The sequence below is a fragment of the Lampris incognitus genome, chromosome 1 (genome assembly GCF_029633865.1).
Source record: "Lampris incognitus isolate fLamInc1 chromosome 1, fLamInc1.hap2, whole genome shotgun sequence".
NCBI lineage: Eukaryota > Metazoa > Chordata > Actinopteri > Lampriformes > Lampridae > Lampris > Lampris incognitus.
This window is the reverse complement of record NC_079211.1, coordinates 10092330-10231912: the sequence shown is the minus strand read 5'-3', so window position 1 is coordinate 10231912 and position 139583 is coordinate 10092330. Positions and strand designations below refer to the sequence as shown.

At 45.9% G+C, this 139583-nt stretch overlaps 4 protein-coding genes across 9 annotated transcripts in view; 1 reads left to right on the top strand and 3 right to left on the bottom strand.

Moving 5' to 3' along the window:
- Nucleotides 1-12676, bottom strand: part of LOC130116298 (transcription factor COE3-like) — a 103663-nt gene extending 90987 nt beyond the window's left edge. The window contains 1 exon segment of the mRNA XM_056284252.1: nt 11899-12676. Coding sequence (XP_056140227.1) covers nt 11899-12032 — 134 coding nt within the window. The 5' untranslated portion in view covers nt 12033-12676.
- A 21180-nt stretch (nt 12677-33856) lies between these two features.
- Nucleotides 33857-45952, top strand: LOC130122421 (ubiquitin-conjugating enzyme E2 D2-like). Of its 2 annotated transcripts, XM_056291332.1 has the most exons (8): nt 33857-34233; nt 36403-36466; nt 36600-36631; nt 40237-40314; nt 40564-40669; nt 41720-41813; nt 44321-44371; nt 45057-45952. In XM_056291332.1, exons 1-7 carry the CDS (start codon nt 34210-34212, stop codon nt 44367-44369), a joined length of 447 nt encoding a protein of 148 aa, XP_056147307.1. In that variant the 5' UTR covers nt 33857-34209; the 3' UTR covers nt 44370-44371; nt 45057-45952. The 2 variants fall into 2 exon arrangements, with proteins under 2 accessions (XP_056147307.1, XP_056147316.1); XM_056291341.1 differs by lacking the exon at nt 44321-44371.
- A 3520-nt stretch (nt 45953-49472) lies between these two features.
- nfkb1 (nuclear factor of kappa light polypeptide gene enhancer in B-cells 1) lies at nt 49473-105150 on the bottom strand. 5 transcript variants are annotated; one of them, XM_056282454.1, is made up of 24 exons: nt 104809-105150; nt 103688-103763; nt 103277-103355; nt 96588-96628; nt 94528-94626; nt 87227-87378; nt 86459-86622; nt 81655-81813; nt 77034-77138; nt 70621-70712; nt 70151-70289; nt 66284-66427; nt 64489-64581; nt 61485-61664; nt 61156-61300; nt 60762-60876; nt 58211-58412; nt 57892-58061; nt 57663-57765; nt 57295-57437; nt 56866-56935; nt 54254-54457; nt 53832-53977; nt 49473-53735 (listed from the first exon to the last, which is right to left on the bottom strand). In XM_056282454.1, exons 2-24 carry the CDS (start codon nt 103727-103729, stop codon nt 53712-53714), a joined length of 2811 nt encoding a protein of 936 aa, XP_056138429.1. In that variant the 5' UTR covers nt 103730-103763; nt 104809-105150; the 3' UTR covers nt 49473-53711. The 5 variants fall into 5 exon arrangements, with proteins under 5 accessions (XP_056138429.1, XP_056138499.1, XP_056138579.1 ...); XM_056282524.1 differs by having other exon boundaries at nt 53836-53977; XM_056282604.1 differs by having other exon boundaries at nt 54300-54457.
- Nucleotides 105151-114975: 9825 nt separating this feature from the next.
- The window catches only part of LOC130115187 (diacylglycerol kinase theta), a 36552-nt gene continuing 11944 nt past the window's right edge, over nt 114976-139583 (bottom strand). The window contains exons 9-23 of the mRNA XM_056282809.1: nt 138386-138603; nt 134329-134419; nt 133103-133157; nt 132690-132751; nt 131637-131787; nt 130404-130442; nt 129334-129449; nt 127337-127488; nt 125642-125790; nt 124927-125117; nt 123271-123371; nt 122897-123043; nt 118231-118342; nt 117378-117530; nt 114976-116023 (exon numbers count right to left, since the gene is read on the bottom strand). Of these exons, the coding sequence (XP_056138784.1) occupies nt 115922-116023; nt 117378-117530; nt 118231-118342; nt 122897-123043; nt 123271-123371; nt 124927-125117; nt 125642-125790; nt 127337-127488; nt 129334-129449; nt 130404-130442; nt 131637-131787; nt 132690-132751; nt 133103-133157; nt 134329-134419; nt 138386-138603 (1839 nt within the window). The 3' untranslated portion in view covers nt 114976-115921. The remainder of the gene's footprint in view (nt 116024-117377; nt 117531-118230; nt 118343-122896; nt 123044-123270; nt 123372-124926; nt 125118-125641; nt 125791-127336; nt 127489-129333; nt 129450-130403; nt 130443-131636; nt 131788-132689; nt 132752-133102; nt 133158-134328; nt 134420-138385; nt 138604-139583) is intronic.

Here is a 139583-nt window from a genome sequence, read left to right as displayed (position 1 = left end):
TTCTCACATCCAAATACACACACACACACACACACACACACTTCTCACATCCACATAGACTTCTCGCATCCAAATACACACACACACACACACTTCTCACATCCACATACACTTCTCGCATCCAAATACACACACACACACACTTCTCACATCCAAATACACACACACACACACACACACACTTCTCACATCCACATACACTTCTCGCATCCAAATACACACACACACACACACACTTCTCACATCCAAATACACACACACACTTCTCACATCCAAATACACACACACACACACACACACACACATACATTCTCACATCCACATACACACACACTTCTCACATCCAAATACACACACAAACTTCACTTCTCACGTCCAAATACACACACACACACACACACACACACACACACACTTCTCACATCCACATACACTTCTCGCATCCAAATACACACACACACACACTTCTCACATCCAAATACACACACACTTCTCACATCCAAATACACACACACACACATTCTCACATCCACATACACACACACTTCTCACATCCAAATACACACACACACTTCACTTCTCACGTCCAAATACACACACACACACACACACACACACACACACACACTTCTCACATCCACATACACTTCTCGCATCCAAATACACACACACACACACACACACTTCTCACATCCAAATACACACACACACTTCTCACATCCAAATACACACACACACACACACACACACACATACATTCTCACATCCACATACACACACACTTCTCACATCCAAATACACACACAAACTTCACTTCTCACGTCCAAATACACACACACACACACACACACACACACACACACACACACACACACACACACACACACTTCTCACATCCACATACACTTCTCGCATCCAAATACACACACACACACACACACACACTTCTCACATCCAAATACACACACACACTTCTCACATCCAAATACACACACACATTCTCACATCCACATACACACACACTTCTCACATCCAAATACACACACACACTTCACTTCTCACGTCCAAATACACACACACACACACACACACACACACACACACACACACACACACACACACACACACACACACACTTCTCACATCCAAATACACACACACTTCTCACATCCAAATACACACACACACACACACACTTCTCACATCCAAATGCACACACAAACACAAACACACACACACACACACACACACAAACTAGACACACACAAACCATTGCATTAATCAAACAGGAGATGGGGTGTGACCAGTGTTTGAGTCTTTAACTAGTGTAGCTTGTCACTTCACACACACACACAAACACACACACACACACACACACACAGCATAACGTGTGCATCGGCTCACAGCCACTGTGTTGATCAAATAAGAATTGTAAACCGTATGAATGCTCAGAGCGACTGACTGACTGCCACTCAGTCGTCTTGCAGCGGAAGACAGGCCACCCCCCCACACACACACACAACACACACACACACACACACACACACACACACACACACACACACACACACACACACACACACACACACACAGCCTGACGGAGAACCTAGACATTTCCAGTCATGACATATGTGTGAACGTTAAGGTTGTGTCAGACGTTGACGCCAGTGAACAGAATCTTCTAGAACCATCTAGAAGATTTTAGAACCTTCTCCAGTCTGTCAGACCAGCAGCAGCTGAGCCCAGCCAGCCAGTCAGGCATCCTGGTGGTGTCTCACCCTGGTACTGTACTGTGTGTGTGATGGTTATGATGTCACATGTACCGCTCTCCCTCTCCTTACTCTCTCTGCTCTCTCTCTACTCTACTCTCCCTCTCTCTCTCTCTACTCTACTCTCTCTCTCTCTCTCTGCTCTACCTCTCTCTCTCTCTACTCTACTCTATCTCTCCCTCTGCTCTCTCTACTCTACCTCTCTCTCTCTGCTCTCTCTACTCTACTCTATCTCTCTCTCTGCTCTCTCTACTCTACCTCTACCTCGCTCTCTGCTCTACTCTACCTCTCTGCTCTCTCTACTCTACCTCTACACTCTATCTCTCTCTCTCTCTGCTCTCTCTACTCTACCTCTACCTCTCTCTCTGCTCTACTCTATCTCTCTCTCTACTCTACCTCTCTCTCTCTGCTCTACTCTACCTCTCTCTCTGCTCTACCTCTACCTCTCTCTCTCTCTCTCTACTCTACCTCTCTCTCTCTCTGCTCTCTCTACTCTATCTCTCTCTCTGCTCTCTCTACTCTACTCTACCTCTTTCTCTCTCCCTCCCTCTCTCTGTCTCACTACAAATATATACAGGATATACTGTGAATTTGTTAAGCGTAACTTAATAATACGGCATGTATGCATGTAGAATTACTAGCTTCATTCAAATGCTATGGGATAATACTATGTGATACTACTATGTGATAAAAATATGTGATACTATGTGATAATGCTATGTGATAATACTATGTGATACTATGTGATACTACTATGTGATAATACTATGTGATACTACTATGTGATAATACTATGTGATACTACTATGTGATACTACTATGTGATACTATGTGATAAAAATATGTGATACTATGTGATACTACTATGTGATAATACTATGTGATACTACTATGTGATACTACTATGTGATACTATGTGATAATAATATGTGATACTATGTGATAATACTATGTGATACTACTATGTGATACTACTATGTGATAATACTATGTGATAATAATATGTGATACTACTATGTGATACTACTATGTGTGCTTCATTCTGCTTTCCTGAGCCAACAGACAGACAGATAGATAGTTCTTCATGTGAGAATAGAGGAGTGTGGTGGGGGTTGTGGTGGTGTTGGTGGAGAAGTGAGGGATGAGAGGCAGAAGGAGACAACAGGAGAGGAGGTATGTTGAGAAACAGCTCTGTCCCGGCTAGTTGCTACACACTCCCTCGCTCTAATTGCAGGGGATGTCGAGCTTCAGCCCTGTAAAATATGCACATATTGTGTGTGTGTGTGTGTGTGTGTGTGGGTGTGGGTGTGTGTGTACAGTATGCATGGCAGAGGAATTTATGCAGCGGTGCACAATTACTCTGGAATACATTTACCCAATCAGAGCAGTGCTCTCTCTCTCACTCTCTCTCTCTCTCTCTCGCCCACTCTCTCTCTCGCTCTCCCGCCCTTACTCGCTCTGTCTCTGGTTTGTTTGGTTAGCTTTTATTAGCCATGTAATATGAGCTAATGAGTGGAAGCCTTGTACATGGTGAGAAGACATGCCTTGTCTAGTCAGGTTTGTATTTGTGTGTGGGTGTGTGTGTGTGTGTGAGATTTCTATTCTCAGAAGCTTACAGGCTGTTATTATCTCGTGGGATCAAATGCAGCACTCAACCCCCGACTCCTCTTCCTCCTCCTCTCCTCTCATCTCTGTTCACCTCTCTCTGTCTCTCTCCCCTGCTTCTGTTCATTCACTTTATTCATTTGAGGTTCCTTTTTTTTTTTTTTTTTAATTTCCCGGGAGGACAAAATGAAGGCCGGAGATATTTCAGCTACATTCTTTTCAACCTTCTCCTCCTCCCTTTTCTCCTTTTCCCCTCCTCACGTCTCCTTCTCCTCTACATCTCTCTCGAGCCGCCCCTCCTCTCCGCTCCCTCGCTTGCTCTTCACAACCCGGCCCTCCTCCCCTCACTTGAAGATACACACAAAAACAACACACAACGACGAGTACATCTCTGGTTGTGAGGTTTGTTCTTTGAGTGAATTGTGTTGTTTAAAGTGGCGGTAAATCTAAACTGACGCCACACACGACAACAAAACAGACAGTTTGTGAGTCCATAAGCGGTGCCCCGAGTGTGTCGGCGTCACACAACATCTCCTTCAGCAGACACACTAGGAGCTTAACAAAGTGATGTCACTGAATATTTAGTATTTTTACACACACAAAACTGGGTTCAAAAAGGTGGAAATATGCACAAACACACACACACACACACACACACACTGAGCCAGACAATCTCTAACGACTGTCAGTCGCGTTTTAAATCTTTTTTGCCACACACTTGTGCACACACACACACATCTCTAACAAACACATACACACACACACGTTTCTCAAAAAAAAAAACACACACACACACACACATCTCTCCCCCCACACACAACATTTCACCACAGCTAGCATCAGTTTACATCACTGATATTACTCCTTCAGATTCTGAGTTCACGACTTTGCAATGAGGCAAAGAAATCTGTTAAACACAAACAGGAAATGGATCTGTTAAACACAAACAGGAAATGAATCTGTTAAACACAAACAGGAAATGGATCTGTTAAACACAAACAGGAAATGAATCTGTTAAACACAAACAGGAAATGAATCTGTTAAACACAAACAGGAAATGGATCTGTTAAACACAAACAGGAAATGAATCTGTTAAAACACAAACAGGAAATGAATCTGTTAAACACAAACAGGAAATGAATCTGTTAAACACAAACAGGAAATGAATCTGTTAAAACACAAACAGGAAATGAATCTGTTAAAACACAAACAGGAAATGAATCTGTTAAAACACAAACAGGAAATGAATTGTTAAACACAAACAGGAAATTAATCTGTTAAAACACAAACAGGAAATGAATCTGTTAAACACAAACAGGAAATAGATCTGTTAAAACACAAAAAGGAAATAAATCTGTTAAAACACAAACAGGAAACCGATCTGTTAAACACAAACAGGAAACAGATCTGTTAAACACAAACAGGAAATAGATCTGTTAAACACAAAACAAACAGGAAAGTGTAAGTGATGTAAGTGGATCTTTTTTGGGCCCTGAGACTCCGGTGTCAGAAAATTAATTTGTATGAAATAGATTCTATTAATATTCTATTCTCCTCTTTATTTGACCCTGTCTCAGTTGGAGTGGAGAGAAAGCTCTGGGTTCATTGCAGCGGGCGGGGGGGGGGTGTCTCGGTAAATAGAGACCGACCGCGGGCTCAATTCCTACATACCTACGTGCCCAGTAGCAAGGCACTTCACCACTATTGTACCTCACGTGGGCTGTGAGAGTTAGACTGATAATGTGTGGAGAGACAGGTGAAGAGTCCAGGCTCAGTACTGTACTTCTTACACAGAGGACCAGAGTGATGAAGCTACTCTGCTTTACACATACACACACACACACACACACACACACACACACACACACACACACAAATGCACACACTGAAAACAATACATAACAGCATGCATTAATGTCGTACACACACACACACACACACTGAAAACAATACATAACAGCATGCATTAATGTCGTACACACACACACACACACTGAAAACAATACATAACAGCATGCATTAATGTCGTACACACACACACACACACACACACACTGAAAACAATACATAACAGCATGCATTAATGTCGTACACACACACACACACACACACTGAAAACAATACATAACAGCATGCATTAATGTCGTACACACACACACACACACACACACACACACACACACACACACACACACACACACTGAAAACAATACATAACAGCATGCATTAATGTCGTACGCACACACGCACACACACACACACATGCATGCCCAGACACACATGCATGCAGACACTCATGCTGAAAACAATACATAACAGCATGCATTAATGTTACACACACACACACACACACACTCATGCTGAAAACAATACATAACAATATGCATTAATGTTGCGCACACACGCACGCACGCACGCACGCACATGCACACATACACACACACATGCATGCACATACACATGCATGCACGCACGCACACACACTCACACAGGTCGTCCATCAGAACCAGCGCTGCCTGTCAGGGTGTGTGTGTCTGTGTGCGGGAGCCTCTCAGTCGCAGGACTAATCTGTTGGTAATTGCAGCATGACTACAAACAGCCACTCAGCACCGAGCCAACGCTTCCCTGGTTCAGCCGGGCTAATTAGGAATGACACACACTATTAAGGTGCAACAAATGGATATCAGTCACCGAGCGCTGCCCCAGTCCCACACACAGACCCGCCACTACCACCACACCCGCTGTACAGCGCAGAGAGTCTGGACCGCAAGGCCACAAGCAGGTCCTGGACGCCAAACCCGCTGAACTGATCTCGATCACAACACAATCGCACAACGTGAGTTCGCCTCGTTTTCTAAATGACTGATTTGAATTTTCCATTTTGTGGCACAAATTCCTTCACATTCAGGTTCTGACCCCTCCCTCAGCTGCCGAGGGTGAGCGGGGTGTGGGCTTGCTGGCCCTGCTGAGGGGCTCTGGGGAGCATGAGACGGTGCAGAATAGATGTAGGGTGTGGGGGGGGGGGGCGGAGCGCCGCAGCTGGTCTCTCACCAGTCAGCTGTTTCCTGCAGCCCAACGCACATTTTTTACCCACACCTTACATGTCAGGCTTCCTCCGTCACTATGACACACACCTGCCCCAGAACGGCAACACACACACACACACACACACACACGTCTAAATCTAAACACACACTCGCGTGCACACGCGCACACACACACACACACACACATATTCTTACACATGAAAAGGACCATAAACACACACAAATACACAGACAAGTAAGCACAGTTGCACATGCACACATGCAAACACACACACTTTGGTGCACACACTTTTAGACAGGCACAATCATACCCATGCACAAACATGCAAACATGCACAGGCTTTGACAACACACACACACACACACACACACACACACACGCACGCCTAAATCTAAATACACACAGTAATAAATACACACACTCACACACACACACACACACAAACACACACACGCATTCTTACAAATGAAGAGGACCATAAACACACACAAATAGACAAATAAGCACAATCGCACATGCACACCACACACTTGGGTACACACACATGCACACACTTTTAGACAGGCAAGCATGTACACAATCATATCCATGCACAAACATGCCGACATGCACAGGCTTTGACAACACACACACACACACACACACACACACACACACACACACACACACAAGGTGGCGTGCTCGGAGAGAGCACGTTCGTTTATTCACTGGCCCGCCTGTGACGGGGTTCGGACAGACCCGCTAACTGCCCGCCTGTGACGGGGTTCGGACAGACCCGCTAACTGCCCGCCTGTGACGGGGGTCGCACACCTGTGACGGGGGTCGGACAGACCCGCTAACTGTTTACACGCCTGCAGAGGGGGGCACGTGGCCCCGCGCGGCCCTGTTCCTCATTAGCCCGCTCTGACACTCACCAGAACCAGACCACGACTTAGAGCCGGGTGTCCACGGTATATTTACACAAGTCAACTCCGCTTCCACGTTGCCGCCGCGCGGCGGCAACGTGTTAGAGAGACTTCACAGCACCGAGACCGCTGCAGGATCGGCGGCAGCTGGAGAGAGCAGTGTGTATTTTTAATTACCTCACACTTTGAGTTTGGAAGCGTTTCTTTTGGCATACTAGGAGGGGTTGACGGGGTGGTGGCGGTGGGATGTGTGTGTCTGTGTGTGTCTGTGTGTGTGTGTGTGTGTGTGTGGGGGGGGGGTGTTGACACAAAGTGCGTTTTCTTTTCTTGGCGGGAGGGAAATAGGAAGTAGAATGGCAGAGTGCCGCCCGCTCCGTCCTCCACCAGCACCATGAGTTACTGTCCTGTGATGAAAACTTCCCGCTCCGTCATGTGGGATACATCAACGCCACTCCTTCCAAATATGTCGAAGTACAAATGGGCCTTTTTTTAAATTCCTCCTACAACAGCCCCCCCCCACCACCCCCACCCCCCACACACACACTCCTGCAAGCCAACGGGGAGCGCTCTCCCCAGGTCTGAAGCTGGTGACTGGTGATGATTGAGTCTGTGACGGATGTCCGCGTGGACGGGTAGTCCCTGGTCAGTTATCACTCACCTCTCTCTTTCCCCTTAACCCCCCCCCCCCCACACACACACACACCCTATCCCCTATGCCCTCTACCCTCCTCACGATGAGCCTGGGAACCTGTTGTCTGCTGACTCCACCCACTCTTCCTCATGCTCTCGAATCCCCCAAGACACAGATGGGTTGAGGGGTGGAGTTGGGGGGGGGGGGGTAATTCAGTGTGCAGAGTTGATTTGGTGTCAGGGAGGGTCGGGGGAAATCTGTTCACACACACACACACACACACACACACACACACACACGGTCCTTCTGGACTATCAGTAAAGTGTCAGGATATGTGGTGGTAATCCTTCCTGTGTGAGACGTCTGACGGAGGTTTTTCAGGAAGTGCAAATTTACGTCGATCCAGCAAAGACTCAAATTAAAGTCTCTGTAAAACACACATTAACTTTTTATACACACACACACACACACACCACACACACACACACGCTCAGTTCTTCCATACAAACACATTATATATATATATATATATATATATATATTTAGACATATCAATATATATATGTATATTTATACACACACACGCACGCACAAACAGTTGCGCTACAAACACACACCATGAACTGTGTTCACATACACACACCCTAACATATATTTCATACACATGCATTACACAGAGCGCACACATATATGCACAAATATAGATGTTATATACAACTGTTCACACACACACACACACATACTCACTCTCTCTCTCTTATATATATATATATATATATATATATACACACACACACACACACACACACAAACATATGCAGAAACAGTTGCGCTACAAACACACACCGTGAACTGTGTTCCCATTCACACACCCTAACATATATATCATACACATGCATTATACAGAGCGCACACATTTATGCACAAATATAGATGTTATCTACAACTGTTCACACACACACACACACACACACACACACACACACACGAAATGTGATTTGTCAGGTTTTCAGATCGTATCACATCCAGCCGTACTGGAAACTCAGAAGTGCAATTCCCACACGAATCAATGCCTCCATCCCTGCTGGAATGTCCTTTAGCAAGGCATTGTCTTCTCTTCTGCTCCCGACACACAAAGTACATGCTTGCTCGCTCGCTCACTCTCTCTCTCTTCCTCTCTCTCTCTCACACACACACACACACACACACACACACCCCACGCTAAACAAAGAACCAGTGGTATGGGAATGGGAATGGGAACGGCTGAACAGCGTGTTGGGAATCTCGGCCAACACCTTAACGAGCTGTCCGGCAGAATGAAATGAAGTGTCACCAGACTGCAGATGTTTCGCCTAACAAACCCACTCTCACCGCAAACTGCCAGAGCTGACGTTCACATACTGGACACTTGCAATAATGAGCAAATACTGGTTATTAATATTCTGGACCTTTCTGCCTCTTTCCACAGATATCTGACCCCCCCCCTCCCTTTTTTTTCTTTTTTAAAGTTAACATGCTCCCCAGGATTCAAACCATCCACCACAAACCTCACACACACACGCTTCCCCTGCACTCCTCATGTAGGGATTTTTAAATTGTGCAGATGTGAATTTATTAATTTATCATCTTAACATTCTCATTTTCAAGCAGCAAATCGAGGGGTGGGATGGCGGGGCAACCGACTGACAAGATGAAGCACATGGATCTGTTCTCTCTGAGAGACCGCGAGCTGCTGGGGGTTCTGCAGCTCTGTCCAGATATGTGTGTCTTGTGAAATTAGCAAGAGTTGTGAAACGTGTGCGGACCGGATGAAACGTGAACTCTGTCTTATTAATCCGCTGCAGACCGGGACGGTTTAAAGACACGGCTCTCATTCGGACGCTACGTGCCACGCCGAAAACCCTCTTTCATGCCCCAACGTCAGGCCGTAAATACCAACACGTGCCCTTTATGTTCAATAGCTCGTGGTGGTGTCATGAATATTCATATTAAAAAGGGCATCATGTAAACAATCATGAATATTCATATAAAAGAGGCATCACGTAAACCACGGCTGGTTGCGGAGGCGGCACAGGTGGTTTAAGCGTGTTTCATTTAACGAGGCTGTGACTTTTCTCTTTTTTTCTTTTCTTTATTTATTCGAACAAGTTGTATTTATCTTTATGAGCATTAATTATTATATTATATTAATGACTTCTATGTTAAAGAAAAAAAAAAAAAAAACAACAAAACTGCTGTCGTTATAATAACGACCCTGCAGACTTTGAACGCGCTCGTTACGGAGTCCGTCCGCAACGAGCGCGAGCGCGCGCGCAGGAGCCGTTTCCCGCTGCGGGAGCGAATTAGCGGACACCGCGCGCGTATTAACATACGGACTTTTTTAATCTGTTGCACCGCAAACTGAAGAAACTCCGGTTTTGTCCTTAACCCCTCTCTAACCCCCCCCCCACCCCCCTCTCCCTCTCTCTCAAACGAAAGGTTGCGACACAAGTTGAAACGATGTAGCAAGAGACGCGCGACGCATCGGGCTACTTTGTAACACTTCAGAGTATCAGCGTGACCCCCCCCCCGGTCCTTTGAAATTCGAACGCGACCACGCGCCTCACCGCGGGCCCGCTACAGGCGGCGGACGGTCGCCGTGAGGTCGGTCCGGCGCTACCCCGCACCGCCGTTTAACCTGTTACGCCGAGCCCGCGCGGAATTTAACAACCCTTTTACTCAGCCGCGCGCGCTCCGAGATCATCATTTGCGCCATGTTTACGTATTTAATTATTCTATGACACGTACACACCACCCAAGACTGGCGTTATCCGGCTATATTAAGGGTCACAAATAAGGGAAATTAATTTATGCCAATTTCAGATTAAATATTCAACTATTTTTTTTTCGCCGCTGACGAGGATTATATTATAACCGACAGCTGTACACAATGACTGACCCCATCCAGACGGAGAAGTGTGCTCCTTATTCACAGCCCTCTATTGTATTTCTTTATTCGCGGGCTCGCGTGATTTCTGCGGTCCGACTTCGCGCTTTTGCAGCCCGGTCATAGTGACACTTCATCCCACCTGTTCGACGTCTAGCCCGGGGACGATTTAGACGCAAAGCCTTCCCGCCAAAGCTTTCCAAAGTTTCGAGTTTGTTCGTGGAGTTCTCGGGGAATCGGTCACACAGAGAGAGCGGATGAATTCACTCCCTCCGAGAATAACTCGGGACATCCTCCACAAACTTTGTCAGAATTATTACAACTCTCTCTGATCAGGGGACGCCATGCAGGGTTGGTTTGTTTGTTTGTTTGTTTGTTTTTTTACGTGTTGTCTGCCTGCGACGCGCACGGCCTCTGCACAGAGGAGGAAGAGGAGGAGGAGGAGGAGAAACACGCCCGCTCCACGTGTGGACTTTAACCAGCGCTTTTCCCGCTGCGATCTCTCGTCTCGGCAGCGGCGGTCTGCGGGTCAACCGGCGGGTTCCGTCTCCGCGCGCACCGGACAGGCTGCAGCCCCGCACCTCTGACCCCGCTCGACTGTTTAACCCGCAACACGCACACGCACACACACACACACGTTTACCCCCCCCCCCGGTGTGCGCGTGCGCGCACGCGCGCACCGGGGTGATCGGATTTGTACAAATGATGTGGTCCGCGGCGGGCAGAAGAGCAACATCACCGTGACGTCGAAACTCAGTTCGCAGCCGCAGCCTGGACGCTTGGATTCTAACTGACACAAACGTTGCGCTGGAAAACCTGGAAGACAGCAACCACCCCAACCCACCGCAACCCACCGCAACGCAACGCAAATAAAATAAAATAAATCGGTGCAGATTTGTTGTGTGGAGTCGGTGTGCGACCGCGGCGTCGCCGTCCTGCAAGAGCGCACGTCTCTAAAATTGGCGCGTGTGTGTGTTGTGTGTGTGTGTTATGTGTGTGTGTGTGTGTGTTTACCTCTGGGCGGCCGTGTTGGCGTCCAAAATCCCCGCGCTCTGCATCCATGAGCGGACGGGCGTCATGCCGCTGGTGAGCGGCTCCTCTTTCATGGCCAGGGCTCCCCGCGGGAGGCTGTCCTGGATGGAGAACATGAAAGCAGCCTTCTGGGAGCGAGCGAGCGAGCGAGCGCGCGCTCTCTTCAGCAAACCGCGCGGAAATAATCCTCCCGCGCCGAGCCGAGCCGAGCCGAGCCACTCAAACACGGCAAGGCCACCTGGATTAACGGCCAGGCAAAAGTGAAAGAGGGGGGGGGGGACGCCGCTTCCCCAAAGTCCAACAAGGGGGGAGGGGGGAGGGGGGGGGAGAGAGAGAGAGAGAGACGGGGGGTGGGGGGGGGACGCGATAGCGGTCCTTATCCAAAAGCCGAGCGCCGCGTATCCCTCTGGGTGTTCCGCGTGATTTTAAATTCCAGCCCCGGTTCGGCTCGCTCGGGCTTTGCGCCGGTCTCTCAAGTTAAAAGAGGGTGGAGAGGAGGGCGAGCGGCGCGACAGCGAAAAGCATCTCAAAGGAGGAGAGGAGAAGAAGAAGAGGAAGAAGAAGAAGAAGAAGAAGGGGGGAGAAAAAAAAAATCAACCGGGATCGAGGAGACCTTTACGTCGGGAGGACGGAGAGGGGAGGACGCCGAGCCGGATCAGAAGGAGGCGAGCACACGCGCGCGGGATCGCGAAATGAAAAGTGGGATAAAACAAGTGGCTGCTTCAAAAAGGAGTAAAATGAAATGATTAGCAAACAAGAGGGAGGGACGGACCAGGGAAGGCTTGCGCTCCCGGGGGGAAAGGGGGATTGGGTAGCGAGAAATCTCATTCCCTCCCCTCCCCGACTCCTTTATGCCTCCCTCCGTCCCAGCGGAGCGCACCTTCTCCCGGGCTCCGACGCTCCGGCGCTCTCGGGGGGGACCGGCGTGGACCTGGTGTGGGCGGGGACAACTCCAAATAAGGGGGGGACGATTTAAATAACAATCGCCGATCTGGGATCTCATTGGCTGAAGTCACGCGCTGCGTCATTTTTTCTTAATTCGACGCAAAAAAAAGAAAAGAAGAAGAAGAGGTGGTTTCGGCGTGTTTGTGTGGCGTTGCGCTGTCAGCCGCCGAGAGTCGGCTCGACTTGCACACGTGGAAACGTCCAGACTCGCGCACGGAACCCCCGACAACACGTGCCGCAGGACGCGCCGATCTGGACCACCGACACCCGTCACATGCGCACGTTAACTATCTCCTTTCATTTCACCTGAAAGAAGAACAGACACTCCATCAAATAAGTGCTGTTGTTGTTGTTGTTGTTGTTGTTGTTGTCGTCAGTCTTATCAGTGTGTGGCTGATGAACCCGTTCGGATCAGATTCAGCCTGGCACTCGCGAGCGCGGCGTCTGGCACACATTTGCGTGATTACGCGTCGACATATGGTCACACCTGACGCGCACAGAGTGAACACGCCGGCAGCGCGCGCGCGCTCTCTCTCTCGCGCTCTCTCTCTCTCTCTCTCACACACACACACACACACACACACACACACACACACACACACACACACACACACACACACACACACACACACACACACACACACACACACCCAGCGTGTCAGGTGGGAAAGTGGCTAACAAGCGGAGTGTTTGGCTCCATCGGAAGGCCCGCTGATGGAGCGCATCGTCTGGTTTGATGACAGTGTTTTTCGCTTCGCGTCGTTTCTTACTCGCTGTAACGGACCTGTCTGTAACGGGCCTGTCTGTAACGGGCCTGTGTGTAACGGGCCTGTGTGTAACGGACCTGTGTGTAACGGACACGTCTGTAACGGGCCTGTCTGTAACGGACCCGTCTGTAACGGACCCGTCTGTAACGGGCCTGTCTGTAACGGGCCTGTCTGTAACGGACCTGTGTGTAACGGGCCTGTCTGTAACGGACCTGTCTGTAACGGGCCTGTCTGTAACGGGCCTGTCTGTAACGGACCTGTCTGTAACGGGCCTGTGTGTAACGGACCTGTCTGTAACGGGCCTGTCTGTAACGGACCTGTCTGTAACGGACCTGTCTGTAACGGACCTGTCCGTAACGGGCCTGTCTGTAACGGACCTGTCTGTAACGGACCTGTCTGTAACGGACCTGTCTGTAACGGGCCTGTCTGTGAGTGGAAACCCAAGCAGCAGCTCTCCCGCCCGCAGAACTCCCGCGCCCTAGCGCGGACATGCAAAGTGTTAGGCTGTTCAACAGTGAACAATATTCACAATAGCAGGTAATAATGAAATAAAATAAATATCAATTATAATGAGAATAATAATTATCATAGGTTAGCGGTACGAATAATTATTGTTGTTGTGACAAAATGACTAAAAACAATTTTACAAAAAAAAAAACAAAACACCCCCTATTTAATATTTCAGGTGCACGATTCGCTTCCATTTTTTGGTTTCTGACATTTTTTAAGCAGTCATTTTGCCGGAGCAGAATTCCGCTAATTAGCCAGCGCTGATTAAATATTAATACAACTTTAGACCCGCTGACTTCCGAGACCGACGAGATCCCGGCGGGAATCCCAAGCGTCTGGAAAACCAGGGAGATATTTCTCTGGAAAAAGGGAAAAGTCAACGACGGGCTGCCGGACACGAGGACCCTAACCCTATCACAACAACATAATAATAATCACATCATCACCATAATAATAATAATTATCATAATAATAATAATAATGTCATCGTCATAATAACAATAATAATAATGTAATTATAATTACGTGTTACAATTCAGACTGATATTTACTAGTTAATTTACACACACACAAACACTATTTTATATATATATATATATAGAAAAAAAAATATATATAATAACCTTGTCTTACTTTATGTCGGCCATATGTAAAGGTTGTTAAAGTTGTATTTGGATGTTTGTAGGTGTGTTGCAGTTGTATTAAACAGTGTGGCAGCAAATTTCCCCAAGTGGAACAATGAACAAATCCATCTTTCTACCCATCCATCCATCTATCCATCTATCTACCCATCTATCTATCTATCCATCCATCTATCCATCTATCTATGGAGGGATTACTTGGTCTTCCACAAAGTCCCGTCGTTTCTCCTAAAACACCTCTGCTCCATCATTCACCCGGTTTACACTGTGGGGACCGGAGTGTTCCCTCTGATCCGTATTCGGTGTAAACAGGACTGGCGCGTACGAGCCGTCTGCTCTCTCCGGGGGGAGGGGGCATGGGGAGGGGGGGGGAGGATACACGGCTCCACAAACCGGTACGTTTACGGAATCCAGTGGTTTCTGACCTGGATCTATTACACCAAAATGTCGAAACGTTGACACGACTGGCATCTGGCCGGAGCCCAGTGAGACTGGCCGCGGATTTCACCACCACCAGTTTTTCACCACCCTTCCGTCAGCAACCCACAGACTACATGGAACAAGTCCACCACACAGGAGAGCAGCCAGCCCACCCCCACCCCCCAACATTACATATCAGCATTTCTGTACTAAATTACACCGTCATGACGTGTCGGTGCTTCCGGTTGACACTGGTTTTGCCATAAGGACTTATTGTGGGGCCGCGCGTGGCACCTCCGCAGCACCGCGTCACGTCACCGCGTTGGTCGACTCGTCGCTGCTTGCGCCGCCTGTGGGAAGTCATGTTCTCTCCGCGGACGATAAACGACCGAGAACGACCAACTTGACAACACGGACTTTTGTGTTGGGGAAACGTCACGGCGGCGGCCCGCGCTGGAAACGACGTGTAAAAATATTTAGGTTTCCTGAAAAAGTGGGAAATAATTCATAGAGTGCGCGAGGCCGAAGAAAGATGATGATGATCCCCCCCCCCTCGATTCGGGGGGCGGGGGCGGGAGACAAAAGTGGAATTCTTTGTTACCGGTTCAGTTGATTGACGCGAAAGGTGTTCGGGTCACTTCGCAGACAGGTGGCGACACCCAGCGGCCAGGGGCGTGTACTGCACTGTTCTGCTCACCGTCCGTCGTTGCGGATATATTCTCTGTAAACCAGCGTTATTTATTCAGCTGGTAGTTCCGGGCTCGCTTACTTGCGAGTAGTTTTAACCCACGATTCGTCCGATTTGTTTGATATTCGCCATAAAATGTGGATCAGAATCATCCGCCGAGTAGGTTTTACGCATCGGTGAGTGCTCTCGATGTATACGTACCACGCGTAATGACGCATAAATGGCCAACGGCGGCAAATTGAAAGGGCACTCACGCTGACCACGACGATGTGAAGGAGGCTATAAATGAATTATAATAAACACATATGAACGCCTATTGCGCAATAAGCACATCCACCACCAGTGTACAAGTGTGCATACCGAGCAGGATGGAGCTGAGGGGGCTATTAGTGATTACTGGTGTGATGTGCAAGCGTCGCGTAGCGAGTAAACGCCTTCAGATGGGCAGGAGCAGGAGCAGGAGCAGGAGCAGGAGCAGGGGTATGGAATTAGATATTCCGGGAACTTGTTTGACTTATCGTCCAGATAGGACGCCAGTCAATAAAAAAATTTTTTTTAAAAGCGTGCCAACTAAATGTTCACAACAACTTTGGTTTATTAAACCACGAATAGGGCACGAAGAACGACGTTAAGTGTTTGAGCATTCGTCCGGGCCTCCTCCTCCGCCTGACAAAACGTGCAAATCCACCCAAATCCGCCGCCGTCTCCTCCGGGCTCCATAAATCAAAGGCTCCTTGATCAGTGGATCTCCTCCTAAAGCCGGTTCCTCCTCGCTCGCAGAGCCGCGGACCTCCCGTCGACAGCGGGCCTGACCCCAATCCAACCATCTGAGGCGCGGTTAACCCCCCAAACGCCCCTAAACAGCCCGTTAAACGGCCCTTAACACCGCCCCGCCGGGACACCCCGACCCGTCAACCTGGACAATGAATCACCTATGGTAAACTGACACCCCCCCCCACACACACACACACCCCCACACGCACGCACGCACTCGCGCAGTTTTCCGCACGTGCGTCCTATCCTCTCCCCCCTTTTCATTTTCTCCCCCCCTCTCTCCCCCCCCCTCTCTCTCTCTCCCGGAGAAATATTCCGCCAAGTTGTGTTTTTTCATTCGCAGCAAGAGACGGTGTTAACGCCGGAATAAACCTTCTCATTTAGACGTTTTAAAGCCGACTTCAGAATTACAACGATGAGGATAACGTCACCTCCGACAAGCGACTGGCAGATATCATTATTAATAATAATAATAATAAAATAAATAATAATGTCATAATAGTAATAACAATAATAATGGAAATAAAAACAATATTAAGATTTCACTAATATTGCTATGATCTAGCAATGATAATACTAATAATACTAACATGTACATTTCCTTTATTCTTCATCCTGCCCTTGCTGCAGGGTGGTGGTAGAGAAGACTGTGTGCTGTGAAGCCTGACGTGTGTTATTGCTTAATACAAATAAAACGCACTTGCTGTAAAGCCCCTCGAGGCACACGTGTCGTTTGTGATATTGCCTAATACAAATAAAACGGACTTGACTTGACTTGATCTGATGTGGACTCTTAAGATTAGACTGTGAGATACCAGGCTTCGCCCGATAGAGCCTCACTTTCACACTAACATGTAAACTTAAATGGACCGAACAGGTTCGCCTTTATTTCATAACGCACAAGAGTTGGAGTTGGTCTGCAGCTTGTCGCTTACAAATCAGCCTTAAATTGTCGCAGGTCTTGTTTCTGGGCTAGATTTAGGTTTGCACAAACCGTTTTCTGCAGGCAGACCTTAAAATTACTCAGGTTACTTATGAATTATATTCGTTCCGTTTTTGGTTTTTTTTCCCCAAGTCAGTGAATCAGTGATGGAGTAGGTGCTACATTGTGTCTGCCACTGTCGAATGTGAGCAGAACGGTGGAATGGTTCCGTTCATTTCGTGCTTTAGAACCACAGGAGGGATGCGAGTTCTTCCAGGGTTTGCTGCAGCAAACTGAAAGGGGAACACTGCCCTCTAGTGGAGAACACCGCAAATCACACTAACGCCGCTTCTACGCCGCAACAGTACGACCGGACTCAAAACCAAAATCATGCGTCACACATACGCGGAATTCGTCTTAAGTTTCTGGTGGGCCTCAGTGTACTTTACACACACACACCATCATCATCATCATCTTCATCGGTGGTCACTTGGGGTCGAGTATGACCGTCCTCCCTCTGGGTCCTCCGGTGGGTGCAGAGGCTGATCCTGGAGCTGCATAATGGGGGGACGCCTGCGCGTCCTTGGCAGGGGGTGGTCCGAGTCCAATGGCATGGAGAACCAAGACTGTTGGGGACCACCCTCTGTTGCAGCCTTCATCCGCCTTCACTTCCGTTGTTTATGTTTATTTAGATTCCCATTAGCGGTTACCCAAGGCAACAGCTACTCTTCCTGGGGTCCGCATTAAAAACATCCATGTATAAGCATGCTTTCACAGGCATGCATGCATAAATAAACACAATTGCATCACTAAATTCAATTCATCCCCCGCCCTATCCCACCCACCTCAGTTAAACCAGCATTATTAGAAAAGCCAAACACATAACCCCCCCCACACACACACACACACACACACACACACACACACACACTTAGAGTAGCATCTATCACAGACTACTCCTACCAACTGCTTGGAGCTACCTATTTCAGAATAAATATATAAAAAGTTATGTATTCGACATTGTGTATGCCTGTACCCAAAAATAACCTCGTAAGTTGCTTTTTAAAACTTTCTTTACTTGTTGCTTGAGTAATAACGTATGGCAACCTATTCCACTGTGAAATGGCCCTATACATAGCAGTCCTTTTCACTGCATTTGTTCTGGGTCGAGGAATTGTAACATGACCCCTGCTAACTTGTCTTGTTCCATGTTCATGTCCGTCCTGGGGAAAACTTATTCTTGAGTACAGGCAGGAGGGTTGTTTTGACGCAACTATATTCCTGAATAACGTTAGAAGATTGCGTGTTAATCTGTCTTCTACTTTCAACCAGGCAAGATCACGGTGCATTTGGTCTATGCCTTTTCTCATTGAACACCTGAGTGCAAGACGTGTTGCTCTATTCTGCACTACCTGAAGCTTGTTTAGCTCCTGTTTTGCTGCACTTGACCAGATTGCTGGGCAGTAGTCAAGGTGTGACAAAACCAAGGTTTGTACAACCTGTAAAATGGTAGTTGGCGTAAAGAAGGAGTAGTATCTTCTTATCATAGATATTCCTCTCCCCATTTTTCCAATTATTTTTTCTATGTGATTCTGCCACGATAGTTGTTCATCAGGAATGACTCTTAGAAGTTTAGCCTCAGTAACTTGTTCTATGCAGCTGCCCTTGATAGATATGCTTAATTGGTTCTGACATCTTAATGCATGGTTTGAGCCAAAAACAATACATTTCATCTTTGATACATTCAAAACTAGATTGTTTTTGGTTACCCACTCCAAAATCAATTTCATATCATTTCCCAGAAGAACATATAACTCATCCACACTGTTTGATGACATATACACTGTGGAATAATCGGCAAACATACGTAGCTAAGCTAGCATTACTCAAAACAAGTGGCATATCATTGGTAAAAACAGAGTAGAGCAATGGGCCCCAACAACTTCCCTGAGGAACACCACACTGTACTGTCCTTACAGTAGAAAAACTACTGTTAAAGTAAACAGTGTGTGTTCTGTTTGATAAGTAGCTCCTCATCCAATTAAGGGTCCACTTATTAAAGCCATAAGCAGCAAGTTTCATTAAAAGCATCTCGTGGTCTATTACATCAAACGCAGCACTAAAATCAAGTAGCACAGCACCCACAATCCTTTTCTTGTCTATATCCCTCAGCCACTGATCAGTCATCTGCATCAAAGCAGTACTTGTGGAGTGATCTTTTTTGTAGGCATGCTGAAATTAAGAGTTAAGTTTGTTAACAGAAAAATAAGATAAAACCTGGTCAAACACAACTCTTTCCATAAGCTTGCTTATCACCAGAAGAATGCTGATAGGACGGCTATTAGCGCCTGTAAATATGTCCTTCTTGTTTATGGGTAAAGGAATAACTTTTGCAGCTTTCCATGCCAAGGGACAGACACCCTTCTGTAAAGTTAGGTTCAAAATACGGCATATGGGTAATGCAACAGGGCCAGAAACCATTCCTAAGAGTTTCCCATCAAGGTTATCTAATCCTGAGGGTTTTTCACTATTTACACTACTAAGAAGATTTCTACTATATTCACTTGAACAGCTTGAAAGTCAAGTTCACAATCTCTATTTTTCATAAAATGGTCATTAATCAATTGTTTTGAAAGCATGTTATCTGAAGTTGTTGTTTCAGTTTTTTGTTTCTCAATCTTTCCAGCAAAATAGTCATTAAAATAGTTAGCAATATCTTGAGGTTTAGTAAGGAAGGTACCGTCTGACTCTAGGAAGGAGGGTGTATTTTCCCCCGATCTACCCATTAGCTCGTCTAAAGTCTTTCACAGTTTCTTTCTATCATGTTTAATTTCATTTATTCTATTTTGATAATACCTTCTTTTCTTTACCCTATTTATTTTTGTCGCTTGGTTTCTTAGTGAACAATATGACTTCCAATCAGTTGCATTACCAGACTTAATTGACTCAGTATTCATTTTATCCCTCTGGGCCATCAAGGCTTTCAGTTCCTCATCAATCCAAGCTGCTTTTCTTTTCCTTACTGTGAATTTCTTAATGGGAGCACGTTTGTCAGCCACTTTTAAAAACATATTCGTAAAAAGTTCAAGTGCTGTATCCACATCATGCATTTTACACACATTATCCCATTGCACCCTATTTATGTCCCTAATGAAATCATTCTCGCAAAAAGATTTATAAGATGTTTGAACAACAACTTTAGGTCCAACTTTTGGAATTTTGGCTTTCCTAACAATTGCCACCAAATTGTGATCACTGAAGCCAACTGGAATTGATATAGCCTTTGAGCACATTTCTTTACCATTAGTGAAAATGTGGTCGATACAGGTTGCCGATTTCTGTCCTGCACAGTTTGTATACACCCGAGTAGGTACATTCACCACCTGAAATAAATTACACACTTTTGCAATATCACTCAGCTTCCTTTTCAGTGAACATTTTGCAGAGAGCCAGTCTATATTCAAATTCCCTAGAAAATACATCTCTCTATCACAGTCTGTAGCTTTCTGCAACATGTAACATATATCTTCTAAGTACTGAGCATTTGCACTTGGTGGTCTATAACAACACCTTAAGAGAAATGGTTTGGTGTGAGGTAAATGTATTTGAATCCAATGTATTTGAATCCATAGGGCCTCAATGGCTGAAGTCAAAAGATCCCCTCTTATCCTGACAGGTATATGGTTCTGTATATATATTGCCACACCACCACCATAGCGGTTTCTATCATTTCTAAAAACACTATATCCCGACACAGCAATTTCATTTAATCTACCGATGGATCTAAGTGAGTTTACGAAATGACAAGTACGTGTAAATTCTCATTTTCAGTTAAGGAAGTCATCTCATGAACTTTATATTTAAGACTGCATATATTAAGATGTGCTATTTTTAAACCCTTCTTTGGTAATTTAAAAGACATGACCTGGAGACATCTCCCGCCAGTTCCTCTGTTGAGGTCTTTGTTGGATCGCGCTTCGTCTGGAACCTCCCCCTTGACCTATCCGCCTTGGGTGACCCTACCAAGCTCCAGACGGCATAGTGCTTGGGATCACTGGTATAAGCAAGCTTCTCCGCCACGGCAAGGCGATACACACACACACACACACACACACACACACACACACACACACACACACACACACACACACACACACACACACCCTCAGTAGCAAATCAAAGGGCCATTCACAGACTACAGTAGTGTGATGTATAAATGAATTAATTATAATGTATAAATAGATGTGAATCACAGAAAGTTGAATCAGTTCCCCTAGACACAATGTTTGTTGAGAAAGAAACGTTTCATCACTCATCTAATTGACCTCTTCAGTCTCAGCTGACCGCAGGTATCCCACCCTTATAAACAATACAGTGGCATAATGACTTAAAACAACGATCAGTTTCATATGCAAGTATGGGCGTGACCAATAACTAGAGTTTCAGTGGCCATGTGTACTATTCACAGAGGATTTGGGAATAGTTGTATCACACCATTGTAAGATTGCGGCAGATGTACTCTTAGGCCCTGCACCCCCTCGGTTCAGGGATGGTCGTTCCCTCTTCACATAGATGGCCTCTTTGACTCCCCGTTCAAACCAGAATTCTTCCCTATAAAGGATGTGGACATCCTCATCCTTGAAAGAGAGGCCACCACATTCACAACATGAGTAAGTAAAAGTGTCATTGCATCATTATGCACATATTCACTCTTTGAAATGTCTGTATTATGTTTTGTTTCGTTTGTTTTTTTGTATATGTTCATATGTAAAAACACAGGAACATTACTATGATCCAGAGAGTGGGTTTGCATACCCGCCATGGTGATTGAAGACCATACAAAGAAAAACTGCAGAGGAAAGAGGTGCCTTGGGAACCAAATCCCGCAAAGGTAAGTTCACTTATCAGTTACATATTACTGACTTCATGATATCATGAGCTGTGAATTGTGCAGGCAAGAGGCTATCAAAGTGTCTTTTTTCCTAAGTTGGTGAGCCAGGTCATAGTCGACAACCCTTCACCGGTGATGAAGTGCCAACTGACGAAGACATGGAAGCACCCATTCCTGTTTTGAGTTACTATGCTGGTGAAGACACTGTCCGTAAGATGGTGAAAACTACCTTCATTTATTGCCAAGCAATGGTCAACGATTCAGACAAATCAGCAGATATCTTTTTGGTCTTACCACAATTTCTGGATATACCAGGACTACTACTACTTTCGGCTGCTCCCCTTAAGTGTCGCCACAGCGGATCACCCGTTTCCATCTCTTCCTGTCCTCTGCATCTTCCTCTGTCACACCAGCCACCTGCAAGTCCTCCCTCACCACATTCATAAACCTCCTTTTTGGCCTTCCTCTTTTCCTCTTCCCTGGCAGCTCCATATTCAGCATCCTTCTCTCAATATACCCAGCATCTCTCCTCCACACATGCCCAAATCATCTCAATCTTGTCTCTCTTGCTTTGTCTCCAAACCATCCAACCTGAGCTGTCCCTCTAATATACTCGTTCCTAATCCTGTCCTTCTTTGTCACTCCCAATGAAAATTTTAGCATCTTCAACTCTGCCACCTCTAGCTCCACCTCCTGTCTTTTCATCAGTGCCACTGTCTCCAAAACCACACAACATTGCTGTTGGATTTTAGCACAGCTTTTGATATCGACTATGAACTTCTACTTATAAAAATAGCAGCTTATGGCTTCAAACTCTCAGTTATTGACTGGATGAAAAGCTACCTATTCAGCAGACAACTATGTGTCATGATTAATGGAACTTTGTCAAGTATTAAGACACTACAATGTGGCGTTCATCAAGGAAGTTGTCTTGGACCTCTACTATACTCAATATTTGTAAATGATATGCCACATATTTAAAAAAAAAATGCTCACATGGCAGTTTACGCAGACGACACTACAATATATGCTTCCGCAAAGAATGCCACAGACTTGAGCAGTCTACTTCAAGATGAGTTAATGCAGATTTCCAATTGGGTCACTGAAAATAAGCTGAAACTGAATATATCCAAAATGAAATGTCTTGTTATTTGCTCAAAGTATGCTCAAGGAAAGGAACACAGACTGTGTATTTCTTTGCAAGGTGCTGATATTGAACAAGCTAAGGAGGCCAGATTTCTGGGGGTTACAATATAGATGAAACACTCTCTTGGGCTATTCACATTAATAATATTGCAGAAGTATTTCAATCATTAGAAGGAGTGCTTACTTTCTAGCTAACACAACTACTAAGCAAGTCATACAATCCCTAGTCTTGTCACATCTTGACTACTGCCCAGCAATCTGGTCCAATGCATCTAAACAAGAACTAAATAAAATCCAGCTTACCCAAAACAGAGCTGTGAGACTCGCTCTGCATTGCTCAATTGGAAAAAGTATTGAAGAAAATGCATAAAGAATTGTCATGGATGAGAGTCAATGACAGATTAGCTTGTAGTCTGATTATATTTATGAAAAACATTTATACGCTACATAAATTGTTTGCCTCTCCTCTCAGCTGTTGCTTAATAATAATAATTAAAAAATCTTCGCTTTTCTAACACTCAAAGTCGCTTTACAATAAACGGGGTGAAACAAGACAACAGATAAACATAACACAGACATACAGGGGTGGATGGGAAGGGGGGCTATGAGAGGGAGAAGTGGCAGCCACACACCACACCAGCAGTACTCTTCCACTTAAACACATACAAAAGGGCAAGAAAAACAAAAAGCAACAGCACTGTAGATGTTGATTTTCTGTAGGCGTTTAATCCTGTAGCCTTGCTTACTAGGAATGGTCATGACTATGGCACTAGACATGCCAGGAGGGGTCATTTCACCTTGCCTAAACCCAGAACTGATGCCTTAAAAAAGACTGTAATGTACGGGGCAATTACCTGCTGGAATGGACTTCCGCAACATTTGGTTTCAATTACCAACAGAGTTGGATGCAAGAAGAGGTTGAGAGAATATGTAATGCAGAAAGACATTGTTTTAGATTAGGTCTAGTTTTTTATGTCTGTTTACTGTATTCTGTTATGAGTTATGTCTGCTTTATCTTGATTAATCTTTTTTTTCTCATTTACGGTAAAGTAGTAGTAGTAGTTCAGCCCTAATGGGCTTGCACTACATCTCAAAACGCACCTTTTCAAACTGGTATATTCTGTCTGATCCAGACTTCATTGAGTTTTGTGCAAATGATGATTTTATACTTATCTGTTGTATTAACTTTTTATTGTCTACCCTGCTTTGTTTTGATTTTATGCTGTCTGATACAGTGTTGCTTGTTTTTTAACTGTGTTGTGTAAGGTGTCCTTGAGTGCTCTGAAAAGTGCCTACATATCTATTACTTTAGGCTGCTCCCGTTAGGGGTCGCCACAGCGGATAATCCATTTCCATTTTTTCCTGTCCTCTGCATCTTCCTCTGTCACACCAGTCACCTGCATGTCCTCCCTCACCACACCCATAAACCTCCTCTTTGGCCTTCCTCCTGTCTTTCGTCAGCGCCACTGTCTCCAAACCATATAACATAGCTGGTATCACAACCACCTTGTAAATCTTCCCTTTAACTCTTGCTGGTACCCTTCTGTCACAAATCACTCCTGACACTCTTCTCCACCCAATCCACCACGCCTGCACTCTCTTCTTCACCTCTCTTCTGCACTCTCCATTACTTTGGACGATTGACCCCAAGTATCTAAATTTATACACCTTCATCACCTCTACGTTTAAAAAAAAAAGTATATCTGCTGAAAAATATTGTGGGATACAGCAAACCCCAAATGATGAGCCTATTGATATGAGCTAAGCTAAACAGGGCAGTTTTGATGGGCTTAAATCATTAATTACATCAATCACTCAAGAGAAAACTCACCTGAGGTGCAGGTTCCAGGCTGTTGCCAAGATGTCGTCTTCACTTGCGAAGCTCTCTAATGTACAGGCTTCTGTAAGAAAATGTTTGTCGATTACATGTTAGTAGTTACAAAGGACACAAAGCCATGTTGGAAGAGTGACAACAGAACCAAATATTTTCTTACTTTCCCTGTTACAACAGGTTGCTAAGTATAGCACTAAATAGAATGTCTGTGAATGTTCTCATTCATCCAAGTCATGGTTATCCAAAGGAGTTGAATCAAGTGCAACTGGACAAAGGAGTCGAATCAAGTGCAACTGGACAAAGGAGTCGAATCAAGTGCAACTGGACTTGGTATATATCATACCAAGTCCAGTTGCACTGGATTCGACTCCTTTGGATTACTAAATAGAATGATTTTCTTTATCCTAAATAAATAGTCCTCTTTTTTAGTCTGGGTGGGGAGTACGTTTGTAATCACTGGTCGTGACGTAGCCCTCCCCCTCTTTTATGACATGAAAAAAGCTAGGGCTCAATGCGTTTGACACAAACATGTTAACACAAACCTATATATATACACATATCAAATTAAAATGAAATTATATTTGTTAAAAACACACAAATACTTGCTTAGGACCCCGTTTGATCGGCGTAACCTTGAGACTTGGTCGACTTGGGACTCGACGTGAACTTCCGTGTCAAGCCTTGAAACGGTTTGGCTACTTGCAAAGCAAATAACTAGGTCCCACCTCGGGGTAAGCACAAGTTAAGAAGACGTATGTGAAATAAAATAAAGGTAAACACAATGGCGTCGAGACAAAGTTGATTAAAAGAAGAACAGACGAAATGAACCGACAGCCGTTTAAGCGCCAAGCTAAATGTTGAAGAGCGGGCTTTCCAAGATGGCCGCCGAGTAGCCAGACGATGTACATTTCGCGTCAGAATTAGCTAAAATTCTAAAATAAGGTTAAATTTAACGATAAATACCTGTCTGTATATAACTATATAGACATAAGAAAGGTCGTTTTTGCCGAAAGGGGGCGGAAGCAAGGACTTTCTTCCGACTCGAGTCCTTCTGACGTTGATTCAGGAGCTAAAACGGAACACCCGCTGGCCAGCGGGGGATGCGACTATTTGAGTGACGTGGCGGATGCTCCGCGGTGGCGCAGTGGTTAGCGCGGTCGCCTCACAGCAAGAAGGCCACGGGTTCGAGTCCCGGGGTAAGTCCAACCTTGGGGGTCGTCCCGGATCGTCCTCTGTGTGGAGTTTGCATGGTGTCTGCGTGGGTTACCTCCGGGGGATCCGGTTTTCTCTCACAGTCCAAAGACATGGAGGTCAGGTGAATCTGCCGTACTGAATTGTCCCAGGTGTGAATATGTCGAATGTGCTGAGTCGGATGAATTAGTTCACCTAGGTCAGGTGAATCAGCCATTACCCAGGGGGCAAAGGGGTTTTACAGAGATTGGAATGTTGTAAAGGGTTGTGCACCAGAAATTATATATATATATAAATTGCAAACGATCACATTAATATTTGCTCGGAAAAGCCCCCAAATTGAGACATTGCATCAGAATTTTTTGTTTGCTTGTGTTTTTAGCCAAATCTTTAGACATTTTCTGGATGTTCCCAAACTAAAACCGATAAAAGGATGAGGACAAAACCAACAAAATTGAGAAACTGAAAGTTAAGGCCACATTTAATCCCTCTGCAGCCTAAAAACTAGGCAAAAGCAGCAACAAAAAAAAACCATTAAATTATTGCACTATATAAAAAAGCTGACTCGTCTATCCCCAAAATTGCTCTATTAGACCAGCAGGGGTCATCAAATTTATGCAAAGACTGCTGCAGTAGGTCTGTTAAATTAGTAAGTCTCATTTGTATTTGTCAGACAATTGTAGATATGAGTTATTCCTATCAGCTGTCAATCATAAGTCCAACTTCAGTGCAATAGCCAAATTTATTTACAGGATTAAGCCATTCCATTTTGCTTACATTCAGTTTCCATGCCTTCTATAGCAGCAATACATCAAAAACTGGCTTCATCATTTAAGTTTTTTGTGTAAACATAGAATTTTCAACTGAAATGAAGTGGATGGAAATGATAGGGCTGCTTTTAACATCCTAATTTTCACCGACAATGCAATGAGATTCTTTGGACTGTATCGTTCTGGATGTACATTACACATATTTCATGACTTTCCAGAAAATGCCTTACATTAGTGAGCAGAGCCAGTGCAGCATAAAGTTGACATGAATCTACAAGAGCTGAACACGGCGACTACCATGTTGTTCTGCAGAACGCCTAACAAACCTATTTAGATCCAAAGCTTTGCTGCGTTTTGATTCAATGCTGAGTAAAGCCAAACTTGACCATCTAGTCCCTGTCATAGTAGACCGCAAACAATTCTTTCTGATCCCGAGAGTTGACAAACTCTGTTCACACGCTGCCCTGCTCACCGGTAACACTACAGCTATTTTGCACAACCTGAACAGCTCACAGAACGCATCCTGGTATGGCTCCAAACATTGTGCACATTCCATCAGAGGGCTAGGACTCTCTTGTCCTGTTTTCTGTAGTCTATCTAACACTCTCCCTGTCTGATGAAGTTCATGTTTTAGATCTGCAGTATATTTGACACATAAGCATTGGCCAACAGGAGAACAGCCTCCTCTCTCAAAAAAACTGCTTTCATGATGTTGCAGCCGGTATTTGAAAATCATCTTTCTATTTCTCCAACCGTGTTATCGTGCACTTTGGCACGAAAACCGTCTTTGTTATCAGGTACTACATGCTGTCCGAGCGTTGAAGCAATGACACAACGTTGAAGTGTTCTTGTTGTCCGCGTCGACCTCTTTTGGTTGTGCTGGGTTGTAGAAGTCACTTACTTGACACGTGTCAAGTGTTTCAGTCCACAGTTCATCAAAAAAAGACCTCGCTACGATAGCGTAACGGTGTCTCTTTGGGTGCTTCAGTTAGCTGAACAGCCTCAGCATGGTCCGCTATTTTAGACTGGAGCATTTCTGACAACAAAATGTGAGTCACTCAAGACCTTTCTGAAAAGTACAAGACGTCCAACAAAATTCAGATCAGTCTGAGCCAATATCCCTCTGGCTTCAACAGCTCTCTGTGGATGGTCCTCGGACGCAAGCTCTTCAAGCACTCGTACGATTGCAGGTAACCTGTCCATAACATTGCGACATGCTGTGTGTCCGCGAGCCCAACACGTACCGCTGAGCTGTTGGGAAGTTCCCTTAGCGGACCATCAAACATCTCTCACTGCACTTCCAACCACCTGTGCGGGTAAGACCCAGATATGAATACGTATAATCCTTCCAGCAACGGGAAGGAATTCCCAGCATCAGCGACACCTTTGACCGAGTGTACAATGACTACGTTTAAACAGTGTGCACTATGATGAACACAGAAAGCATGCTTGGCTGCTTCTTCTCTGTTGGCCTGGACGCCCGAATGTGCCCCGCGCATCCCAGCAGCGCCATCGTAGCCCTGGACAACAAGATTTTTCTTATACTCCAACCCGTCATTCTCAGAGAAGTGTATAATCTGAGCAGTTAAGGCAGCAGCATCTAGGCGTTCAGGCCTCTGCAAACTCCGGAAAGCTCTTGTGAACCACACCCTTATAGTAGTGTCCTAGAACAAATGAGATTTGCTCTTTTTTCTGAGCAACTTTAGTTTCACCTACAATTGCTGAAAAACTGTGTGCTCTTTCTGACCTCTTGGATGGTTTCTTCTTTAACCATACCAGCCAAGCATTCCAGTGTTTTGTTTTGGATGGTTTTACTCGTGTATTTTGCATGAATAGCTTGCTGTTGAAGTCTTTTTTTAATCATAGGGCTGTGGTTGCCCAGTAAATCCATCCATCCATCCATTATCTGAACCGCTTATCCTGCTCTCAGGGTCGTGGGGATGCTGGAGCCTATTCCAGCGGTCACTGGGCGGCAGGCAGGGAGACACCCTGGACAGGCCGCCAGGCCATAACAGGGCCCACAAACACACACACACACACACACACACACACACATACATTTATTCCTAGGGACAATTTAGTACGGCCAATTCACCTGACCTACATGTCTTTGGATTGTGGGAGGAAACCAGAGCCCCCAGAGGAAACCCACGAGGACGACCCAGGATGACCCACCAAGGTTGGACTACCCCTGGGCTCGAACCCAGGGCCTTCTTGCTGTGAGGCGACCACGCTGACCACTGCTCCACCGTGCCACCCCCCCCCCCCCAGCAAGTCTAACATGGCCAAAAGAAACACCCCTTTTTTCTGAGTCAGGACTCTCCCTGTGGCCCCCGCTGGGCTGTGTTTTCTGCAGTAGTCAAAAGGAGAATCTCAGCTGGAGCTTTAATGTAGTTTTGATTCTCAGTCACCAGCTTCTTGTTTTGCTCATTGATTATTCCCAACAGAGAGGTATTTTTGTCAGTCTTTTTTTTTTTTTCTCTGCCCATGTGAACATTGCACTGATGTGGTTTTTGGATCTGGCATGAGAACAGAAACTACTGTCTTTAAATGTTGCCCCCCCCCCTCCAGTTACGATACCCTTCAATTCAATTCAATTCAGTTCAATTCAATTTATTGTCATTAGAAAGAATGTGCCGGCACATGTTAAAAATGAAATGAGGGCTGCGGCTTTGCCAAAGAGTGCAAGACAGACATACACAAACACAGCAAACACAGTATAAGATATACACACACGAAGACCAAAAGCTAAAAATAAGTTGAAAAAGAGCAAGAATACAAAATTCTAACAATATCCACTGACATTCAGTGGGTAGCCAGGCTCAGTCTTGGGGGCACCAGGACGAGAGAAATGTCTACAGGGGAAACAACAAGCTGCGTCCTTGTTCTGAGAATACCCCGGCCATGAATGGGTCTTGTACCACTCGGTTTGAAAGCCTCTTCTGGCTCCTCCGTGTAGAGTCTTAGGGAAACTCCCAGGTCAGGCTGCACAGGCCCATCATATCTTGATATGTCTAGAAGAGGGGGGGGGGGGCTCAAACTGAAATTAAGCTAACCTTATACACTTTGAGGAAAACATTTACTTGATATGTTTAAAGCAAATATGTTTTTTTTTTATTTAATAATATATTAGATTGAGACCAAACATGTCTCTTTAATGCACCATTTTGGGAAATATGCATTTGTGTGATCTATGCTGCTGTTAGGCCCGTCACAGTGATTACATCATCAACCTATTGTGCAATATATGGACATGACCTCAGTGAAATAGCTGACCTTGATATTGCCTGTTGTGTTTACATGCATGTTTGCTGGCATAAGAATGTCAGCAACATGTAAGCCAACATGACGCCAGAACAAACAGCAGGTTTTCCCTCCCGCTACCTATAAGACTTGGGCGCAGCACCTAACCGTTTTTGTCACAGCACGAAGGCTGGACGAGCGGGGAGAAAGAGAAAAAACACGATGCTGAGACTTGTTTCTCTCATTTCTGGTCTGATTAATATTTACTTAAGTGCAATTTTTGTTAATGGAGTCAACGAGAGTCCATTTTATTTATTGTTTTGGTGGTGTATTTTTATTTTCTTGTGTTTTCTTTATTTGGGATATTTTTATATTTTTTCCCCATTTCAATTCCAATGTCTGGATATTCTTAAGAATTAAGGGTCTTCTTGAATTATTATGCCATTATGTTATCGTTATATCAGTGCCATAAATTGTTCTTAAAATGACAAGATTTTTAACCGCAGTTACTTCTGAGATAATATTTTGTCCAAAAAAGTAGCTGTTGTGACAGGCGTACTTCTTATTCACATGTAAAATTCTATGTAGTAACGATATTCACACCATGTGGACCAGCTGGACCGAGACAGCCTCTGACAACTTAGGCCCACTCATTTCCCTTTCACTGTCTGAGCTCTGCATGTCTTCGTTTCTTTCGCTCTCTCTTAACTCTCCCTCTTCCAACTCCTTTCTGTGATGCTCTGAGGGGGTCAACCGATATGGGGTTTTTTTTTCAGGGCCGATACCGCTATCAATTATCGGTACGTTATGGCGGCCAATAACCAATATTTGGGGCTGATATTCAGTTGTGGAAAATGTAAAAAAAAAAACGTGTGCCAAAATTTACAGCAACACAAACCCGAACACAAGGCTGCCTTTAAATGATTATATATATATATTCCAGTGAGTCAAGTAAATTATTTACGAGACAGTACAAGCCTATTTCATGCCATAAGCAATCATCAGCTGTCAAAATCATCAGCATGTCAATGCTTATGGCATGAAACAGGCTTGTACTGTCTCATAAAGAATTTATTTGAATCACTGGATTATTTTGCTCCTTATTTGTTGAGCACTTTCCCTACCATTGAGTGTTGATTTTAACAAAGTTATGTGTGTGTGTGTGGGCCCTGTGATGGTGATGGTCTGGCGGCCTGCCCAGGGTGTCTCCCCGCCTACCGCCCAATGACTGTGACTGCTGAAATAGGCCCCAGCATCCCTGCGACCCTGAGAGCAGGATAAGCGGTACAGATAATGGATATATATATATATATATATATATATATATATATATATATATATATATATATATATATATACATATATACATACATACAGTATTCCCGCCACCCCTCAAAGTCTCTATGCCACCCTATGAATATTTCTCTAGATCCGCCCCTGTTATAAATATGTGAGCGATATAAATGCATTACGCTCGTTTTGTTCTCTCCATCCAGAAACGTTGTCACATATCTTTTGGTACTGCCGGTATACGAAAAAACTGGCAAGACATCAATGTTCATTAGAGAGAAGCTATTGGACAACTTCGAGTTATTTTATAAATATGTTTTGTTTTGTTCTCATACTCAGGATAAGAATTTGGGGGGGTGGGGAGTGCTTTTGTGATTAACCTCATTCTCGTTCTCGTTCTAGCAAAATGTCACATTCATCGATGCAAGTTTTCTAAAAGGACTCCTCTACAGCAGTGTTTCTCAACCGGGGGTCCGCGGACCCCTAGTGGTCCGTGGTGTAATTGCAAGGGGTCCGTGAAAATAAAATATCTTTAAAAAAAAGATCCTATGACATTTATAGAAATAGGATTATTTTACTCAAATGTGACTGAGACCTTTATCTACCTAAACTATAAAGGGTAACAGGACTTTTTTCTCTAATTACATCTGTTTCACAAGTGTAATTTATTGTATTTTAATAAGAGATCTTGCTCCCGTTTGCATTGTTAAAAGTTACTGCATAAGAATTCTGTTGTTACATATATCTGAAAGTTACTGAATACAAATTCTGTTGTTACATATATCTGAAAGTTACTGAATACATATTCTGTTTTGTTACATATATCTGAAAGTTACTGCATAAGAATTCTGTTTTGTTAACTATATCTAAATTACAACTGAAAGCTCTTATTTTTGCCCCAAAGAGTGAATAAATGCTATAATGCAATTTAAAATGCAGTTTCTACTGTTTCTATCAAATTGCAACCCGCGGACCCCTAGTGGTCCGTGGTGTAATTGCAAGGGGTCCGTGAAAATAAAATATCTTTAAAAAAAAGATCCTATGACATTTATAGAAATAGGATTATTTTACTCAAATGTGACTGAGACCTTTATCTACCTAAACTATAAAGGGTAACAGGACTTTTTTCTCTAATTACATCTGTTTCACAAGTGTAATTTATTGTATTTTAATAAGAGATCTTGCTCCCGTTTGCATTGTTAAAAGTTACTGCATAAGAATTCTGTTGTTACATATATCTGAAAGTTACTGAATACAAATTCTGTTGTTACATATATCTGAAAGTTACTGAATACATATTCTGTTTTGTTACATATATCTGAAAGTTACTGCATAAGAATTCTGTTTTGTTAACTATATCTAAATTACAACTGAAAGCTCTTATTTTTGCCCCAAAGAGTGAATAAATGCTATAATGCAATTTAAAATGCAGTTTCTACTGTTTCTATCAAATTGCAACCCCCCTCCCCCAAGATCAGGTGGAGGGGTCCTCAGGGTAGATCAAAAATACGCAGGGGGTCCAGGACCCCAAAAAGGTTGAGAACCACTGCTTTACAGTGTCTTCTCGAAGGACTTGGAACATTACGTGGACACAACATCTTTAAGTTACATTAAGAAGACTGTAAAAACAGTGACTTTATTTAATGACTTTCTGTTTGAGAACAGAATTGATAGTTATTTTTCTTTTCTTCGCTTATTTTATTGTATCTGTTTTGTTTGTTTTGTTTGTAAGTTGTGGCTCTTAAAAACGTTTGATTAAAAAACATTGACGAACAAGAAGACGAAGAAGAAGCAGAAGCCGAAGAAAAGGAAGACGAAGCCGTAAAAGACGAAGAAGAATCAGCAGGAAAAGAAGAAGAAGGAGCAGCGGCAGCAGAAGAAGAAGGAGTAGCAGCAGCAGCAAAAGAAGAAGAAGAAGAAGAAGAGGCTTTCGGCTAACGGAAGACATTTTGAGTTTGTGCCGTCGGTCGTGTCATCGCCGGCGTACCGTATTGTTGGAAAGATCGTCTTATTTGTTCTGGCCGGCAGGTCGCTTTCACTAAAACCGACAACGCGTTTTAAAAAGAATAACAATTATATTTAACGTTTAAACGGCGTACGCGTAGCCTCGCTAGCGTCCCGTTAGCACCGAGCTAGCCACAAAAGCTAGCCAATTTCAATAGAGACGCTAGACTAGATGGTTAGCATCATCTAGCTGGTTAGCATCGACTAGCTGCTGGCTTGCCCTCCTCCTCGACAGCCGGTCCCTTCACACGGACAGAATGGCTTTAAAACGAATTAACAAGGTAATGGGATCCCTTCTTTTTTTGTGTGTGTGTGAGCAAAATGAACTCAAGTCGGTTAGCGTCCGTCCGAGTCAAACAGACGAGTGGTTGGTGTCAGTGTTATCTTTGTATTGTGTTATTGTCTGTCAGACGGCTGGTGTTTAATGTTTATGTCAGCATGTTCCCCGCAGCGGATCGCTGGACCCGAACAACAACCGTTCTCAGCTAAAACGACAGCTAAACGTTGTTTCGCGTGTGAAGGGACGAGGTTGAATCAAATAGTTAACAGGTTCTAGTTGCGGAATTAACGCCAGGCCAAAGTCCCCGTCTCGGCAGTGGTGTTGGGTTTTTGCGTGACTTAACAGAGATCAACTAGCAGATTTCAGTGTTGTCGTAGAGCGCTAGAAATACTCATATCGTGGCAGGTTTTTTCTGCACGAAGTAGAACATTGGCAAATAGATTTGCGTCAGTATAACATCTGTTCATCAGTATAACAGCTAAATCATCGCCATGAGATCATAAAATGTCAAGTACAGATAAGGAGAGGGCATACTTGTAAATGCTGATAAATCATGGTGTTAAAGTAAGGGCACAGTAGTAATAGTTTACAATCGTTGCTCAGAGGCGTACTGTATTTTTTTGGCTATTCTCATCTGGCCCTGTTAAGCTTATGTTTGGCAAAAACTTGTTAAGATTAAAACGTTTTAAAACTTTGCTTAAGGCACCGCTTGTTGCCACCTGTGAGTTTGCTCGTTAAATATTTTTCAATTCCGTGTTGTTGTTGTTTTTTTCCAGCCACAACCGTTTCAGTTTAGTGTTTGCCTGTATTTACGGTAAACCAGCTGAGAGTTATTAGTCCAGTCTTAACAGCATGTTGTTACTGACGGTTTCTGGCTTCCCGAGTCTGTCAAACCTGAAAGGTGAGCTGGGCGTGAGAGGTGTTATGTCACATACTAGCACTCACCAAACTTCAGTTTGACGTTTTCTCTGTGTTTGAAACTCAAAACCTGTCGCAGCAGTTGTATGTTTTTTTCACACTGTGGTTGTATCCTGGCTCTGGCTTCACTCGGGTGTATAAATAGCCCCTGCTGTTTTGGTGCTTACACATCTATACTGGGCTGGAATTGCTGCGTGTGCCTCAACACGCCTACTCTTGCCACACTAGCTGGGCACCTGCTGGCTAGCTTGGACTGGTGCCTAGTAGAAGGCTAATGTATCTCCTTCAGTGACTTGCTTATGGAGATGATTCTGTCTGCTGTGTGTCGCAGAACAACATGTAAAGCGGTCTGTGTGTTACCTGTAGAAATGCAGCCCCGCATGGCGCATGTTATCATTACACATCAGCCAAACTAGTTCTGCATGTTTGTTTTTCTACGAGCCGCTGTCGGCCTTTAGTATCCTCACCACTGGAACAGGAAGCTAATCACAGAGAGAAGACATACCAGTGTGTTTGTTCTTCTGTGAATTTGTCATCAGACACAACTGAATAAAATGAGTGTCATAAAATAATTGCTCAATTTGCCACTGAGTCTACAATTCTGTGAAGTTGAGGTGTGTCATAGTTTAGAAATGTGTTTAACCGAAGAGTCCTAGCTTTGCTGCAGTGGCTGCCTCGTCATCATTCTCGGACATTCAAGTGGTTTATCAAAGGCTCTGTGGCCATTATACTCCCATAGGCATTTATAAATGGTTTGACAGCAAAAGAGAAAATCCTGGCAGTTCGGCCCCCCTCCCCTTTTCCCTACTTAACCAGTAAGTTTAGCTGAATCTCTGAATGATGGCTTGTTATATTAAAAAAAAGAAGGTAGAGTAGACTAACATACTAGTCACAGCCAAGTAGTATTTTGCTATTGACTGGTTGTCTTTTCTCTCCCTGTTGACGGCTAACATCACCAACTGGTGTTTGACAAAGCAAAAGAGCCAACAACTTCCTGTGTTCAAATGAGTACAGCTAACCAATCCCCTCTGTAAGTCTGATATAATGTTTCTGGGGGTTTACTAACTGGCCGTCTGTCAGCTCCTGTCAGTGACATCATGTGGCGGCAGAGAGCAAGTGGATTTGACTACAGCTGCCATGTTTGAAGACCATTTAAAACTTCAAGTTCTGTAGTTATTCAGACTGTGTGTCTGTGTGTGTGTGTGTTTGTGTGTGCGTGTGTGTACGTGCGTGCGTGTTCTGTATCTTTCAGGAATTAAATGACTTGGCCAGAGATCCTCCTGCTCAGTGCTCCGCTGGGCCCGTCGGAGATGACAGTAAGACCTGTGGATTTTTACAAAATATAGTGTTAGTGTGTTGGCTTTACTGCCACCTTGCTTTATTTAAATGCATGTTGTTGCAGTTCTAATGCGGGTAAGGTCCTTATTAATCTCATCTCTTTCCTTTCAGTGTTTCACTGGCAAGCTACTATTATGGGTCCTGTAAGTACCAAATTACTTTCAATACTGGCTTTCTGAAATCACATAGCAGGAATCCTCTCGGGGGCACACTTTGCAGGGATGGTTATCATGATGGTGTGGCTTGACGTAGAGATCCTCAAGCATTCCTCAAGTCCCCACAATCCTATAAAAGAACACCCTATAACTTGTAATGGCTCGTAAAAAAAAATCGAGAAATTAAAAGATTGAAAACAATGTGTGTCAAGAGCTGTCTCGCATTGCTTTGCTAGCCAACACCCTCACGAGTATTCCCATCATGGGTTAAAAGCTAGGCTGGAGTTAATTTGCTATAGCGTCTATTTGTGCAACCAAGTAAGAACCAATTTGTTTGGTGCAAATGAATGTACTCGGACTTGAGGTAAGGTTGTCATAACAACCAACACGTACCATCCCAGTCTGTTTTAGCTCTAAAGACATACAAGCAAAATGACATGACAACATCCAGGTTTATAAAATGCAGTGGCTCTACAACAATCCCAGTTATCATTGACAGTTCTTTGAAGAGTTGGGACAGGAAATCCTAAGGGTTTCCTGTAGGACATTCTCTGCTGATGCGCAAGTTCTCTTCTTGATCATGCCAGAAGCAGATTTTCCACTGCCCTTATTAGGCTTGGGACGATATAGGAAGTTATGGCAGATTGCGATTAAAAAAAAAAACAAACAAAAAAAAAACCTCACAGCATATAGAGCAAAGAGGTTCCCAAAAATGCTTTCTTAAATGAACCTGGTAAAGAATATTCATATTCATCTACTCTGTCAGACCAGCTTGATGAAGGTGTGTCGTGGATTCTGCGTGGATGCATTGTTGCCCCAAAGCAAAACACCAAAATATGAAAGTCATTCTGGATGTTTAGTTTGTTTGTACCAAGATTATTCATTTATGTATGCTGGCTATGAAGTTGGAAAAAATGCATCTTTGATGGGTCGTGTTTACCCAAGATATCCAAATGAGCATTTGCTCTAGCTTTAACCTAGCTCTTACCTTTGCTTTGGTTGTGCCGCAGGGACTTTTCTTCAGTTTGCAGGTTCGAGCTGTAGAATGGGTCACTTGGTGACTCTTTTAAGGACTGACGATGTGCTCATGGACTTTTGAACCATTAATGTCACAAATGTTGCAGAGATGATGCTGTGCTTTTGTTAAGTCATTGCTGTTTTAGTTCTTTTTTTAATGTTCTTTTTTTTTGTGGTCTTTTTTACTTTTTCATTTGTATTAATGTTCCGTAAAAATAAACCTCATGAAAAGTTGATTGTGGTGAATTTCCGTTATCGAGATAATCGTGAATGTCTTCACATGAGTGACTTGAGAAAGCAGTGTGGCTCTCATTCTCTCTACACTGCATGCTGGGAGTTGCATGCTGTAAACTGTTTATGCTCACGCTTGTGCAACTCACATCTATTGCTGACAGATCAGGTGTTTGGCGTGGAGTTTGGACTACCCTGTTTCTAACTTGGGAGATTTTTTTACTCTTTCTTTTCTGCGTGATCAAGTAAGCGTTTCTTCCGTTTGTTGGCTTATTGGTGACTGTCCTGCCATTTTTTGCTGGTTTTTGCAAGGGAATGGCGTCCTCTTGAGATGTTACCTCTGTCCATTCCTCATGGGATCCAGATAGTCCCACAAGAGCCCAGTGTGGCAGTGGAGGAGGTTTTGTTGGCCATAGGAGAGCAAGTTGTTATTGCGATTTCCTGCTGGGTGTTGGCAACGTCATCTGTCCTTGTTTGTTTTTCACTAGAAAGGATGTTCACTAAAACTAGGCTAAAACCTGGCATATGGCTGGACCGCAACTACATTTAGAAAGCGGCTGTTTCTGTGCTGTTCCATGAACAGCAGCTGTACTGGACAGCAGTTTTCAAACCCTAATTATTTATACAGTTAAATGGTGCCAATTTATTTTTATATGAAATAATGCCATGATCACTGGGAAGCGTGGGCGTGACACCCCTTGTGAATGTACCTCAGTTACCACCAACTCTCTATGGACCCTAACAGTTTTCCCTCTTAACTGCGTGTAGCGCTGGTGTTTGTGAATTGGACCTTTTCTTGCAATGAAGCGTTTCAGTAGTACCCATGAGCAGGAATATATTATGTTTGTTAGCGTGCAAACCGCTGGGCTGATTCATGGTTGTGGCTAGATGGGACACAGCCACGGACAGAGGTGACGCAAAATCTCGCCGGGCGTATTTCATTGCTATGGCAATAGCTAGCCTACCTAACCTCCTGAGCTACCGCAAGTTTGGGCTTTGGTTTTTAAAGCCAGATGAATGATGAGTCATATGAATTAGTTTTACTTAAAATAACTACAATTTTACTTAATAAAAACTGGTAATTGTGTATTTTAAATGAAATAGCACTGTTGCTTGGGCGTAGATACTGCTTCCCAATGCTAGCAAGCCAGCTAAGTCTATATAAAATGTTAGCTAACGTTAGCTAGTGTCTGCGACACTGTAGCTGTTTATCCATAGAGATAACATTGTATTTAAAATGTTAATTCTGTGCATTTATCCCTTCTAAGTAATTGCGTTTGCCACGCTCCGCCGGGAGTGAGGGGCGGGAAATAAACTACAGTGTATCAGATTCATCACCATTGCATGGACACCGTATAACCAGACATTTGTCCTGCTAAAGTTACATCCCTAATGTGGTCTTTCGAAGTAAAACAGTCCTACATTGATTATCATCCGTTATCTTCACATACTGCCATACCTTATTTTGAGTCACTTCCATCTGTGGCTTTATCCCATCTAGCCACAACCCTAATTCATGGCCAATAGGGAAACTCCCACTTCCGTGTTTAACAGCGACGTCGTTGGTTAGCTGACCAGTCGTGTAACTTCAGTCATGTCGTTGGTCGCTGCTAGCTGGAAATGCTGTTGGTCATCTTATCCAGCAGCCCAATCGTGTCAAACTGATCACTCAGTCACTCTTAACTATAATCACTCAGTAAGGGACATTTGGGTTTGTACGGCTTGCCCTGCTGTTGGTCACCTGATCCAGCGGCCCAATTGCATCATACTGATCACTCAGTCAGTTACTCTATGATCATTTAGTCAGTTAGTCAGCGAAATTAGCATTTGTAGGGCTGGCCTCGCTGGCCAGTCCAGCCAGAATGATTAGTCCTATCTGTGATGCAATAAAAATGTTAACAAAATGTGAGGTAAATTGATTCCAGTATGTTTTTGTGCCATTTTAAGAGTTTTAAGCATAGTTTGATGATTATCGGGATAATATGAATCGCAGTTATTTTGGCCAGGATAATTGTGACATGAAATTTTCATATCGTCCCACCCCAAATCCTTATACATGGAGTGTTTGATAATCTTAAATCTTCTAGTGTGATCTACCTGGCAAAATGTAGAACAGGGAATTTCTCTTTTAAGTTGTAGGCTGATAAGGGTTATATTTCAATGAAAAAGTAAATTAGTGGGGGGGGGGTTTGGGGGGGTAAGCACTGTAGTATTTCTCAGATCAGATATTGTGGTACTTAAGTCTTGGTGCTACTGGTAACATAGATAAAAGACGAGTCTCAACATAGTTGAGTTTAGAGCCATGCAAATGTCACACCACTGATGTTTTGTTGTTTGTGTTTCAGATTGAGAGTCCTTACCAGGGCGGGGTGTTCTTCCTCACCATTCAGTTCCCCACAGATTATCCCTTCAAGCCACCCAAGGTTGGTACCGCCCCACCTCTCCTGCATTACTCTGTCGATGTTGTATGTTTGTGTGTCTGGCGTAATACATCCCTTGTGTTAGTCTGTAATGCATGCCACATGTTCGTGTCCAGTGTTGTTGATCTCTTACATGTGCTTTATGAATATTCTGTGGCTATGTGTGATTACGTTAATGAGTTGCTGCCTTTTCGTGCTGATTATTTTTGAACCATCTAATAAATCCTTGTTGTTCTAACCTGTTCCTGTCAGGTCGCCTTCACCACAAGAATCTACCACCCAAATATTAACAGTAATGGCAGCATCTGCCTGGATATATTGAGATCACAGTGGTCTCCTGCATTAACCATCTCTAAAGGTGAGGGAATCCTTATCGTTCTACTAACTCCTGACTCGAGCCATACGTAGATCAGCCTGGACTTTGGATTGTGGGTTGGTAACGATGAATTGAACATACCAGAACTTTTATTTGGACTCAGGGATTTTAGACAATCTGGTGTTTTTGGCTGGACCGCAACAGTGCGTGTTGGAGTTTCACCATTGGTCGGATGGCCAAATTAGACTTTCCCCATTGGCCGTTGCTCTTTCAAAATGAATTGGCGCTAACAGTTTTCTGTTACGTTGTCAGCTGTTCACAGAACCGATGTCACAGCAGCCGCTTTTGAAAAGTGGTCGTGCAAAAACAGTTGTTTAATAAATGTAGTTGCAGTCCAGCCATATGCTAGGTTTTAACCTAATCTTGTGTCATGAGACATTCCCTTCTTGTGTCTTTTCTTGTAGCAAGAAAAGGTTCAAGATTAGTTTCATTTGAGGAGCTGAAATGGTCTTAATGGATTTAATGTTTAAGTCCCAGCATTGTTTGCTCATGCTTAGAATTAACTAGAATTCAAATTTTCCTTTGGTTGTGCTGCAGGATACAGCCCTGATGAAGGAGTAAATATGCTATGTACTGTAAACATATGACGTCCATTCCTTATCACCACCACCTGGTGGATCTTAAGGGTCCTAGTTTTTTTTTTCTGCTTTAAAATGGAGTTTTGACCAGATCTTAACAATGTCAGATAAAAGCCATATATTATTCTTATATACAAGATATTAACCACAAATGCCACAAATAGAATGTATATAAAGACAGAATATTGAAATTATATACTACATATTGGCTGTATGTTGATGACATACACCAGATATAGACCGTATGTGGATAATAAAACAGATATGCTATATGCCTCACATTTGAATACATCTTGTGTGTATACTATCTTTATATTAACTTGTGTTTTACTCGTTTCGGGTGACGGCGTGTGTGTATATATATGTCGATATTGTATACCAGATTCAGAGTATATTGATGAACTGAGCAGGATGTTCCCCATATTAACATGTTGAACTATGCTTTCTCTTGCAGTACTTTTGTCAATTTGCTCTCTGTTATGTGATCCCAACCCTGATGACCCGCTAGTGCCAGAGATCGCCCGTATCTACAAAACAGACCCCCCCAAGTAAGTCCTCATCTTCTTCTGGAGACAAGCTTCTACAAAATAAACCAAAGTGATTCCTCATCTAATTAAAAGATGCAATTCTTAAGGTTTACATGAAAACAATTCATTTTTTGATACTTTATATTGCTGGTGTTTATACAACAATAGCTACTCCGCGAATATCTAAATCATGAATGCATTTATAGTTGCTCATTTCAATGGCTACTGTCAGGTAGAGCTTTTCTGGGAAAAATTATGCAGCATATATCATTTTATTTCTTGAGCTCATCAGCCAAGTAGGGGAAAGTAAGGAGTAGCAGGTTAAAAAAAAGTTGTTGTGGCTAACAAACAGACATGGCACTGGTGACTATAGGATTTGAATGTGTCTCAGGGTCTTCGAGTGGTCATTTTCCATTGCGATTACCAGTAAAACAATTGATTCTGTAAATTGTCATAAATGACAATCTTCAGGGTTGTATCTTTGCATACTGACAGGACGAGTTCCCATAAGGTCCCATAGGGCTGCCCCGTGGACAGACAAAAAAGCACTGAGACACTCAAGTCAAAGTGAACGTGCTACATGTAGATTTTGACTGTTGACTGCTAACTGTAAATGGTAACAAGACATCTAGAGAGTGAATTGTTACCCCCTTGTGTCCACTAGGGCTGTACGATATGACGATATATCGTGTGACGATAGAAAATGTCTATCGTTTCATATTAAGCTCGATTGTTTATTTTGTTGTGTCACAAATCACACTCTTTACGGCAATATTTTTCGTCATTTGGATGACCCTTCCCGCTCTTTGTGCAGCACGGACGCAGGCAGGAAATGTGCATGAAGGCAATACAAACAAACACGGAGGACAGTGAACGTAATGCAGAAATTCGGAACAGAAGGATTCTGACCAGCTAGAACAAAACGAGGAGCTTGTACCTAAAAGAGGGGCTGCTTCTATCGTATGGACGTGTTTTGGGTATGAAAAGTCTGACACGGACCAGAAAACCGTACTTTGCAAAATATGCCACACGCCGGTCCCCACAACAAACTCAAAACACCACTAGCCTCTTTTACCACCTACACAAGAATCATGTTAAACAGTACGGAGAGAGTCTACAGATGAGAGCCGCCAAAGCACAGTCAAGTGCTCAAAACAAACCCCGGACATTGTTTTATATTTTGTTACATGCTTAATTGAAAATTTGCGCGAAGGTTCTAAATAAAAGGAGAAAAATAATCAAATATGAGTAAGTACCTTGTATTTGGTGAGTATATAATTACAAATGTAATAAGAAATAGGACTTTCCATGTGGTCATTTTCTATAAACTATTTGGTAACACTTTAGTATGGGGAACATAAAAAAACTTAATTACTAGTGAATTAGTATTGATCAAGATGTCACTTTAGTATGGGGAACATATTCTAAGTAACAAAAACTTAATTTAGAGTAATTTAACACTATGAACACTTGTAGTTTTGTGTTTTGTTATGTAAGAACAGACCATATTCATTAAGTGTTAGTAAGGGAGAATAACTCTTCTTGCGGTACTACCACCTTATAAAGTCCATACTAAGCAAAGCATATTGAGATGGTACTACTAATAAGCAATACTTCTGAGGTTATAGAGGGAAAACCCATAGTTAATGGCTTACTGGTTGGATAATAAGGCCATGCAGAATAAGGCATTAATGAGTATGTAATAATGACCAATTAAGAGCCAATATGTCGCTAATTTGCAAGCTAATAAGCACCTAATTAATGGTGACTACGTTCCCCATACTAAAGTGTTACCAACTATTTAGTGATTGAATTTACAGAAAATGTGCCACATCGTGTATCGTGATATGTACCGTTATCATGATACGTATTGTTATCGTGATATGAATGGCCTGCATTGTGATACGCATTGATATCGTGACATGTATCGTTATCGTGATATGATATTTTGGTCATGTCGCACAGCTCTAGTGTCCACCAGTCAGTTGATTCAGAGGCTGCTGAGGCACTGCAAAGGAACTCTGCAACTGCTTATCAGTTACAATACTGTTATTTAAAATAAAAACTAGCCACAGCTCAACTCAGGTATAGATCTACTTTCCACAGCTAAAACTATCAATGTGAGTGGAGAAACTTAAGAGGAGACAATGTTCTCTCACAGGTCGTTCTAGATGACATCTAACAGCATTTATGGGGTAATTTATCTGCTGAAATCTAAAGGAACCTTTTAAACAAAGTGTTTTTTCTTCCGTTTGTCTCTGGAGCTGTATTCAGACGTGGATGGTTTTGCCGTTTAACCTGTTAAAGGAATGACTTGCTAAGTAACAGGACATCGCATGAAACATGACCGGGGCAGGGGTCTCCCCCTTACCAGCCAACTAGATGTCTAAAATAGAATAGGGCCGTTCTTCATTCAGGAATCAGTCTGTGGTTGTCGCTGGTTTCCCAGCCTGACACTGACCAGTTCACTACTCAGTGGAAGTGGGGAGGAAGGCTGTGTGTAACCTAGGAGATGTCTTCCTCCTCAGGTACAATAAGTTAGCCAGGGAGTGGACTGAGAAGTATGCCATGCTGTGAGGGTAAGCCGTTCCTCCTGTGTGTGCACAGGAATGTTGGCTTGGCCCACAATCTGTCTGCCTCGGCTAGTGCAAAGGGTCCTCGCTTATGGATGTGCTCACTAATGTGGCTGTCCTCCTGACAGTTATGACAGTTAGCTTAATGTGTGGCTGTAAAGCAGGAACGCCGCACGAGTTCAGAGCATGCGAGTGTGGATCGGGCCTGCTTGTGTTTGGGCGAGTTTACCTGCAACCGTGCGAGGGGGGGGGGCAGTGTCTGTCCGGATAGATAGACTGACTGCTATAATCTCATTGGTTTGTGTGAGAGTAATGATGGCATGGCGTTTTACCCGTTGGCTTTTGAAGATGCTTCATGCAAGTCTACTTGAATCCTGAGTGTTATCGTCCAGTGACTTGAATAACAACAAACAAACCAATGTATGCAAGATGAATTAAAATAGAAAGCTAGAAGATAAACGGCACATTTGCAGATATCTGCATTTGTGTAGTTTGCTTAGGATTGCAAGTACAAACCAAGGTTTAAGGGTGGCCGGGGCCAGACATCAAGCAACAAAAACTACTTGGATCAGTTCCTGTGTTTTTGATGCAGAATTCTGGGGGGGGGGGGGGCTGTAAGTCATTAACTCTGTTTCAGTCACTACCACTGAGCTACTGTCCCATCCCTCTGACTTGGTGTCTCTGTCCACAGGTACAACAGGACAGCCCAGGAATGGACCCAGAAATACGCCATGTGATCCGTGGCACCGCTCAAGTCTCACCCACCTCATCATAGCTGGAATAAACTGTCAATTACTGTTCCATTGGCCCATTTTGGCCATGCCTCCTCATCAGCAAATGACGGTCATTCGTTCAGATTTTTTTCTCTCTCTCCCCCCCCCCTCCATCCCTCTCCCCTGGTTTAAACTGATCGAAATGCTTTTATAAGCGTCATCTGCTCTCTGCTTCCTAAAAGATGCCAAGGGCTGAGAACTCCACCAGGAGCATGTAACTATCTAGACCCCAACACACACACACACATACACAGACACACACATACAGCCATTTGCTTGGCTCCAAACAGGAAGGTGCCAACTCCGAAATAAAAATTAAAAAAAACTTAAAATATGGATTTTGTTCATAGTGTCAAGTTTCACCTGGGGTCAACATGCTGTAATCACATGTCTGAGCTTGTACCAACAGCCGGTAGGAACCGGAGGTCTGAATATTCTACACTCACTATTAAAACTGACTGTTTGAATGGAGAAGTGATTTAAATAAAAAAAAGAATACCTCCAGGTTAATAAATAAATTTATGCATGTCAATAATAAAAGTAATTGGTTTATGTGCTGCTGAGTTTGAATTGTGGCGAGTTGGAGCGCGGACGTGTCCACTTCTAAGATTTGTTGAACTTTTTTTTTTTTTCCTTTCAGAGATTGATTTTTAGACCAGAGAGCCGTTAGTTTATCCATCATCCACAACACTGTTTCCTCTTTTTGCACTGAAGACATTATTCAAAACTCGGCGGTTGATTGATCAACTAATAGCTCTGCTATGCGATGGTTACTTTTTTTTTTGGTTTTTTTTTTTCTCAATAAAGTTGAACAAATTGCAGTTTGTCGTACTGGTGTTTTCTCATTTAGGGAGATTTAACGTTTTCTTTTGGGGCGGGGGGGGGGGGTTTGGCATATAGAATTTTCGGTAACACTTTAGTATGGGGAACGTAGTCACCATTAATTAGGTGCTTGTTAGCATGCAAATTAGCAACATATTGGCTCTTAATTGGTCATTATTACGTACTCAATGCGTTATGCTGCATGGCCTTATTATACAACCAGTAAGCCATTAACTATGAGTTTTCCCTCTATAACCTCAGAATTATTGCTTATTAGCATGCAAATTAGCAACATATTGGCTCTTAATTGGTCATTATTACGTACTCGTTAATGCCTTATTCTGCATGGCCTTATTATACAACCAGTAAGCCATTATGAGTTTTCCCTCTATAACCTCAGAAGTATTGCTTATTAGTAGCACCATCTCAATATGCTTTGCTTAGTATGGCCTTTATAAGGTGGTAGTACCACAAGAGTTATTCTCCCTTACTAACACTTAATGAATATGGTCTGTTCTTACATAACACACAAAACTACAAGTGTTCATAGTGTTAAATTACTCTAAATTAAGTTTTTGTTACTTAGAATATGTTCCCCATACTAAAGTGACATCTTGATCATTACTAATTCACTAGTAAATAAGTTTTTGTTACTTAGAATATGTTCCCCATACTAAAGTGACATCTTGATCATTACTAATTCACTAGTAATTAAGTTTTCTTATGTTCCCCATACTAAAGTGAATCTTGATCATAACTAATTCACTAGTAATTAAGTTTTGTTACTTAGAATATGTTCCCCATACTAAAGTGACATCTTGATCATTACTAATTCACTAGTAATTAAGTTTTCTTATGTTCCCCATACTAAAGTGAATCTTGATCATAACTAATTCACTAGTAATTAAGTTTTTGTTACTTAGAATATGTTCCCCATACTAAAGTGACATCTTGATCATCACTAATTCACTAGTAATTAAGTTTTCTTATGTTCCCCATACTAAAGTGACATCTTGATCATTACTAATTCACTAGTAATTAAGTTTATGTTACTTAGAATATGTTCCCCATACTAAAGGGACATCTTGATCATCACTAATTCACTAGTAATTAAGTTTTCTTATGTTCCCCATACTAAAGTGTTACCCAATGTTCTAGCTGGCTTGAGGATGAGCATTTACGGCTTTCCAATCGCTCATCCCTCCATGTTTGGGCTGCTCCACTTTGGTTTTTTATTTTATTTCGTGGAAGACGGAAGCAATTCCCCCCCCCCCCAAGACCCAAGAGCTGCTTTCTACAGCGTCTGATGTGCTGCGTCAGAAACGGGGGGTGGACGAGAAATGCCGGCCCTTCACGAGCCTCCCGAGGCCTCGGAGCGGGTGGAGAACCCGACGTTTGGTTCTCCGGGCAAGAGGAACGTTTGAGGGCGGTGGAGCGCGAGGTTCTCCCGCTTTTCTCTTGCGATTGTTTCGCGTTTCTCTTTATCAGCGGACCGCTGTGGGCCGGAATCTACAGACCAGCGGCGGGAGAGACGTTGCACAAGCCGCTGGAGTCCCCCGGATCGTCAGCGTGGCGGTTTCCCCGGTTACTGGTTATGACCGCCGGCCAGCAGCTGGTCGTCTGGTCAAGTTATTTGAACTCCACCCTGCTGCTGCTGCTGTTGGCACACAACCCCACCGGCCTTTCGTGGTTTCTATTCAAGAGGACTGCGTGACTGGTGATGTTCAGAGCAGGGCTCCGCAAACAAAACTGACTCCACACTGGCCTGTGGGAGGAGCAGGTTTTGCAATGCTACGTTCAGACCAAAGGCGGCGCGAATGCGCGCAAAGTCAACGGGAGGAGGCGAATGGGCGGGAATAATTCGCGGCGAAATTACGCGCGGCGCGAATCGGGCGACGAACGCGCCTTCGCGGTTGTTCAAAAATGTCCAGCTCGGGCGAAGATTTCGCCAGGCGACAGCCAATCACCTTCGAGTAGGGTTAGACCCCGCCTCCGTGTTGGGAAAGAAGACACGCCCCCCTACCCATAATTCTTTTCGGACGCCGTCCGAAAGCAACTCCTGAACGAGCCGGTGAAGTTGGCCGAGCTGGGCACGTCTCCGGTTTACGCTACGAACCCAAACCGAACGCCGACGCCGGTTTCGGCGGCGCAGGTTGGTATAAAGCAGAGCCGCCGCAACTGATCCCTGTCGCTCATCCGTGATGCTCACAAGTAAACACAAACTGCTCGTGTGCGGTGTTTGTCGTGTGCGGTCTAGCAAACTTGCTAGCGGCGTCGGTGTCACTAGACTGCTTGTTGTGACGTCACCACGGCGAATTCGCGGTCTGTTCGAACACACGTGGCGGAGCTGGCGGCCGAACACGGGCGAACAAAGCGGCGCCAACTCTCTCGCCGACTTTGGTCTGAACGTAGCATGGGAGGCCGCGTCCTTTCTACCTCAGTGATGTGAATAACCACAGCTCAAACTGGAAAATTCAAACGGAAAGGTGGAGGACGCGTGTTTGATGACGTCTGTTTTTCAAACTGCAGAAGCAGATCTGCTGGCTGCGATGGCTGGCGCTCGGCCCTCAGCGAACTAAGCAGTGAAGTCTGAGGGGGAGGCCATCAATGAGGACAGAAATAACTCAGCTGGCCCGGGGCCTGTTTTAAATGTAGAAATCTGAGGGGGGGGGCAGCGAGTCCTTTACTTTGTAGCGAATTCGGGGGGGCAACGCAACCACAGCAACTGCCGCGGCCGGGAAGCGAACCCGTATCGCCCGCACCGCAGGAGGCATCGCTAACCGCTAGACTAAAGGGTGAGACCCGCGAACCAGCGTGTCTACTTATCCATCCACGTTACAACTTTATTTCATTCACTGCGGTTCGTCAATCCCTGCTGTAATGCCCCCCCCCCCCCTCCTCAACTGTATCCGCCCAATTACCCCACTCTTCCGAGCCGTCCCAGTCGCTGCTCCACCCCCTCTGCCGCTCCGGGGAGGGCTGCAGACTACCGCGTAACTCCTCCGATACATGTGGAGTTGCCAGCCGCTTCTTTTCACCTGACAGGAGTTTCACCAGGGGGACGTAGCGCGTGGGAGGATCACACTATCCCCCCCCCCAAACAGGCACCCCGACCGACCAGAGGAGGCGCTAGTGCAGCAACCAGGACACACCCGCAGACACGGCCAATTGTGTCTGTAGGGACCCCTGACCCAGCTGGACGTAACATAGGGATTTGAACTGGCGATCCCTGTGTTGGCAGGCAACGGAATAGACCGCCACACCACCCGGACGTCCCAATTCTGCAAAAGTTAGCAACAGCCAACATTCACTAAGCAGAGAAATACCGCGGAGGCGTAAGCTTCAAGTTCGCCAGCATTAGAAATGAGCCACGGTAATGAGGTCAAAGGTCAAAGCTCGCAGATGGTGGAATGAATGTTTTGCGATTCCGTTTCCCCTCAGCACACACAATTAACCACCTTGAAAGCGTGCTTTACAAAACACACATTACACACGCACAAACATACAAAACAGGACAATTTATTTTTTTATCAAAAATATTACAATAAAACCAATTAAGAAGCAACATTTGAAAACTGTACAAAGCCGTTTCACAGGGTAAAAGTTTAAATATTGCCTGGCAAGCTGCGGTGCCGGTCCGACCTTTGGTTCAGACTGAGCGGACGATTCTGCCGAGTTGATGGTTGGGAGCCGACTGGATCTGACAGAACTGCGTTAATTACAGACAAGGACGAGCAATAACTGACCGACTGACTGGACATAAACCGGAATACAGAGCCAAACTGGGGGAAAAAAAACTATATAAGAACATTCATTCATTCATCCATCATCAGCCGCTTTTCCGGGGTGGGGTCGCGGTGGCAGCAAGCTAAGCAGAGCACTCCAGATGTCCCTCTCCCCAGCAACGCACTCCAGCTCCTCCCAATGTGTTCCCAGGCAAGACTGGACATGTAGTCCCTCCAGCGAGTCCTGGGTCTACCCCGGGGTCTCCTCCCAGTTGGCTGTGCCCGGTAAACCTCCAAAGGAAGGCGCCCAGGAGGCATCCTAATCAGATGCCCGAACCATCTCAACTGGCTTCTTTCAATGCGAAGGAGCAGCGGCTCTACTCCTTCCGGATATCAGAGCTCCTCACCCTATCTCTAAGGCTGAGCCCAGACACCCTACGGAGGAAACTCATTTCAGCCGCTTGTCTGCGATCTCACCCTTTCAGTCAGTACCCAAAGCTCATGACCATAGGTGAGGGCTGGAACGAAGACCGACTGGTAAATTGGGAGCTTTGCCTTCCGGCTCAGCTCCTTCTTCACCACAGCGGTCCAGTAAAACGTCCGCATTACTGCTGATGCTGCACCAATCCGCCTGTCAATCTCCCGCTCCATCCTACCCTCACTCGTGAACAAGACCCTGAGATATTTGAACTCCTTCACTTGAGGCAATAACTCATCCCCAACCCGGAGGGAGCAATCCAGCATTTCCGGTAGAGAACCATGGCCTCAGACTTGGAGGTGCTGACTCTCATCCCGGCCATTTCACACTCAGCTGCAAACTGCCCCAGTGCGTGGTGCTGGAGGTCGCGTTCTGATGAAGCCAACAAAACCACATCATCTGCGTAGAGCAGAGATGCAGTTATGAGGTTCCCAAAACGGACACACTCCTCACCTTGGCTGCGCCTTGAGATCCTGTCCATGAATATCACAAACAGAATCGGAGACAAGGGACAACCTTGGTGGATTCCAACACCCACCAGAACCGTGTTTGACTTTGCGCCAAGAATGCGGACGCAGCTCTCACTTTGGTTATACAAGGACTGGATGGCTTGTAGCAACTGCCCCGGGACCCCATACTCCCGCAGTACCCCCCACAGAGTGCCCCGGGGTACACGGTCGTAAGCCTTCTCCAAGTCCACAAAACACATGTAGACTGTCTGGTCAAACTCCAATGCCCCCCTCAGCACTTCCGCAAGGGTAAAGAGTTGATCCGTTGTTCCACGGCCAGGACGGAATCTGCATTGTTTCTCCTGGATCCGAGGTTCGACAGTCGGTCGGAGGCTCCTTTCGAGCCCCCTAGAGTAGACTTTCCCAGAGAGGCTGAGCAATGTGATGCCCCGATAATTGGAGCACACCCTCCGGTCCCCCTTTTTGAATATGGGAACCACCACCCCAGTCTGCCACTCCACAGGTACTGTCCCCGACCTCTACGCGACACTGAAGAGGCGTGTCAACCAAGACAGCCCAACCATGTCCAGACCCTTCAGCATCTCAGGGCGAATCTCATCCACACCCGGCGCCTTGCCACCGAGGAGTTGTTTAACTACTTCAGAGACCTCTGCCAGGGATATGGGTGAGGCTTCCCCTGAGTCTTCAGACTCTACCTCCTCCACTGAGGATGTGTTAGTCGGGTTCAGGAGCTCCTCCAAGTGTTCTTTCCACTGCTCGACAACATCCCCAGTCCGGGTCAACAGTTCCCCTCCCCGGCTGAACAAAGCCTGAGTCAAGCCCTGCTTCCCCTTCCTGAGTCACCGGATGGTTTGCCCGAACTTCCTTGAGGCCAACCGCAAGTCCTCCTGCATAGTTTTTGCTTCCGCGACCGCCGACGTGGCAGCCCTTCTGGCCTCCCGGTACCTGTCTGCTGCTTCAGGAGACCCCTGGGCCAACTAAGTCTGAAAGGCCTCCTTCTTCAGCCTGACGGCTTCCCTCACTGCCGGTGTCCACCAGCGGGTTCTTAGGTTGCCACCTCAACAGGTACCGATGATCTTATGACCACACCTCCTGCCTGCCGCATCTACAATAGAGGCTTTGAACATGGCCCACTCAGACTCCATGTCCTAAGCCTCCCTCAGAATACACGAGAACTTCTTCTGGAGGTTGGAGTTAAAGACCTCACAGACAGCTGCCTCCGCCAGACGTTCCCAGTTCACCCTCACTACACGTTTGGGTTTGCCAGGTCTTTCCAGCAGCCTTCCCCGCCATCTGATCCAACTCACCACCAGGTGGTGATCAGTTGACAGCTCTGCTCCTCTCTGCATCAGAACATGAAGATCCAAATCATGTTCTGTGGCGATTTAACGGGCCTTTTTTCAAAGTGTCACCATTGCCCACTTCTCAGACCTGGTAGTATAGCATAGTTTATAGTATGGTTGTAATATCTGTGTCCAGATGTAGGAAAAAAACACAATGCTGCGCAAACAACAACTGGGAATTGACCAACAGTTCCACTTTGTTTTGGTTTTTTTAAAGAGGGAAACATCAAATTTTAGAGGAGGCATTAGTATGACGGACAGAACAGAGGAAAAGATGATTAAAAAAAAACAACCAATGAAAACAGAAGTGTTACACACTGCCACCTGCAGATGACACAACATCCTTTTAAACAGGTGTGTTTCTGCAGCAAACACACCTTAAAGGCACAATGAGTAGGATTTGTCGGTTGCGGTTTGTAAACACGACATTCAAAGTTGCCCCCCCCCCCCCCGGCTCAACGACACCAGAAGGACACGCTCCCTGACTACAGTTGCCAACGGTTGAGTCGCTTTTATTATTAGAATATAGTTGCTGTTCAGGTGATCATATATGAGCTGTTAGTTAACCAGACATGGACCAGTCAGCAAATCCAGGGTAGTCTGACCTTGGGGGTCATCCCGGGTCGTCCTCTGTGTGGCGTTTGCATGCTCTCCCCGTGTCTGTGTGGGTTTCCTCCGGATGCTCCGGTTTCCTCCCACAGTCTGAAGACATGTAGGTCCGGTGAATCGGACGTACTAAATTGTCTCTAGGTATGAATGTGTGTGTGTGTGTGTGTGTGGGCCCTGTGATGGCCTGTCCAGGGTGTCTTCCCGCCTGCCGCCCAATGACTGCTGGGATAGGCTCCAGCATCCCACGACCCGAATTCGGATAAGTGGCTTGGATGATGGATGGATGGACAGATGGATGGAGTCTACACATTGATTTTTAGAAAAATCCTACTCGTTCTGCCTTTAAGTCTCACAGATATACTCACAACCCACAACTGGTTGCTCCATTTCCCCTGGCGAGTAACCAGGAATATCCTCCGCACACGCATGTTTCTTGCTGGGAGGAATTCATGGAGTTTTGTGGATTGTTTGTCGTTTAGAAACCTTTTTTTTTTTTTTTACCCACAGTGAAAAGTAAGTTCTAATCATAGCTGAGAAGAACTGTATGAATAGAGGAGGCCATCCAGGCGGTAACTGGTAGCGTATTGGTTGTGTGTGCTGTTCAGGGGTTTCCTATGAAGGATGACGAGTTAAGTGCTGCCACAATACAAGCATTTTGCGTTAAGATTTTTTTTTCTCCTTTTCATTTTTAGAAAATGATTGAAATGAATTACGGTAATTTTTTTGTAATTCATGCACATGTGCTTCATGCACATGTTGACGGGTTTTCCTTATACATTCACGTTAGTTATAGGTCTCAATTGCACGTGCACACACACATGCGCGTGCACGCACACACACACACGCACACATATCATTGCAATTGTATAAAATGGTTTGTGGTGTATTTTAAAAACATTCAGTCCTGAAGAGAGCGGTTGTAAGAATGGAGGCTGTCTGGGGAATTTGGGAGTGGAGTGCTTGGTATCATTTTTAAGAGAAGGCCCTGAACCTCAGTCTGGAAGGGCCAGCTCTGAAAACGCGACGGTGAGGGGTGAGGCCTGGACAGAAGTGGAAAAAAATCGTCACGCGGTGGAGAGCTCCACCCCGCTGTCACAAACGTTGCTGTCGTTCTGAGAATCCAGCTTCATTCCGGCCGACAGACTCTCACCTGGAAAGGAGGAAAGAACGGGATGAAGAATCCGGTGTTGGACTTGAATCATGGAGGACAGAGAAGCGGGAGGGGAACAGGTTATCTGGCGTTTACCCACCCAGTAGATCTGTGGAGTCTGGCTGAAATGATAATTCCTCCTCTTCCATCTGACTTAGTGGCCCCTCCAGGATGCTCAGCGCAGCACGGTGACCTAATGACTTCAGGCCTGACACCAACTCCCTGATGGTGCCACCTGAGACCTACACGTGTGTGCGCGCGCACACACACACACACACACACACACACACACACACACACACACACACACACACATACACACAGCACAGGGTTAAATCCAGGTGTCAGTAGTGAGGTTGAGGGGCAAGGGGGACAGGAATTTAGGGCTTTGGGGTCAAAGGCAGGTGGTAAGTAAATTAGGACCAGCTCAGAACTAAATAGGAGGTAGCAAAGGATGCTGGGGGTGCAGAGAGGAGTCTGACAGTGGTAAAGCAGAATAAATGTAACTGGAAATTTACCGGGAAAGTCCATGCGAACAGGCCTTTTCTGTGTGTCTGTGTGTACCTCATAGCTGTCCAGCAGTGTAGTAACAGGAGAGGGGCTGTGTTGGAAGGCATTGATGAGGATGCCCAGACCCAGTGTGTGTGCCAGGCTATCCCAACCCCCTTCCAACGCCTTGCACAGCGCCCGCCTCGTGTCTGGACTCAGGCTGGCTAAGTCCCCTACACACAAACACACACACACACACAGCCCTATCAGTTGTAATTAATATACTCAGACGCATTTAATCATAATTTCACCCCCCCAACCCCCCCCCCCGGAGTCTTCCATGACAACAAACTTCAAAACACATCAGCTTGATAAGAATCTCTCCCCCTCCCCCTCGAAAAATCCCCTCTGAGTGGGTGCAGTGAGAGTAAAACCTCTGATCTGAGTGAATGAAGTAACATTCAAGCTGGTTTATTTCTTACTTTTCCTGGGGTTGTCTATCTGCTGGAACAATCTAGAATGTACTGGCTGTAGATAAGCATTTCATCCATGAGGACCATGACCTGTCTGTCTGAACTATCTACTGAATTCCCTCCCTGTTAGGCTCCAAACCACAGGTTTAGAACCGCAGGATTACTTTACAAACCTTTTCAGTCTTCCTTACACCAACATGTGTCTAAGCCCATCTGGAGACAAGCCTTACATTATATTACGCATCGACATGCTACGCTATGCTAGTTATCCTTCCAGCATCTGACGAACTCTGAAATGTTGACATCTTGAGGCTCTATCCTAGATCTGAGTCCATTTATTTTCTCACATATTGAAAATGAATAGGGATTTTGGATCCTGATTGCCGATCATTTTGCTGCCAAATGTTGAGTAACATGGGCGTCCAGGTGGTGGGGTGGTCTATTCTGTTGCCTACCAACACGGGGATCTCTGGTTCGAATCCCCGTGTTACCTCCGGCTTGGTCGGTGGTCCCTACAGACACAGTTGCCCGTGTCTGCGGAAGGGAAGCTGGATGTGGGTATGTGTCCTGGCCGCCGTACTAGCGCCTCCCTTTGGTCGGTCGGGGGGGCCTGTTCAGGGGAGAGGGGGAACTGGGGGGCAACAGCATGATCCTCCCACGCGCTACATTCCCCTGGTGAAACTCCTCACTGTCAGGTGAAAAGAAGCGGCTGGTGACTCCACATGTATTGGAGGAGGCATGTGGTAGTCTGCAGCCCTCCTCGGATCAGCAGGGGGGGTGGGGGGGGCGCAGCGACCAGGACAGCTCACAGAGCGGGGATGATTGGCCAGGTGCAATTGGGGGGGGGGAAGGGGGGGGGGATTTTTCCAAGTAATATGAGCACAAATGACATATGATGCGGTATTACATACTATTTTAACACAATAGTGATTTTTTAGGAACTATTTTGCTAATCACCATGGTGTAGATGTTGTGTCACCAGTCTACGAGAGGAAATCACCCGTAGTGTCGTCTACACACTGCCGACAGACATCAGGGGCAAATATAGCTTATGCTAAGCTAACGATTGCTAGCAATTTCTTAATGCAGCTTTAAAACTGGTCAAAATCCACCTCAGCTAATCTGTGAATGCATAAGAGAGACCCCCCTCAACAGCAAAAACAGTCAGTACACAGTTGAAGACAATTATTCTGAGGTGCTCGGAGATTACTGAACTCTTTGCAATGTTGGGTATGGGCAAACCTCTGTTTTGATGCTTGCGTCCATGAGTATGTGCACATGCAAATGAGAAATCTAATTTAATAGGAATTCTCAATCATGCCATTTTTTCCATTATTGTGTACATATGGACATTAGCGATTACCCTAATAACTGTCTCCATGGTTAATCGCAGTATGTATCATGGAAAGAACATATTTACTGCTTCCCTCCATTTCTCTGGCCTTCAGCCTATGCAGTGGATTTCTGTCACTTTAATCTACATGCAGTTTTATTTTTGGTGTTACAATAAAATTAGCAGAAACCTGAAACCAGACAATGTTTTCACCAGCTTATGTTCTGGTACCAGGGTGCTGAGGAAGTCTCGGCACTTCTTTAGGAACAGGGCAGCCATGGCAGTATGAAACTCTGGATGATGGATCTACTAAAGCAGTGGCCCATTCATACCAATGTGAGCCACTCACCCAGGGAATATGGCTGATATGGGTCATGGCAGCTTTGCTTGTTTGTCAGCATCCGGGATCGGCAACGTCCCCGACGTGCAGTTTCAAAAGCCGAAGGAACTCGGAGTAAAACAGTCACGTGCACTGAAATATCGAAAGATTTGGCGAAAATCTAGGGGCCTTACTCGGGTTTTGAATTACGTTGATTGAGACTGTACACCGATTTTGGAAATCAGATCAAGGTGTTCACATAATTCTTTCAATTATTGCAGCATTATCCTCATCAGGGTAAGACTGGCATATTAGTGTAAGCGTAAACACCCCTCATGATGTCCCATTTTTGTCAGTCACTACACCCAGAGCATCTATCCATAGGAGATGACTGGAACAGATACAAACCGCCCACCCCAAACATCCAAGCCAGGTTTGGATGTAGATTATTCTCCCACAATAAGTTCTGTGGAACAGAGCGAGAGGGTTTGATGGGACTGAGGTGTGTGAGCTCACCTTGAGGGGGGCTGTAGACTCTCCTGGACGATTCAGGCTTGTATTCTTTACCATTCAGAAGCTCCAACACCTGAGGGACAGACAATGCATGACAACTAGCCACCAGACACATGCTATGTTTTAGCCTAGCAGTCAGCTAGTCTACCCTGCTTGACACTAGATGATAACTGATAATTGTGTTATTTCAAACCATGTACATGCTTTTAATGGAAATTTTGCCTCAAACTGATTCATCTCAGTAATCAGGGTATTGCTTTGCATGCAAAGGTATTCAATGTGGAACAAAAGCAAACGTCCAACTAACAGACAAAGACAGAACTCCACGAGCTCCATTTCAGGGGATGATTCACTTTCTTCATGAATATAAAGTAGTTAAAACAATGTGACAAAGCATTCACTGAAGATCCCAGAGAGAAAGCAGACAACTACCTGGGGAGTGGCAGCCATATTGAAAGGAGAGGTTCCTGGGATGTAGCCTTCATCATCATCTTCTTCTTCCTCCATCCCCCTCTCACAGGCATCCTGCTCCCTGAAGAAAAGTGGCTCAAAGTTCTCCTTATGGGGGTCTGCACCTGGACACACACACAAACAAACACACCCACACACACAGGCAATGTAGACACTTGGATGGTAACAAATTGTATAGTTAGCTGCATAGGTGGGGTGGGGTGGGTGGGGGTCCTGTGAGTTAAATGAGAGACAGCCAGTCTGGAAATGGTGACAGAATGTTGTTTTCACTCTCAGAAAACACAAGTGGACTGTCAGCTGATGAAAAGGTGATGCATCGTCTTCCTCACCTGCAGCTACAAGGAGCGCCGTAAGTTTGATAGAGCCCCGCCCTACGGCGATGTGGAGAGGGGTCGAGCCGTTGTAGGTGCAGCAGTCAACGTCGGCATTGCCCTAAGGAGACAGCAAACAGTCAGCACACGTTTGAACAAACTGAACTTTGTGTGCCGACTGAGGGGCTAGCTAGCTCTGCAAGGACTAGCTAGCCCTGGAGTTCAGCCCTGAATGAAGTGTGTGTACCTCCAGGAGCAGACAGCCGGCCAACGACACATTGTCAGCCTCTGTGGCCAAGTGGAGTGCTGTCCGCCCGCTGCTCCTCTCCTGAGCCTCGACATTGGCCCCACCCTCCAGCAGCGCCCTGAGAGAATGGAGACTATTGGCCAGCACCGCTAGGTGGACCGCACACAGGCCTGGTAACCACAGCAACAGAGAATGGCGACAAATCATTCTCACACACTATTCCAACACATTACACTCAATGTCTGTTGGTCCTTCTCAGTATTTGTTTGAGTTCAAATTGTGTGTATATGTGTACATGTACGTGTGTGTGTTCTGGTACCTGCTCTGTTAGGCTGCTCCAGTAGCTCCGCCACCTGTTTATGTTCTAACAAGAAACCTGTCATCCCACCCTCTTCTTGCTGGGCTGCAAGGTGGAGCACTGTGTTGCCGTGGCGATCGGTCAGAGTAGCATCTGCCCCGGCCAATAGCAGAGCCTCGACTGCCTCCTTCTGTTGAGTGATGACCGCCAGGTGCAAAGGAGTCTGGGACAGAAGGGTGGTTTTTCACTTTAGTTCTCATAGGGATGCAAAAAATGACTCCCGACTTCAGAGGAAAGCGGCCTGATGGACCAGCTGTTCATATGTACAAACTTTTCCTAACTGTACCCAAAGTCTTTAACCAGGTTGAGATTCATACCATACTAAAAATGGGTTGCACCACATTTATCAGTGCCGGGCATACGTGTCCCCATGATGATGTAAACACACCCGGGCGTAAGGTCGGTAACAGGGATTACAGCTGTGCCCGTTTTGATGCTGCTTCTGTTTTTACAAAGTTGGATGTTTGATAATTATTTAGTTAAAACATAAATACGACTTCAGTAGCTACAACAGTCCCCATGTTAGAGCGGTGCAGCCCCAAGTAGTAAACCACGAGTTCAAAACAAACTAGTTGCTGCCAACAACTTCGTGGTGGAGCACTTGTTCCCACCTACACAGAGTGCTCGAGAGGGGTGGTGTTATCTATGTAGCATAATGAGTTCCAGAGAGTTACGCATTATTCATAAATACCATTTATCTCAGGTCTGCATATCATCCGTGTAGAGACATCTCCAGTCATACAACTTATGAAGATATAGAATTATCCATATGACAGTGTCACACTATTAGTAAACCAAGACTTAGTTGTATCGAGCTCGAGTGAAGTCGTTAAGGTCATATTACTAGTTAGGGTTGGCTGATATGTCAACATTTTCCTACTGCCAACATCAGCCCAACAATCAATGATTGCAGACCCCCCCCCCCCAACATGTGAGCCATTTCCAGCGTATTCTATCATGGAAGAGCTCGTTACGAAAAGGAATACGAAATCCCCTATCTGGGATTATTTTGGTTTTAAACCGGACGCAACCGGCAAACCCAGTGACCTAAATGAAGTTTTTTTTTTCTCTCCCCCTTTGTCAGACTTTTTCAGACCCCGCCTTCTGGTTCTCGCTTCAAATACCCAGTAGTCAAAACCAATGGATGCAAACCCTCCTTCATTCCCTCAGCCGTTTCACTAATAAACTCTTATTTGTATTTATTTGCCTTATGTACTTGTGTGTTTAAATGTTACCGCTGCTACACAACAATTGCCCATCTGGGGACAAATAAAACCTACTTGACTTGACTTTTTCATCCCAATTGTACCCGGCCAATTACCCCACCTCTTCCGAGCTATCCCGGTCGCTGCTCCACCCCCTCTGTTGATCCGGGGAGGGCTGCAGACTACCACGTGCCTCCTCCCATACATGTGGAGTCGCCAGCCGGTTCTTTTCACCTGACAGTGAGGAGTTTCACCAGGGGGACAAAGCGTGTGGGAGGATCACGCTATCCTCCCCCCGAGCAGGCGCCCCGACTGACCAGAGGAGGTGCTAGTGCAGCGACCAGGACACATACCCACATCCGGCTTCACACCCACAGACACGACCAATTACTGTGTCTGTAGGGACGTCTGACCAAGCCGGAGGTAACACAGAGATTCGAACTGGCGATTCCCGTGTTGGTAGGCAACGGAATAGACCGCTACGTTACCCGCACGCCCGATCTAAATGAAGTAATTTGCCGCCTTTGCAAACAAGTAGTGCCAGCAAATCTTCCTAACACTACCAATCTGCACAAGCATTACTGTGAAAATCTAATTTTACTGCAGCATGACAGCTACTCCTCTCCAGTTAAACAACATAAATCACCTTGACATTTTTGCTAAGCAATACGCTGTAAAGACAGGCTGAACAGCTGTTCGACACGATTTGGAAAAAAAAAAAAAAAGTCCGACTGTGTCAGCTGGAAGACGCCTCCACCTGCAGCCTCCAAATCAACAAACAGGTGGGGAAAACATAACGAGGCTGTTAAATGACCAGGGTGCACAACCGCACATACAGTTTTTGGAAGTGACATTGCTTTTCAGCACCAATCGGTTGGACAGCGACTGCTGAAGATGGCTTGATTGTCATTTAGTCACTTCCCTGTTTTGTGAAAGACTTGTCGGGAACCAGTGACATGAGAAGGTGCATATGGCCCAACTTCAACTGCCAGGCCCGGTTCACACACGCTTTGAATTGCACTTTACAGGTTCATTATTTACCGAGTTGAGTTCTCGAGGAGCTAGATCATTAAATTAGCAAAATAAAAGGATAAAAATTGTGCAAAAAAAAAACAATCGCTGATTGAACTCAGTCAATCACCAGTTGCGCCTACATATTCATCCAATCACCCGAGCCAGTCACTTGTAAGTCACATTTAGCTGCTGCTGCTGCAGAGTCTGTGGGTAATTTATCAGTTTATATAAATAAACTTGACTTTATCCAAGTTTTTTGGCAGAGATGTAGAGCACTAGTTAAATGTAGCGACCTGGTAAAGATGGTTCCTCATGTTGACCACGTCCTCCCCAGGCAGAGCAGACAGAACCTGGGCCAGACTCCGAACCACCTCCCCCTGGCTGTGGATCACTCCCAGATGAAGACCACTGGACAGTCAGAGGGGCACACCCAGCATATGTGGATAGGCATGAGATCAAAGGACAAATGAACAGACAGGTAAGGACGGACAGAGTGTTAAAATGTTGTCCAGTGCTGCTGTCTCAGCCATCATGACAGAAAAAAGGAGCCGTTATCCTCCTACACAGGGAACATTCTCACATATCTGCTGAAGCCATTTTAAACTTTTAGTTTGAGAAGAATAGGAGAGAGAATGATATAGAGTATGTTTGTTTTCGTAATTGGTGAGTGTATATGTGTATACTGACGTGTCTCCGTCCTCATCTTGAGTGGTCATTAGGGGGCGCTGTGGAGCCAGAAGGTACGCTGGGTCTCCCGTAAGAGTGTACTGGAAGAGAGACTCCACATGTCTTCCTGCTACAGCCATCAAGCTCTCCTCTAGGACACACATTGCTGGAACGAACAAACGAACACACACGAACACACACACACACACACACACACACACACACACACACACACACACACACACACACACAGTCAACTCAAGCACACTCCCTAAAAGCTAATACCTTCTGTTTTGGGTTCAAGCTGAATATTGAGTACTAAGCGTTCAAAGGACCCAGTAGAATCATACCTCTGTCTGGTTCGGATGTTCTATCTTCTGCTACGAGCTCCACAGTGGCCTCACCCTCCTCACTCTCCTCCCTGCCCTCCAGCCCTCCCGGCTGGGCTGGAGCTCGGAGCACGGCCCCCGAGGCCGGGTCGTCATCTGGATCACTGTCGTCCGACTCCTGGGCCGCTCTGTTTTGAGAGTCTGTGGGATGAACTTACCGTCAGTCTGACACTGAGTCGACACGAGGTCACACAAACTGTCTAAATACCACACATTTGTTTGTGTCCCAACTACTACTACTACTACTACTACTACTACTACTACTACTACTTTCGGCTGCTCCCGTTAGGGGTCGCCACAGCGGATTATTGGTTTCCATCTCTTCCTGTCTTCGGCATCTTCCTTTGTCACACCAGCCACCTGCATGTCCTCCCTCACCACATCCATAAACCTCCTCTTTGGCCTTCCTCTTCTCCTCTTCCCTGGCAGCTCCATATTCAGCATCCGTCTCCCAATATACCCAGCATCTCTCCTCCACACATGTCCAAACCATCTCCATCTTGCCTCTCTTGCTTTGTCTCCAAACCGTCCAACCTGAGATGTCCCTCTAATATACTCCTTCCTAATCCTGTCCTTCTTCGTCACTCCCAATGAAAATCTTATCATCTTCAACTCTGCCACCTCCAGCTCCACCTCCTGTCTTTTCATCAGTGCCACCATCTCCAAACCACACAACACAGCTGGTCCCACAACCATCTTGTAAACCTTCCCTTTAACTCTTGCTGGTACCCTTCTGTTGCAAATCACTCCTGACACTCTTCTCCACCCACTCCACCCTGCCTGCACTCTTCTCCACCTCTCTTCCACACTTCCCGTTACTTTGAACAGTTGACCCCAAGTATTTAAACTCATCCACCTTCATCACCTCTACTCCTTGCATCCTCACCATTCCACGGTCCTCCCTCTCATTCACACATATGTATTTCATCTTGCTTCAATTGACTTTCATTCCTCTTCTCTCCAGCGATCACAATGTCATCCGCAAACATCATAGTCCACCGAGACTCCTGCCTGATCTCATCCGTCAACCTGTCCATCATCACTGCAAACAAGAAAAGGCTCAGCCGATCCTTGATGTAATCCAACCTCCACCTTGAACCCATCTGTCAGTCCAACCGCACACCTCACCACTGTCACACTGCCCTCATACATATCCTGCACCACTCCTACATACTTCTCTGCAACTCCTGATTTCCTCATACAATACCACACCTCCTCTCCCAGCACCCTGTCATAAGCTTTCTCTAAATCCACAAAGACAGATTGTAACTCCTTCTGGCCTTCTCTATACTTCTCCATCAACACTCTCAAAGCAAACATCACATCTGTGGTGCTCTTTCCTGGCATGAAACCATACTGCTGCTCGCTGATCGTCACCTCTCCTCCTCTTAACCTAGCTTCTACTACTCTTTCCCATATCTCCATGCTGTGGCTGATCAACTTTATACCTCTGTAGTTGCTACAGTTCTGCACATCGCCCTTGTTCTTGAAAATCGGTGCCAGTATGCTTCGTCTCCACTCCTCAGGCATCCTCTCACTTTCCAAGATTGTGTTAAACAATCTAGTTAAAAAGTCTACTGCCATCTCTCCTAAACACCACAACTAGACCTTTTTCAGACGTGTATTCAAAACTGTAAAGTTGCAAGGTGATACACGGCAAACAGGATATTTTTCATCATTTGCATGTGGATATTCTGGGAGCAGAGTGAATTCTTGATTTACATTTTATCTGGAGGAAAAACGTATTTTTACATTACGACAATATTTATATAACATATCAACATCATATAGGTCTAGATTTTTCTTTACGAAATGCAGCGTGAGATTTATGAATCAAAAAGATTCTTCAGTAGTTTGAACAACTATAGGTTGAGAATTGTCTTTATGCGTGCTCAGTAATCCAGGTAAGAACATCACAGAGAGGTGAATCAGCTCATCTGGACACAAAGTGTCCAGATGAGCTGATTCACCTCTCTGTGATGGGCTGAGAATCAGATCTGTGTTTTATCACGTATCGTCAGGAAAGTGGTCTTGAACGGTGAACGGACTGAAGGGGCTCGAACCAGTGGTACAGGAACGTCATGGTTGAGATGCTGCTGAAATAACTCGACCTGCCGAGGACACGCATGACAAAACAGCCACCTCCAAACCTGCTGAACATAAACCTCCAGATCCAAATGATACAATAAACACAACGTCAGTTGGATGTTGCAACCTGCTGAATCCAGCACACCTCATGGCCTTCTCTAAACCTGCTACTGTCACTGCCATGCTCTACGCCCCTCCCCCTTTTTCTCCCCAGTGGTATCCGGCCAATCACCCCACTCTTCCCAGCCTTACCGGTTGCTGCTCCGCCCCCTCTGCCCATCCAGGGAGGGCTGCAGACTACCACGTGCCTCCTCTGATACATGTGGAGTCGCCAGCCGCTTCTTTTCACCTGACAGTGAGGAGTTTCACCAGGGGGACATACCGCTTGGGAAGATCACGCTATTCCCTCCCAGTTCCTCCTCCCCCCTGAACAGGCACTCCCGACCGACCAGAGGAGGCGCTAGTGCAGCAACCAGGACACATAATCTGGCTTCCCAGCCGCAGACACGGCCAATTGTGCCTGTAGGGATGCCCAACCAAGCCGGAGGTAACACGGGGATTCGAATCGGCGATCCCCATGTTGGTAGGCAATGGAATAGGCCACCACGCTACCTGGATGCCCCATGCTCTATGTCCATGTGTATGTGTGTGTGTGTGAGAGTGAGAGACAGAGAGAGAGAGAGAGTAAGAGATAGAGACCACGAGAGAGCGAGTAAGATAGTGAGCATGGTTTGCATTAAAAATGGGAGGTCTAAAGGAATACTTGAGATGTTTTCCGACTGATTACAGCTGACAGTAGCATGCACACACACACACACACACACACACACACACACACGCACGCACGCACACACACGCACACACACTTAGGTCTCACCATGTTTGATGCCAGGTGGCCCCAGAGCAGCAGAGTATCCTGTGTTGCCGTAACTTCCTCCGTAGGTGTAGGTGGAGAAACCCTGGAAGTAACCTACGGCACAAAACACGTCTACGTCATGTAAAGACTAACATGTGGTCTGTGCTAAACAATGAGTTAAACATGTAGCGTGTCCCCAGTGCTCACTGCTACTTTATAAGTTGCTGTGTGTAACATTTCAGCTCTCCTGATGCGGCCCATCTGAGAGTTTAGGTTGCTCTTTAACACCTTGACCCCCCCCCCCCAAGACTTGGCTTGCATTCGCAGTCTTCAGCAAATGCATCACTTGCAGCAAATGATATCTACTGATGGCATTGGAAAATTGCATATGTCCGTAATTTGTTGTTTTCATTCACATCGCTGAATGACAGAGGTCAAAGCTACGCTAGAAACTACACATAGCACCCTTTAACCAACCAACCAACCCATCCATCCATCCATCCATCCATCATCTGAACCAACCCAGCATGGCAAAACAGCAGAAGAGACAAAAGCAGAATAGAGGAAATAGAAAATGAACATTTTCTTCTTAAACAAGAAAAAACAGCATTATTTGCACAGTTTTATACAACAATCACCAGCGGACATGATCTGTCTGAAAAGCTTTCTTTTAAAAACAAATGCAAGAATAAAATCCAGCTAATGAACTACACATGCATGATGGGAACGATGGACCTCTTAAGTGTCTTGTCATCTATCCATCCATCCATCCATCCATTATCCAAACCGCTTATCCTGCTCTCAGGGTCGCAGCATGCCAGGGTGTCTCCCCGCCTGCCGCCCAAACCCAGCAGTGGTTGGACGGCAGGCGGGGAGACACCCTGGACAGGGCGCCAGTCCATCACAGGGCGACACACACACACACACACACACACACACACACACACACACACACACACACACACACATTCACACCTAGGGGCAATTTAGTACGGCCGATTCACCTGACCTACATGTCTTTGGACTGTGGGAGGAAACCGGAGCCCCCGGAGGAAACCCACGCAGACACGGGGAGAACATGCAAACTCCACACAGAGGACGACCCGGGACGACCCCCAAGGTTGGACTACCCCGGCGCTCGAACCCAGGACCTTCTTGCTGTGAGGCGACCGTGCTGACCACCATGCCGCCGTGTCTAATCATTTTGATGTCCAAACACGGGATTCTGAATTCACCTGCTTTTCAACTCCCGGCGTGTAAAAAGACCCTTTCCCTTCAACTATGCCACAATAACGCATTTCTGTTATCTGCCAAGATGGACTCATAGTTATTTAAGTTGCAACAAAAGATGGCTAACATTAACTAGCTTTGCATTATTTAATGTCGCCGTTTCACGAAAAGGACGGGCATTTTCTCCCACCTTTGTCGTGTGCCATCACAGCAGCATCATCCGCTATCATTACATCTATTATGAAAGACAAAAACCCGAGATATTCTACGGAGTTTAAACTATTGTGTATCTGTTCAAGTAGGACAATACATCTTTTTCTGCTGGTCAGGTTGCAGGCTCTGTCAGGTCCAGCTTTGAGGCGAAAGATTTGTCGGAGAACTTCTAAGTTAATTATTTTTAAAACTGCTTCACTGGGCATAATTTCTACCCACGATAAAGACCCAGACACAGACCCAGACGTACTCTGGAGGGCTCAGATTGAGGTAATCGCTCAAGAGGTCTTCAAGTACGGCCAGAACACACCTCTGACCAATCACACTGCTCATCTGAAACATAGATCAGCCAACTAGAAGGGTCAGACACTACCTCCTCCACCTCCTCCAGTGGTGGGGCCTCCTCCTGTTCCTCCTCCTCCCCGGTACAGACCTGCTCCCCCACCTCCACCCTGACCACTGAAGTCCTGGAAATTTGGCAACGTCTTCTGCCTCTTCCGCTGCACCTCTTCTTTATCTATACCAACAGACAGACACAGAGACGAGCACATGTGCACACAGTTTATTTCACAGGAAGTTAGTGCCCCGCCCCCTTTTCTCCCCAATTGTACCCGGCCAATTACCCCATTCTTCCGAGCTGTCGCTGTCACTGCTCCACCCCCTCTGCCAATATGGGAGGGCTGCAGACTACCACATGCCTCCTCTGATACATGTGGAGTCACCAGCCACTTCTTTTCACCTGACAGTGAGGAGTTTCACCAGGGGGACGTAGCGCTTGGGAAGATCACGCTATTCGCCCCCAGTTCCTCCTCCCCCCTGAACAGGCGCCCCAACCGACCAGGGGAGGCGCTACTGGAGCGACCAGGGCACATACCCACATCCGGCCTCCCACCCGCAGACACGGCCAGTTGTGTCCGTAGGGACGCCCGACCAAGCCGGAGGTAACATGGGGATTTGAACCGGCGATCCCCGTGTTGGTAGGCAACGGACTAGACCGCTACACCGGCCAGATGCCCTGAAGTTAGTTTTCATAGGTGAAAGACACCATCTTGGAAAGTAAAAAGTTTTAAGTTTCGAACTCTAACGACCCAGGTGTTCACCCTGCTGTGCAGCCCTTGAGCAAGGTACTGATCCTCATTTAATCTGGGGGGAAGGGGGTTTTAAAGCTGACCTCTGAGCTGCTTATAACACGGGGACAGGTAAACAGTTCAGTCTCCCCCCTTAGGAGCAACAAAATGGTGCCATGGGTGGCATGACACTAAAGATTCATTGGGGGGCAGTGTTTCTCTACTCTGTTCCAGAAACGCTCCAGATTAACTCATCCTGACGTCCTGTTTTCTCTCACCAGTTAAACCCAACTTTAACCAGTGAGGAAGAAGTCAGTTTGTGGAATCAACTGGTGTCATGATGGTCCGGAGCCCAACGAATGAATAACGGATATGTAAATCAATATAATAAACAAACAAAATGTGCTTTTATTTTCTGTTTCACCACATGCGGCGATGCTGAAAGACGGCATCTCTGCACGTGTGAGGAGGTCAACTGTCTGGAGTTTCCAGGACTGAGTACTGTAAAAACCCACGGAGCACCTTCCTCTTCTGGCGAACACGGCGCGTAGTTCGTAGAAACGTGACGCGCATAGGGAAATGCGCTTTCATAAAGGAACGGCATTAAAGGAAGTGTAATTTCATATTTGGTATTAACATGAGATACCACAAACTGACAACTGCAAAACATTTGTAACCTCTGAAAAAAAAACAAACAAACAAAAAAAAAAAACCCATCACACACCGGGTCTGTTGGGATGCATTTCTGAGTCCAGCATGCTCAGAACTTTGGGTGCCAAAGAATCAATGCCAAATATTTAAAAGATGGGCTTTTTCTTAATGATGCTGTTCGGAGGATAACAAAAAAAATGACTGAAGTTTCAGTTTGTTTGGCCTTTGTAAGTGTCTCACAAACACACAAAAAACACTGATACGAAACCCCGTTGTCTTCCTCCCAGCTGCAAAAATATAATAAACAAGTGCGGAGGTTTATCTTTGCAATGGGGAAAAAGACTTAAAAAAAACAACAACAACAACAAAAAAGCAAAAAGAAAAAGAGGACATCTGTACTTGTGCTGAAATAGTACAAGCAACCCAACTCCAGACAACTGCCACTTTCGGCTGTTCCTGTTAGGGGGCGCCACAGCGGATCATCCGTTTCCATCTCTTCCTGTCCTCTGCATCTTCCTCTGTCACACCAGCCACCTGCATGTCCTCCCTCACCACATCCATAAACCTCCTCTTTGGCCTTCCTCTTCTCCTCTTCCCTGGCAGCTCCATATTCAGCATCCTTCTCCCAATATACTCAGCATCTCTCCTCCACACATGTCCAAACCATCTCAATCTTGCCTCTCTTGCTTTGTCTCCAAACCGTCCAACCTGAGCGGTCCCTCTAATATACTCCTTCCTAATCCTGTCCTTCTTCATCACTCCCAGTGAAGATCCTAGCATGCCACCTCCACCTCCACCTCCTGTCTTTTCATCAGTGCCACCGTCTCCAAACCATATAACATAGCTGGTCTCACAACCATCTTGTAAATCTTCCCTTTAACTCTTGCTGGTACCCTTCTGTCTCAAATCACTCCTGACACTCTTCTCCACCCACTCCACCCTGCCTGCACTCTCTCCTTCATCTCTCTTCTGCACTCCCTGTTACGTTTGACCTCTTGTATTTAAACTCATACGCCTTCGTCACCTCTACTCCTTGCATCCTCACCATTCCACTGTCCTCCCTCTCATTCACGCACAGGTATTCCGTCTGGCTCCTACCGACTTTCATTCCTCTCCTCTCCGGTGCATACCTCCACCTCTCCAAGCTCTCCTCCACCTGCTCCCTACTCTCACTACTGATCACAATGTCATCCGCAAACATCATCGTCCACGGAGACTCCTGCCTGATCTCGTCTGTTAACCTGTCCATCACCATTGCAAACAAGAAAGGGCTCAGAGCCGATCCTTGATGTAATCTCACCTCCACCTTGAACCCATCTGTCATTCCTACTACACACCTCACCACTGTCACACTTCCCTCATACATATCCTGCGCCACTCCTACATACTTCCCTGCAACTCTCGACTTCCTCATTCAATACCACACCTCCTCTCTCGGCACCTTGTCGTATGCTTTCTCTAAATCCAAAGAGACACAATGTGACTCCTTCTGACCTTCTCTATACTTCTCCATTAACATCAATCACTTCCAGACAACAGTTGTGAGATTTAAAGACAGGATGCCTTTATTGAAGGGGGCAAAACCACCCCCTACATCAGTTTGGCACTTCTATTGCATCCATCTTGCCATCTCTGCAACACTCGGCTCAGACCACTGTTGTTCACCTGGCTCCCTTAATAAAGACCTCTTGTATTTAAAATTCACCATGGACCCCTGAGTCCAGGGAAAAGCTCACATTCACTGTTGATTCACCTATTAAAGCCACAATCCTAAAGATTTACTTGCCAACAAATGTTGACTGCCTTCTGTCGCTGGCATATGTAATCCACAGATATTAAAAACATGAACACTGTTGCTCATATTAATGATTTATGTCTGGTCGGACTTCCACAGGAAAAATTATATGATGCGTAGCGTTTTCCATCTTTGGTGTAGCAACAAACTGCTCAAGGCGGCGGTAGTGGCGTTGCCATACCAGCCCTTAAATGGTTAATTCAGGTAGTCTCTATTTATTTTTTTTGGATGTTTCCCCTTTTCTCCCCAGTTGTACTTGGCCAATTACCCCACTCTTCCGAGCTGTCCCAGTCGCGGCTCCACCCCCTCTGCCAATCCGGGGAGGGCTGCAGACTACCACATGTCTCCTCCAATACATGTGGAGTCACCAGCCACTTCTTTTCATCTGACAGTGAGGAGTTTCGCCAGGGGGACATAGCACGTGGGAGGATCACGCTATTCCCCCCAGTTCCCCATCCCCCCCAAACAGGTGCCCCGACCAACCAGAGGAGGCGCTAGTGCAGCGACCACGACACATACCCACACCCGGCTTCCCACCTGCAGACATGGCCAATTGTGTCTGTAGGGACGCCTGACCAAGCCGGAGGTAACACGGGGATTCGAACTAGCGATCCCCGTGTTGGTAGGCAACGGAATAGAACGCTACGCCACCTGGACGTGGTGGTCTCTATTCTTATATCGGCATGGTAGTGTCATGGCCTTTCCTATACAGCATTGTCAGACGTACCTATGATCTGAGGATGGTAGGTGAAGGGCTTAGGTTCACTGGTCTCATTGTCGGACTTCCTTTTCAGTTGGACGAACACAGACGTGGGCTGCTGGAGGTTCAGGTTTTTGTACTTTGGAGTCTTGAACACTATAGCAAACTGAGAGATGGGTAAACACCTCGATCAGCTTGGGCAAAATGCTGGATTTCATTTCTACTTCTAGCACTGCTTCAGGTACTGAAAAATCTAGGCCGCTATTCCACTACCATGATAACCACCGCTACTACAGCTGCTACTACTATAACTACTACCACAACCACTACTACTGCAACTGCTTCTACTACCACTAACACAACGACTACTACTACATTTGCTATTTATGCTAGTACTGCTCTACTACTACAAATATTAAGGTTACTTTCTAATTATGAATAATAATAATAATAATAATAATACCAGTACTTCTACAGAAGACAGTGAGCCTGCGTACCTGTCTGTGGACATCTGTAGGGGAGAAGTCACCCAATGCCTCCCACGTCAGTCCAGTATCATCCTCTTCATAGAACCGCACCTGGATGTCATCTGGAACACACACACACACACACACACACACACACACACACACACACACGAGTCAGTACCTACCTGTACCCATGTAAATGGTAAATGGACTGCATTTATACAGCGCTTTTCTAGTCTACCGACCACTCAAAGTGCTTTACAGTGTACGCCTCACATTCACCCATTCACATTCATACACTGATGGCGGAGGCTGCCATCCAAGGTGCCAACCTGCTCATCAGGAGCAGTTACAGGTTCAGTGTCTTGCTCAAGGACACTTTGACACGCTCTGCGCAAGAGCCGGGGATCGAACCGTCGACCTTCCGATTACTAGGCGACCCGCTCTACCTGCTGAGCCATGGCGCCCATACGAGTCTCGCATGTATGATAGAACCAGTTTACTCTACGCGGGTTAATGTGCTTTGTGGAGCCAGCTACAAAGAGAGGAAACCATGTATACGTATGGATATCACAGACAGAGCATTGTGCATCAACACCGTCATAACGTCAGGAACTTTGAATGATCCATTTACTGCCCAGGAATTTTACAATATGCTCCTCAAATGACTCTACCATATTATTCATACACAATACTTGCCTGTGTTGTCTGTATCAACGTGGTCCGCTATAGCAAACTGGCTTTCTTCCAGCATCCATTGATATCAGTGAATGGTGGCCGAACGACAAGGCAAATTGGGTGAGATTTTTTGTTTTCTAATCTCCGTTGTTGATAAACCCTCCTACAACCCGTACTGGTGCGTGTTGACCATGTAGAACAGCGCTCTTGGAAGGAGAACATAGATTTCTTTGTCAAAATCAACGGCACCAAAGCAGGCATAGTTTTAAAAGATTGGACAGGACCACCAGCAGCCAATGGATAGTGGTGCAGTTCCCCTTTAAAGTGATCTAACCGGAGTTTTCACACCCGGTGAACTGCTGGTACCAATGGCTACCAGAGTAGACCAACTTACAAGCCACAATATCAACTTTACCGGCAAACTAGAGTTTTGAAATAGTCAATCAATACATAACGTCGGACATCTGGATAGCGTAGTGGTCTATTCCGTTGCTTACCAACACGGGGATCGCCGGTTCGAACCCTCGTGTTACCTCCAGCTTGGTCAGGCGTCCCTCCAGACACAACTGGCCGTGTCTGCGGGTGGGACGCCGGATGTGGGTATGTGTCCTGGTCGCTGCACTAGCGCCTCCTCTGGTTGGTTGGGGCGCCTGTTAAGGGGAGAGGGGGAACTGGGGGGCGGGGATAGTGTGATCCTCCCACGCGTTACTTCCCCCTGGCGAAACACCTCACTGTCAGGTGAAAAGAAGCGGCTGCTAACGCTACATATATTGGAGGAAGCATGTGGTAGTCTGCAGCCCTCCCCGGATCAGCAGAGGGGGTGGAGCAGTGACCGAGACGGCTCGGAGGAGTGGGGTAATTGGCCGGGCGCATTGGAGAAGAAAAAGGAAGAATATATATATATATATATATATATACACTCACTGGCCACTTTATTAGGTACACCTTGCTAGTACCGGGTTGGACCCCCTTTTGCCTTCAGAACTGCCTTAATCCTTCGTGGCATAGATTCAACAAGGTACTGGAACCATTCCTCAGAGAGTTTGGTCCATATTGACATGATAGCATCACGCAGTTGCTGCAGATTTGTCGGCTGCACATCCATGATGCGAATCTCCCGGTCCACCACATCCCAAAGGTGCTCTATTGGATTGAGATCTGGTGACTGTGGAGGCCATTTGAGTACAGTGAACTCATTGTCATGTTCAAGAAACCAGTCTGAGATGATTCGAGCTTTATGACATGGCGCGTTATCCTGCTGGAAGTAGCCATCAGAAGATGGGAACACTGTGGTCATAAAGGGATGGACATGGTCAGCAACAATACTCAGGTAGGCGGTGGCGTTGACATGATGCTCAATTGGTACTAAGGGGCCCAAAGTGTGCCAAGAAAATATCCCCCACACCATTACACCACCACCACCAGCCTGAACCGTTGATACAAGGCAGGATGGATCCATGCTTTCATGTTGTTGACGCCAAATTCTGACCCTACCATCCGAATGTCGCAGCAGAAATCGAGACTCATCAGACCAGGCAACGTTTTTCCAATCTTCTATTGTCCAATTTTGGTGAGCCTGTGCGAATTGTAGCCTCAGTTTCCTGTTCTTAGCTGACAGGAGTGGCACCCGGTGTGGTCTTCTGCTGCTGTAGCCCATCTGCCTCAAGGTTCGACGTGTTGTGCGTTCAGAGATGCTCTTCTGCATACCTCGGTTGTAATGAGGGGTTATTTGAGTTACTGTTGCCTTTCTATCAGCTCGAACCAGTCCGGTCATTCTCCTCTGATCTCTGGCATCAACAAGGCATTTTCGCCCACAGAACTGCCGCTCACTGGATATTTTCTCTTTTTCGGACCATTCTCTGTAAACCCTAGAGATGGTTGTGCGTGAAAATCCCAGTAGATCAGCAGTTTCTGAAATACTCAGACCAGCCCGTCTGGGACCAACAACCATGCCACGTTCAAAGTCACTTAAATCACCTTTCTTCCCCATTCTGATGCTCGGTTTGAACTGCAGCAGATTGCCTTGACCATGTCAACATGCCTAAATGCATTGAGTTGCTGCCATGTGATTGGCTGATTAGAAATTTGCGTTAACGAGCAGTTGGACAGGTGTGCCTAATAAAGTGGCCGGTGAGTGTATGTATATATATATATATATATATATATATATATATATATATATATTAAAAAAAATAATAAAAAAGATAGAATAAATCAATACATACTGTCATTTCTTTTTTTGATTTTCCCCCCTTTTTCACTCCAATTGGACTTGCCAATTACTTCACACTCTGAGCCATCCCAGTCGTTGCTCCACCCCCTCTGCTGATCCGGGGAGGGCTGCAGACTACTACATGCTTCCTCCAATATGTGTGGAGTCACCAACCACTTCTTTTCACCTGACAGTGGGGGATTTTGCGCGTTTCTCTTCCCCCCCGAACAGGCGCCCCGACTGACCAGAGGAGGCGCTAGTGCGGCAACCAGGACACATACCCACATCCCCCTTCCCACCTGCAGACACGGTCAATTGTGTCTGTAGGGACGCCCGACCAAGCCGGAGGTAACATGGGGATTTGAACCGGCGATCCCCATGTTGATAGGTAACGGAATAGACCGCCACGCTACCCGGATGCCTCATAATGATTTCTTGATGAGAGAAATATTTTTCCGTTGCCTATGTGTTGGGGCTTTGACCCCTAACCTCTTTCCAGTTGACTGTTCAAACCGTTTCTGATCCAGTAGCTTACTCCTACCTCATGGTCAGCGAGAGTCACAGTGAGTCAGAGCTTCAGCTAAATGACTAGAATGTAAATGTCATGTTGGAGGTGGCCCCATGCACCATGACACACGAACCCTCGGCCAGGGTGACGCGTCTCAACTGAAGTTCTGTTGAAGAGCCAAAAACAAAGAGGTCCCACCCGACCGAAAGAAGGAACACACAACTCTTCCTCCTCCAAGATTTGCATACTAGCAGGGGAAATCCCTCTGGGAGAAACACTTCCTCCATGGCTGGCACATGCCTGACTGATGTCATCATATTCTGCACCACCCAACACAGGTTATCCAACTGAGTATTTCCTCTTATTCTATTTCTATGAAGTCTCTGTCCTCCCCACCGCAGCACAAACCCTTCGCCTGTTGGGGAGGGTATATACCGCCACTTAAGGATGAACCAATATCACTTTGTCCGTACCGACGCCGATTCCACTTCCAAATCCACGGATACAGAGTACTGATCCAAGCCATTACTTTAGCTGAACTGTGCAGATTTAGACCATCCGTTTGGTGTCAGTGTGGGGCTACATGATTATGGCTAAAATGATAATCACGATTATTTTGTTTAATATATTGCAACAAAGATTATTTATCATGATAATTCAACGATTCTGGAGGACGGAATTGTTCTGAGCATTTCAAAGCAACAGAAAACTGCCTTCACATTCACGATGTATTTGTATAAACCGATAAACAATCAAATGTACAAATCTTCAAATGATAATAATAATAATAATAATATAACAAAAATAATACTTTCTTCACACCAAGTTCAACCCAAAGAGAAAAACTGCCCTCAGAAATGATCAATTCATGGCGATTAATCAGGATTAATATACAATTAATTGTGAGGCCCCAGGTCAATGGGCAAAATAACAATCAATTTTTTCTCCAGCATTAAAGAAACGCAAGTTTTTGTGTTCCAAAAATGCAGCCATTTTGTTTTTATTTACGACAGGTTACTAATAGCGACTGGTATCAGATTTTCGTCTTGGGTAAAGTCTCTGATCCAGATTCTCCATTTCAGCCTGGTATCGGCCCGATATCAGGTACCAGTATCGGTACTGGTGCATCCATGTGTGTGGAAAAAGAGTAAACTGCTTCTTTTCACCCGTCAAGCGCAGGTTTATCCAAGTAACGTAACGCATATGGAGAGTCACGCTATCTCACCCCACATCTCCCCGCAGCAGTATGGGCACCCAACATTGCAACGGCGGGGCATAATAATACCCTGCCGGCTCCCCATCCAGGAAAAATCCCCCGACTAGCCGCCCTACGAGCCTCGAACACGGTGTTGCTCGAACCATGAACCTCAGCATATCAGAACGACACCAGCCGCGGTACATTTTTTTCACTTACATGTTTTTATTTCTATTTGGCCTGTAAATCCTGTTAAATTTTAGATTTCGGATTTTAGTTTTAACTTTGAATTTAAATTTTGTATTTTTTTTTAGCTTTTTTGAGGTCATCTTGATGACTCAAGCATTTCATTGCAAGCAATGTCTGCCACTGCTGTACTGTTAGACATTTGATAATAAAAAAAAACAAAAAAACAAAAAAAAAAAACTTGAAACTTAAAAACAAACATATTAGTCCGCAGAGTATTGTTTTAAATCGGGGAGGGCAACAGTGTGCCACGGAGGAACATGTGTATCCAATTTTTCATTCTGACCAACTCCACACCAGGTTTTTTTTTCTCCCCAATTGTATCTGGCTAATTACCCCACTCTTCTGAGCCATCGCGGTTGCTGCTCCACCCCCTCTGCTGATCCGGGGAGGGCTGCAGACTACCACATGCCTCCTCCCATGCATGTGGAGTCACCAGCCGCTGACCAATTAATAAAACAATAAAACAGATTGATTTTTAAACCTATACTCTTCTGAAGCACACTGAGTTGCCTGTACGTGAAATGTGCTGTCAATAAAGTTTGACTTGGAGTCTGGTTGGAGTGAAAACATGGACACACACACATGGCCCTCCATGGCACATGGTTGGTTTATCATCATCATCACCACCATGTGTCCTGTCGGGTCTACACGGTGATGGTGGTCGCGTGGCTCAGGCCCCCCTGGGCTGTTCCGTTGGCATCTGGACACAACCTGGCATCCTCCTCATCATATTCCTCATATATCTCGTAATTCCATTATAATTCCACTATCCTCTTTCAGTGTTGTATTCTGTAAATTGTCTTTTATTCTGTAAACACAACATCCACTGCACATCCGTCCGTCTTGGGGCAGAGATCCCTCCTATGTTGCTCTCCCTGAGGTTTCTTCCTGTTTTGTCTCCCTGTTAAAGGTTTTTTTCTTTTTTAAGGAGTTGTTCCTTATCCGATAAGAGGGTCTCAGGACAGGATGTTGTGTCGCTGTAAAGCCTCCTGAGGCAAATTTGCAATTTGTGATACTGGGCTATAAAAATAAAATTGATTTGACTTAACTTCAATAAAACCAATGGAATGTCAATAAACCTCGGACTGGATGGAGGCTGGAGAGCGGTAGTAATGAGGGTAAATATTTCAGTTCTGCAGGGTAAATTAAATCAAACAGCGAAACGATCGTCTTACTGTGCTACGCTTATCTCTCCATCGGGTGTGACTTCCTCTCTGCGCTCGTGCCCTCTGTAGTTGTGCTATAAAGAGGCCTGCACACTAAATCATGTTCTTCAGATAGTAAAATAGTAAAATGGAGGCTACACTATTTTCAGAAGGGTGCAATGACTTACTGAAGACTGGCTGGTTTCAGTTTTTGATGATCTGAATAATTTTTCATGCGTAGCTCAGATGTTCAAATTAGAAACACACGAAGCCATGTTTTCAGCACAAGGACGTTTTATGGATTTTTATGAAATGGTTTACCTGGAGCAAAACGACCAACCCAGCACACGCACACGTACGCACACACTGTCTTCATCCATACGTCTTAAAGGCGTGTTTGCTTCTGGTTGTACTTGCGTGCTACATGTGGGTTTGTATGAGCGGTGAACGCCACACCTTTCTGGACTTTGTCACAGAGCAGGTAGACCTCCTCTCCTCCGGTCACACAGCCGGCTGTCCGATCCATCCTCACTATCTTCAGGTTGGAGGCATTGGGAGCCTCTGTGGGGGGGGGGCAGACAAAGAGAGAGAGAAAGAGAGCGAGACAGACAGACAGAGAAAGCGAGAGACAGACAGACAGACAGACAGACAGACAGACAGACAGACAGACAGACAGAAAGAGAGAAAGAAAGCGAGAGACGGACAGAAAGACAGAGAGAGAGACAGAGAGAGACAAATAATCATGTCAATACAGTAAATTAAATTTGAAGTTGAGAGACAGAGAGAGAGCGCGCAAGCGAGAGAGAGACGGACAGACAGACAGACAAAGAGAGAGAGACACACACACGAAGACAGAGAGAGAGAGAGAGAGAGAGACAGACAGACAGAGAAAGCGAGAGACAGACAGACAGACAGACAGACAGACAGACAGACAGACAGACAGACAGACAGACAGACAGACAGACAGAAAGAGAGAAAGAAAGCGAGAGACAGACAGAAAGACAGAGAGAGAGACAGAGAGAGACAAATAATCATGTCAATACATTAAATTAAATTTGAAGTTGAGAGACAGAGAGAGAGCGCGCAAGCGAGAGAGAGACAGACAGACAGACAGACAAAGAGAGAGAGACACACACACGAAGACAGAGAGAGAGAGAGAGAGAGACAGACAGACAGAGAAAGCGAGAGACAGACAGACAGACAGACAGAGAGAAAGAAAGCGAGAGACAGACAGACAGACAGAAAGACAGAGAGAGAGACAGAGAGAGACAAATAATCATGTCAATACAGTAAATTAAATTTGAATTTGAGAGACAGAGAGAGAACGCGCAAGCGAGAGACAGACAGACGGACAGACAGAGAAAGAGAGAGAGACACACACACACACACAGACAGAGAGAGAGAGAGAGAGGTTAGCATGCATAGTGTTTTACATCTTCATTATCGCAGTCATACATGGATGGCAGGTAGCGGTGAGTCTGAAGAAGAAGTGATGCTGTGTCTGACAAGCAGATATGACAGAACAAGCTGACAGAAGACCTTTACCAACATACAGTCAAACCTTAATAAGTAAAACCGTGTCTTTTTTTCATTTGGCAGTGGGGAAGGTGCCGACATGGGACATTTTTAATGGATGTCTGGGATTTGGAGTTGTCAAAGATCCAACGCAACCACCATGGATAACTTCAAGTGTCATTAAGTTTAACAAAGCAACTTTGAAAGCTTTTTTGTTGACAAACCACTCGTATACATACCAGCACTTGGTCTTAGCTGTACCTAGCCCTTATCAAAACCACAATTCCTATCCAACCTCTTCTTAGAGCACATGTGCTTCCCATTTCATTAGCTGAGATTACATGCACACTTATTTTCCATTGTGATTGAATCATTCCGACTGAATCATGGGGCGACTTGGTGGCGCAGTGGTTAGCGCGGTCGCCTGATAGCAAGAAGGTCCTGGGTTTAAGCCCCGGGGTAGTACCACCTTGGGGGTCATCCCGGGTCGTCCTCTGTGTTGAGTTTGCATGTTCTCCCCGTGTCTGCGTGGGTTTCCTCCGGGTGCTCCGGTTTCTTCCCACAGTCCAAAGACATGTAGGTCAGGTGAATCGGCAGTACTAAATTGTCCCTAAGTGTGAATGTGTGTGTGTGTGTGTGTGTGGGCCCTGTGATGGTCTGGTGGTCTGTCCAGGGTGTCTCCCTGCCTGCCGCCCAATGACTGCTGGGATAGCCTCCAGCATTCCCGCGACCCTGAGCAGGTTAAGCGGTTTGGATAATGGATGGATGAATCATTCTGACTGAAGATTTCCAGTCAGCTGTTTACATGGGATGAGTGTTGAAGCATGTCTGTGAATGTTCTCATTCATCTAGGTCATGGTTATCCAAAGGAATGGAATCAAGTGCAACTGGACTTGGTATATATCCGTGAAGACGTTTCGCCTCTCATCCAAGAGGCTTCATCAGTTCGTGCCTTTCTGACTAGACCAAGCTAGTCTGACTGGCCGGTGATGAAACTCAGATATTTATCCTCTTTAGAGTCATTATCAGAGCTATTGATGTCCATGGCTCTTTGTGTTCCGATGTTTAGCAACGCCAGTCATTATCAGAGGTATCGATATGCATGGCTCGTCGTGAGCCGATGTTAAGCAGCAATGGTCGTTGAGGGTGTTAGTTTCGACTTCGTTAGTGCTCGATTCAGTGGTCATGAAAATCGAAACTAACACCCCCAGCCGGCTCCAACGACCCATGACCACTGTAAACTACTAATAAGACACGTTAGCCCCCTAGCTAACGGGTCTGACCCTTTAGCCGAGCGGTTAGTGATGTCGCCTTGTGGTGCAGTACACCCCGTATCGAATCCCGCACCGGGCAAGAAAATGACCGGTTACACTAACAAATTACATACTTGTACACACTGCACATTATAATCATACTATATTATACTAATATACAAACATTACTATACTTATATACCAAAATATTATGCTACTATACAATATATAGTATATTCGTATGGTATATTAATACTAATATATCATACGAATATACTTTACAATATGATTACATTATATGGTATTAAATTATAATTTATAAATAAACTATACGTATGAGCAGTAACAGTTTGCTTTGTTAGCTGTTCTGTCATTTAGCAAGCTAACACATGTCAGCACAAAGAGGTTTATGGATCCCTTGGTTTTGAGGGGTAAAATGCCTCAGCATTTGCTCTGATGGACGAGTCAGTGTAAAGGTGCATGTAAACTGTGTCTGTAAAACTTCGCCTGGCCCTCAGTACTACCGACACACACCACGAGGGGACAGGCCCGCTGGAGAAACCAGCGAGGAGCTGTCTGCTGGTGGAAACCAGATTCTGACAGCGTTAGGGAAATGAAACTACCGAGAATCACTAGTGTGAACTAAGGACAGGAAACGGCCAACGCCATGGACATTACAACACATTTAAAAACTGAGTAAGCTACTACTAGGCCTGTTCGGGGTGTTTCCCTCCCTGCTGCTCAATGACTGCTGGGATAGGCTGCAGCTTCCCGCGACCCTGAGTGGGATAAGTGGCTTAGATAATGGATGGATGATACCACTAGTAATATACAAATGTTAAAAGGTACAATCCTTTATTAAAATGTGAACAAAAGGGTTGCACCGCTCTCAAAATACTACACACAGGACTGGAACTTGCCATCACTGCCAGTTGATTGACAGGTGACTCAACACAAGGTCTGAAACTAAAGAACAACTAAATCAGTTTTCAAGGTTTTCTTCTGCTGGAAAAGGTTTGTTCTTATCGGTAAGTAACAGTTCTGAAAACTGGAGTAAAACAGGGCCGCCCTTTCAATTATCATCATAGAGAAAGCTAATGATAATGCTTATTTTCCATAATTAACTCAACCTCTTTAACTGTGTTCGTAAATATACAAGAATTTCATATGGTTTAACACATTCAGTCATGATGTAGTTAGATTATAATGAAATAGATATAATTTATGAGAAATAGTGACTTTTTTTTTTTTACAATTTATTTCTGATTTTCCCCTTTTTCTCCCAATTTAGTGGCCAATCGATCCCTATTTTAGTTGAAACTCCCACCCTCGTACTGCATGCGTTCGCCAACTGCATCTCTCCAGCCGGCAGTCTCGAAGGAGTCACCTCCCCACTTTCGTGACAAGGCGACTCCAAGCTGAACCACTGCTTTTTCCCCACACACCCAGAGACGCATTCATGTGACGAACACAAGCTGACTCCGCCCCCCTCCCGAAGACAGCGTTGCCAATAATTGCTGCTTCATCGAGTCCGGCCATAGTTGTATCTGATGAGACCGAGGCACGAACACCGGTCCCCAGTGGGCAACTGCATCGACACAAAGCCGATGCTTAGACTGCTACACCACCGCGGACCCGTTTTTTTTAATACTGAGATTTTGATGCAGAGGCACATCTGCTGCATGTTTTTAATAACACCTGCACAAAAATACAAAGAACAGCAAAATTATGAGCCCATTTTTAAAACTGCTATAGGAAAGAAGACTAAAATCTATCCATCCATCCATCCATTAGCCGAACCACTTATCCTGCTGTCAGGGTCGGGGGGGATGCTGGAGACTATCCCAGCAGTCATTGGGCTGCAGGCGGGGAGACACTCTGGGCAGGCTACCAGGCCATCACACACACACACACACACACACACACACACACACACACACACACACACACACACACACACACACACACACAGAGTCATACCTAGAGACAATTTAGTACAGCTGATTCACCTGACCTACATGTCTTTGGACTGTGGGGGGAAACCGGAGCACCCAGAGGAAACCTACACAGACACGGGGAGAACATACAAACTCCACACAGAGATCGACCTGGGACGACCCCCAAGGTTGGATTACCCTGGGGCTCGAACCCAGGACCTTCTTGCTGTGAGACGACTGCGCAAACCAAACACTGTGCCGCCCCACCGCACCATCGTGCCACCAACTAAAATATAAAACAAATGATAATAATAACAATAAAATCCCACATTAAGGAGAGAGAGGAGTTGGCCAGGGGCTGATGGGACTTACTGCTGTCATAAATGGACTTTGACACCACCGGCTCCAGTCTCCTGGAGAAACCTCCATCACTGTCTGGCAGGAAGGCAGTGAACATGAGACGCACCACACTCAGGTCCATGTCCTTAGACTGGTGGGCTGCAGAGCTGCTGATCAGACTCCTTTGGTGGTCTGAGGATGGACAGACAGACAGACAGAGAGCGCGAGAGAGAGAGGTACACACAGACAGACAGATGGAGAGACAGGCACATAGACAGACAGACATGTAAATGTGGGGAAACTGACTTCCATATAAAGAGTATCTATAATAACTAGATCACTATAATGACACGTCCTGGGTACGACATTAAACTGCAACCGTCGGGTCGTCGGCGACTAAACCGGCACCCCCACTTCAACCCTTGGGTTGTTGTGAGGAGAGAGTGTGGACACCCAGCAGGACTAAAAACAAAATCTGTCAAAGGTCGGATGAGGTCCTCTGTGAACTAACGGCCATCCATACGTGGAGGGGAGATAAGGACCACCAGGTACTCCCCCTACTGAAACACAATGATGACTCAACCAAAATCAATCACCATATCGGATCGGTTCGGTGATAGAGACTTGTTGAAGCATCAGCTGTGCTCCTACGACCTCCATAGGTTAGGGAACTGATGATGATGATAATGACTAGGGCTGCCCCCTAATCGACTAAACATTAGTTGATGAGAAGAGTCTCGGTTTTCATTAGTCGTTTTTTCGCAGAAAAAAAGGTATGAACCGTATGAGGGCTTTTAATTTGACACATTCAGAATCATTATTCATTACCTTTTTTGGCGAGCTTTGAGCCGAGCTTGGAGCTTGTAAGATTTCTCATAAGTTATCATGTTGGTGTTACAAGTTCATAAGTTGTCAGGTCAAGACAAGTTTATTTATATAGCACATTTAAAACAACCACAGTTGAACCAAAGTGCTGCACAAGCTTAAAATATAATATAAAGTGACAAATATGAATATAAAAATACATGTAAAGAAAACATAATAAAATAAAGAATATAAAATGTAAACAATAAAACATAAAAGTACAAGTATATTTGCACAATAAAATCACGGCGTCAAGCTCAACTTGAATTGAATGCCAGTGAGAAGAGGTAGGTCTTTAACAAAGATTTAAAAGTCTCTAGGATCTGAGCAGATCTTATGTGTACTGGTAAGTTGTTCCAGAGATCAGGGGCAGCCACTGCAAAGGCTCTGTCGCCCCTATTCTTAAGCCTGGATCTGGGAACATGTAAGAGCATCTGGTTTGTTGACCTGAGTGCTCTGACTGGTAAATGATGATGTATTAGCTCAGATCAATAAGATGGCACCAGCCCATTTAAAGTCTTAAAAACAAGTAATAAAATCTTAAACTGGATCCTAAAACAGACAGGAAGCCAATGAAGGGAGGCCAGTATAGGTGTTATGTGATCATATCGTTTCTTTCCTGTTAGAAGGTGAGCAGCTGCAGGTGATGAAGCAACGACTGAGCTACACCAACATACAATGAATTACAATAATCCAAACAAGAGGTAATAAATGCATGAATTACCCTTTCAAGATCATTTGGAGGGAGATAGGCCTTTACTTTTCCCAGAAGTGGTAATTGAAAAAAAAAACTTGTTTTGACAACTGAGCTTATTTGTTTATCAAAGTTAAAAGAGCTAAAATCGCACAAGATTCCTAACAGAAGGTCCGCGGTGGCGTAGCGGTCTAAGCATCGGCTTGGTGTCGATGCAGTTGCCCACTGGGGACTGGGGTTCGCGCCCCGGTCTCGTCAGATCCGACTATGGCCGGGCTCGATGAAGCGGCAATCATTGGCAACGCTGTCTTCGGGAGGGGGGCGGAGTCGGCTTGTGTTCGTCATATGAATGCGTCTCTGTGTGTGTCGGAAAAACAGTGGTTCGGCTTGGATTCGCCTTGTCACGAAAGTGGGGAGGCGCTTTCCTTCGAGACTGCCGGCCGGAGAGATGCAGTTGGCGAACGCATGCAATACGAGGGTGGGTGTTTGAATTAAAATAGGGATCAATTGGCCACTAAATTGGGAGAAAAAAGGGGAAAAAATCAGAAATAAATTAAAAAAAAAAAAAAAAGATTCCTAACAGAAGAGTGACTGTAGGAAGCTAAAGGGCCAAGAGCACCATCACAACCATCCAGAAGATCAGGTTGTCCATATACAATAATTTCAGTCTTATTTTGATTTAGTTTCAGAAAGTTTAACTCCATCCATGTTTTGACATCATTTAAATGCACAACTAAGCAAAGCCTGTATAGAATCTCTGCTGTTTGTTTTTATAGGCAGACAGATTTGCAAATCATCAGCAAAACAAAGAAAAGACATATTATGTTTTTTTTTGTTTTTTTAAATGGACCCCAAGGGCAGCGTATACAATAAGAAGAGAATGGGGCCCAAAATTGAGCCTTGAGGGACCCCACAGTTAAGTGGGGCTGCAGCCGAAGAGAATTGGTCTATATGGACAGAAAAGCTTCTATTGGCAAATAAGACTTGAACTATTTTATTTTTTTTATAATTTATTTCTGATTTTTCCCTTTTTTTCTCCCAATTTAGTAGCCAATCGATCCCTATTTTAATTCAAACACCCACCCTCGCACTGTATGCGTTCGCCAACTGCATCTCTCCGGCCGGCAGTCTCGAAGGAGACCGCCTCGCCACTTTCGTGACAAGGCGACTCCAAGCCGAACCACTGTTTTTCCGACACACACAGAGACGCATTCACGTGACGAACACAAGCCGACTCCGCCCCCCTCCCGAAGATAGCGTTGCCAATGATCGCTACTTCGTCGAGTCCGGCCATAGTCGGATCTGACGAGACCGGGGCGCGAACCCCAGTCCCCAGTGGGCAACTGCATCGACACAGAGCCGATGCTTAGACCGCTACACCACCGCGGACCTAAGACTTGAACTATTCGAGGGCAGTACCTTTAATGCCTCCACACAGCTCAAGACGTGATAAAAGAAGATTATGGTCAACCATGTTGAAGGCAGCATTCAGGTTCAAAAGCACCAGAACAGCAGAGTTCCCAGAGTCCATAGTTAAAAGAAGATCATTAAAAATCCTTAAAAGGGCTATTTCAGTGCTGTGATCTGATTTGAAACCAGACTGGAACTTTTCAGAAATACCATTAATTTCTAGGTGCGTTTGTAATTGTACATAAACTGCCTTCTCTAAGACTTTTGAAAGAAAAGGCAGCTTAGAAACTGGCCTAAAATTATAAAGAACAGAGGGATCAAGATTGGTCTTTTTGATGAGGGGCTGTACTACAGCATGTTTGAAAGCAGCTGGAACACAGCCTGAGAGAAGAGAGGTGTTTATCAAATTTACAATACAAGACCCAACAGTGGTAAAAACATCCTTTAACAGTGTGGGTGGAATACTGTCAAGGGGGCGATGTGAAGACCTCAAATGCTTAACTATCTCAAATATAAAGGAGAGGGACATGGGCTCAAACTGCTCTAAGACAGCTGGGAACATAAAATAGTTGAATAGAATAGAATAGTTGTGTGACGTTATACCATGTTGAAAATTAACAAAATGTTCCGTCTCCTTGCTGGTTGTGCCAACACATTCAAAGTCATTACCGTTTTTGCCAGTGTCGTTAACAGGCGGCTCACTTTGTGTGTGCGCTTGTAAAATTTATATTTTAAAGGCTCATTATTATGGCTTTGTTTTTCTCTGAAATGTGGCAGTGTTAACAATGTTGCTTTTAAGACTCTTTCACAGCCCCAGAACTCAAACTATTTTCTGATGCTCCAAAATATATATTTAAAAAAATAAAATATATATACATGGAGCTGCCAGGAGAGAGGAAAAGAGGAAGGCCAAAGAGGAGGTTGATGGATGTGGTGAGAGAGGACATGCAAGTGGCCGGTGTGACAGAGGAAGATGCAGAGGACAGGAAGAGATGGAAATGGATGATCCGCTGTGGTGACCCCTAACGGGAGCAGCCGAAAGTCGTAGTAGCAGTAGTAGTAGATATAATAATAATTACAATTATATAGGGCTTTTCTGGACACCCAAAGTGCTTCACATTGAAGGGGGTAACTCACTTCAACCACCTGAAGGGGAATATAATTTGAGAGGGAAATTAAACTTCAGTAAAAAGTCCAGCCCCTCTCCAGGAATTTGGCACAAGAGCCTATGCTATGCATGGAGGTGAGCCCAACTATACCTAGATGGTACTGCTCCACCTCCTGTGCACCAGCTCAGGCTCCTTCCCTGCCAGAGAGGTGACATTCCACGTCCCGAGGACCAGTCTGTGATGCCGGAAGTTGGCACGCCCCAGTCCCTGCCTTTGCCTGCCGCCTGGCTTGCATTGCACCCTACCCCAATGCTCATCCCCACGGGTGGTGGGTCCACGGGATGAAACAATATGGAACATTGGGACACCGGAGGGTGTGCTCCGGTTATTGGGAGCACACCCTCCGGTGTCCCAATGTTGTTTCATATATATATACACACACACACACACACACACTTTTTTTTCAAATAATTAAATTAATATCATAAACATGCAACGACTAGCCAACTGGGAAAATCTTTGGTCGGGGAGAGCCCTAATGACATAGATTGCTTATAAACTGCTACCTCCCACACACACCCACACAGTACAAATTTTTAAAAAAAGAATATGTAAAAAAAAATAACATCTATTACTATGTACCACTCACACACACACACACACACACACACACACACACACACACACATATATATATATATATATATATATATATACACACACACACACACACACACAAATACACACACACTCCACTGACCGGTGAGCTCCCTGGGGACTCGGACCTCTCCCTGCAAGGCGTCCATCTCGGGGTGGATGGAGATGCCGCAGTTATATCCCATCCTATAGGCCTCCGTCATACGCTCCTCCAGCGTCTTACTCACATTCTTCTTGGTCACATGCAGGATGCCCAGGTTAGGAAAGCTACGGGACAAAACAGACATCGGTCTTCAATGCCCTCCATGGAAAACTAGCCAAAAACTACGACCGACTCAGTCCCCTCACTTTCAATCTTAAAAACTACCTTCAGCAATATGATGACCAGAAAATAAACTTCTTGTCAATCACAACAAATTATCTTTGTTTCAGATTTTATATCACTTCTGGAACAAAACTTGGAAATACTATTCCCTCTGAGACGTATCTTACTGGTGCACTTGCCCCAACAACAACAACAACTTAGTTTTGTATAGCGCATTTCAAGGAACCCAAGGACGCTTTACACTGGAAAAGAAAAAAAATTGTAATTGTAATTTTAAATTGTAATCTAAAAAATTTTCAGAAATCCCCAGAAATCCTCCAAAATCCCCTTCCAGATTATAATCTGGAAGGGGATTTTTCTGATAAAATATACAGCAACCTTTCAGTGCCCCTAACATTTTTTATTTACTTGGAAAGCGTTTCAGAATTTCATCCAATCAGATTTCAGTATGGAGAGGGAGCGCGAAAGAAAGAGAAAAAGAAAGAAAGGACAAAAGGATGAAAGAGAGAAAGAGCGAAAGAGAATGAAAGCGTCCATCTTGCTGACCTGATAGCGGAGTCTTTAGGCTGCAGGTCGGCCACACAGATGCCCTTGTCGCACTGTTTCCCCACCAGGCTGTGGGCGTGGAGGTAGGCCGGGGTCTTGTTAGCGGTCACCAGCTGCACCACCACCCGCGCCGGGCCCTGGTAATTACAAATCTGGACCACAGACAAAACACAGCATACTGAGACAATCGGCCTTTGCATAAGTGAGCGAGTCCGTCAGTTCCCATACACACACTGTGCAGTCCTGGTCACCTCAGCATCGTCTCAGACAAATTTCCCAAGTCATGAACTGTGATGGAGGGTTCAGAGCGACAGAGTTAAGGACACCTGACAGAGGGCCGATCCAGACTTGTCAGCTTCGACCGAGATCTAGTAGTGTCGGAAAATGTGAGCCGTCGATATGTTGGTGCGGCAGGAGAGACAACAATAAAAACGAATGGTTATGGCACCATCCTGGTGAGCAGCATGTAGAAAAAGACTACATCCTAGCGATTACGATTAACAGAACATAAACTTATTCTCAACAAAAGATTACACTGGGGCATCCAGGGAGCATAGTGGTCTATTCTGTTGCCTACCAACATGGGGATCTCGGTTCGAATCCCCGTTTAGCCTCCGGCTTGGTCGGGCGTCCCTACAGACACAACTGGCCATGTCTGTGGGTGGGAATCCGGATGTGGGTATGTGTCCTGGTCGCTGCACTAGTGCCTCCCCTGGTCGGTTGGGGCGCCTGTTCATGGGGGAGGGGGAACTAGGGGGGAATAGTGTGATCCTCCCATGTGCTACGTCCCCCTGGTGAAACTCCTCAGTGTCAGGTGAAAAGCAGCTGGTGACTCCACATGTATCGGAGGAGGCATGTGGTAGTCTGCAGGCCTTCCCGGATCGGCAGAGGGGGTGGAGCAGTGACCGAGACAGCTCGGAAGAGTTGGATAACTGGCCAGATACAATTCGGGAGAAAAAAAAAAAAAGGGGGGGGGGGGGGAACACAACAACAACAAAAGGATTACACTGCTCAGTACTCTCTTTCTTTGTGCGTGCATGCACGTGTGTGCGCGCGTTGCTATCAGGGAATCAATGAAAGTCATCCTCTAGTACAAAATACTGTGTGCAGATGGGGAAAAAATTACCGACTATATTATTGCACCTAAAACTCACTTTGGAGACCTGCCAGCATGTCTCTTCTTTTTGGGTTTCTTATGTAAAAAAAATTTGCCATAATGCTGCATGTTTTCATGCAAACATGCATGTTTTCTCAGCAAGAGAATGATAAATATCCCTGGAACTGGGTCGCCTTTTTTACACAGTGTGACATACCAAGATTTTACCATTTCCCTGTTATGCAACGTGACATACAATAAATGTACCGTACACGGGGATCGCTGGTTCGAATCCCTGCGTTATCTCTGGCTTGGTCGGGCATCCCTACAGACACAATTAGGCATGTCTGTGGGTGGGAAGCCGGATGTGGGTGTGTATCCTGGACGCTGCACTAGTGCTTCCTCTGGTCGGTCGGGGTGTCTGTTCGGGGGGAAACTTGGGGGGATAGCATGATCCTCCCATGCGCTACGTCCCCCTGGCGAAACTCCTCACTGTCGGGTGAAGAGAAGCGGCTGGCGACTCCACATGCATCAGAGGAGGCATGTGGTAGTCTGCAGCCCTCCCCAGGTCAGCAGAGGGGGTGGAGCAGCGACCGGGACGGCTTGGAAGAGTGGGGTAATTGGTTGGATATAACTGGGGAGAAAAAGGGGGGGAACCCCCCCCCCAAAAAAAGAAGAACACATACAATAAATGTACAAGATGGCTAAATTTACCCGGTTTAGGAGCCTTTAATGACTCGATCCAGAGCAGCTCAGAGACTTTCTTCCTTGCCAGTCAAATCCAGGTCAAGTTTAGAGACAGCACATTAAACCAAGTACTTAACCACTTCAGAACAAGAAGACTTAAGAGACAACATCGTGTACACACACAGAGCTAGTGTGTGAGTATGTTTGTGTGTGTGGGGGGGGGGTTTCATGGCTAATAATCAACTAGAATATTCCCTGGTGCAGCAGAGGAACACTTTCATTCTGTTCCTTCTGATACCAATTTGAAGGGTTCTGTCTATTCCCTGCAGCAGAGGAAACACCAACACAAGCATCCATTCACACACTTGAGGAACACTCCTGTCACCACACAATGTCCGACAAATTTATATCTGTGGCCGGTTAGTTGGTTTTAGGCCAGTTTAACAGTTCTTCAACCCCCACTTGGAGGACCTTTTCCTTTCCAAACAACTGCTCAGCTGGTTAAGGAGTGACAGAGGCCTGGACACTTTGGCCAGTGCCAAAGCTGGTTTCCTGTCGGATCAGTGCAGGTCAAAAGAAGCGACCTTGTCTCTAAACACTCGAGAGAGGTTTATCAGAGCATAGTAATGTGTTGGAAAGTAGACCGACCATTCTAAGGGCCAGATCAGAGGAAGACGTTTCCAATTCTGAGCTCCAGAGATTAGTCAGAGAGATTGAGAGTGAGAGAGCGAGAGAGAGAGCGAGAGAGAGAGAGAGAGAGAGAGAGAGAGAGAGAGAGAGAGAGAGACAGAGAGCGAGAGAGTGAGAGAGATAGAGAGCGTGACAGAGAACAAACAACTTAGGTGTTTTATTGTCACTAATGTTCTGCTCACTGATGTGGTTAGACAGACTTTCTCCTGGCATATGACTCACCCACACTTGCATACAAACACCTCTAGAAGCTGCAATTTGAGGCAGAATGCAGCTCATCCTCTGTAGTTTTGTGTGTGTGTGTGTGTGTGTGTAGTTTTGTGTGTGTGCGCGCGTATCCGCTTATAAGGGTTGGGTATTTGAATTTCATCGATTCATGTTGGAATTCGCTTATCAAATCCATTTCTTGTAAAATCCAGCTACTGATTGATAATATTTGCGGAGGAAATCAAAATCAAATCAAACGGCTTCAAAAACCAAAACTATTTTAATATTCACAGTGTAGGACACTGGTCATCTGCCTGCAATATTACACTTTTTCACCAAGACGCTACTTTTTTTTTTACAAATCTTGAATCTAGTTCCAACTCTAATATGATGACATTTTAACACAATTAAAGAACAGCAATGAGTTTCCTATAAGCAGCCGCGTTTTAAACAATGTGCTTTGCCATCTATCTAAATGGAAGAGACTGACTAGCTTTAAATAAATATAACCCCTCCAGCACAAATCTCATAACTGCTCGATGACATTCATTCTTTCTCCATTAGCATCTGTTAGCATTAGCATCTGTTAGCATTAGCATCTCTGCAAAGGTGAATGAAGAGGGGCGATATTACTCTGAACTCCTACCAAAGAAAATGTGGAATATGAATATTATTTAACATTTTGCTATAGCTAAGTTTGACGTCTGCTGTTGTTGTACTTGAATGGGACTCGTGCTTGTAGTACTTGAACGGTACTGCTGAATTTTGAATGTTATGATTACAGAAAAGACAGACAACAGTTAATTTTTTGCAAGTTTAAATCATGCTGCAGTAAATGCGTTGCTAAATAGGAAGTGCTTCCTACCTTGCATTAACGGTCATGATCATTATCACTGTTTTCATCAGTGAAGCTTACCAACGTAAGAGTGCACGCTCTGGTCAGCAGTTTACATGCTGTGTTGATGCACAGCGTTAAGTGTTTTCTGAATTAATACAGAGCTGTTGGAAATTTTGAACTGATAGAAATTCTGGACAGGTTCTCGATACCCAGCCCGAACCTGCATGCAGAAGTGCATGCATCTCTGCCATGCACCATCCCCACTTAACGCCTTGAACACCTCCACCTGGGTTCTCCTGATCTCTGCCAATGAGAGATGTTCTCAGATCAACATGTAACATGATGTACTGGGCCGTCATGTTGTTTACTCAATTAGATTCATGTTAGAAATTATGGTTAAGGGTCAAGATTCAGATTAAGGTTAGTCCAGGGTCACTATATGAAATGTTGATCTGAGGAACACCTCTCACTTGCTGGAATCAGGACGTGCATCGACCTGTTACTCGTTCCTCTTCCTGGTTAGCTCAGCCCACAGAGCACTACGCAAAGAGTTCCTGGAAAAAAGCACATGTGGGTTCCTGCCCTGGAGCAAAGAGCCTGTGTATCTTACTTAAAGTGTTTGTTTTAACCTTTAAAGAGGTACGTGGGTGGGGGAACTTCAAGCAGTGTAAAAGAAACATGATAATTAGTAGAACACTGAGGTTGAACCTGGCAGTGCCCAGTGACAAACAGCTGGAGACCATGGTTATACTGGGCAGATCCCAGTCACCAACTGCTGGAGACCGTGGTTGTACTGGGCAGATCCCAGTCACCAACAGCTGGAGACCGTGGTTGTACTGGGCAGATCCCAGTCACCAACAGCTGGAGACCGTGGTTGTACTGGGCAGATCCCAGTCACCAACCGCTGGAGACCGTGGTTGTACTGAGCAGATCCCAGTCACCAACAGTGGGATATTATGGTTGTACTGGGCAGATCCCAGTCACCAACAGCTGGAGACCGTGGTTGTACTGGGCAGATCCCAGTCACCAACCGCTGGAGACCGTGGTTGTACTGAGCAGATCCCAGTCACCAACAGTGGGATATTATGGTTGTACTGGGCAGATCCCAGTCACCAACAGCTGGAGACCGTGGTTGTACTGGGCAGATCCCAGTCACCAACAGTGGGATATTATGGTTGTACTGGGCAGATCCCAGTCACCAACAGCTGGAGACCGTGGTTGTACTGGGCAGATCCCAGTCACCAACAGCTGCAGACTGTGGTTGTACTGAGCAGATCCCAGTCACCAACAGCTGGAGACCATGGTTGTACTGAGCAGATCCCAGTCACCAACAGCTGCAGACTGTGGTTATACTGGGCAGATCCCAGTCACCAAAAATATAAGATTCTGGTTGTACTGGGGAGCTCTGAGGTGTGAATATGAAACGGGACAGGGTTGATAAAGAGCCAGGTGCCCAGTTACCCTCCCTGGGGTTAAAAAGAACTTTGCAGACTCAGGTCAGCACTAAGCTCCGCCCATCTCTGGGCTGTGATGCACTCTTATCATGTCTGTCACTGAGATCAAACTCAACAAGTTTCCTGCTACTGATGAAATTCTACTTCCTAGTAATTACACGTTCACTCCCACAGTGAGGAAATTCCCAAAATGAAACAGACCGGTGTGCAAGAAAGCGAAACAGAGAGAGAGCGAGAGAGAGAGGGGTAGGGAAAATGTGTGTGTGTGTGTGTGTGTGTGTGTGTGTGTGTGTGTGTGTGTGTGTGTGTGTGTGTGTGGTTTCTAGGCTGCAGTAAAAATGGGCGGTTACATGCAACCAATAGCATCAAAGTTCAGAAAAGCAACATCCTGACAACAGACAAAACAAATATCTCTGTGGCCCTGCAACGATCACGGATGATAGAAAAGTGACAGAAGTGGGAAAATGATGAACGGAAACACCAAGTTTTGTAAATAAATAAATAAATAAATACTTTGTTTTGGAAATCCCAAATATCGCCAAAAAGTTTCTACGCTCGCTTGAGTTGTTTTGTTTTGGGTTTTTTCGTTTCTTCGATGAAGGGCCCGTGTGCTAAACCCCCGATGGAAATGCATTTGCCAAATCAAAAATGAAATGCGAACAGAATTCAATCACATGATCAGCTGTTTTCCCATCTTAACAGGTCCATCTCTGCCATGGGTGTTGAAGTATGGACATGTGACAAAGGACACGTCAAAATACGCTCAAGTTTTACTCACTTCAACAAACCAGACAGAAATGAACCGCCTTTCATTTTTTGTGACTCCGGAAATGTTCGCTTGAAATTCGCTTTGCAATTGAACGGAAACATCACGGATGATGAGAGAATTGTTGTGGGTGATCGTCCTTCTCCGAGTGCTGAATTCAACACTGAGCCGTCAATGAAATCATAAAAGGCAGCGTCAGCTTTTTCCGAACAATGACAAATCTCACCTCACAGCAAACCACAATTGCTGATCGGAAGGGGGCAAAAAAAATCTTTACATTACAATCTGATTCCCAGGAAGAGATCTCTTCACCTTGGAAGCAGCTGGGATGGACAGCGTGGGAGATTCCCAGAATGCAGCATGAACACGATAGGACATGCACAGAACACTTCTACATCTGTCATGACCGAGAGAGAGACAGACGGGGAGATGAAATGCACAGACCACCTACACGTCTAGTGGGGTCCCACTGGGCCAGCTTATGCCAGATTTGACTTTTTGAATGGGAAAAGGCTGAATGGAAAAGCTGAATTCCGGAAAAAAAAAAATCCAAATACAGCAAAAAGTTTTTACGCTCTCTGGAGGAGATTCTTGCTCCTGCCGAAAGAGTTCGCAGACTAAACGGCTGACAGAAACGCATTTGCTGAATTAAAAAATAAAAATGCAAATGACATTTCATCACATGGTCAGCCGTTTCTTCCTCTTAACTGGTCCGTCTTTGTCATGGGTGTGGAAGTATGGATATGTGACGTAGGACATGTCAAACAATGTTCACAGTTTCATTCGCCAAAACAGATCTGGTGGAAACGAAACTCATCTGCATTTTACTTTTACGATTTAAAAAAAAAAGTTCGCTTACAATTTGCTTGACAATTGAATGGAAACATGCCTACTGTTATGACTGAGAGAGAGACAGAGACAGAGAGTGTGTGTGTGTGTGTGTGTGTCTGTGTGTGTGTGTGCTGGAGAGTACACAGTTTCGGTACATTTCAATTGAAACATGTGGGGGGGGGGGGAACGCAGCTGAGGTCTGCTTGCTAATTGTCAGACAGACACAATCCGAAGAACTTCACTGGAATCTGGGGAATTCCCGCTTCCGCTGGGGCCGTTCGAACATGCGCGTTATCCCACTTCCAACCAAAACACTCGCTACTCACCAGGAAATCTAAACCTCTTTAATGGCCGTCTCTCTTACCGGTTGGAAAAACAAAACAACAGACAGTGAGACTGGAAACTGACAGAAACGGGTAGAAAGATCGATAGGAGGGCAGAAAGTGTGGAAAAATGACAATTCTACGGGGAAGATCGAGCCTCGTGTACTTGTGCACAAATCATATTGGCTTATTTCATCATCCGCCAATCCAACCGGACAGAAGCATCTAAACACGGCTTGTGTGGTTCCAGCAGAGCTCAACTAGGAAGTCAGAGACGGTTGAATCAGTTCATCTGGACACAGCGTGTACTGACAGATACGTTTCACCACTCAACTAAGCGACCTCTTCAGTCTAAACCGACTGAAGCACTGACTGAGCATGCATCAAGACCTCAACCAGGAACCGTTACCTTGACAGTGGGGTAGCTCTTCCTGTTCTTCTCACTGGAGGCGCCGGGCAGGCCACCGTGAGATGGGCCTTCACAGCCATACCGGAAGCGGAATCCTCGCTAGAACAAAGATAGGAACAGACCATCATGTCTCACCACACAACAGCAGCCACATGGGAAGAGATGTTTACTGCTATACTGAGCAGATTCACTTCAAAATGACTAACATTTGAACAATGTGGATTTTCTTTGAATATTAAGCTTTAAAGTTATGACTAGGCTAACATTATAGCTGCATATTATTGCTATACCCTGATAAGCCAAAACATTATGACCACTCACGGGTGAACGGAATAACGTTGATCATCTCCACACGTCAAGGTCTGGGTAGGTTAGACGGTAGGCGAACAATAAGTTCTCATAGTCAGCGTGTTGGATGCAGGGGAAATAGGCACGAGTAAAGACCTGAGCCACTTTGACAAGGGCCAAATTGTTATGGCCAGACGACTGGGTCAGAGCACCTCTGAAATGGCAAGGCTTACGGGGAAGTGGCGAGGCGTCTCCTTCGAGACTGCCGGCCGGAGGGATGCAGCTGGCGAATGCATGCAGTACAAGGGTGGGCGATTGAACTAAAAATAGGACTCGATTGGCCACTAAATTGGGAGAAAAAAGGGAAAAATAAGAGTTTTAAAAAAAAAAAGCTGGTGGAGGGAGTATGATGTTCTAGGCAATGTTCTGCTGGGAAACTCCGAATCCGGCCATTCATGTGGATGTCAATTTGACACATGCCACCTACCCACACATCGTTGGATACCAGCTCTGCACCCCTTCATGGCAGTAGCATTCCCTGATGGCAGTGATCTCTTTCAGCAGGAAAATGTGCCCTGCCACATCGCACATGTTGTTCAGGGATGGTTTGAGGAACACGATTAAGTGTTCAAGGTGTTGCCATTCCCTCCGAATTCTCCAGATCTAAAGCCAATTGAGCATCTGTGGAATGTGCTGGACTGACAAGTCTGACCCATGCCACATACAACAGGACACCTTCACGGGTCTTGTAGAGTCCACGCCTTGGTGATTCAGCGGTGTTTTGGCGGCACAAGGAGGACCAACAGCATATTTGGCAGGTGGTCATAATGTTTTGGCTCATCAGTGTAAACTGCTACACCTTACAACTACTTAACAACAAATTATTGTGGTACTGTTGTCTGTGCACCATGTGTATCATTATGTACTGTGGTACTACGTTAGTCTGTTAGAGGTACTGTTGTCTGTGTACCATGTGTATCAGTATGTGCTGTGGTACTACGTTAGTCTGTTAGAGGTACTGTTGTTTGTGTACCATGTGTGTATCAGTATGTACTGAGGTACTATGTTAGTCTATTAGAGATACTGTTGTCTGTGTACCATCTGTATCAGTATGTACTGTGGTACTATGTTAGTCTGTTAGAGATACTGTTGTCTGTGTATCAGTATGTACTGTGGTACTGTGTTAGTCTGGTAGAGATACTGTTGTCTGTGTATCAGTATGTACTGTGGTACTGTGTTAGTGTGTTAGAGATACTGTTGTCTGTGTATCAGTATGTACTGTGGTACTGTGTTAGTGTGTTAGAGATACTGTTGTCTGTGTACCTTGTGTATCAGTATATACTGTGGTACTACGTTAGTCTGTTAGAGGTACTGTTGTCTGTGTACCATGTGTGTATCAGTATGTACTGAGGTACTATGTTGGTCTGTTAGAATTACTGTTGTCTGTGTATCAGTATGTACTGTGGTACTGTGTTAGTGTGTTAGAGATACCGTTGTCTGTGTATCAGTATGTACTGTGGTACAAAGCGAGTTATTGTTGTTCAATCCACCGGCACCAAAACTAATTCATTTTATTTCATTTGATAGACAATAATCCTGTTAGTGAAAATGATCCTGATTACGCTGCATGTGAGCGGATTCAGTGCCAGTTTCTAGAATGCAATATATAGGAAATGAATTATGCAGCAGCATGTCTGAACAGGCTGGTTTCGGTCTGGTCTGTTTAGATGTTCCTGGGTTTTCAGGGATCTCTGTCAGCAGCTAACAATTACCTGTTTAGGCTGCTCAATGATCTGGAGGTATGGTCCATCAGCTGCAACGAAAGAACGCACAAATTCAGAGAGGTCAACTGAACCAGAACAGGGAGACAGAGAGTGATCGAGATGATCATACAGCGAGGTCAGTCAGGTGAGATACTTCCCTTATCTGAGCGCATGTACTTCACAAGTTCTTCACAATCTCTCTCTGAAAATCATGATGGTTTCTTTAACCGGGATTTATTTGATCAAAGTTGAAATTTTATGATGTTGGAAATGTGACTGCAAATCTTCACCCTGACTGAGAATTTTCACATGTATTCATTCTGGGATGACAAGAGAAGTGACGAGAGAGAGAGAATGAGAGAGAACGAGAGAGAGAGAGGATGACCATGGATGACAGAAGCCCCGCAAAGCTGGCCTAAATCTCACAAGCTCAGTTTTCACTCTGCAAGATATTAGTCTGGAACGCGTCCGTTGAGAATCGAGTGAACATGGCGGAAATGTGTTGGACCAACCAGTGAACAATGGGGGACAATTCAGAGATGATGACAACGCTTTTTGAATACAACAACTATGGCAGGACTAGGAGAGATTAGCATCCATGCTATAGAATTAGTTTAAACTCTGGAATAGAGCCTAAACGGGTGTCCGGGTAGTGTAGCGATCTTTTCTGTTGTTTACCAACACAGGGATCAGTGGTTCGAATCCCCGTGTTACCTCAGACTTGGTCGGGCATCCCTACAGACACAACTGGCCGTGTCTGTGGGTGGGAATCCGGATGTGGGTATGTGTCCTGCTCGCCACACTAGCACCCCCTCTGGTCGGTCGGGGGCGCCTGATCCTCCCACGCGCTACATCCCCCTGGTGAAACTCCTCATTGTCAGGTGAAAAGAGGTGGCTGGTGACTCCACATGTATCGGAGGAGGCATGTGGTAGTCTGCAGCCCTCCCCGGATCGGCAGAGGGGGTGGAGCAGCAACCGGGACAGCTCGGAAGAGTGGGGTAATTGGCCGGATACAATTGATAATTGGGGAGAAAACGAGAGAAAAATCCAAAAAAAAAAAAGAAGAAGAAGAATTTTGATCTATGTCCATTGACAATGTCCCTAACACCAGTGCTGAAATGATTAAGCGATTAGTCGATCGACAGAAAATAATAAATTACAATTTTGGTAGTCGATTAATCATCCGAGTCAAAAAAAAAACGTACCAAACATTTGTCGGATAGAGTTTCATGCATGCTAATGTTTGCTTACCTTCCTCCGATTTATGTCATGATGAAGTGAACACTTTGAGGGTTCTTTTGGCTGTTGGTCAGACTAAGTGAACAGTTTCGCGACGTCACTTTCGACTCTGGAAACTCAAGATGGGCATTCATCGATATTTTCTTACTAAATGATCAACTGATTAATCAAAGAAATAATTGACTGATTAATCGGTTATGACAATAACTGTTAGTTGTGACCCTGCTTAACAAAAATAAACACCTATTAAGCCTTACCAGACGACAAAGAGCAAAGGAAATTTGCGGGCTGGCTTTGCGAGGCTAGGGGGATGGAAAAGTGACAGAGAAAGACAGAATGATGGCGGATGAAAGAGAATTGACAGAAAGCGATGTAATGACCGTGGATGAAAGAGACGTTAACTGGAGAGCTAGGAGGAAGAGGAGTTGAGAATAGAGATGTATCCATATTATTATGAGGTGCTGGCTGCCAGAAGCTGCCCAGGACAGCGCGGCACCAGTCACTTGTAGATTTGTTACTAAGTTAGAATGTAAAAAGGGCGTCCGGGTGGCTTGGCGGTCTATTCCGTTGCCTACCAACACGGGGTTCTCCGGTTCGAATCCCCCCGTTACCTCCGGCTTGGTCGGGCGTCCCTAGACACCATTGGCCGTGTCTGTGGGCGGGAAGCCAAATGTGGGTATGTGTCCTGATCGCTGCACTAGCGCCTCCTCTGGTCAGTTTGGGCACCTGTTCAGGGGAGAGGGGGAACTGGGGGGAGTAGCGTGATCCTCCCACGTGCTACATCCCCCTGGCAAAACTCCTCACTGTCAGGTGAAAAGAAGCGGCTGGCGACTCCACATGTATTGGAGGAGGCATGTGGCAGTCTGCAGCCCTCCCTGGATCGGCAGAGGGGGTGGAGCAGCGACCGGGACGGCTTGGAAGAGTGGGGTAATTGGCCGGGTACCAAAAAAGTTAGCACATAAAGTCCTAACTAATTCTTAGTGTTGACTAGTTATGAGCTACCGATTCACTAATTTGGGTGGCACTGTTCGCTTGAGGAATGTTACATAATGGGTAAATCTGTTACTAGGCAAAGATCACACAGCAGCCAGCCAATAAAAAAAACGTTCACACATGCACGCCTGCCTCACAAAAGGATGTCTGACAAAGATGTTCACACCATTATATAAATCAAGAGGATGAAGCCCATTGCTTCACACGTATCAATGACGAATACATTTCTCGTTATCAAATATTAATTCCAGTCTAAAGTAGCTGTTGTTTAAGTTAAGCTAGATCACCGGTGTTGTTTTGATAGAATGCAGTTTTATCAAACGACTACACCTCCGGGCTGGTATGTGTAATTCTTATGTGTAGGAATTCAGCAACAACCAAGCTCTTAGTATTAAGTAGCAAGAGTGGTCTAAACCCATTTCATATAGTGTGGCGTAAATTCTGACTTGTGTGAGAACTGGACTTAGACAAAAATTGTGCACCCGGCCCCAGTTCATCCCATCCCAGACACCTGGAGGATGAGTGACCTCTTACCGTCGTCAGTCAGACTACAGTATTACTACCATTACAATTGGCCTGTGTGTGCGCTTGTGCAAGTCAGCGAGTCGCCTGCTGTGGCATCCTGTCGCTATACCTGGGCAGGCCTCTTCCTGTCTGCATGCGAACCCCAGTCCCTCCCACTTCCTCCAACATCGGTCCGTCAACTTCCCCGCACAACCGAGCTATGGTGGCTTCTCAAGCTGTGTACTCGCTCATGCTTTTCATCCATCAGGCCAAAGAGCACCAGTCAGTCACCAGATGAACACTGTTAGAGGCTGCCAGCTCCGGCAGCTTAACCAGCCCTTCATTGGGAGGTGCTATTCTGCTCCTGTTAAAGTTACAGCGGCCGATGTTAATGAGTGTCTCTGAGGATTAAAGTTTGGATTTCCAGCCTTTCCAGTAAACGCAGTTCGATCCAGACCCGTCTTTCCGAAAGCTACTAATGCCAGGTTTCTTATGTCCCTGCAGTCCTCTCCGCTGAGGAGCGCCAGGACGAAACGACTTAACTGTGGATCCGAGTGTCTTGTCAGCCCACCCGCACTCTACACTGCAGCTGTGTGTGTGGTTTAAACCTCTAAGGCTCAGGACTAGGGTTCAGATGTTGTACAGACACAAATCACACCCATATATCATTTCAAATAGAGGACAGTAGGCATTTTGTACGAACAATACATTGAGAAGATAGGGCCCAATTAAATCTGTTTCATCTTTTTTTCCCCTGTTTTGCTTTTTTCAGTTTTATTTTTAATACAGATTTTTTTTCTTTTTACTATAAGAAACTTTTTGTAATCGATGACAATAACAAAAACAAAATCCCATTGTTTCTTTGGTTGTTTTTGACGTCTTCCTGATGCTGGACGTATCTTCTCTATCCCATACAATAAACCCGCGTGCATTCACTGACGTGTGCACGTTATCCACGTGCACATAGAAATGCAACGGGGTTTCTGGAAAGGGGCGTGCCGGATGGTCTTAGGACAAATTACTGTAATTTTTTTGTTATGGTCTCCCCCAAATCACCAAATTCTGTGCACCTCCATGTTTATATCGGAAATCTTTTTTTTTTTAATTGCCATTCCATGATTCCGCCCACTCGTCCCACATCGTGGAAATCATAGGACAAGTGATAATTTCATACGTCCGGTTCTCAATCTCATTAGTCTGTTCTTCAGTTTTATGTGACAGTGCAGAACAGAATTTTAATAATACTCCTTCACACCCCATGGTGTCTTGGGAGTTCCTGCGTCTACCTGCCACGACACCAAAGCATCATGAGAAACAGAGTTCCCGGTCCACCTCAACTGTGAAGACGAACGCCCAGGAGGAGAAGAGACACTTTGATCCTTGAAACTACAAGCTTCACTGGGAATGTGAAGTTCTCTAAATCAAAAGGAGACTTTATACCCTGAAGAGAAACTGCCTGTCAATCAACACCTTAGCCCCTCCTCTGCCCCCGAGGAGCTAAATGCAATCTGCTAGGACTAGAACGGCTGTTGCTTCCAGGCCTTACTATGGGCAAGACAGACAGACAGACGGACAGGCAGGCAGGCAGAGAGACAGACCAGCAGCCAGAGACAGAAAAACGGACAGTCACAGAGACACAGAGAGACGCAAAAGGACAAAAAGAGGGACAGACAGACATATAGAATGTGACAAGTACACAGAGCGAGCGAGAGAGAGAGAGAGAGAGAGAGAGAGAGACATGCTGTATAGAGAAAGACAGAGAGACAGGACGAGACAGAGAGAGAGAGAGAGAGACATGCTGTATAGAGAAAGACAGAGACAGGACGAGAGAGAGAGAGAGAGAGAGAGAGAGAGAGAGAGAGAGAGAGAGAGAGAGAGAGAGAGAGAGAGAGAGAGAGAGAGAAATACAGAGACCGACAGACAGACACTAGCGTACAGAACAAAAAACACAGTGTTTCCTCTTAACAGACTCGGAGTCAGTCTCATATTAGCTGACATACAGGACCCCATCCAGAGTTGGTCTGGTCTATTCATGATAGAAAAGAACCAAACAGAAATTTTTGGTTGGGTTTTTTTAGGGACCCACCAGGGGTCCAGAAATAAATTTTTGTCGCCTTGCCCCCCTTCGCACACAGCTCAAAGATCAGTTTCAGGGTTAGCATCACTGTATCAGCAGATCAATGGAGCTGAGAGTCTGCAAGTCCCTCAAAGACACTTCAACAGGGCGGATGCTCGCTATCACAAGGCCTCAACCCCTAGCCAGGAAGTACACGTAGAGACAAAAACTTTTAGAAAAGCTCAGTATCTGAACTGAATGACGGTGTAACTGATGAAGACCTATGAAAAGGCCCCAAGAAGCATCACCACCACACAGTATAGAGTACAGCTGACCTTTGACCTCCTTAATGCTGGCTACTAGGTTAGTGATCCAGGAATGGAGACCCTGGGTGAGAGCCAAAAAAAAAACCAAAAACTACACACTTATCCTGACACCCAAAATTGTCCTTCATACACCTACCATATACATACACTTGTAGTTTCTCTGGTTTAAAAGTACCAGTTTAGTCCGCGGTGGCGTAGCGGTCTAAGCGTCGGCTTGGTGTCGATGCAGTTGCCCACTGGGGACTGGGGTTCGCGCCCCGGTCTCGTCAGATCCGACTATGGCCGGACTCGGTGAAGCAGCAATCATTGGCAACGCTGTCTTCGGGAGGGGGGCGGAGTCGGCTTGTGTTCGTCATGTGAATGCGTCTCTGTGTGTGTCGGAAAAACAGTGGTTCGGCTTGGATTCGCCTTGTCACGAAAGTGGGGAGGCGCTTTCCTTCGAGACTGCCGGCCGGAGAGATGCAGTTGGCGAACGCATGCAATACGAGGGTGGGTGTTTGAATTAAAATAGGGATCAATTGGCCACTAAATTGGGAGAAAAAAGGGGGGAAAAAAAAAAAATAAAATAAAATAAAAGTACCAGTTTGGCTTTACCCAGCAGCCCTTGCAGCATTGGTGGGGAAGTGAGAGAGCAAAGCTGCTGCCTGTCTGAGTCCTGAATTAACAACGTAGTATCAATATGCTGACATACAGAAAATCCCTCAAATGGGAGGTGATATATTTGCCTTAGTAGCTGGTGCTAAGAGCAAGGGAAAGCGTAGTTTGGCATGGCAGGAAACAGTTTTTTTTCCCTAGAAGCCACGGTGGTATGTACAAGTCAAAATGCAGAGTGACTTTCACTATTTTAACAGCTGACTATTTTGTTTTGAGTACAACAAATCACCAAATAAGGGCTGGTTATCGTCAAGAGACTGCTAAAGTAGACTTACAAGCGCATATTTTTTTCTTTTAAAACATTTAATTACTGGTGGTGATTGGTGTCAATGACAGGTCATACTAGCAGAGAATGTCTGTGTGTCAAAAAAAAAAAAGTTTTTGCAGGAGGGTTCAGACCCAATGTAGCTACAAACACCAGTTAGTCACGTATTCACTTTAGCGACCATGTGGACAGTTCAGCTGTTAGATTTGATCATATCTGAGGTCTGAGATGTCATTATCTTCATTTAAACCATCAAATGGTTCAGATTCAGGCAGTATCCCATAATTCACTGCTGCACCCCTGGGACCAAGACAGGGTTTACTCTCATTGAAATGCAGTACTATTGCATGACACATTGTTATTAGTAGAGCTGACTACACTGGCATCCCATGTTACACATGTTAAATAGTTGTACATGACTGACTGTCATACCCAGGATCCCCCTGATGCAACATGGAGAAACAGAAGAGCTGGGAGAGCAAAAAAAAAAAAGGGCGAGATAGTTGTCTTTAGACTGTATCCATTTTCCTCATGAATCAGGGGCAGGATGAGGTGAATGGGGTAACTGTGAAATGGAGGATCCCTGTCCCTACACTACCTGTAGGGACCGGAAACACAGCTTATGACGGGGGTAAGACTTTAAGGAGCAGCGAACTCTTACCTGTGCGCAGGGGAGTGGTCTGGGACATTGGGAAACTTTGAAACTGCCATACTGGATCGAGCGCTAAATTATCAAATAGCTGCAAGACAAAAGACATTCAGACTCAAGTTGGGACTCTGATCTTGAGACGCTGGTAGCATAAAGAATGTTCCACGCATGGAGACACTTCAAATTCAATCACTTTTACATGAGTGGACCCATAATAAATAACACAGATGAGAGAGTTTGAAATGATCTCATTTACCGAAATGCATTACATACAATTACAGTAGTCATCATTCATTTCATGTCCCAACAAAGCAATGCATTAAGCGCTGGCTGAGTGTTTCATTCCAGCACATTCACTAGTAACCCGGTTGTGTTGTGAGCCTTCCCAGAAACCCATGTGGTGTTGGTCTGGTCGGGATGTACCTGGTTGTGGTGATTGTTCAGATAGCGGTCATCTCCTGCCATGGTGTCTGCCAAGGACAGCAAAGGCCAGATAGTTCTGTACGTGACAGAAAGAAACAATGTAACAGACCCACACGTGGAATACCATAACAACAATTCGGACGTCCTACGGTCGGTCTATACGGTGTGTTTTGTGGTCAAGGATGTTTCAGTGGTTCCACGGCTCTAAGGTCTATGAGAGTAAGACGTCACTGGGAGCCGGCTCTTTCCAGATGTTCAGAAGCCGCCCTGAGGTCGACATCCAAACAGCTGCTGCCGGTACTGACGCCGGGAATGCTGGCCGTCGAGGAAACGACGCTACTGGGACCGCGAGTCATCCCGCTACTTGCTCAGAGATCGCTCATCGAAACGATCAATATCAGAATGAGAGAGCGTGGCCCCCGCAAATCCGTTTATTGAATCTCACAACTGGAAGTGACTAACGCCAACACGCGTGCGCCACATCGCGTGCGAGGTCTCGAGAGTGGCCCCCCGGCTGAAGCAACGCCGCGTCTCCCCCGACAACCGCGTCCGGACACCGACAAGCCTTGTTTTATTTCGCAACGCGCGCGCTTGGCTCGCGCGCGCGCGCGCTACGTGACGAGCGCGTTTCGTCTAAAAACAGCTTTTTCGTGGCGCCTGAAAAGAACGACGTTGACGGACTAACGGTGTCGGACACGCTCCGGACGACCCGCCCGGCGGCCCTTTCGACCGCAAGCCCGTCGTGCGCGCTCCCGTACTTAGCGCCGGCTCCACGTGAATGCGCGTAACCGTGCGTGTTATGCTAATAGCGGCTCCCCGGCTAACGTCTTAGCGCAGCGTTTCCGGCGGTCCGGCTCACAGCGGCAAGGGGGGGGGGTAAACAAGCGCTGTTGTTGTTGTTGTTGTTTTCTCCCGCCACGCTGCCGCGCCGTCCCCGTCCCCTCTACAACAAAGCGGGGTCGTTGCGACTTGTCAGCTAAATAAGGAAGTGAACGCGAGAGCAAAAGTGGCAACGGCGGTTAAACTTCGCCGCTTAGCAGGCGAATAAAGCTCCAGTCCGCCGGTTGCTTGTTTCGGTTTTCTTTCCTACGTCACGTTAAAACAAAACCCAAGTTTCTTACCGCTTTCGGCTTTTCCAGGTCAACAAGTCGGACTCACTCGTCGACGCCAAACCGCGGCGTCTCGTCTGCCGCCCCCCCTCCCCGGGTTCACGTCACTCGGGCTGACTTTCGCACATCGCCGCCGCGGCCGCGGCCGCGTCTGGGGGGTTCCGTGCAAACACAAAAGCCGGGTAAAGTCAAAGGCGAACGCGACGCCGCGGCATCGTGCCGTCGCGGTTCTCCGACACCGGGGCGAGTTTGCGCCGACTTATCGCACCCGCTGCTCGGCTCCAAACGCCAGCGACTACGAGACGGCAGGTGACACGGGCTCGAGAGAGAGAGAGACGGTTGTCGGTAAAACTGACTTCCCCACTGGAAATTCCCGGTGACGTAGCAGGGGGAAAACGGACTTTCGACCTGCCCGCTCCCGCCCCCTGCTGGCCGTACGCGGCAGCACCCCAGGCCCTCCGCCGCCTTTAACCAGCGGTTCTCGATCCGGTCCTTGGGTACCACCGGCACTGGTTTCCTATTCTGGCAAGTAGTTAATTACGCTCACCTGTTATCCAAGTCTAAAACCTCCTTGACGGGGGGGATAACTGGTGAATGTAATTAAGTACCCGGTAGACTCGAAAACCAGCTTTAGTGGCGGTCAAGTATAGAGGAATTATTTGTCGTCGAACACTGGGGATGCGCGCGCAGCTTGGCTGCAGGAAGAACGTTGCTCGACCGTTGATTGCCGTCTCGGCTTGGTACGAAGGCGGCTAGCGGACTTCCGATATGTTACAACGGTTTGATTTTTAGTTTTAAAATGTTTTCCGCCTACTAAAACAGTTTGTCACCCAGTGATGAGACCAGTTATGATACGAAATGAACCTTGGCGAATGGGATACGTCTTGGAGACCCATATGCTTTAGGCCTGCAGCCTGCAAAACGCGGCGGATGCACCGTCGAACGTTTAATCCCACCCACCGTTTGAGTCGATTGGTTTAACTGTCGAGTCTGGGCGGGGTTAAATGTAAATTTTATTGGCGTGAATTTGGGTTTGGCCGGGGTTAAACGGGGTTCAAGAGATTCAAGATTCTTTGTTACGTCTCATTATACAACTACAAGAGTAAAATTCTTGTGTTTCGGCTCCTCAACACTGCAGCAACAATAGTAGTAAATAAAACAACAAAAGCAGTAATAATAATAAATAGTGCGCAGTGTATGTAAGGTGCTGTGTGTGTGTGTAGGCCCAGCCTTAATAAATGTGCATATGTGTGGGTAGGGGTTAGGTTTAGGGGTGGGTGGGTGGGATTCAATGTTTGACATTGAACGCCGCCCCATTCTGCAGGCTGCAAGCCAGGTACTCCTCGTGGCGGTAGCTACCTGGGGCCCAGATTGAGAACCACTGTAGCAGTGGCATCTCAAAGAAAGAGGGTCCTCGGGTTTGATTCTGTGTGGGGGTTTACTTGCACCCCTGTGTCTTCATGGAGGGTACTCTGATTTCCTGCCGCAGCCCATAGACACGCATGCTATGGTCAAGTGGAGTCTCCAAATCTCCCGTATGAATATCGTGCGAATGGCTGAGACTGTGGGCCCTGTGATGGACTGGTGACACATCCTGGGCATCTCCCTGCTTTCTCACTAATGCATGCTGGGATAATCTCCCACAAAACGACACAATAGACCCATTCTCTCTTGATTTATCATTCTCTCACCTTCTCCTACTTCAAGTACATACATGCGGTGACATACCATAGTCACAGAGATTTTAGTAGTCTGGCTAGCGAGACTCGAGAGTCACACTCCTTCTCTCTTAACTGCACACGTCCACTCATAACAGGGCTGTAGCCAGCCAACTAAAAGGAGTGGAACTTTTTATTCCTTGAACACATAGGTTTATGCAAGGGACCTACTATGGCTAAAAATACTCTTATAGTGTACTAAAACTTACCTAGTGGAAGGATCACCAAATAATTGATATTTCATGCTTAAAAACATCATACCATAGATAGTAGCACACTGAGTTTATTTACTTCCTCAGGAAACTGCTGCTTGGTTTTGTTGAATACACTTTAAACTTTGTTTTTTGAGGCAAGTCGAATGGCCCATCCACTCCCTCCACCCAAATTAGCCACACCCATGCTTAACCACACTTGTTTTTACTTGTGTAGTCAAATCTTTCGACCAATCTCTTCTTTCATATCATTTGTCTGTCACCATCTTTTCTATTGTGTTTGTTACTACCACTACTACTTTCGGCTGCTCCCGTTAGGGGTCGCCACAGCGGATCATCCATTTCCATCTCTTCCTGTCTTCTGCGTCTTCCTCTGTCACACCAGCCACCTGCATGTCTTCCCTCACCACATCCATAAACCATCTCTTTGGCCTTCCTCTTCTCCTCTTCCCTGGCAGCTCCATATTCAGCATCCTTCTCCCAATATACCCAGCATCTCTCCTCCACACATGTCCAAACCATCTCAATCTTGCCTCTCTTGCTTTGTCTCCAAACCGTCCAACCTGAGCGGTCCCTCTAATATAATCATTCCTAATCCTGTCCTTCTTCGTTACTCCCAGTGAAAATCTTAGCATCTTCAACTCTGCCACCTCCAGCTCCACCTCCTGTCTTTTCATCAGTGCCACCGTCTCCAAACCATATAACATAGCTGGTCTCACAACCATCTTGTAAACTTTCCCTTTAACTCTTGCTGATACCTTTCTGTCGCAAATCACTCCTGACACTCTTCTCCATCCACTCCACCCTGCCTGCACTCTCTTCTTCACCTCTCTCCTGCACTCCCCGTTACTTTGGACAGTTGACCCCAAGTATTTAAACTCAAATGCCTTTGTCACCTCCACTCCTTGCATCCTCACCATTCCACTGTCCTCTCTCTCATTCACGCATAGGTATTCCGTCTTGCTCCTACTGACTTTCATTCCTCTTCTCTCCAGTGCATACCTCCACCTCTCCAGGCTCTCCTCAACCTGCACCCTACTCTCGCTACAGATCACAATGTCATCCGCGAACATCATCGTCCATGGAGACTCCTGCCTGATCTTGTCCGTCAACCTGTCCATCACCATTGCAAACAAGAAAGGGCTCAGAGCCGATCCTTGATGTAATCCCACCTCCACCTTGAACCCATCTGTCATTCCAACCACCCACCTCACCATTGTCACACTTCCTTCATACGTATCCTGCACCACTCCTACATACTTCTCTGCAACTCCTGACTTCCTCATACAATACCACACCTCCTCTCTCGGCACTCTGTCATAAGCTTTCTCTAAATCTACAAAGACACAATGCAACTCTTTCTGGCCTTCTCTATACTTCTCAATCAACATTCTCAAAGCAAACATCGCATCTGTGGTGCTCTTTCGTGGCATGAAACCATACTGCTGCTCGCTAATCATCACCTCTCCTCTTAACCTAGCTTGTATTAATCTTTCCCAAATCTTCATGCTGTGGCTGATCAACTTTATACCTCTGTAGTTGTTACAGTTCTGCACATCGCCCTTGTTCTTGAAAATCGGTACCAGTATGCTTCTTCTCCACTCCTCAGGCATCCTCTCACTTTCCAGGATTGTGTTAAACAATCTAGTTAAAAACTCCACTGCCATCTCTCCTAAACATCTCCATGCCTCCACAGGTATGTCATCAGGACCAACTGCCTTTCCATTCTTCATCCTCTTCATAGCTGCCCTCACTTCCTCCTTGCTAATCCGCTGAACTTCCTGATTCACTATCCCTACACCATCCAACCTTCTCTCTCTCTCATTTTCTTCATTCATCAGCCCCTCAAAGTACTCCTTCCACCTTCTCAGCACACTCTCCTTGCTTGTCAGCACATTTCCATCTCTATCCTTGATCACCCTAACTTGCTGCACATCCTTTGCAGCTCGGTCCCTCTGTCTAGCCAATCGGTACAAGTCCTTTTCTCCTTCCTTAGTGTCTAACCTGTCATACAACTCACCATACGCCTTTTCCTTTGCCTTTGCCACCTCTCTCTTCGCTTTACGCTGCATCTCCTTGTACTCCTGTCTACTTTCTTCGTCTCTCTGACTATCCCACTTCTTCTTTGCCAACCTTTTCCTCTGTATAATTTTCTGTACTTCCTCATTCCACCACCAGGTCTCCTTGTCTTCCTTCCTCTGTCCTGATGACACACCAAGTACCTTCCTAGCTGTCTCCCTCACTATTTCTGCAGTGGTTGTCCAGCCATCTGGCAACTCTTCACTACCACCCAGTGCCTGTCTTAACTCCTGCCTGAACTCCACACATCAGTCTTCCTTCTTCAACTTCCACCATTTGATCTTCGGCTGTGTCTTCACTCGCTTCCTCTTCTTGGTCTCCAAAGTCATCCTACAGACCACCATCCGATGCTGCCTAGCTACGTTCTCCCCTGTCACCACCTTGCAGTCTCCAATCCCTTTTAGATGGCGCCTTCTACATAAGATATAGTCCACCTGTGTGCACTTTCCTCCACTCTTGTACGTCACCCTGTGTTCCTCCCTCTTCTTGAAATATGTATTCACCACTGCCATTTCCATCCTTTTCGCAAAATCGACCACCATCTGTCCTTCCACATTTCTCTTCTTGACTCCATACCTTCCCATCACCTCCTCATCACCTCTGTTCCCTTCACCAACATGTCCATTGAAGTCCGCTCCAATCACCACTCTCTCCTCCTTGGGTACCCTCTCCACCATGTCGTCCAACTCACTCCAGAATTCTTCTTTTTCATCCATCTCACACCCAACTTGCAGGGTGTATGCGCTGATAACATTCAGCAATAAACCTTCAACTTCCAGCTTCATACTCATCACTCTGTCTGACACTCTCTTCACCTCCAGCACGCTCTTGACATACTCTTCCTTCAAAATTACCCCTACCCCATTACTCCTCCCATTCACACCATGGTAGAAGAGTTTGAACCCACCTCCGATACTCCTGGCCTTACTCCCCTTCCACCTGGTCTCTTGCACACACAGTATGCCTACCTTTCTTCTTTCCATCATGTCAGCCAGCTCTCTCCCTTTACCAGTCATAGTGCCAACATTCAAAGTTCCAACTCTCACCTCCACATGCCTACCCTTCCTCCTCTCTAGCTGCCTCTGGACATGCTTTCCCCCTCTCCTTCTCCTCCTCCTTCTATTGTGTTTGTTACAATTTGTGAATTTAGAGAGAAGGCACGGTGGCGCAGTGGTTAGCGCGGTCGCCTCACAGCAAGAAGGTCCTGGGTTCCAGCCCCGCGGTAGTCCAACCTTGGAGGTCGTCCCGGGTCGTCCTGTGTGGAGTTTGCATGTTCTCCCCATGTCTGCGTGGGTTTCCTCCGGGTGCTTCGGTTTCCTCCCACAGTCCAAAGACATGTAGGCCAGGGGGATCGGCCATAATAAATTGTCTAGTAGCTGTGAATGTGTGTGTCGGCCCTGCGATGGCCTGGCGGCCTGTCGAGGGTGTCGCCCCGCCTGCCGTCCAATGACTGCTGGGATAGGCTCCAGCATCCCCGCGACCCTGAGAATGGGATAAGTTGTTTGGATAATGGATGGATGGATGGATGGACAGAAAGAAAACATGCCCAAGATACCACACTCTGCAGACTACACTGCCCTCCCCCATCCCAGTTACTGTCTCTGGAAACTCATCACACCATCCACCTCGTTGGATTATTAGATGTCTCTTCCCCTCCTCTTTTTTGCAACAATTATACCCGGCCAATTACTCCACTCTTTCGAGCCATCCCGGTCGCTGCTCCACCCCCTCTGCCGATCCGGGGAGGGCTGAGGCTACCACATGCCTCCTCCGATACATGTGGAGTCGCCAGCCGCTTCTTTTCACCTGACAGTGAGGACTTTCGCCAGGGGGGGATGTAGTGCGTGGGAGGATCACACCATTCCCACCAGTTCCCCCTCCCCCCCAGAACAGGCGCTCCGACCGACCAGAGGAGGCGCTAGTACAGCGACCAGGACATACACCCACCCGCAGACACGGCCAATTGTGTCTTTAGGGACGTCCGACCAAGCCAGAGGTAACGCGGGGATTCGAACCAGCGATCCCCATGTTGGTAGGCAATGGAATAGACCGTTACACCACCCGGACGCCCCCTTTGTTAGATGTCTCTTCATAAAAGATGGATGTGTCCCTGCCATTTTAAATTTGCTCCCCTAAAGTGTGGTTTCCTTTTACACGGAGGTGGCTGAAAGCTGTTATAATGGACCTATGGTGAGTTCATGCAGGTCCTTACATCAGGCCAACCGCTTGGCCCCGCCCACACCCGGTGACGTCACTCCAAAACCTGCCCCTCGGTAAAGAATGACATGAAACAAGACATTTAGTTTACTAGGTTTATTATGATTAAATACATATTACTTTTTTCATTTAACATCTTTTGATTTAGTCATTTAGACATGTATATATATATATATATATATATATATATATATATATGTCTATACTATAGATTTAGTTGTGACAACATTCATAGTAAACCAAACATTACACCTCAAAGCATTTGTTTGAAACAATTAGTGCAATTTACAGTTAAAGGTTTACAATTCAAACTAAAACAAAATGTCTGCAAAAATATACATATCTATTTAGTTTGACGTTAAAAATCAATAAAAACTCAAGTAAAAATAATATTTCTTCATTTACGGCTGATGAGAAAAAAACAAAAAAAATCTAACTGCTGAGCTCCGAGCTCTCGAGACACATCAGTTCATCGGGGTCTGGAAACGCCGAGATTAAGACACACAGACACACACACACACACCACCACAGCAAAGACACACTCATTCACACACACACACACACACACACACACACACACACACACACACCAATGCATGGACAGCAAAGACACACACACACACACGCACACACATACACCACCGCAGCAAAGACACACACACATACACACATGCACACACCACCACATGGGCAGGAGAGAACACACACACACACACACACACACACACACACACACACACACACACACACACTCACAGACAAGCTAACAGACAGTTGACCATGACCTGACACACACGGGTCAAAGCACTGAGGTTGTAGAAACGTTTCTATGAGGCACTAAGTGGAGCTCAGGGCCGAGGGGGGTTTGTGGTGCGGAGGGCAGACGCACATCTACAGGCACAACTAACGCAAACACACATCTGCAACATTCGTTCAACAGGGGAAAAAAAAAAGTACCTTGTGGCATTGAGGCATTGTTACGCAGTTCTTAGTGTGGTACTATTGTACAGACGTGAGGGGCTACACACAGACGGTTCTCGTTAGATACCGAAATGACATGTCATCGAATCCTCCACAACGATCCGCCCCGTTTTACCACCAGGGGTGCTGCTGACACCGGCCTGGTCGCTGTCAGCATCTTACACAATGTGGTGACCCTCTCTCACTATCATCTTTGGAGCTGCTAGCATTTCCATGGCATGAGTAGCACTTGGCAGAATTACCAGCATGTTGTCAGTTTGAGGGACAAGAAGCCCCCAGCAGAACGGCGCCGGCGGACAAGAGACTGGCACCTCATGACGGGCCCGTGGAGAACGCCAGCTTTCAAATCTGCCATTATGGACGGATATGAAGAGACGAAGCAGAACCGCGGTAATTCATGCACGAAATAAACACTGTCGACAGTATCTGATATATATATACAGTTTAAACTATGCACTAGTGAGTACACACGGTGTACTACAGGAAACATGCCGCCAAACAGTCTCCCATGTGAGGGGAGTCTGAGCGGTTGTAGAAGTCCCACTTTCTACAGCGGCGGGTTGGCCCCACCCTTAAAGAGTTGTTCAGCCATCAGATTTACACTAAACTGACCGGCATCGAGCTGGTGAAGAAACACTCGTTTAATCATCGAGGAAGGAAGTGTGTCCAACACTCAAGCACGGTGACCACTTACAGGAGGACTTCTGCAAAGGCTATTACTGTACACAGTACTAACGCAGGATATATACGTGAGGAAGGACTTCTACCAAGGAGAGACACAAGACAAGTTCTCAGATCTTTGGTCTTTCAAAGCAGACAACTTCTACTGAAGTAAACTAAGCTAGCCACGGGAGATGGTGCACATACAACGGCTCCCTGCACCTCCTCCTGTCTATGCACCTGGCGAGAACATCCTCGTGGGTTGAAGGCTTTGACTGAACACGATCTGTGACCCCGGCCGGTCTAACGCAGGGCAGTATTATCCAGCGCTGTTACAGACTAGCACCATGTAACGACAAAGGAGGCTATTTACACAGAACAAATACATCAGTAGCTACATCACCAGCTGGTATATTTACTACAAAATCCTTCTTGCTCAAATTCCAGAGACAACCAATGAAAACTGTGCTTCAATTCGAAAATCTGAATGTTTTGCGTCACTCAGATAATCTGTTCCTGTCTGAGACGTCCACGTGTCCTTCAGTCACAGATGTCTCGGTGTGTTTCTGTGGGATGAAGACATGAACCTCAACAGTGGGGAAAAATGAACAGCGGTCAAACGTTAGCGAGTTCTATATGTGACTGTTTGGTTGGTCTTCTCTACCGGCCACCATTAAGAAGTCCCATTCTTCTCTCAGCCCTAGTTAGTCGCTACATTTTGAAGGTTTTGACTGGTCCACCATTGTGTCCTATAGACAGAAACCTTGGGTGTCAGGGCTCAACAGGAAGTTGTGATATAACACTGTGTCTGGTGTAGGATGTGATGTCAACCTACTGGGCCGGCCCTCCACAAACACGCAGTCAAGTAAAATCCTCATACCTCCGAAATATCGACTTCTCTATGGAACACGAAGCAACATTCCAAGACAGGCCGCTGTGTACTTTCCACAAAGAGTCTTCCTGACAACCCCCAAGGTGTTGCAGCACTTTCTCTACCCGCAGAGAAACGCAAAAAGGACAAAGAAATACAGCATCTACCAAAATGAGACTTAAACATTTTCTGGAGGTTTTACTGAGGAGACGGATGAATCAAAAGTTCATCTTCTAAGTCCATCACAAGCACCTTCCTCCCTTCACATTAAGACTCTTGAATGGCTCGAGCAGGAGTCATATCCTTCAAGGCTTACACTACTAAGGGGACCGGCTGAGGGTTAAAAGGAGGAGCTAATGGGTACATAGAGGCCAGGAATTTGTGTATTTGGCGATGGATGGTGCTCCTAGACCAGGGAAGGCTCTGTGCTGGGCAACCCCACCGTCTGTTTCTATCCAAACTGGGAACCAGTGGCTACCAGACTGCGGTGGACGGACGGCGACACACTGATAAATGATCAACAGCCACGGGCGTCCGGGTAGCGCAGCGGTCTATTCCGTTGCCTACCAACACGGGGATCGCCGATTCGAATCTCCATGTTTCCTCTGGCTTGGTCGGGTGTCCCTGCAGACACAATTGGCCGTGTCTGCGGGTGGGAAGCCAGATGTGGGTATGTGTCCTGGTCGCTGCAGTAGCGCCTCCTCTGGTCAGTCGGGGCACCTGTTCGGGGGGGGGGGGGTAGCGTGATCCTCCCATGCGCTACATCCCTCTGATGAAACTCCTCACTGTCAGGTGACAAGAAGCGGCTGGCGACTCCACATGTATCGGAGGAGGCATGTGGTAGTCTGCAGCCCTTCCCGGATCAGCAGAGGGGGTGGAGCAGCGAGCGGGACGGCTTGGAAGAGTGGGGTAATTGGCCGGGTATAATTGGGGAGAAAAAGGGAGGGAAAACGTCCAACAAAAAGATGACCAACAGCCACCAAGCGAATGCTTAGCTGAACTCGGAGTGCAGCCGGTCAGTCTGTCGTACTGATCAGCCACATTAGACGATAACCCACCGTCACAAACATCGAGCCATAACTGGCGTGTATTTTGAGAAATCACCATCTACTGTTCCGCATAGACAAAACTAATCATTAACTCCCCGCCTCGGAGGGTAAACAGTCCAAAAGCCCCTTAGTTATTCTGTGCGTTTCCAGTTGTTTTCCAGATTACTTTTTGGATGTGTTCTATTAGTTGTACTTCGGCTGTGACTGCCAGCAGATTAATTGGCTCCATATAACACTGGTTTGCTGTGGTTTTGGATGAGCAATGAGTTTTGTGTGTGATGTTGCAAGGCCAGATGCTTTGGCGAGCTTCACTACAATATTATCACTGTATTTTGTGGTCTGGCAGACCGACAAGTTACTAAAAGATTTATCACCAAGGAGAAAGGGGGGGGAAGTCCCTTCTGCACCGGGGAGACTTCTACTAAATTATGCTACGTGATAATATTTTGTCATATTAATAACATGAACCATCTGGTTACTTAAGCATCGCTTCATCACAGGACTCCTCATGCAGTCTTCATCTCACAATCCCAGACTTGACTGGATTTCAAGATTTCGGCCGACGTTCGGGATCGTGTCTGTTGAAAGTGGCTGAGCAATAGGACTCATGGCTAGACCGTATCACCACCAAATGTCACAATATGACCATCAACCTGATCACAACACGTCATAGCTGAATATTGTTCTACACTGCAACTAATATCACCATGGGACAGCCAATGAGGTCCGATTACTGTATAGCTGAAAAGTATTCTTCACGACATTGAATATCACAATATATCGAATGACAGGTGGTCCACAGCGATTTAAAAGGTATAATCATGTCCATAAAGAGAGTGGAACAATTTCTTTTCCGTATGTTTCCGCATCCCCAGTGCAACTCCAAAACTTGGATATCATGAAACCTCAACTTTCGACAAGTACGCCCACATTTCCAGACCTGTAGGAACCCTGTTCTATCAATGTACAAATCTGATCACAGTTTTTACAAGGTAAATACATGTTAGAAGCTAAGTTTTAAGTGCCAAATGTTAACCATTATTTTTCTGATTATTCCAGTTGGTAAATTCTAGGGCAGCAGGGAAAAAAACTGATCCCTACCAAGCCAAACCAGCTCAACTCAAGGCCATTCAGGACTAACTACCAGCAGGTGGAGAATGTTAAGTTAACCCACCTTTTACATCAGTCTACAGCCTGTCAGTGCTAGCTACAACCATCTGAGAGGCTCTACATGTGAAATCACAGACTCCCGGGGCCACATCTCTCTGTGAGAGACAAGATGGCTCTCCAGCTACAGCAGCGATCAGGATAATCCAGGAAATCTATTGGTCACAGGCGTCAGTTTCCTCCATCTCGTGAAGAGGGGCTCTCAGACCAGCCGTCCCTCATGACTGCAGCCTGCTTCTTCTGTTTTTGCTTCGACTTCCTCAACATCCGAACCTACAGACAGAGGAATATATATATATATATATAAAAAAAAAGAAAGAAATAAAATCCGACAAACCTAAAGGAGGAGCAGTGGTGTTCGGGGGATGATTTTTTTTTTTTTTTTAATGGCCAACCTGGGAGTAAGCTCTACTATGGGTTCCGGTGGCCCTGTCGCTATGGGAAGAATGAATTGGGTTTCGGTTAAAAGCTTGAAATAAGGTCTGTGCTCAAGACAATTCTAGACATTTGAACATCTTGTTTGACGTGATAACCTTTATTTTCCTTTTTGATTTTAACTTTTCCCCCTTTTTCACCCAAATTGTATCTGGCTAATTACTCTATTGTCCGAGCCATTCCGGTCGCTGCTCCACCCCCTCTGCCGATCCGAGAAGGGCTGCAGACTACCACATACCTCCTCCGATACATGTGGAGTCGCCAGCCGCTTCTTTTCACCTGACAGTGAGGAGTTTCGCCAGGGGGACGTAGTGCATGGGAGGATCACGCTATATCCCCCCAGTTCCCCCTTCCCCCCGAACAGGCGCCCCGACCAACCAGAGGCGGCGCTAGTGCAGCGACCAGGACACATACCCACATCCAGCTTCCTACCCGCAGACACGGCCAACTGTCTGTAGGGACGCCAGACCAGGCCGGAGGTAACAATGGGGATTCGAACCAGCAATCCCCGTGTTGGCAGGCAACGGAATAGACCGCTACGCTACCTGGACGCCCCTGTGATAACCTTAGACAACTGCGTTTACAAGTTTTCAAATGTAAATATCATTGACATGACTAAAAAGCTGTCATTAGCCTAATCAATGTGCCAGAGTTACATACGATAGATAACCATTTGTTAGCAAATGACTGCTGGAATAGGCTTCAGCATCCCCGCGACCCAGAGAGCAGGATAAGTGGTTCAGATAATGCACGGATGGATTCTTTTCTATACCATAGAAATGCTTCTAAATTCACATAATTGAGGTCTAGTGATTTTATTTCACACAAAACATCCAAATCTTACAACCTTGTGTTGACTACAGACCTCATCTTAGGCTTTTAATTAAAAACGATTGGGTCTAAAATAAAAAATAAAATTGCATTATTTCTGGATTTTAGAGCTAGAGACAAAACCAAACAACACGAGAGCACGAGAATATACCAGAATACATATTCACCTCCAGATACTTAGGAAGGTAGCTACATAAATGTCCCTCTCCCGTGCCACCCTGGGCCATTCTCTCTGCTGATTGGCTGTTTGAGCACCCTCTCCTCCACAACCTCCTCATTAATGATGATGATGATGTCTGTGTGACTGAATTCACGCATGAGCGCGCACACACACACTCACACACACACACACATGGCGCACCTTGGGGCCGGCAGCAGAGATGATGATGTGGCCCGGGGCTTGGATCCAGGGCTCCCCATCCACCTGGACTGGGATGGATTTGGTCACTGTAATCCTGATGTAGTTCCCTTGAGCAATGCGGATCCCAGACCGCATCCCACTCTGCACCTGACCCTGAGCAGGAGCAGAACACACACACACACACACACACACACACACACACACACACACACAGACACACACACACACACACACACACACACACACACAGTAGATAGATGGACAGTCAGCCAGGCAGATAGTCAGTCGGACAGTAAGAACAGACAGATGGTCAGACAGATAAAAAGAGCAAACAATTAGTGATAAATAGTCAGGCAGGCAAAAAAACTGTAAGACAGATGGTCAGACAGACAGGCAAGATATACAGGCAAACAGACAAAAAGTCACACAGACAGACAGACAGACAGACAGTTTTTCTTTACAGTTTCCACTACATTCGTGCTGTACTGATTTTGCCCTCATCGGCTCCGCTGCATTGTTTTTGCTGATATATTCAAACTATTCATCTGCTACAACAACACACTTAAATAGATATAAAGTTTCACAAAAACCCTCTATCTATTTCACAACTGAAGGTTTCGTCTAATATTCACTGTATCATTATAGAATCAGACAGCTAAATGTGTAGAATATGGGGCCAAAATGACCTGAACAATCAGCACAGAAACCTTACCAACATGTCCGATGGCAAGAAAGACTTGTACCAGCCCGTGGCTTCCAATCTCCCTGCTGTTATCCATCTACCCGCCCTGTTCACTTAGCCTGTCTCCCTGTCCGTCTCTAGCCCTATCTCCCCGTTACCACGGCAACCCACCATGTGAACGACTCCCGTCACTCCAACCACTTCCAGCATCCCGTCGTCGATTCGAGGTTTCCCGTAACGCGAGTCTCCCTCTGACCCCCACAGGTCAGCCCCCGAGCCCCAGCTACAAACAGAGAGAGAGAGAGAGCGAGATACAGATACAGAGAGAGAAGGGGAGACAAATACAGAAAGGGAGGCTTTATTTGTCATTCCACCCCATGTACCCACGCACATGAAACGAAACGAAATGCTGTCTCCCCCAGCCCACAGCAGTGCAACACACAGACAAAAACACATTCAAGAACTACTAAAACACACATGTTCAAACTAACACATATATCCAAACTAAACAAAGGAGAAAAAAAATCACTGTCCAAGGGAACAAACGCCAGCCAGGATTACTGTCGGAACCGCCAATCTGCATGGGCTAGCAGTTAGCCTAGCCGTCCCTGATTACGCGTCCTGGTAGACCGCCCTCCATGTTTCCTCCTCGAGTGCAGCTCCAGGCAGGGGCCGTGGTCCCTATGGCAACCGAACGAAACAGACCAAGCCCTCCCAGCCGATCCAGCGCCAGCTCTCCCAGCCAGACACCCTTGACACACCTCCCCGGCACTCCACAAGACGACATCAAAAACACCACAGCCAAAACCAGGTGAGGCCGCTGCCAGACCGCCCTCAGTGTTATCAGAACTGCCGGTCTGCATAGGCTAGCAGTTAGCTTAGCCGGCCCCGCTTCTGCGTCCTTTCAGACCGCCCTCGGTGTTACCTCCTCGGGTGCAGCTCTGGGCAAGGCCGCGGTCCCTGGGCCCACAGCGCAGCAGACCAAGCTCTCGCAGCCGATCCAGCGGCAGCTCTCCCAGCCAACAAACGAAGACAGAAACTTAAATGCAGACGTAGACAAACACACTGCATCGACGGTGCTGGGTGAGGCCGCCGCAAATGTGAATTCGCGCCACCATCTTCCCACACCAGTACTCGGTGAGGCCGCTGCGAATGTGAATTCATGCCGTCATCTTCCCACACCGGAAGCGGTGTCAAACTCTCATGTTCAGAGAGAGACAGACAGACGGATAGAGATACAGATACAGACAGAGAGTAAGAGATACAGAGAGAGACAGCAGTGTTACTGGAACAATCTGCAGCTCCTGGCCCCACCCTAAACAACACAAGTTAAATTCTTGCTCTATGCTGATGACCTGGTGCTGCTGTCACCCACAGAACAGGGTCTGCTAGAGAAATACTGCCAGAACTGGGCCCTGGCAGTAAATTTAAAAAAGATAAAAATTACGATCTTCCAGAAGAAGCCCAGGAAAGTAGACACCTATTTACTCTAAGTAACGCCGCCCTAGAACACACGTGAAATTATGATGACCTGGGACTGAAAATCAGTGCCTCGAGAAGCTTTGGTCTGGCAGTGAACGCACTTAAAGAGATAGCCCGAAGAGCTTTCTATGCAATAAAAAGAAAATTCTCTAAAATAGACATCCCAATCAAAATCTGGTCCAAAATCTTTGACAGTGTCATCCTGCACCATTGCAGGAAGTGAAGTATGGGGTCTACTCAGTCAGTAAGACTACACTAGACAGGACAAACATCCAATAGAAGCCCTGCATGCAGAATTCTGTCGAAAATTGCTAAATGTACAAAGAAAAACACCAACAAATGCATGCAGGGCAGAACTAAGCCGTTTCCCATTAATAATAAATATCCAAAAAAGATCACTTAAATTATGGATGCACCTTAAATCAAGTCCCTGTGACCCATTGCAGTTTAAAGCACTCCAAATCCAAGAGCTAAGCCCCAAAAAGAGTCCCCTCAGTCATCTGGTTGTGAAACTAACTAACCCTGTAACCACTAACATAGATGAGTTTCAGACTAGCACTGCTAACCAACCACAGATTAGAGTAAGCCGAATCATCAAACAATGCAAAAACTCATATTTGGAACACTGGGACATAGAAACCAAATTACAACACAAATTAGAACGTTATCGGGCCCTAAAAAGAGAATATAAATTGGCTGACTATCTGTCCACTGTCAAGAGATGGTCAGCACAGACACATCCTTACCAAGTACAGGCTCAGTGACCACAATCTAGCCATTGAAAAGGGCAGACACACAAAATCTTGGCTACCAAAAGAGCAAAGAATATGTGGTCACCGCACGGCAGGTGAGGTCAAGACAGAGATGCACTTCCTCCTAAATTGTGAGAAATTCCAGAACATAAGGGAAAATACCAGGGGAAATTTTAAAACCAGATTCCAAATTTTCTATTCCTGAATGAGAAAGAACAATGGCCACTTATTTTAGAAGAGGGCCAAAGGTCACACACAATATGTGTCAGAATGTCATAGCCGAAGGGTCGGTGAGTGACCAAAACACTGTCAATTACTGTTCCAACTACTGTTCAAATACTATTCTATATTTCTACCAGTTCTACCTATTCCTTTGTCCATTTATTATCATTTTTTTGAATACTCTATTAACCTATTTCAATGTCACCTGCTTTGGCAACACTGTAATGAATGCAGTCATGCCAATAAAGCATCATTAAATCGAACTGAGAGAGAGATAGAGAGAGCTACAGATATGGAGGCGGGGGGGGGGACAGACAGAGAGATACAGATACAGAGACAGACAGACAGACAGAAAGTGATAGAGGTACAGAGAGAGAGAGACAGAGAGATACAGATACAGAGACAGACAGACAGACAGAAAGTGATAGAGGTACAGAGAGAGAGAGACAGAGAGATACAGATACGGGGGTGGGGGCAGACAGAGAGAGGTACAGATACAGGGGTGGAGAGACAGACAGAGAGCGATACAGATACAGAGACAGAGAGAGAGAGAGAGAGAGAGAGAGAGAGAGAGATACAGAGAGAGAGAGACAGACAGACAGAGAGAAACAGATACAGAGAGAGAGAAACAGAGAGAGATACAGATACGGGGGGAAGACAGACAGAGATACAGAGAGAGAGAGAGAGACAGACAGAGAGAGATACAGATATAGAGAGAGAAAGGAAGACAGAGAGACAGAATATAGTGAAGCTACAGTCTGATGAGTATGGTACTGGTGGTCATACAACCGGTATTAAACATGTGAGCTACATCTAGATGTGTTAGCTCAAAAACATGAGAACATTGACAGACTAGCTAGATAATGAACAATCTGATCCCACTGTTTGCATTTACACCCGGAATTTAAATGACTTCTCCTTGTCTGCATTGTGATCAGCTTTATTTTTCAAGGTACTTGGCCAAGAAGATGAGTGGGGGCCATGTCTCCCAGTTGTCATCAAGAAATATATAAATATGTATGAATAAAAAACTAGAAACATCAAACATTTTCTCTGAGAGGGCAATTTTAACAACCCACAGGAAAAAAGACAAGTTATTTTGCTACACCCTGAGGAAGGATTAGTATAAGGATTAGTATATATAAGGATAAGCTGAGTAAGGATGAGTGGGAGAGAGGTGTGGTGTTGTATGAGGAAGTCAGGAGCGGCAGAGAAGTATGTAGGAGTGGTGCAGGATATGTATGAGGGAAGTGTGACAGGGGTGAGGTGTGCGGTAGGAATGACAGATGGGTTCACGGTGGAGGTGAGATTACATCAAGGATCAGCTCTGAGCTGTTTCTTGATTGTAATGGTGATGGACGGGTTGACAGACGAGATCAGGCAGGAGTCTCCGTGGACTATGATGTTTGCGGATGACATTGTGATCTGTAGCGAGAGTAGGGTGCAGGTTGAGGAGAGCCTGGAGAGGTGGAGGTATGCACTGGAGAGAAGAGGAATGAAAGTCAGTAGGAGCAAGATGGAATACATAATGTGTGAATGAGAAGAAAGACAGGGGAATGGTGAGGATGCAAGGAGTAGAGGTGGCGAAGGTATATGAGTTTAAATACTTGGGGTCAACGGTCCAAAGTAATGGGGAGTGTGGAAGAACGGTGACGAAGAGAGTGCAGGCAGGGTGGAGTGGGTGGAGAAGAGTGTCAGGAGTGATTTGCGACAGAAGGGTACCAGCATGAGTTAAAGGGAAGGTTTACAAGATGGTAGTGAGATCAGCTGTTGTATGGTCTGGACACAGTGGCACTGATGAAAAGACAGGAGGTGGAGCTGGAGGTGGCAGAGTTGAAGATGATAAGATTTTCATTGGGAGTGATGAAGAAGGACAGGATTAGGAACGATTATATTAGAGGGACAGCTCAGGTCGGACGGTTTGGAGACAAAGCAAGAGAGACAAGATTGAGATGGTTTGGACATGTGTGGAGGAGAGATGCTGGGTATATTGGGAGAAGGATGCTGAAGATGGAGCTGGCAGGGAAGAGGAAAAGAGGAAGGCCAAAGAGGAGTTTTATGGATGTGGTGAGGGAGGACATGCAGGTGGCTGGTGTGACAGAGGAAGATGCAGAGGACAGGAAGAGATGGAAACGGATGATCCTCTGTGGCGACCCCTAATGGGAGCAGCTGAAATTAGTAGTAGTAGTAGATTTTGCTACATCCCGTTTGCACCTACTGTGAATCTAACTACAGTGTTATTCAGATAACATATCCAAACACAGATCAAATGACAATACCAGGAAACATAGGCTCATAATGATGCTTCAATTTCAGGTGAATACACAGGAGTTCTATGTTTGACAGCTCTGTGTGTGTGTGTTGTGTGTGTGTGGAGTTACCTAGGTATGTTGAGGAATATGAGTCCCTCTATGTTAGGCAGCTCTATGTCCTGTTTGTCCACCTGCAGTCGAAGATCTTTGTGGAGGCTCCTGGTGTGACTGATCTTCTGTAGACCCACCTTTAAATACACCCCTTTGTTATGAAACCTTCTCAGAACACACACACACACACACACACACACACACACACACACACACACACACACACACACACACACACACACACACACACACACACACACACACACACACGAGTTAAACCTACTAACGACACACAACACAAACCTTGAAACATACACTATCTATGTACTGACGTCTCTTTTCTGTCAGTCAGTATCATTATATCTATGTCTGTACAGAATCGAGGTTTATACCTGCTGGTGAATTTACCCGGCTCATCTTCCCTTGCCTGGTGAAAGTCAAGGCTGAGCTCAGCATCAATGCCCAGCCCAAAGTAGTTGTTCATCTGAACAATCTGAGAGAGAGTGAGAGAGAGAGAGAAAGAGAGAGAGAGAGAGAGAGAGAGAGAGAGAGAGACAATGACTAGTTGCATCACGCCTGCCACATCAGTTTAACAGAGTGCTAACAATAAGCCCTTGTTGAGGCTCGTGTCTGAACGATGGTGAGAATCATTTTTTACCCACGACTGCCTGCCAACTCATTCTTCAAATCTAATAGTTAAGTTTGCGGATGACACCACAGTCATTGGCCTACAGGGACGAGATTCAGCACCTCACATCATGGTGCACAACCAACAATCTGGTTCTCAATGTGCAGAAGACGAAGGAGCCGAATGTGGACTTCAGGAGGTCTATAAGCTGCAGCCACTCCCCCATACACATCAATGGGGGGGAAGTGGAACGTGTCTCCAGCTTTAAATTCCTTGGAGTCCACATCAACGAGGACTTCTCCTGGACATCAAACACCCAGGCCCTTGTGAAAAAGGCCCAACAACGCCTGCATTTCCTGAGGAGCACCTGTCTATCCCACAAAATTCTCACCAACTTCTACCACTGCACCATAGAGAGCATCCTGACCAGCTGCATCTCAGTGTGGTACGGCAACTGCACCTCAGTAGACCAGAAAGCTCTGCGGCGGGTCCTCAAGGCGGCCCAGCATATCACCGGTAGTCAGCTCCCAACCATAAATGATATTTATCACAAACACTGCCTTGGAAGGGGTCTCAGCATCAGCAGAGATCCCACCCACCCCAACCATGGACTGTTCTCCCCCCTGCGCTCTGGGAGGCGCTACAGGAGCCTCAGAGCCCGCACTACCAGGCTCAAAAACAGCTTCTTTCCCCAAGCTGTTGCTCACCTGAACCTGGCTACCCACTGAATGTCTGTTGATTTAACTTATTTTTCACTTATGGTCTTCATCTGTGTATATCTTATACTGTGTTTGTGTATGTCTGTCTTGCACTGTTTGGTGAAGCCACAGCCCTTGTTTCATTTTTAACATGTGCCTGCACACTGTTTTTAATGACAATAAATTGAATTGAATCTGAGCTTGCTAAGTGAAGTGTTGAGATAAACGATGGACCTAAACTGGCTTTCCTTAACATTTATACACAAAACTGAAAGATAAAAATAATAAACAGGCAATTGGAAACCAAGTCCATACACAGTTATATTAGTAAAAAGTGAATGTGGTAGGCATGTGGTAGCCTGCAGCCCTCCCCGGATTGGCAGAGGCAGTGGAGCAGCAACCGGGACGGCTCAGAAGAGTGGGGTAATTGGCCAGATACAATTGCGGGGAAAAAGTGTGTGTGTGTGTGTGTGTGTGTGTGTGTGTGTGTGTGTGTGTATATATATATATATATATATATATAAAGTTCCATTTTGCCTGCCTGTTTTTTGTCTCTCTAAATCCAGATCACAAACAAAGATGAATTTGTACTTAATTATCGGCTCATTTTACCATGAAAAAAGTGGTTGTAGAAAAATATTCAGTAATGCTGGGCAGCAGCGTGGATGAACTCATGTGACCTCACCGTGACACAAACGTTCCTCCCATGAATTCCGCCTCACCTTCGGCGGCTCCAGGAAGCCGCTGTCCTTTCCGTTTTCCGAGCCGGCCTCGGAGACATCCTGAGCATCCAGCAGGATGGTCCAGCGGTCCATTTGGACCTCCTCCGCCTCGTTAAGGGACGACAGGATGTGGTGGGGGTCTTCACCGCTATAACCAGAACCCCAACGCAGGATACGAGCCAGATCATTACCTGAGACAAGAAGAGGGAAATGAAATTAACACTGCAATAGAAAGCTTAATACATAAGAGACAGTTAAGTCATCACCTCTGACAGGGAAACAGAGTCATACCGATTTCCACCAATAGTTTTCATTGACTTTTCCATTATTTCTCCATAACGCTAACCTTCATTTCCCAGAAGAAACTATTTTATAGTGCTGCCAGTGAACATGTGTGCCCGACCAAGCTGGCGGTAACACGGGGATTCGAACTGGTGATCCCCGTGTTGGTAGGCAACGGAATAGACCACTACGCTACCTGGATGCCCCCGGAAATTCTATTTTCAAAATGCCTGATTTTTCCAGGTTTTTTTCATGACTGAATGAACCCCGCAGTGCTAGTGCCACACCAACCCTCACCCCCACAAGTGACACTGGGAAGGGAATGCCTGACCCAAACCATTTCAGTGCCGTGCTCTGAAGGACCACCACTAAAACCTTATGACAGGACAGACTTGAACAATGAAGATGGAATATGAATCTCTGAGTCTCTCACCTGTTCCCAGCGGGACGATAGCGATGGGAGGTTCAGGACAGGCCAGCTTGTGCCTGATGGCCTCCAGGACGCTCAGCACCCACCCTACTGTCCCATCACCGCCACACACCAACACCCGGAAGCAAGGAATATCCCGGAACATGTGGAACCTGGGTAGGAGAAAACTAGTCCATCTGACACACCAACATACCATCTGACAAAAAAATACCTCCTGTATACAGGGAGGTTTTTTTTCCCCTATTTTCTCCTCATTTTTAAACGTAATTTCTGATGGGGGCCACATTTGAGTCCCCCCACTTTGACAATTTGACCACAACTGAAATCTTTGTGTTTTGGAGAAGTTTAATGGAATAAAATGACAAATCTGCCGTCTGACCATCACATATGGGCGCTGGGTGAAGGTTGGTAGCAGTATGCCCTGTGTCCGGCGCCAACCACCGTAACACTGATTTAAAAGATTCTAAGCTAGCTAGCTCATAGCTCCCGATAACCTTGTGCTTTGGTGTTGCCAGTAATAACACATTAAAGTGTTAGCATAGCGCTGTGCAAAAGCTCTACATACACAGGAGCCACTACCAGACTTCTCATCACACACAGATGCTCATCAGAAGACATTTAAAGCCCTTCAACGCCAGTCGGGTGTACGGTTGTCCTGTCACAGCTGCACTACTTTACTAATGCCACCAAGAAACTAACTTTAATGGTTGAAAGGTCAAAGGTCATTACTCCCGCGCCCCCCATTTCTCCCCGATTTACTTTGGCCAATTACCCCACTCTTCCGAGCCGTCCCAGCCGTGGCTCCACCCCCTCTGCCGATCCGGGGAGGGCTGCAGACTATCGCATGCCTCCTCGCATACACGTGGAGTCGCCAGCCGCTTCTTTTCACCTGACAGCGAGGAGTTTCACCAGGGGGACATAGCGCGTGGGAGGATCACGCTATTCCCCTCCAGTCCCCCCCCCCCAAACAGGCGCCTCAACTGACCAGAGGAGGCGCTCGTGCTGCAACCAGGACACATACCCACAGCCAGCTTCCCACCCGCAGACACGGCCAATTGTGTCTGTACGGCCCTCCGACCAAGCCGGAGGTAACAACGGGGATTCTAACCGGCGATCCCTGTGCTGGTAGGAAACAGAATAGACCGCCATGCCACCCGGATGCCTCAAAAGGTCAAAGGTCATCACTGGTGTTGGAATTTCTTAGTGTCTCCGAACAAGTGTGAAAGTCTTAAAACCACACAGACCTCATCAAGTCTCAAGAATCATTCTCTTATCAACAACTATGTAACATTATTACATATTACAACATTATTACTACTATGTAACATTATCTATCATGAGTTAAGAATATTTTTCTTGTTTCCAGAAATCTAACCTAGCTAAACTATTTCACTGCAGTGGAAGGTTATTTTGCTTGCTTTTGGGGACATTTTTTTTCCTCTCGAATATGTTAAATTGTGTCTCAGTGTTGACATGGCATTTTCAGTGCCAACAATACTTCAGTTAGGACAGTAGATACGTGGTTTTTCTTCACTCTGAACAGGTCAGACAGTAACTACAGTCGGACAGTAATGTCTTCCGGGATGGATATGTACCTGTTTGAAATACGCTCTACGATTTCAAGTAACATTAAAATAAGCCTCCGACACCAACACACAGCTAACAGCCGTTCAGGTCGAAGCAGGCGCTTCCTCTCACCCAGCCAGCGGTCCGCCGTTGGATATGTCAAACACTTGGTGGGGGTTGAGAAGCTTCCGGAAGCTGTAGAGCAGCTCTCTGCCCTTCAGCCCGCCGCTCTTGGGGTTGATGAACACCAGCAGGGGGACAACGTGTCGCTCTATCTTGTTGTGCTGGGGGAGAGATGAGCGGTAATTATCACAGCCGGAAATACAAGTTGACACTCGCACCCCCGCAGAGACACGCGCTCCCCTCAGGTTTCCCTGTACAGAACCAGCTTCTCTCGACAAACACACACACCGGGAATACAGATTTTAAGATGCACTTTGTTTAATGTGCACCGTGTGCTTGCAGTTGCGCGACAGGTTCAGACACAGGTAAAACCGGACAGTATTTTATATAGGGCGTTTTAGTAACAACAGCCAATTAACGTGCATTAATGAACAATGAACGCCTAACATTCACCCACGCACACCGATGGCGGTGTCACCCATGCAAGGTGACGACCAGCTCACCAGGGGCAGTTAGGGGTTAGGTGTCATACTCAGGGACGTCTTGACATTTTTGCCAGGGGGAACCAAGGATTGAACCAAACCAGCAACCCTCCACTTACCAGACGATCTGCCTGGCCAATTACCCCACTCTTCTGAGCCGTCCAGTCGCTGCTCCACCCCCTCTGCCGATCCGGGGAGGGCTGCAGACTACCACATGCCTCCTTCGATACATGTGGGGTCACCAGCCGCTTCTTTTCACCTGACAGTGAGGAGTTTCACCAGGGGGACGTAGCGCGTGGGAGGATCACGCTATTTCCCCCTCTCCCCCCCCGAACAGGCGCCCCAACTGACAAGAGGAGGCGGTAGTGCAGCGACCAGGAAACACACCCACATCCGGCTTCCCACCCGCAGACACGGCCAATTGTGTCTGTAGGGATGCCCAACTAAGCCGAAGGTAACACGGGGATTCGAACCGGAGATCCCCGTGTTGGTAGGCAACGGAATAGACCGCCACGCCACCCGGAACGCCCTTGCTTTTTTCACTGTTGATTAGGCTTTACTACAGCATCGGTTCCCATTCAGCTGATACCTATGCATCCTTAAATCATTTTAAGAATACATTTGGGGGCGGGGGGTCTTATGTATTCGGTCTAACTCACCATGTACTTCTTTTTTGTCTTTTTTGCTTATAAGCCCGGGGTTTTTTTATTCTCAACTGCAAAATTCTGTCCCATTTTGTTGCTTTTGTATTTCTTTTTTTTTTTTTTTATTTATTTCTGATTTTCCCCTTTTTTCTCCCAATTTAGTGGCCAATTGATCCCTATTTTTAATTCAAACACCCACCCTCGTATTGCATGCGTTCGCCAACTGCATCTCTCCGGCCGGCAGTCTCGAAGGAAAGCGCCTCCCCACTTTCGTGACAAGGCGAATCCAAGCCGAATCACTGTTTTTCCGACACACACAGAGACGCATTCACGTGACGAACACAAGCCGACTCCGCCCCCCTCCCGAAGACAGCGTTGCCAATGATTGCTGCTTCATCGAGTCCGGCCATAGTCGGATCTGACGAGACCGGGGCGCGAACCCCAGTCCCCAGTGGGCAACTGCATCGACACCAAGCCGACGCTTAGACCGCTACGCCACCGCGGACCCTGCTTTTGTATTTCTGATGTTCAGCGAGTCACCAAGGTGCCAAAATAAAACACCTCCGGTGCCGACTGAAAATCCACTCACTGTTTTCCAGCTGACCTCAGGGGCTCTGAAGCACACGTTACAGGCAACAGAAGCACTCTTTTGTGTGCTCACCTTTGACCCCATTGCACACCTTCACTTCACTTGCTGTGTCAATAATGGGAGACAGGGACAGGTTTGATGTGGCGTGGTGTATTAAAGGTAAAGTCCCATCATGTGGTATTCGATCAGACGTGGTATAGGGCGGTATTATGAGGTGTGGTACAGTACAGTATGGTATATCAGAGTGTGACTGGTACAGTAATAGGAAGTGAGCACGGTTTCCGTGGTTACCATGATATCTGGAATGACCAGGGAGGTGAGAGGCTTGCTGCTAACGGTTGTGTCTTTGGCCAACATGTAGATCCTCTCCGCTTCAGAGAAACACGAGATCTGCAGCGCCACGGCACCTGGACAACACACACACACACACACACACACACACACACACACACAGACAGAGGCTGGACTATCAGTGAATCAATCACACTTATTATAACTTATTATATTCCACATTTCATCGATGAAAATGCAACGTAACCGTGAAAATGCAACCCGCTCTCTTGACAATAGAACAGGTTAAAAGTAAGTAAAGAATAGTTTTCCCTTACACTGAGATAAGTGTGTGTGTGTGTGTGTGTGTGTGTGTGTATACACACAGAGGATGAATATGAATACTGGTGGTTAGGGTTAAGGGCTGAGTCCATGTGTGTATAAGTATACTGACACACAGTAACAAGACCATCGCAGGCAGGGGGGTAAATGTCTTGTGGATAGTAATCAACTAACTAACTAAACTAACTAACTAACTAACTAACTAACTAACTAACTAACTAACTAACCAAGTTTACCAGCTTTTTTGGTGGATACAGACCAACCCTCACTGGTCCTGTTATATTTTAAACATCACATTGGTAAAACTGGCAAAACAGGGGATGGGATGGGTTGGTGAGGGTCAGCGCAGGGTAGCTGGGTGTGCTCTGAATTTAGATGAGGAAGAATTAGGACATCCAGGGTGGTGGTGGGGGGTAGAAAATTTGAATAATTATAGCCACTTGCTTGTTTGCGGTTTGATAACTTACGTGAAGATGGAGTGCTTTAAGTGTTGTGTATCTCTGCTCCGAAAGTGTATGACTGATGTTGTTGTGTCCAAAGGGATTTCTATTAATACAGGCACAATAACAGATCCCTGTTGTCCGGGCACTTTGACCCTTTGACATGTTAATTTGTGACGTCGGTCATCTTGGGAACGGGGACAGTCGTACTTTGTCAGTTTGTTCCTGGATGAGGTATTTGGCTGAAGGGCCTTAAAAACAAGAGGGGACACACAGAGAGGAGAACCGTTTCCAGAACAACCAACCCACCTTGGCTGCCGTATATGTGTGTGATGGTAACCAGGTGACCTGTTGGGAGGGGGGGAGAGAGAGAGAGAGAGAGAGAGAGAGAGAGAGAGAGAGAGAGAGAGAGAGAGAGAGAGAGAGAGAGAGAGAGAGAGAGAGAGAATTAGATGAACTAGTTGGAAATCCAGTAATACTGAGAGCTGACCTCAAAAAGGGAGAGCGAAAAACGACCTGGGGTCTCATTTATATAACCGTTGCGTACTCACAAAATGGCGCCTGAAAGAGGCGTAGCCACTTCCCACGCAACATTTGTGATCTGTAAAAACAAACATGACAAACTCTCGCACACATTTAAGTCCGATTTTTTTTTTGGCACACGCCATTTTCGGCTTTTGTGCACACGTACACGTTTAGTAAGGATCCTACGCACTGTTTTATAAATGAGACCCTGGAGACTTAGTCATGCAAGGAGTCGACTATTTTTTTTATTTTCTTTTTCAACAACAATAATATTAAACCTGCAGTGGGGGAGTTTTGCCTCCCCCTTCTGGCAGTGAGTGTAATTACTTCTCTTCAGCGCTCTCCGACGAGGAAAAGCTACACCAATGGTTATCCGTGTTTGCCCTTACCATTGGACAGTTTTTTTTTTATTACTTTAATCCTTCCTCCAAATGCTGAGTTTCTCTTTTCTCTGGAGCATCATGAACTCGTCTCGGATACTTCTCAGGTTTTTCTGCCAGTGCTTCCAAGCCCTGAATGCATGCCAGTCAGAGGCATGCGAATGCTTTCGTCACACGGAAGTTCACATCAGTACCGGTTCTCCAATGTGGGAATCTTGCACCAGACAACAGATTTAAAACTCCGGTATACTGCGAAATACAGATTTACCTGGTGGTGATGGGTGTAATCAGCATTATGTGAACTCTTGTGGCAAGGACTTGAATGTCATGGCCACTCATTTATATGTAAAATTCCTGCACTCTAGTTTTTACTCATGTCGGAAAGAAAAGTGTATTCTTTCTGAAATATGTACTTTTTGAAATGGTTGATAAAACGAGAACATCCAGTAGATTTCAGGGAAAGGGTAAGAATTACTTTCTGTTGTGATTTTTTACAGTCCAACGAAAGGCAGTTTATAAGAAGTTTGGAATTAACCTTTTACTTAGTGCTTAGACTACCATGTAATAAAATGTAACTGAGCCCATGTACTAACCCTGTTGGACTCCACTTCCAATGAATTAACATCTCCAGACTCACTTTTAATGGTCAGGTGTTCCTGGACCAGCTGAGTATACTCTTCCTTCGTCAGGAGGAGGGGCAGTCCCCCAATCAGCAGACTGACTTGGATCACACGGTTCCTGTTCTCAATTGAATAAAACCTGGTCTGGTTCATCTGCCGCAAGGAAATCTAAAAGAGAAACACAAGAAGAACCAACCACTGTACTGTTATCCAGGTAGAGGAAGCAGGAAAGAGACAAAACCGTGGAGCTATCCTTTACTCAAACTTGAAATAATTGATTTCCAAGGCTTAACAACTACTGAGAATAATAAGTTCATTTATTCATTATCCAATCCGCTTATCCTCACTCAGGGACGCTGGAGCCTATCCCAGCAGTCATTGGGCGGCAGGCGGGGAGACACCTTGGACAGGCCGCCAGACCATCACAGGGCCCACACACACACACACACACACACCTAGGGACAATTTAGTACGGCCGATTCACCTGACCTACATGTCTTTGGACTGTGGGAGGAAACCGGAGCACCCGGAGGAAACCCACGCAGACACGGGGAGAACATGCAAACTCCACACAGAGGACGACCCGGGACGACCCCCAAGATTGGACAACCCTGGGGCTCGAGCCCAGGACCTTCTTGCTGTGAGGCAACCATGCTAACCACCATGCCGCCAGAATAATAAGTTATTGTGTGAAATAATTTGGAAAACTTCTTAGACTTGAATAAACATAGACCACAGAGAGAGAAAAAAAATGCATCGAAATTATGAAATATTCAACTAAAGGCCCATACAACAAAAATAGTAAAAAATGAAAATGAGAGGCAACAGAAATAAAAGCTGTAAAACTACAAAAGTTTAATGCGGTGTGACTGAGAAGGCATTTGTTTTTAAAGTGTGTGTGCGTGTCTTTACGTACATGTGTCCTTGTGCGTGTGTACATGTGTGTTTACCCATGTGTGTGTATGCATTGATGGTTTTATGTGTGTGTGGTGTGCCTACCCACGTGTCTTTGTGCTTCGTTTCATGTGTGTGTGTGTGTGTGTGGGTACACACAAGATGTTTTTCAGTACCTTCCTGATCTCCTGGAGTTTCTCCAGCAGAAGCTCCTCGGATGTCAGCATCTCCCTCTGGACTGCAAGACAGACACACTCATCAGTTTGACAAAAGGTCATGACCCCAAACACAAGAACACATCTGTAAAAGCCCAATGAAAAACCAGAGATCTAAAAACCAGTTGTTAAGACTCTAAGTGATGATCCAAATGATGACATCATCTGAGTGACCGCAAGGGGAGACTAACTGACCACTCACTATCACTACTGTACCAGCTAGCTGGTTGTTTAGAAGAGAGCAGGACCACCAAATTATGGCTGGTCAGCTGTTAGAATGGCTAGTACAGCAGTTACTTATCAACTAATTTTAATCAGTGTGTGTGTGGGGGTGTTTCCCCCCCCTATAATGTTTATGCGAAACAGTTCCTGACCTTGCTTGCTGCCCATGTGGACCTCCACCAGGGAGAAGTTGGAGGGATCCTCATCCTGAAATTGAAATTAAAAGACAACAAAGGTCAGAACAATCACATCACCTGATGAGCTTATAACTACATCACATTCCATTAGGATGAATGTAATTCACTACCAGGCTGAATACAAAATTAACAGTACCGTGGGTTAAAAACCTCTGCCATAGAAGACACAAAGCTGCGCCATTAGGGATCTAGTGGTCTCGCAGGCACCATAATTTTCCCAGACTACCAAAACCAGCTGTTGGTGGGCTGAGCCTTTGCATGCCTAGATGTTAAGAGTTGTTACTGACATCTCTCTACCCTCCCCCCTTTTCTCCCAAATTGTGTCCAGCCAATTACCCCTAATTCCAATTACCCTTGGAAAACCTCCAAGTGCTCCTTTACAGTGTGAACAGGTCTGGTTTGGCTGAACTGTTTTACTGGTCTGGTCTGTGCTGGTTTGTTCAGGTCAAACCCTGTTCATTCAGTTCTCGTTTTTTCTATTTTGAGGTTTTTGGTTTTCCTGTTTCACTCCCTGCATCAGACAGAGGTTCAAAATGTTGATACTCTATATCAGAGTCCACCAGGCATCATGTCCTCATTTTATTTTTTTTCCCGCTGCTCCACCCCCTCTGCCGATCCGGGGAGGGCTGCAGACTACCACACACCTCCTCCGATACATGCGGAGTCACCAGCCACTTCTTTTCACCTGACAGTGAGGAGTTTTGCCAGGGGGACGCATCACGTGGGAGGATAACGCTACCCCCCCCAAACAGGTGCCCCGATCAACCAGAGGAGGCGCTAGTGCAGCAACCAGGATACATACCCACATCCGGCCTCCCACCCACAGACACGGCTAATTGTGTCTGTAGGGACGCCCGACCAAGCCTGAGGTAACACGGGGAATCAATCAACTGTCCCCCCCGTCATCCTGGATGGAGGTTTACCAACCATCTTCTCTCCATTCTTTTTACAATGCAGTCTAAAATGCTTGATTGTTTGCCATTCTGGTTATCCTTGACTCACTATCTCCAAAAGGTGTGGGATGGGAAGGAAACTAAAACATTGACTGTTAAAGCACATCAGTGAGTTACAATTCAGCAACCTGGCTCCCCATAGCATGACTGACAGAGCGACAGGCAAAGAGAGCGATACTGATGGAATGATGGCGTTATCACTGACGCCACAGAGACAAAAAAAGCTACCTGTCTGCCCAGCTGAACGAGGACCTCTTTGAGGACTGAAGCCACGGTGCTGTTTTTGAAGATGGAGATAGTGACGTAGGCCACGCCTTTCCTAAAACACAGGATTTAAAAAAGATGGAAAACACAACAGCGTTCAGAGGACGGAACATTTTGTTGAAAAGCCCCATGAAACGGCATTCAGAGCGCTGCAAATTGCCACGATTTGACGTACATCCGAGTGAAATGAACGGCCGGGTTGGGGTTTTGTTAGGGGAGGGAGTTTGTTTTGACTGACAGCCAATCATGATGGGCATTTTTAGAAGAATGTGGACATTCAAATGCTATTGGCTAGTTTCACTTTGGTGGTAGAAGATCACTCGTCTTTCCCTCATTCTTCCATCCATCCCATTATCCGAACCACTTCTCCTGCTCTCAGGGTCGCGGGGATGCTGGAGCCTATCCCAGCAGTCATCTGGTGGCAGGTGGGGAGACACCCTGAACAGGCCACCAGGCCGTCACACAGGGCCGACACACATACACACACACACACACACACACACACACACATTCATACCTAGGGTCAATTAGTATGGCCGATTCACCAGACCTACATGTCTTTGGACTGTGGGAGGAAACCGGAGCCCCCAGAGGAAACCCACGCAGACACGGGGAGAACATGCAAACTCCACACAGAGGACGACCTGGGATGACCCCCAAGGTTGGACTACCCCGGGGCTCGAACCCAGGACCTTCTTGCTGTGTGATTGCGCTAACCACTGCACCACCGTGCCGCCTCCCTCATTCTTCATTTCTTTTATTCACTGGACATCCCCCCGCCCCTTTTCTCCCCAACTGTATTCAGCCAATTACCCCACTCTTCCAAGCCATCCTGGTCGCTGCTCCACCCCCTCTGCCGATCCGGGGAGGGCTGCAGACTACCACATGCCTCCTCCGATACATGTGGAGTTGCCAGCCGCGTCTTTTCACCTGACAGTGAGGAGTTTCGCCAAGGGGACGTAGCACGTGGGAGGATCACGCTATTCCCCCCCAGTTCCCCGTCCCCCCTGAACAGGCGCCCCGACCGACAAGAGGCGGCGCTAGTGCGGCGACCAGGACACATACCCACACCCGGCTTCCCACCTGCAAACACGGCCAATTGTGTCTGTAGGGACATCCCGACCAAGCCGGAGGTAACACGGGGATTCAAACCAGCGATCCCCCTGTTGGTAGGCAACGGAATACACTGCCATGCCACCCGGACGTTCATTGGACATTTTTGTTAGTGTAAGCCCGCAAGTGCAGAAGGATGTAACTAAAAATGATTGTATTTTTCAAGAAGAGAAAAACTTTATTCTTAAAAACACAAAAACATTTTTTTGGGGAATTTCTCTAACAGCGTTAAACAGATGTAAATTAAGTGCAAATGAACGAGGTATTGAGAATCAAAATACACCTCTGTTCATGAGGCACTTAATACCAGACACACCAAAATGTTGTTAATATCTGCTGGCACTGTGTTGGATAGACATAATACACAGTTAAATCCATTCTCACAGGCATAAAATTAAAAAATTTAAAAAATCCGTTCTTTCAAACTCCTGTGCAAAACCTTCACTGAAGCCATTCTTAATTCAGGGCAATACCAGTTGCCACCCCCCCCCCCCCAAAAAAAGGATCAAATGTACAAGATCCACAAAGAAAATTGACTCAACATTTGCATAAACAACTTGCTGCCCAAACAGCCCAACACCATACTCCATTAAGCCTCTGAATGACTGCGCTATGATCTGGTTAAGCTGCTAAATATTTCTGACCCATGACCTACACACATTAACAGCAGACTGAGAAAGTGAGACCTGTGACTGAGTGTGAACTGACCACGTTGACACGTGATGTATTTATGTATTTATATTTGTCACGTCATTTCTTTGATTTGCATGTTGTTTGTATGCACACTGCAATTCAGCAATTGCTGCCATGGCATATTAAAGTTCAATAAACCTTAACCCCCCCATGCCCGACTGGAATATTCAGCAGCCAATGAACTGAGAGGATTTTCACCCATGGTCCTCTGCCAATTCAGACACCCCAGATATCTGGACAGAGGAAGTAAGACAAGGAGAACTGGCGGTGGAATGAGATAAGTACAGCAAAGTATACAGAGGAAGAGGTTGGCAAAGAAGAAGTGGGATAGTCAGAGAGATGAAGAAAGTAGACAGGAGAACAAGGAGATGCGGCATAGTGAAGAGAGAGCTGGTGGAGGCAAAGGAAAAGGCGTATGGTGAGTTGTACGAGAGGTTAGACACTAAGGAAGGAGAAAAGGACTTGTACCAATTGGCTAGACAGAGGGACCGAGCTGGGAAGGATGTGCAGCAGGTTAGGGTGATCAAGGATAGAGATGGAAATGTGCTGACAAGCGAGGAGAGTGTGCTGAGAAGGTGGAAGGAGTACTTTGAAGGGCTGATGAATGAAGAAAACAAGAGAGAGAGAGAAGGTTGGCTGATGGGGGGATAGTGAATCAGGAAGTGCACTGGATTACCAAGGAGGAAGTGAGGGAAGCTATGAAGAGGATGAAGAGTGGAAAGGCGGTTGGTCCCAGATGACACACCTGTGGAGGCATGGAGATGTTTAGGAGAGATGGCAGTGGGGTTTTTAATTAGATTGTTTAACACAATCTTGGAAAGCGAGAGGATGCCTGATGAGTGGAGAAGAAGTACACTGGTACCGATTTTCAAGAATAAGCGCGATGTGCAGAGCTGTAGCAACTATAGAGGTATAGAGTTGATCAGCCACAGCATGAAGATATGGGAAAGAGTAATAGAAGCTAGGTTAAGAGGAGAAGTGACGATTAGCGAGCAGCAGTATGGTTTCGTGCCACAAAAGAGCACTACAGACGTGATGTTTGCTTTGAGAATGTTGATGGAGAAGTATAGAGAAGGCCAGGAGTTACATTGTGTCTTCGTGGATTTACAGAAAGCATATGACAGGGTGCCGAGAGAGGAGGCAGTGTAACAGTGGTGAGATGTGCGGTTGGAATGACAGATGGGTTCAAGGTGGATGTGGGATTACATCAAGGATCAGCTCTGAGCCCTTTCTTGCTTGCAATGGTGATGGACAGGTTGACGGACGAGATCAGGCAGGAGTCTCCGTGGACTATGATGTTCGCGGATGACATTGTGATCTGTAGTGAGAGTAGGGAGCAGGTTGAGGAGAGCTTGGAGAGGTGGGGGTATGCACTGGAGGGAAGAGGAATGCAAGTCAGTAGGAGCAAGATGGAATACCTATGCGTGAATGAGAGGGAGGATAGCGGAATGGTGAGGATGCAAGGAGTAGAGGTGATGAAGGCATATCAGTTAAAGTACTTGGGGTCAACTGTTCAAAGTACATGGGAGTGCAGATGAGGTGAAGAGAGTGCAGGCAGGGTGAAGAAGAGTGTCAGGAGTGATTTGTGACAGAAGGGTACCAGCAAGAGTTAAAGGGAAGGTTTACAAGATAGTTGTGAGACCAGCTATGTTATATGGTTTGGAGACAGTGGCACTGGCGAAAAGACAGGAGGCGGAGCTGGAGGTGGCAGAGTTGGAGATGTTAAGATTTTCACTGGGAGTGACGAAGAAGGACAGGATTAGGAACAAATGTATTAGAGCAACAGTTCAGGTTGGATGGTTTGGAAACAAAGCAAGAGAGGCAAGATTGAGATGGTTTGGACATGTGTGGAGGAGAGATGCTCGGTATATTGAGAGAAGGATGCTGAATATGGAGCTGCCAGGGGAGAGGAAAAGAGGAAAGCCAAAGAGGAGGTTTATGGAAGTGGTGAGGGAGGACATGCAGGCGGCTGGTGTGACAGTGGAAGATGCAGAGGACAGGAAGAGATGGAAATGGATGATCAGCTGTGGTGACCCTTAACGGGAGCAGCCGATAGTAGTAGTAGTAGTAGTAGTAGTAGTAGTAGTAGACTGATTGGTCATCACTATGGACCAACTCAGACGCTTTTGATAACAAACTAATGTTCAGTTTAAATACCAATGTTTCTGGTAGCCATCCAGAACCCTGGATAACTACATTTCCCAGAGGCACTCACTTCGGCCAGCCAGCATAGACCTTGAGGACCTCCGAGTCTTTGGGTTTGGCCCTCAGAACCCAGGCTTCGGGGGTGAAGTCCTTGAAGACGCTCTTGTTATCCGGAGCTCCGTTGCGGTTGAGGATGTCGTCGCAGTGGAGGCACTGCTGGTTGCCCATCTCCTGGAGCTCGTAGCCCTGGGGCTCTTCTGGAAGGTAGAAGGCTTGAAGGGCTGCCTCCTACAGGAGAATGATATTGCACGCACACACACCTTTTCTGGTAATTCAATCTACTTTCTTCATCTTTGTGTGAAGATATATATATATATATATATATATATATATATATATATATATAATCCAGCGAGTCAAGTAAATTCTTTATGAGACGGTACAAGCCCGTTTCTGGCATAAGCAATCATCAGCTGTCAATTATTGACAGCTGATGATTGCTTATGGTGTAGCGACCTACTTGCAGGTTAGATAATTCACCACGTGGAAGAGATAGTCCCTTTAAGACAGTGGGTTCAGGGGTTACCAGAGGGGATTGTGGGTAGACTTGAGGGTGTGCTTTTGAGCATAAAAAGCTGTTGACTTCAAGTTTGTGTGGAGGGAAAATAAGCGACCCCACCACTGCTATAAGATCAAAAGGAGAAGTGGTCTCGTCTCCTTTCTTACATCCTCCACATTGGTAACCCCGACGTGATTCGAACATGCAAACCTCTGAACCTTCTGATCTGGATCTGCACATCCTCCACAATGGCATGAAACAGGCTCGTGCTGTCTCATAAAGAATGTACTTGAATCACTGGATTTATATATATATATATATATATATATATATATATATATATATATATATATATATATATATATATATATATATATATATATATATATATATATGTGTACATTGCAGTATAGCAGTATACTTACTGGTAAATGTTTAGGAATATGGAAAAGTACTGCTGGCTTCAGTTGTAACATAAATTGCAGGAAAATAATGCTATGTAAGATAATAATAATAGAGTAATAGAGCACTATAAGTTAAGTCTACAGCAGTAGTACCAATACCATAAATATAAGCAGCAGTAGTCCGAGTATCAGTAATAGGGAAGTTGGAGTTAAATTTATAGCAGTAGTAGTAGTATTTGATCACTGCTTTGCTGTAAACAATTTCCTAGGCAGTGTGCGAGTCCACATTTAACTCTGTTTTGGGG

Excerpts from the sequence above, each read along its gene's own strand:
- LOC130122421 (XM_056291332.1), top strand. The coding sequence starts at position 34,210 with ATGGCTTTAAAACGAATTAACAAG. Across the intron at positions 40,315-40,563 it reads ATCCCTTCAAGCCACCCAAG|GTCGCCTTCACCACAAGAAT; the intron begins GTTGGTACCGCC and ends TGTTCCTGTCAG. Across the intron at positions 40,670-41,719 it reads TGCATTAACCATCTCTAAAG|TACTTTTGTCAATTTGCTCT; the intron begins GTGAGGGAATCC and ends TTTCTCTTGCAG.
- nfkb1 (XM_056282396.1), bottom strand. The coding sequence starts at position 103,729 with ATGGCAGGAGATGACCGCTATCTGAACAATCACCACAACCAG. Across the intron at positions 96,629-103,276 it reads GACCACTCCCCTGCGCACAG|CTGATGGACCATACCTCCAG; the intron begins GTAAGAGTTCGC and ends CTTTCGTTGCAG. Across the intron at positions 57,438-57,662 it reads GGCGCTCCTTGTAGCTGCAG|GTGCAGACCCCCATAAGGAG; the intron begins GTGAGGAAGACG and ends GTGTGTGTCCAG.